Source organism: Helianthus annuus, chromosome 13 (genome assembly GCF_002127325.2).
Source record: "Helianthus annuus cultivar XRQ/B chromosome 13, HanXRQr2.0-SUNRISE, whole genome shotgun sequence".
NCBI classification, from domain to species: Eukaryota; Viridiplantae; Streptophyta; class Magnoliopsida; order Asterales; family Asteraceae; genus Helianthus; species Helianthus annuus.
Window position 1 is genome coordinate 10,228,761 of NC_035445.2, and position 144,179 is coordinate 10,372,939.

Consider the following 144,179-nt stretch of genomic DNA (forward strand, 5'->3'; position numbering starts at 1 on the left):
CTTTCACTTTTCCAAAAATCCCGTTTTAAATCAAAAAGGGCAAAATAGTCAACTTTATGCATAAACCGGAAACATGCATTCGAATAGGCTAAGCATAGACTCAATCAAAGAAAATTCCAGAAAGTTTAACTAAAATAAAATAGTCAAAAATGCTATCCAATACAGATCTCGAACATGCATGTACGAATCCGAATCGATAGTCTACGAAATAATCGTTTTACAAGACTTTCGGTTCCGATTCGTGGCTATACTATAGATCGTCGAGTTGATGATGATTAAAACACATTCTTATAGGTATTACAAGTCATTTTTAATGATCAATCAGTTTGCATGTCATCTATATCATTAATCATGTCATTTTTCACAAAAATCACTTCTGTTGACTTTTTAGAAATAGGTTTGACTCGACATTAAGCATGCATGTAGTGGGAATCAGTTAGTAACCTTTAGAGGGTTTGTTTCCCACATAAATACCAATCTATAACAAGTTTCAATTCGAGAAATTACTGAAAGAAATCCGTTTAATCAGAAAGTCAAAGGTTATGAATACCCAGTTTGACTTTTACTAATAACCAAAGCATAAACGGATCAAAGAACGAATTGAAAGCTTACAATGGTCCTAAAGATGTTTAGTGGACACTAGAAGTCGGCCTTGATGATCAGTTTAGCTCCAGAAGTCTTGCCTTGAAGGTTCTTGATATTGAGAGCACTTGTTACTATGAACAATGATCAAGAAATGATCAATAATCTGATTTAAATCAGAATTTTCGAGGCTCCTGTAGTTGTAGGCATGCATGGCATGTTATTGGGTAAATTGGAGGTGCAAATGAGCTGTATCACACTTAAAATCGGACTCAAATAGACCCAAAACCGAATTCTGGTCGCTGGCAGTCCCACGCGGCCCGCTTGGGCTTTCCCAGGCGGGTCGCCTGACCCTTGTTTCAGCCAAACAACTTTCCAATGTTGACAGCTTTGATCCCTGAACTTGTACGCGATGTTTCGGCTACTTTTCTCGACTCGTAAACCCCCAAACTTGGTTTCTAAGAACCTTAGGACTTTTACCAACATGGTAATGCCCTCGGATAACTTTGCGCTCAACCGAAAAGCCCTGAATTCGACGTTGACGCTTTTAGTCCCTTAAGTACGGTTTTGGCCATAACTTTCTCATACGTTGACGAAACTTCATGAAATTTTTACCACATATTCTAGTGAGTATATTTTAGCTATCCAAAGCTTCGGGTCTGCCAAAAGTTCACTCAGAGGTATAAATTAAACATGTTGACACTTTTGGCCCCTATAGTTTACAATACTTCACTTTTGGGCAATTTCCGCGTCGTATGATCCATGAACCATCCGTTAAAGGTTATAAACATTATGTGGGGTCATTATAGAGTCTATTTATCCATTGTTGACACTTTGGACCCTTACGTTCCATAGTTTTCACTGTTTGTCACTTTTAGTCCCTCTAAAGTATGTTTTCACATAACGGAACCTTATGACACGTGTCAAGACATTATTGGACGAAATTTTTCGAGGTGTTACAGTGATGCTCGATTTTCATCTCATTTCTGGAAGACCATGCAATCTGCTATGGGAACCCAACTAAATCTAAGCACTGCTTATCATCCCCAAACAGATGGACAATCCGAGAGGACAATTCAAACTTTGGAGGATATGCTTAGAGCATGCGTGATAGACTTTGGTGGTAATTGGGATTCTCATCTGCCAATGATCGAGTTCTCTTACAACAATAGTTATCATGCTAGCATCAATATGGCACCATTCGAAGCTCTCTATGGTCGAAAATGTTGTTCACCTGTCTGTTGGAACGAGACAGGTGAAGCTCAGCTTACTGGACCTGAGCTCGTTCTAGAAACAACAGATAAAATCAAGAAAATTCGCGATAATCTTGTGACAGCTAGAAGCCGTCAAAAGAGTTATGCGGATATGCGACACAAGCCCTTAGAATTTCAAGTCGGAGATCGTGTCCTGCTCAAGGTTTCACCTTGGAAAGGAGTCGTGAGATTTGGAAAGAAAGGAAAACTTGCACCTCGATATGTGGGACCATTCAAGGTCGTGGAAAGAATTGGGAAGGTTGCCTATCGACTAGAGCTGCCTTCAGAGCTTGGAAATATTCATCCGACTTTTCACGTGTCCAATCTGCGAAAGTGTTTAGCTGACGTTGATCTTCACATTCCTCTCGACGAGATCCGAATCGATGATACGATGCACTTTGTCGAGAAACCCGTGGAGATAGTGGACCGTACATTTAAGCAGTTGAAGGACAAACGAATTCATTTTGGTTAAAGTTCGTTGGGAGTCCAAACGTGGCCCAGAATTTACTTGGGAACGTAAGGATCAAATGATGACCAAATATCCGCAATTGTTTTCACAAGCTTCCTCTAGTTAAAATTTCGGGACGAAATTTCCTGAAGTAGGGGAGACTGTGACAACTGTGCTCTGTAATCTTTGTACGATGAAAAACAATGTTGATTATTAATAGAACAATGTGCTTTGGTGTTATTATATGTTTTTTGGTGTTATTTTGTGTGTATTTGTCTTTGATGATTTTACAATTCGATTCGATTCCAATTTCAAGCTCTAAATCGCTTTCTGGAAGGTTATACGCGCACTAATGCGTAAATATAACCAGTTTAATGCAACAAACACTCCGGAATAGTAAAATAGGCTTAACATACCTTAAATAACCTCCAAATAACTTAGAAATAAGTTTTGGATGGTTCGGTGTGTTAAAATCAACCTTGTTCGATCGCATGGACTATTTATGTCAAACTGCGAAACTATACCGATTTGTATAGTAACGAACACTCCGGAGCTTGATCATAAGTTAAACATACCCTAAATAACATTTACATAGCTTAGAAATAGGCTTTGAGGGGTTCGATATGCTAAAATAAACTTTATTGATCAATAGGGACTAAAAGCGTCAAAAAGTGCACAAGTTTGCATTTTCGCGCATATCTTACGTTCTGAATACATCCGGACATCCAAAAATTTATGTAAGCATTAAAATATTATGTTTTAGTGTTTGGCGTAATAAAAATCCATTCGTCGCGCAATTTGGATCGTTTTTGCGTTCGTTACGACTCCCGTCGTAATTAACCGAACAACGCAATCGTACGACCAAACGAGCCGACATCCGAGATATTTTTGAGCACATTTTAAGTTCCTATACTATAACTTCATTTTAGAGCCTTAAAATGGGGTTAACAGGGTTTAAATGTGCCAAAAAATGCTTAAAAATCAAGTTTGGGGCTTCAGGGGCCTGTTCTGCCAATTGCTGAAACTTGCTGCCAGCACACAAGGTCCTTACAGACCGTATGGAGGTGCTGACGGTCCATAAGCCTTCTCCAGCACAACAGACTTCATTTTTAAAAACCCAGCTGTTCCCCATTGTTTTGCACATGGTTTTGGGCAATCTATGGGCTGGTTTGAAGGCTCCCATGGTATTCAAATCAGTGGGTACGAGGTGTATGGTCTAGATCATTCCTTCTTCTCCAAGAAACGATCCTAACGGTTGTGAAAATCCTATAAATACCCCCCCCCTTCACTCATTTCCCTCACATTAGAATCTGATTCTACACTCTCTAAGTGGAAGTTTGTGCTTCCTACCTGAGAGTGAATCGGGTTCGAATCTTGCGGGGACCTTCTGTAAGTATTCTTTCGCGTTTTTCGTTCGTTTCTATCGTTAAAGTCAAACTGTGTTTGACTTTCTGCCTTGACCAGTTTATGGTCAACGTGAAGTTCGTTTGAACTTCATAACGTGAGCGTAATCACGATGGTTATAGTCCCTAGTGACTATACCTACTGATTACCACGTTATCTAGGCTCAGTGACGAGTCGTAGTTTCGGCCAAAATGCGTTTTCTCGCGTATTTTGTAACCAAACTACTCTAGGATGTCAAAACCGTTTGTTTTGATATCAAAACATGTTTTCTAACTTAACTAAACATGTTTCGACATGTTTAGCTCGTCACTTGTTAGTTTAGTGCTTATGTAGAGTCGTAAGTCAAGCGGACTAAACACCCGCTTAGACTTTCGAACACGACCCGTTTGGTCGATCATTAGGATCCGACCAAACACGTTTAGTGACCATAGTAGCGTGGGGAATAACCTTCCGGGGTTATACCTTATGGTCACTTAGGTTTGATTAGTCGCATGATAAGTAGTTTATGTGCCCTTGGTAAATTACCAAAATACCCTTTTCATACATAATTGGTAATTAAGCATATGTAACTTAAACTTTTGACACGTAACTGATTATATAACATAATTAAACATGTATGGGCATATAATACATGTCATAGGACCAGTTAGACGTCTCGAACGCGCTTTTGCGTGCACGACACGTTAAAGTAGTGTAAGCTACCTTAATGAGTCGCGATGGGTCGAAAGCACTTAGGTTAGGTTCCGATTTAGAATGTAGGCTTTGTTAAACCATATCACATGAGTTCCAACACTCATTTGGTTTACAAGACCTCATTCTGTCCGATCTTCCGATTTAGGCGTCTATTGTTTGACTAGTGGTTCGATTATTAGGAGCTACTTGATTTCTCTGGTTTGCTCGAGTTTGTTGATATTCTATTTGACCGAGAATACTTTGCACTACATGTGAGTACATAGTTCCCCTATTTTACTGTTTTTTTTTGTTTTGGGGTGATTCATATGTACGAAATGTTTTCAAAGTTTAAACGAGGATTTCAAAAACGATTAAAACAACTTTTACTAAACTAAGAACGATTTCGATAAAGTGAACGAACTTGTTGGTTGTAGTTACATAACGAATGACATTCATTAGCATTGATCAAGCCGACCAGTATTAGGTTATGGTACCATAGGATCTGACAAATCCCGTTACTTTACTACACCCATGGTTATGTGTGGGGGTTGTGGGTAACGACTGAATCTGATGTTTGTTAACTTACCCTTTGGGGGTTTGTTAATACGAGAACGAGTTGAACGATGGACGAGTCACAAAGGTTTGAATGTTGTTAACGAGACGACCATATATAAGTTTTCACAATTAAAATGATGACGATTTAAACGATTTTGAAACGAGTAAACGATTGGGAACGATTGGAAACGATTTGGGAACAAGTAAACGATTTGGGAACGATTTGGAAACGATGTTAAACGATTTCGATAAATGATTGGTTTTTGGTTAAGTGTTTAGATAACGAGACGGGTGTAATATGGTGAAAACATGGTAGATACGCCGTTGGTACTTCTTATATATAAGTGTTTTCATCATATTACATATCGTGGCGTTATTTAGTTCACTTGGGTAAACGATTTTGAAATGATGTCACACAACGATGTTTTTCTAAGAGATATAAACTATATGAGTTTTTAACGAGTTTTTACAAGATGTTTTACAAGTTGGTTTTCTAAAGCAAATGTTTTTGGGTTAAGAATCATGGCTACGAGGTTTTATAAACTATAACCCGCTTGATTTGAGTTGGTTAATTAAGTTGCAATATTATACTCTTTTCAAAACAAAGTTTTTAATAAAGTATTGCAACACTTAAACTAGCCATGAATTCGACACTCCTATAAAACCTATGTACTCGCCAACATTTCTTTGCTGACTAAGTTTTTACATATGTTTCAGGTGTTGATGCTTGAATGACTACTAGGATGCATGCGTCACATAGGATCTGGACGAGGCCTAGTGACATAATAATAGTGATAGACGATGTAAAACTTGTTTATTCTATGTTAAGACAATGCAATGTTTAATATTATCAATAAAACAAAACTATTTTGTATCCATGGTTATGAAACAATAGCTTCTGTTGCAACACTCTCCGACGTTTCCGCCACAGTTTGTTGTCCTACGTGGTCGGGGTGTGACAAGTGGGTAGGCAGATACTTAAGGCCATTTGTCACACCCCGACCACGTAGAACATACAAAACGTGGCGGAAACGTCAGGGAGTGTTGTAACAGAATCAATTGTTTCAAATCCATGGCAAATGAAGTTTCGTTTTATTAATCAAACATGAAAGTTTACATTGTTTAAACAAGAACCAAAGAGTACATAACATAAATTAACTAGTTCTTGTCTCATTTTAAGTCACTAAGGCACAGGTCCGCCTAAGTATGTCTTGATAAGTCCTATGCATCATCTCCAGAAAACACATGTGAAAGTAGGTACGTCAGCATAAAAATGCCTGTGAGATACATTGGTTTTGTGAAAACGGAATTCATGACTTGTGTTTGAGAAAATGTTTAGTCATGAACCTTGTAATTTGCTTTGTCTTGTAAATCATTTGAAAAAACGATAAAATCAGATGATATGTATAAATAAGAGGACACTGTATGGTTAAACGGATAACCATGTAAAATGTGTTTGTATAAGATAAGTCGTTTGTAAAACAATGTCTCGTGAAAAGTGTGTTATTTGTATAAAATGTCATATGTCTCAAATTGAAATGATTCAAATAACGCGACGATATGTAATACCATACAAACACTTATATATAGGAAGTACCAGCGGCGTATCCACCATGCTTGTATCATATTACACACGCCTCGTTACTTAATCACTTACTCAAACCAAACCATCAAGATGAAATGTTTAACAATTGTGGAAATGTTTATGTATAGTCAAATGTCTACTGTCAAAATGTAAATCATGTCAACGGATACAACAGGTTCACACGGTTCAACGGTTACAGACGGTTCATGTAATCAAAGGGGTAAGACGGTTCACATAGTCAAATGGTTACAACGGTTCAAAATGTAGCATAATGTGTTCATATGCTGGATGAGCATATGCAACAGAAATGCAATGTAAAACAATGTACTAAGTACGCACACAATGGGCATACATAGCATGTAATGTAAAGCAATGTACTAAGTACGCACACAATGGGCATACATAGCATGAAATGTATTGTAAAGTGATGTGCTAACTATGCACACAATGGACATACATAGCATAAACACAGTGAAATCATGTACTATATATGTACTATCGAACATAGCAAGTATATAATGTGAAAACCGGAAAGCATGAAAGTAACAAGTAGGCACATGTGTTTCATCCCAAAACAGTTTGGAAAACAGTAAAAGAGGGGTTCAATGTACTCACCTGAGATTGCTTTGAATTCCTTGTATAATAACCAGATAATGCTAGAGATCACGGAATATTAAACGGCACCTAATAGGTAGCTATATTAATATACCGGACCAAAATCGAAAGGATCGGATAGTATGCGGGTTTGTAAACCAAACGAGTATGGAGACTCGTGTAATATGGTTTAACAAAGCCTACATACTAAAATGAAACCTAACCTAAGTGCTTGCGACCCATTACGACCCGTTTAGGTAGCTTATGCTTCCTTACGCGTCGTTCGCGTAGAACGCGTCTGGAACGCCTAACATCGTGACCACAAGGTATAACCTCAGAAGGTTATAGCTATGGTCACCTAATGTGTTTGGTCGGATCCTAATGATCGACCAAATGGGTCGGGTTCGAAAGTATAAGCGATGGTTTAGATCGCTTACCTTACGACCCTATATATGCACTAAACTAAAAGTGACGAGCTAAGCATGTTAGAACATGCTTAACTAAGTTTAGAAAACAGGTTTGGCATCAAAGCAAACGGCTTTGACGCTCACGAGTAGTTTGGTTACAAAATATGCAAGAACGCACATTTTGGCCGAAACTACGACTCGTCACTGAGCCTAGATAACGTGGTAATCAGTAGGTATAGTCACTACGGACTATAACCATCGTGATCACGCTCACGTTATGAAGTTCTAATGAACTTCGGGTTGACCATAGGCTGGTCAATGTAGAAAGTCAACAAAACGTTGAGTTTCGGACTCGAAAAGCGAATAAAAGAACGAAAGAATATTTACGGAGGGTCCCCGAATGCTAATCTAGATCAAAATGGCTCAGGTATGAAACAATGGTTCCAACTTAGAGCCTTTAGATCAGATTGTGTGAGTTTTTAGCAAAATGGGGGGGGGGGGGTATTTATAGGAAAGGCAAAGCCGTTAGGATCGTTTCTTGGTTTTTGTGCCACGATCCTAAGCGTCCACTTGTCAAAATGTTGTGGTTACTGAAAATGGCCCTTGGCTCTTGATTGGGTGAAAGGGCATTGCCCCTTGAACGAACGAAAGGCCAACTGCAAGTGGATTCAATGAATCTGCTGTACTGGGGACTCCTTACGGACCGTATGGATTTTGGCTTACGGTCCGTAAGCCCTTAGTTTGGCAGATTTACAGTTTTGATCCCTGCAGCCCTAAAACTTGGTATTTGATGCATTTTTGACACGTTTAAGCCTCGTTAACCCCATTTCAAAGCTCTAAAATGAAGTTAAGGTATAGGGAACTTAAAATGTGCTCAAAAATATCTCGGATGTTGGTTCGTTTGGCCGTACGGTCGCGATGTTCGGTTAATTACGACGGAATGCGCATAAGCGCGAAAGACGATCCAAATTGCGCGACGAACGGATTTTTCTCATGCCATACACTAAGGCATAATATAAGGATGTTTACATAAATTTTTGGATGTCCGGATGTATTCAGAACGTAAGTTATGCGTGAAAGTGCAAACTTGTGCACTTTTTGACACTTTTAGTCCCTGAATGACCCAAAAGTTTATTTTAGCATACCAAACCCCTCAAAGCCTATTTCTAAGCTATGTAAAGGATATTTAGGGTATGTTTAACTTATGGACATGTTCCGGAATGTTCGTTACAGTTCAAATTGGCATACTTTCGCAGTTTGTCAAGTTTAGTCCCTGTAAGCGAATTAACTTGTTTTTGCTATACCAAAGCCTTCAAAACTTATTTCTAAGTTATGTAAAGGTTATTTAAGGTATTTTAAGCATATGTTGATGTTCCGGAGTATTTGTCGCATTCAAACTGAGTACGTTTACGCACCAGTTGCGTATAATTCTCCAGAAAGCGACATAAAGTTTGAAATTGAACAAGAACTGATATGTGCAAAAGATACACATATTTATACAAGATCCCAAGTATGAAATACAATATTTCATTGGCTTGGTATTTGTTTGATGGTCGCGGTGGCACAGGTGTCACAGTCACCCATACTTTAGGAAATTTCATCCCGAAATTCATTCATAGGAGTCTATTTGTGACTCTGCCAAATAACCATCAGCGATATGCAAAGTAATGTCCTGTCATTTCCTTAACGGTCATTCTTCAGAAACGAAATGAACAGACGGAGTCATTTTCAATGGCTGCTTCATCAGAAATGGAAATGAGGGATTACACAACGGATATTCATTTATTCATTTCCTCAACGGGTAAATCTTCAGAAACGAAAATGAACTAACGGAGTCATTTTCAATGGTTGCTTCCTCAGAGTTGGAAATGAGGGATTACACAACGGATATTTATTTCCTCAATGGGTAAATCTTTAGAAACGAAAATGAATTAACGGAGTCATTTTCAACGGTTGCTTCCTCAGAGTTGGAAATGAAGGATTTCACAACGGATATTCATTTCTCTAATGGATAAATCTTCAGAAACGAAAATGAACTAACGGATTCATTCTCAACGGTTGCTTCATCAGAGCTGGAAATGAAGGATTTCACAACGGATATTCATTTCTCTAACGGATAAATCTTCAGAAACGAAAATGAACTAACGGAGTCATTTTCAACGGTTGCTTCATCAGAGTTGGAAATGAAGGATTATACAACGGATATTCATTTCCCCAACGGATAAATCGTCAGAAACGAAAATGAACTAACGGATTCATTCTCAACGGTTGCTTCATCAGAGCTGGAAATGAAGGATTTCACAACGGATATTCATTTCTCCAACGAATAAATCTTCAGAAACGAAAATGAACTAACGGAGTCATTTTCAACGGTTGCTTCATCAGAGGTGGAAATGAAGGATTATACAACGGATATTCATTTCCCCAACGTATAAATCTTCAGAAACGAAAATGAACTAACGGAATCATTTTCAACGGTTGTTTCATCAGAGTTGGAAACGAAGGATTACACAACGGATATTCATTTCCTCAACGGGTAAATCTTCAGAAACGAAAATGAACTAACGGAGTCATTTTCAACGGTTGCTTCATCAGAGTTGGAAATGAACAGGGTTAACTCTAGACACATGACAGAACTTACTGTGATTTCTGTGCACTAAATTCCATAATTATGTATGCATCTATAATTACGTAATCCCTTGCACAGTCTGCACAATTTGTTTTGTAATGTTTTGGGGAAGGATATCAAACTTGTGATGAGGGTGACTAGACTTCCATCGGGTCCTTTTAATTAGATCGACATGGGATCTTCTTAGTTAGGCCACCAAGGAGTCCTTTCAACTTCATCATCACATGATATCCCTAACCAGATTTTTGGATCAATCTGTTTAACTAGACCACTCAAGGGGTCTAATTATGAAGTAGTACTTTATAATCCAAGGGACTTAACTGTAACGTAGAAGTCCATTAAGGATTTTAAGTAATACCTTTGGGTATCCTACGATGAATCTCTTGTACAAGGATGTAGGATTCTACGAGGTTTTGGATAACATAATTTGGATCACACAACAACACATAAGGGAACGCATAAGCACATAGTCACATAATTGTTTAATCTTGATTATAATTTGTTATTAACTTGTTATTGATTGAACACGGATATGGAAACCAGTCGACGGGTCTCAATGTTTACTGGAATCTATCTGAGAAGATAGGAAGATCTCCGAAAATTCGATTTTTGATTACAAGGAATCATCACATTCGAATTAAGGTATACAACAATTAAGGACTTACGGGAAATCCTTAGGTACCCTATTAAGGATTTATAGTGGTACCTTGGGTATTCGTCTCATGTTGTAACTTGCGCTTTGTACTTCGTTTCCTTAGAATAAACGGGTTCTTAGGAATTTTGTGGAAGACGCAAGAGGTCATAGATTGGGAGAATTTCGGGGGTAGTTTGTTCTTCAAGGAATACGGTTCTTTGATTGTCGGTATTGTAAGGGATATGTCATTTATACATGCAACCACAGAAATATATTGCAATGCAAATAAAAGATTTATTTATAAACAATGATAACAACTGTTTCTTGGATCTTGACAACAAAAGAAAATAATATATAAGACATGATTATTTCTAAACGATGTTGTCTTCTAGTCAGTTAGATGATCATCCTTGTGCTGGATTTGCATTAGCAAGCCTTGGGCAATTTCTTCGGAAATGACCCATCTCGCCACAGTTGAAACAAGAGCCCGGTAGAAAATGACCTTGAGCAGGATTGTTGCCAGCTTGGTTTGGCGCAGCTGCAGCTGGGCAGACTCTTGCTGTGTGGCCTATAAGTCCACAAGTTTGGCATTTGCGGCACTGTATATTGGCGTGATGATGGAGGCTACATTGGTTGCACAAGGGTACAGTTCCATTGTATGGTTTTCTAGCAGGGGGCTGAGCTGGTTGGTTGGGGACGGCTTGACCATTGTGAGCGACCACGGCGAAGTTTTGAGAAGCCTTTCGCTTCTTTGACTTCTTAGGAGATTCAGTCTGTTCATCCATGGTCTTTGATTCCACGATCGGGTTCGATTCCCCGACCGGTTTCTTGTCACCTTTTCGGAAAAGTTTACCTTTCCTGATCTTTGATTCAGTCAAGGTTGCAGATAGCTCAATGGCCTGTCTAACTGTAGTAGGGTTGCTACCAGTCACAATGTCTTGTATTGAGTCAGGGAGGCCATCAATGTACTTTTCGATTGCTTTATCCAAAGGTGTAACCATATCCGGGCATAACAAACTTAACTCCTCATAACGATCGGTGTAGGCTCGATGTTCACCGCTAACTTGCTTAAGATCGTCGAACTTCGTTTCCAAGGCCCTGATCTCGTGACGAGGACAGAATTCCTTCATCATCAGAGCTCGAAGCTCTTGCCATGTTTGAGCCAGTGCCACATCGGCACCCCTATCTCTCATCACACCATTCCACCATGTCAAAGCTCGTTTCTCAAAGACGCTAGATGCGAATTCTACCTTTCGCTCGTTTGGACATTGAACATGTCTGAAGGTGTTCTCTAAACTCTCGAACCATTGTAGAAGTGCAGTCGCTCCTTGAGACCCAGAAAACTTTGATGGCTTAGCTGAGTTGAACGTCTTGAAGTTGCAGGGGGCATGATTGTTGTTGTTGGCTTGGTTCCATTGAGCAAAGAGGTTTGGGAATTGAGCAGCCATTTGCTGTGCAATGATCTCTGCCAGTTCGGCAGTTGCTATCTGGTTTTCGCGTCGAGGAGGCATTCTAAAATAGAAACAAGAAAGAAAACAAATGAAATGGCATTCGGTAAGACTAGGATGTTACAATTACCGACCATAATCATGGTTGATGGTCATTTGTTTGAACCCACGAAGCAAACAAACAACACCAAGGCTGAGTTAAAGCAAATAGATCCTCATAGTGTATCGCGAAGACATGCTCGCCTATAAGTGGACACTCACCCCAAGAGTTCCCAGGTAAGAGTGACTGGTCCGATTATGTGGATTTGTACGAACACTCTAACAATAGACAGAAATCCCATGGTACAGGCATTCACTCTTCCAGTTCGCACGTGTTCACACTATTTAGGACCCAAAACCTTGACGAGATTTTGAAAACCCAAAGGGGTTCAAAACCTTATAACAGAGGGTTCAAAACCTAGTAATCAATCATCCTAGAACAGATGATTAGTTTTCAAAGCGGTTTTGAAATTTATGTTCTTGTTGTGGTCGTCGCCTAAGGATAGGTGACGGTATTGTTTTATGACTAAACGCAAGTAAACTCGCGTTAGGGCCCTAGGAAGGTTATAGACTAGGTCAAAGCATTACTAATAACCTAATTCCCTATAACCATTGGCTCTGATACCAACTTTTCTGTCACACCCCGACCACGTAGAACATACAAAACGTGGCGGAAACGTCGGGGAGTGTTGTAACAGAATCAATTGTTTCAAATCCATGGCAAATGAAGTTTCGTTTTATTAATCAAACATGAAAGTTTACATTGTTTAAACAAGAACCAAAGAGTACATAACATAAATTAACTAGTTCTTGTCTCGTTTTAAGTCACTAAGGCACAGGTCCGCCTAAGTATGTCTTGATAAGTCCTATGCATCATCTCCTGAAAACACATGTGAAAGTAGGTACGTCAGCATAAAAATGCATGTGAGATACATTGGTTTTGTGAAAACGGAATTCATGACTTGTGTTTGAGAAAATGTTTAGTCATGAACCTTGTAATTTGCTTTGTCTTGTAAATCATTTGAAAAAAACGATAAAATCAGATGATATGTATAAATAAGAGGACACTGTATGGTTAAACGGATAACCATGTAAAATGTGTTTGTATAAGATAAGTCGTTTGTAAAACAATGTCTCGTGAAAAGTGTGTTATTTGTATAAAATGTCATATGTCTCAAATTGAAATGATTCAAATAACGCTACGATATGTAATACCATACAAACACTTATATATAGGAAGTACCAGCGGCGTATCCACCATGCTTGTATCATATTACACACGCCTCGTTACTTAATCACTTACTCAAACCAAACCATCAAGATGAAATGTTTAACAATTGTGGAAATGTTTATGTATAGTCAAATGTCTACTGTCAAAATGTAAATCATGTCAACGGATACAACAGGTTCACACGGTTCAACGGTTACAGACGGTTCATGTAATCAAAGGGGTAAGACGGTTCACATAGTCAAATGGTTACAACGGTTCAAAATGTAGCATAATGTGTTCATATGCTGGATGAGCCTATGCAACAGAAATGCAATGTAAAACAATGTACTAAGTACGCACACAATGGGCATACATAGCATGTAATGTAAAGCAATGTACTAAGTACGCACACAATGGGCATACATAGCATGAAATGTATTGTAAAGTGATGTGCTAAGTATGCACACAATGGACATACATAGCATAAACACAGTGAAATCATGTACTATATATGTACTATCGAACATAGCAAGTATATGATGTGAAAACCGGAAAGCATGAAAGTAACAAGTAGGCACATGTGTTTCACCCCAAAACAGGTTGGAAAACAGTAAAAGAGGGGTTCAATGTACTCACCTGAGATTGCTTTGAATTCCTTGTATAATAACCAGATAATGCTAGAGATCACGGAATATCAAACGGCACCTAATAGGTAGCTATATTAATATACCGGACCAAAATCGGAAGGATCGGATAGTATGCGGGTTTGTAAACCAAACGAGTATGGAGACTCGTGTAATATGGTTTAACAAAGCCTACATACTAAAATGAAACCTAACCTAAGTGCTTGCGACCCATTACGACCCGTTTAGGTAGCTTATGCTACCTTACGCGTCGTTCGCGTAGAACGCGTCTGGAACGCCTAACATCGTGACCACAAGGTATAACCTCGGAAGGTTATAGCTATGGTCACCTAATGTGTTTGGTCGGATCCTAATGATCGACCAAATGGGTCGGGTTCGAAAGTATAAGCGATGGTTTAGATCGCTTACCTTACGACCCTATATATGCAGTAAACTAAAAGTGACGAGCTAAGCATGTTAGAACATGCTTAACTAAGTTTAGAAAACAGGTTTGGCATCAAAGCAAACGGCTTTGATGCTCACGAGTAGTTTGGTTATAAAATATGCAAGAACGCACATTTTGGCCGAAACTACGACTCGTCACTGAGCCTAGATAACGTGGTAATCAGTAGGTATAGTCACTACGGACTATAACCATCGTGATCACGCTCATGTTATGAAGTTCTAATGAACTTTGGGTTGACCATAGGCTGGTCAATGCAGAAAGTCAACAAAACGTTGACTTTCGGACTCGAAAAGCGAATAAAAGAACGAAAGAATACTTACGGAGGGTCCCCGAATGCTAATCTAGATCAAAATGGCTCAGGTATGAAACAATGGTTCCAACTTAGAGCCTTTAGATTAGATTGTGTGAGTTTTTAGCAAAATGGGGGGGGGGGGTATTTATAGGAAAGGCAAAGCCGTTAGGATCGTTTCTTGGTTTTCGTGCCACGATCCTAAGCGTCCACTTGTCAAAATGTTGTGGTTACTGAAAATGGCCCTTGGCTCTTGATTGGGTGAAAGGGCATTGCCCCTTGAACGAACGAAAGGCCAACTGCAAGTGGATTCAATGAATCTGCTGTACTGGGGACTCCTTACGGACCGTATGGGTTTTGGCTTACGGTCCGTAATGTAGGATCGTTTATTGACCCGAATGAGTCGTTCAGAGGTTGTCTCTTGCGTTTCAGATGCGGAATAATAAGAAATGCAAGTAGATATAGCTTGTTCTTCCTCCTAACTGCTTGTTTTATTGATTTAAAACATTTTACAGCTCAATCTTCACACCGGCAGAGCTTCGGCATGGAATTCGACAACAACTACTGAGGACCGCTCATGAGGTTACTATATATAGAGTTTTGGGTCCGCTTATGTGTCACATGACCATAAGAGCGGACCTCAATGGTACACATAAGCGGACCATCATGACAAATAAGCGAACCAGGAACCTCATGACCCTATGAGCGGACCTAACTCATAAAACCTATACAGACTCCTGTTTTCTCGTAAAACGTGCCCTATGCTATACAATACGATGTAAGACCTGATCCTAGACACCTAGACGAAATCAACAGATGTAGTGCACTAACAGACTCCCCCTCAGATGTTGATGGAGTCGCCAATACACTCTGACTGCAAAACTGTGTCCTCACATCTTCAATTTGGATCAGTCTCTGGGCTTTCTCCTTTTTTCAATCTTTAGACTCCCCCTCTCGATTTACTGGCATTCTTTTGTTCTTCAGTAACATCTTCAGGATCGTTGTCTGGCTTTAAAACACTCTAATTCTTTTGATCAGATCTTTTGATTCCTTAAGTTCATCAGCATCAACGATAGACGTGATCTTCAGGATCATAATCTGACTCTACTCATTCTTTCAGGATTGATTTTCAGGATTGAAACTTGACTCTCTTCCATCAGAGATCTTCCGATATCAAACCTGGCTACCTGCACAATCTCAACCCAGAAATAAACTATCTTTCACAAACATTTCAAACCACTGTGTCACAACACGTGATTACTCTCATATGACTATGATGAACCACATGAAGAAGGTTAGATTAACAAAAACAGTTAGTTTTACACAAACACTCCCCCTCAAATGCTGCTCATCAAGTTTAGCACTCAGAATTTTGAAAATCAGTTCTCCAACATCAGCTGTCGAAAATCTTTTTGACTTTTTCAAAAATTTATGCTAAAACACACACAAAATCTTTTTTGGATTTTCAGAGAAAACAAACCTGACACTACTCATAAACAAAAACATACAGAAATGTAATATTTACAAACAATATTTTTGTGAGTTCGTGCAAGAGGATCATATCAGCTTATGAGACCTATCACCAACACCGTTAAGCTTGATTTCATTTTAAGCTTTAAACAATTTACCTAAATTGTCAGTATGTTTGTCCACTTAAATTCTCACACAGATTTCAATCGATTCGAGATACGATATTAATGTTTTAGAGACTTAAACTTAATTGTGTATAACTCCACTTGAATATACTCCTATATCCAGATCCCAAATATTCAATCTTACAGGTGAGTATACCACAGATGATATCTGTAAAGGGTTAGATGCGAAACCGTGAGAGCTCAGGTCAGAACTTCCGTTCAGCAGAGAGATGACGGCTCGAGTTTTGGTGGGTCCCCTTTAGAGGATCTTTTGAATTTCAACAGCAGCGACTATCAATTTTATTGTTTCATCAGCATGCTGAGGGCGAAGCTTATGTTTCAAAGCTTTAGCAGAAAGTATTATCCGGGGACTAGGTCAGAACTTCCATTCAGCAGAAGTCCCGGGATAATACCCCAGATATCACTGAGCATAAAGACCTAGTATCTCAGAATATGGGACCTTTCAAACAAGATTTCGGGGGTTACCCATATATTCAAGAATAGTTACCCACGAATCAAGCAAGTTTGAATTTAGGTTTATATCTCGTTTCAATTTACTAAATGTGCGAAAATCTACTGACACATCCGCAGTAAGATTGTTTATCACATTTTAACTTTACATTTCTTTAGCGTGCTGTGACAGCCTACTGACGTACTATCATTTCCTCTTTTCACAACGAAACTCATTTTTGAATTTTATTATGTTTTTGGCTTTTTCAAATTTTCAAATGTTTTTGGATTTTCAGAAATTTTCAAATGTTTTTGGATTTTCAGAAATTTTCCTACTCCCCCTAAAATGCAAACACATTTCAAAGGAAATTTGAAAACTTCTAGACTCTTGACCCACTAGAAACATGAAAAGTAAAACAAACTGTACAGAAACTTGACAGCTAACATCGAATCACATCAAATCGTCATTCACTTAGGCATAAACAATCTGAACTCCCCCTATCACAAATCATTTTCTCATTTAGATTTCAAAACACTTAAGTTTGTTTTAATCAAAATGATTTTTCCGGAAAATGAATTTGTGTTGATAAAAACCATTTGTAAGTTTATCATTTTTTTAAAACGGGGATGTGGTTCATCATCTTGTGCTTTTCTTGCCATGAATAGTAAATCGAGTACAATTTAATGTCCCTGATTTACCATTTGCATTTCAGAACCTTCTGTACCACTTGTAAAAATACAAACATCTCAAAATATAACCACAAATACCACTTGTAGGAATGTTACATCTACATCACCATTTTACCAATCAGGATGCCGATTCCTGCTTCGCACTTACCAACCTGGAAGCTCCGGCGTAGTCCTTCAACCTACAAAACATTAAAAACACTATTCAAAATCTTTCAAAACAAACTGTTCAAACACTAGAAAGATGCCGATTCCTGATCCATGATATAAACTTGGGATCTCCAGCATAGTCCTTCGACTCTTATGGGAAACAAACTTCCATCCAAGTCTTTTCAGACTTGATGGCTTTCAACTCTTGAGCAGTAGGGTTGTATGTTGCCTTTTTAGTTGCATAAAAATCTTTTACCCCCTTAGCTCTTCCACTCAACATTTTCCCAAAAATCTTTTTAACATTCCCGTTGAATGTTTTCTCGACATCAAAATCATTCTTTTCTTTGTAGAACTGATTCGAAATATCAGTTTTTCCAACTTTCTTTTTCACTTCTTCAAACTTCAATGATGGAAACTCTTCATCATTCACTGAAATTTTCTCCTCAACCTGTGGCTCTTCTGGCTTTGTGGAACCAGATTCATCGCCGACATTCACTTCACCTTTCTTCACAACCCACACCTGGTTGTCTTTTCCTTTCTTCTCATATTTATTCTTCTTTGAACACTCACTAACCTCGAATATTGAATTCTCAAAAATTTTAGGTCTATTGGTTGGTGTGTCAACATCAACAACTTCCTCTTTCAACTTCTGAAAAACTCCCTGTTTTGATTGGACACTTTTTGAGCAATTCCATGCAATGTGACCAGCTTCATTGCATCTATAACAGGTTCTAGTCCCTCTTAGATAACATATATCAGCTCCATTCTTCTTTCTCTCAGCAAGAAACTCTTTATTAGACTGTTTCCAGAACGGTTTCTGCTGTTCCTCCTCAGCACTTCCACCTGACACAAATTCAGATTTTGTTTTAGAATTTTTCATATTTTTATCATTTTCTGGTGGAACAAAACCAAGGCCTTTCTTTTTGTAGCTACGATTCTGGTTAGGTTTCTTTTGAAAATCAGACCCAGAATTGTTGCCCTTTTTCTTATTTAAACGTTGCTGAACTCTAGAAGTATATTTTTTAGATTTTTCAAAACTTTTCAAAACTTTTAATTCTGGAATATTAACTTCTATAAGTTTGAAAGTTCTGTTTATTAGTTCCGTTTTAATACTCATTATTGGGAACTCTTTATTGTAATATAATTTGTCCGAACCATTCAAAGTATACACAACTTCGAATGTTTCATCATTCAAATCTGCCTTTGACAATAAAAATTCTTTACTGTAAGACCGTTTATCCGACGAATTTTGACTGTTGACTGACGACTTTGACTTTCTAGACCCAGATTTCGACTCAGACTCCTCATCAGTATCCAACACCTGATCGACCACCTTTTTTATTAATTCAGACTCATGATCAGTATCGGACGAGGTATACGTGACATCAATGTTATCTGGTAAAACGTCAGTTGTGTCGGTTTTAAGCTTTATATTGACTGCTTTTTCCAATTGCTCCTCATTTGGTCTCCTAGGTGAATAACCATCCCAAATCGGAGGCGGACATTTGTTGTAACTAACAGTTGATTTCTTACCATAGTCTTTCTTCTCTTTCAGCTTCTCATCTTTGAAAGCTTCCGTACCTGCAACAGTTGGGTAAATACCGTCAATGAGATAATCAGAACTAGAATAACTTTGCAATAAACGTCTAATTCTCTCATTCTCTATCTTTTCCGTCTCCAACTCTTGCTTCCACTTAGCACTCTCTTCGATGTAGAAGTTTATTGCTTTTTGTTTTGTCATTAAAACTGCATTCAACATCGTCAGTGCTTGTTCTCTTTCTGAGTTTGTCTTTCGAAGACCAGTTACTGTTTTGTTCAAGACATCGTATGATTCTTTCACATAATTGAGATTGAACAATAACTGCTCCTTTTTCTTCTCGTACTCGGCTATGATGTCGTCTTTAGCTGCACAATTCTTGCAAGCTTCCAAGCACTTTTCACACGTCTTGACGACCTTAACAATCTTTTCAACTTCGATTGTTTTAACAACTTCTACCACCTTTTCTTTTTCTATCACAGCCTCAGTAATCTTCTCAGCAACATTCTCAGCGTTTTGAATATCACCTTCAGATTCAGCTTGTTGTTCTTTAGCCGCTCGTTTCTCCTTCAGTTTCTCCATTCTTTCTGCAAAATAGAAATGAAAACTTTCAGGAGATAGATGAGTTTTTGCAATATTTATATGTTTTTCTTCCTCATCATCATTGCTGCTGTGATCAGGTGATTGATCAAATTTTACAGACTTATCAGAATCACCATCAGATACATCAGAATCAGTCGGTGTTTTATCAAAAACAACTTCTTTTTCTTGAACATTTTCATTTTGTACACTTTTATCAGAACTCTGTAAATCTTCATCTGAACCTAGTAAACCTTCGTCTGAACTTTCTGAAACTTCTCCAGAATGTTCTGAAAGTTTATCAGTTCTGTCTGAACTTTCATCAGATGACACAGATTTTTCATCTTCACTTTTCACAGTCTCTCCAATTGATTTCATCCAAGTAGCAAACAAATCTGGCTCTTGAACGATCTTAGCAATGAAGGCTTTGAACTCTCCCTTCTCATCCACAAACATATCCCAACTGAAACCTTCTGATAGTTTCTCATCATCTTGATCAATAATGCGTGCTGCTGTAGCTTCAGATGATATGTAATTACTCCAGTTGAAATCTACCAAACATGCTCTTTTGGGATCTTCAATCTTTCTTCGGTGAGCTGTCTGTGGTTCTTGGGATTGACCAACTTGCTGATACATAGCTTTGCGATAATAATCATCTTTCCCGAATGGATTCTGTGCTCCACTAGCTTCTCTTCCTTTGCACTCCTGCTTGAAATGGCCTTTCTCCCTGCAACGAAAACAAGTAACTTTAGATTTATCAAAACCTAAAGTAGAGACATGTGCATCAAGAAAGTCATTTCTCCCGGTAATGGTTTTGAACTTCTCAGCTCGTCGAAGAACACTAGCAAGACACCATTTAATATCCATGAGTTCCATTTCTTCGGCGTCTATCTGATCGTAATCCTCTTTGGTAAGCATAGGATTTCCGATCCGACCAGCAACAAGACCTTCATAGGATAACAGAACTGAACCCAGAAGTGCCATGTGGTCTTTAGCATTGTCTTCAGAGAAGCTTCGGCCTTCTGGAAGGTTGAGAGCTATGTTGCATTGAATCACGTATCCGTTTCCTGTTTTTGTACTCTGAGACTGAAAACTCGTGTTAGTCTATTTCGGATTCACACTCGGAAACGATGAAAACCCGCTGCTACTCTTGTTCGAACCCTGATCAGCTTTTTCAGATGAATCACCAGCACTGAACGCAGTTTGAATCTTCGGACTTCTTTCAGACTCAGTGACTGGAACACTACCCCGATAGTACATCTTCACATCCTGTTGACCACTCGGACAATTCATCTTTGCGATCTTTTGCTGCTCAAGATCCTGACTTTCTATTTTCTCAATGAACTGTGAAATAGTCAGCCCGTCATACACACCAGTATTCTTTAAAATCATCAAATACTTTCCCCACTCTTTCTGAGGTAACGCGTCCGCCAATTTATCCACCCATTCCTCACGACCTTTCTCAACTCCCAACACCGATAACGATCTCACCAAGTGACAGTATCTCTCGATTAGCTTTTTAGTATCCTCTCCCGGCAAACTGCTAAACAAATCGAATTCTTTCTTTAACAGTGCTTTCTTGCTCTTGATCATGTTTTCACTTCCCTCGAATTTAACCTTAAGAGCATCCCATATCGACTTAGCAGTTTTGTCGTGCTGTAACAAGATGAATATATCTTCCTTTATCGCCTGTTGCAACAAACTAATCATCATTTTCTCGGCTCTATACATTGCCCGTTCTTGATCGGTAAACTCAGATATCTCTTTAATAACTTGCAAATCTGTTCGAGGCAATGTGTACTTCTTCAATATACACTCCCATGATCTGAGATGATTGGCCTGAACCCAGTTTTCAAACCGATCCTTCCACCCATAATACTCCTCAATGCTCATCAATCTAGGGGGCTTTTGAGTCGTTCCCGTCTCGTTTTCTAAATTCATTGCTTGAGCAATTGCGGCTGGAGTAGTCGATGTAGCAAAAGCGTTGTAGAACTCGGAATCCATATTAACTTGGTACGTTTTTCAAAGCAAGTGACAGAAAAGCGAACCAGATGCTCTCAAGAGCGAACCGTAATCTGGAGCGAACCCTTTTTGATTCTGAAAGCAGACTAAAAAGCGAACCTGAATTGTACACTCGAGCGAACCAGATGGTACTTTGGAGCGGACCTAGATGATCAAATAAGCGAACCTGATATTGTCCTTTGGAGCGAACCAACAACACCAATTTGGAGCGAACCAGGTGAAACTTGTACTAAAAAGCGAACCAATCACGACCAGAAAAGCGAACCAAAATGTGATCTAAGAGCGAATCTCGATGACTCAGTACGAGCGAATCATAAAACGAACATGATTTGACCTGTTTTTAAGCTGTATTATGTCCTGAAACTTTCAAGGGTTTGTCTAAGTATGATAATACACAATCTGTGAGCTTTTGAAAGAAAATTGACCGTGAAATCTCTTGGAAATGAGAAAAGAAGGTGTAGAAGTGAGAAGAAATGATGAAATCCGGCTATAATCTGTAGAAAACCTCCTCCGTAGCTCTGATACCACTTGTAGGATCGTTTATTGACCCGAATGAGTCGTTCAAAGGTTGTCTCTTGCGTTTCAGATGCGGAATAATAAGAAATGCAAGTAGATATAGCTTGTTCTTCCTCCTAACTGCTTGTTTTATTGATTTGAAACGTTTTACAGCTCAATCTTCACACCGGCAGAGCTTCGGCATGGAATTCGACAACAACTACTGAGGACCGCTCATGAGGTTACTATATATAGAGTTTTGGGTCCGCTTATGTGTCATATGACCATAAGAGCGGACCTCAATGGTACACATAAGCGGACCATCATGACAAATAAGCGAACCAGGAACCTCATGACCCTATGAGCGGACCTAACTCATAAAACCTATACAGACTCCTGTTTTCTCGTAAAACGTGCCCTATGCTATACAATACGATGTAAGACCTGATCCTAGACACCTAGACGAAATCAACAGATGTAGTGCACTAACACGTAAGCCCTTAGTTTGGCAGATTTACAGTTTTGGTCCCTGCAGCCCCAAAACTTGGTATTTGATGCATTTTTGACACGTTTAAGCCCCGTTAACCCCATTTCAAGCTCTAAAATGAAGTTAAGGTATAGGGAACTTAAAATGTGCTCAAAAATATCTCGGATGTCGGTTCGTTTGGCCGCACGGTCGCGATGTTCGGTTAATTACGACGGAATGCGCATAAGCGCGAAAGACGATCCAAATTGCGCGACGAATGGATTTTTCTCATGCCATACACTAAGGCATAATATAAGGATGTTTACATAAATTTTTGGATGTCCGGATGTATTCAGAACGTAAGTTATGCGTGAAAGTGCAAACTTGTGCACTTTTTGACACTTTTAGTCCCTGAATGACCCAAAAGTTTATTTTAGCATACCAAACCCCTCAAAGCCTATTTCTAAGCTATGTAAAGGATATTTAGGGTATGTTTAACTTATGGACATGTTCCGGAATGTTCGTTACAGCTCAAATTGGCATACTTTCGCAGTTTGTCAAGTTTAGTCCCTGTAAGCGAATTAACTTGTTTTTGCCATACCAAAGCCTTCAAAACTTATTTCTAAGTTATGTAATGGTTATTTAAGGTATGTTAAGCATATGTTGATGTTCCGGAGTATTTGTCGCATTTAAACTGAGTACGTTTACGCACCAGTTTGCGTATAATTCTCCAGAAAGCGACATAAAGTTTGAAATTGAACAAGAACTGATATGTGCAAAAGATACACATATTTATACAAGATCCCAAGTATGAAATACAATATTTCATTGGCTTGGTATTTGTTTGATGGTCGCGGTGGCACAGGTGTCACACCATTGATCCTCGTTGTAGGGCCGAGGGACATGAGTGATAGATCTATTTGGGTGTAGCGAGCCCCATCCATGAGTCCGCAGAATGGGCCATGTGGTGACTATGTCTTCCAGCCGGAAGCCCGGTACAACTCTTGCTTCCACTTAGCACTCTCTTCGATGTAGAAGTTTATTGCTTTTTGTTTTGTCATTAAAACTGCATTCAACATCGTCAGTGCTTGTTCTCTTTCTGAGTTTGTCTTTTGAAGACCAGTTACTGTTTTGTTCAAGACATCGTATGATTCTTTCACATAATTGAGATTGAACAATAACTGCTCCTTTTTCTTCTCGTACTCAGCTATGATGTCGTCTTTAGCTGCACAATTCTTGCAAGCTTCCAAGCACTTTTCACACGGCTTGACGACCTCAACAATCTTTTCAACTTCGATTGTTTTAACAACTTCTACCACCTTTTCTTTTTCTATCACAGCCTCAGTAATCTTCTCAGCAACATTCTCAGCGTTTTGAATATCACCTTCAGATTCAGCTTGTTGTTCTTTAGCCGCTCGTTTCTCCTTCAGTTTCTCCATTCTTTCTGCAAAATAGAAATGAAAACTTTCAGGAGATAGATGAGTTTTTGCAATATTTATATGTTTTTCTTCCTCATCATCACTGCTGCTATGATCAGGTGATTGATTAAATTTTACAGACTTATCAGAATCACCATCAGATACATCAGAATCAGTCGGTGTTTTATCAAAAACAACTTCTTTTTCTTGAACATTTTCATTTTGTACACTTTTATCAGAACTCTGTAAATCTTCATCTGAACCTTGTAAACCTTCGTCTGAACTTTCTGAAACTTCTCCAGAATGTTCTAAAAGTTTATCAGTTCTGTCTGAACTTTCATCAGATGACACAGATTTTTCATCTTCACTTTTCACAGTCTCTCCAATTGATTTCATCCAAGTAGCAAACAAATCTGGCTCTTGAACGATCTTAGCAATGAAGGCTTTGAACTCTCCCTTCTCATCCACAAACATATCCCAACTGAAACCTTCTGGTAGTTTCTCATCATCTTGACCAATAATGCGTGCTGCTGTAGCTTCAGATGATATGTAATTACTCCAGTTGAAATCTACCAAACGTGCTCTTTTGGGATCTTCAATCTTTCTTCCGTGAGCTGTCTGTGGTTCTTGGGATTGACCAACTTGCTGATAGATAGCTTTGCGATAATAATCATCTTTCCCGAATGGATTCTGTGCTCCACTAGCTTCTCTACCTTTGCACTCCCGCTTGAAATGGCCTTTCTCCCTGCAACGAAAACAAGTAACTTTAGATTTATCAAAACCTAAAGTAAAGACATGTGCATCAAGAAAGCCATTTCTCCCGGTAATGGTTTTGAACTTCTCAGCTCGTCGAAGAACACTAGCAAGACACCATTTAATATCCATGAGTTCCATTTCTTCGGCGTCTATCTGATCGTAATCCTCTTTGGTAAGCATAGGATTTCCGATCCGACCAGCAACAAGACCTTCATAGGATAACAGAACTGAACCCAGAAGTGCCATGTGGTCTTTAGCATTGTCTTCAGAGAAGCTTCGGCCTTCTGGAAGGTTGAGAGCTATGTTGCATTGAATCACGTATCCGTTTCCTGTTTTTGTACTCTGAGACTGAAAACTCGTGTTAGTCTATTTTGGATTCACACTCGGAAACGATGAAAACCCGCTGCTACTCTTGTTCGAACCCTGATCAGCTTTTTCAGATGAATCACCAGCACTGAACGCAGTTTGAATCTTCGGACTTCTTTCAGACTCAGTGACTGGAACACTACCCCGATAGTACATCTTCACATCCTGTTGACCACTCGGACTATTCATCCTTGCGATCTTTTGCTGCTCAAGATCCTGACTTTCTATTTTCTCAATGAACTGTGAAATAGTCAGCCCGTCATACACACCAGTATTCTTTAAAATCATCAAATATGTTCCCCACTCTTTCTGAGGTAACGCGTCCGCCAATTTATCCACCCATTCCTCACGACCTTTCTCAACTCCCAACATCGATAACGATCTCACCAAGTGACAGTATCTCTCGATTAGCTTTTTAGTATCCTCTCCCGGCAAACTGCTAAACAAATCGAATTCTTTCTTTAACAGTGCTTTCTTGCTCTTGATCATGTTTTCACTTCCCTCGAATTTAACCTTAAGAGCATCCCATATCGACTTAGCAGTTTTGTCGTGCTGTAACAAGATGAATATATCTTCCTTTATCGCCTGTTGCAACAAACTAATCATCATTTTCTCGGCTCTATACATTGCCCGTTCTTGATCGGTAAACTCAGATATCTCTTTAATAACTTGCAAATCTGTTCAAGGCAATGTGTACTTCTTCAATATACACTCCCATGATCTGAGATGATTGGCCTGAACCCAGTTTTCAAACCGATCCTTCCACCCATAATACTCCTCAATGCTCATCAATCTAGGGGGCTTTTGAGTCGTTCCCGTCTCATTTTCTAAATTCATTGCTTGAGCAATTGCGGCTGGAGTAGTCGATGTAGCAAAAGCGTTGTAGAACTCGGAATCCATATTAACTTGGTACGTTTTTCAAAGCAAGTGACAGAAAAGCGAACCAGATGCTCTCAAGAGCGAACCGTACTCTGGAGCGAACCCTTTTTGATTCTGAAAGCTGACTAAAAAGCGAACCTGAATTGTACACTCGAGCGAACCAGATGGTACTTTGGAGCGGACCTAGATGATCAAATAAGCGAACCTGATATTGTCCTTTGGAGCGAACCAACAACACCAATTTGGAGCGAACCAGGTGAAACTTGTACTAAAAAGCGAACCAATCACGACCAGAAAAGCGAACCAAAATGTGATCTAAGAGCGAATCTCGATGACGTCAGTACGAGCGAATCATAAAACGAACATGATTTGACCTGTTTTTAAGCTGTATTATGTCCTGAAACTTTCAAGGGTTTGTCTAAGTATGATAATACACAATCTGTGAGCTTTTGAACGAAAATTGACCGTGAAATCTCTTGGAAATGAGAAAAGAAGGTGTAGAAGTGAGAAGAAATGATGAAATCCGGCTATAATCTGTAGAAAACCTCCTCCGTAGCTCTGATACCACTTGTAGGATCGTTTATTGACCCGAATGAGTCGTTCAAAGGTTGTCTCTTGCGTTTCAGATGCGGAATAATAAGAAATGCAAGTAGATATAGCTTGTTCTTCCTCCTAACTGCTTGTTTTATTGATTTGAAACGTTTTACAGCTCAATCTTCACACCGGCAGAGCTTCGGCATGGAATTCGACAACAACTACTGAGGACCGCTCATGAGGTTACTATATATAGAGTTTTGGGTCCGCTTATGTGTCATATGACCATAAGAGCGGACCTCAATGGTACACATAAGCGGACCATCATGACACATAAGCGAACCAGGAACCTCATGACCCTATGAGCGGACCTAACTCATAAAACCTATACAGACTCCTGTTTTCTCGTAAAACGTGCCCTATGCTATACAATACGATGTAAGACCTGATCCTAGACACCTAGACGAAATCAACAGATGTAGTGCACTAACACGTAAGCCCTTAGTTTGGCAGATTTACAGTTTTGGTCCCTACAGCCCCAAAACTTGGTATTTGATGCATTTTTGACACGTTTAAGCCCCGTTAACCCCATTTCAAAGCTCTAAAATGAAGTTAAGGTATAGGGAACTTAAAATGTGCTCAAAAATATCTCGGATGTCGGTTCGTTTGGCCGTACGGTCGCGATGTTCGGTTAATTACGACGGAATGCGCATAAGCGCGAAAGACGATCCAAATTGCGCGACGAATGGATTTTTCTCATGCCATACACTAAGGCATAATATAAGGATGTTTACATAAATTTTTGGATGTCCGGATGTATTCAGAACGTAAGTTATGCGTGAAAGTGCAAACTTGTGCACTTTTTGACACTTTTAGTCCCTGAATGACCCAAAAGTTTATTTTAGCATACCAAACCCCTCAAAGCCTATTTGTAAGCTATGTAAAGGATATTTAGGGTATGTTTAACTTAGGAACTTGTTTCGGAATGTTCGTTACAGTTCAAATTGGCATACTTTCGCAGTTTGTCAAGTTTAGTCCCTGTAAGCGAATTAACTTGTTTTTGCCATACCAAAGCCTTCAAAACTTATTTCTAAGTTATGTAATGGTTATTTAAGGTATGTTAAGCATATGTTGATGTTCCGGAGTATTTGTCGCATTTAAACTGAGTACGTTTACGCACCAGTTTGCGTATAATTCTCTAGAAAGCGACATAAAGTTTGAAATTGAACAAGAACTGATATGTGCAAAAGATACACATATTTATACAAGATCCCAAGTATGATATACAATATTTCATTGGCTTGGTATTTGTTTGATGGTCGCGGTGGCACAGGTGTCACACCATTGATCCTCGTTGTAGGGCCGAGGGACATGAGTGATAGATCTATTTGGGTGTAGCGAGCCCCATCCATGAGTCCGCAGAATGGGCTATGTGGTGACTATGTCTTCCATCCGGAAGCCCGGTACAAAGTCTCCTAGGTTTGAGTCTTCCTGCATCACTTCACACATACCATTGGTTTTGCAACCCAGTGGTGATCTCTTTTTCCTTATTGCTACATACCAGGGACCTACATACTTACAGAAATACTTGATTTATACAAATTAAATACCATGTTTTATACAAATTAAAAGCATAGGATTATGCGGGCATGGAGTCAAAGTCAGGGTGGGCATTGACGGTTATACGAACATTACAAATACAAGAGTTTACAAATACATGGTTTTACGAACATGATGCGTTACAAATACAAAGTTTCCATATAACTTGGCAAGAAAATAATTTTTAAATTCGTTTTCTCAATAATAATTCACAAGCCGGTTATTCAAAAGATTTATTTCAAATCTTTTACAAACAAACTATGAACTCGCTCAACTTTATGTTGACTTTTTCGCATGTTTCTTTCTCAGGTTGCATTTCAAAGTTAAGGCGCGGTTGGAATAGGAGAACCATTGGAGATACGAGTACTTAGCGGGCGTTCATTTTCTAGAAGTCTTAGCTTATTTGCTTCCGCTGTGCAATGAAGATACCAGTCCAGTCACGCCAGCTCTGATATTTTCAGGGTGTGACAGTTTTCTAGAATTTCCCTGATGATTTGATCATTATCATAATTGTGACAACCGGAAAAAATAATGGCAATTCCGTACAGCTTAAACACTTAATTAAACAGTTAATTTCACTTGTTACCATTTAATTATTGCATGATTAGGTCGTACAAAGTACAACAATCATAGGACATGGTTATACATGTCAAAAAATAATGATACAATCTCCACGCCGCGAGAAAACTGCAAACTATGTCCTAATATGTTGGCAAAATGCTGAAAACACTATTCATGCCAACTAGTTCAGAAAACTGTCGGAATGAGCAACGAAGGCCACGGACGCACTCTATAGATGAAATACGAATAAGAATCCCTAATTATGGACACTAAACACAAAAACTCATTAACTTTCCGGTAAATGCACATATTGTCCGTTCCGCGCCAAGTTATAACCGAAATAAAAAGTCCGTGACACTAGAATCTAGCATTTTAGCGTCTGTAGGACTTGCAACTAACAAAATACACCCTAAATAGGCTTGTGGACGCCAATGGGATATCCGAAAAACAAGTTTCCGGTACTACGTCGCAACGATCACAACTTCGTCGTTTTTGCACCGACGAACTAGTTAGCGATATTTTCGCCACCCAAACAACTAAACGAACATCCTCGTGAACTAGTTAAGCACATTTTAGTGTCAAAAATATTGCCGAAACGTTTACGGTGCAAGAACCCATCAAATCCCCTAAACCCCTAAACCTTTATATAAATTACAACTACATTATGCTAACTTTTATAAAAAAAAATTATAAACCTTATAGCCCCCCCCCCCCAATTTCGGTCAAAGTGGGCCCTACAAGGCCATACTACAAGTTGAAAAATGAGATGAATGGGCATGGCCTTTAAAGATTTTGTTGAGACTTTGAAAGATATTAACCTTGCAACACCATACATATTATCATCACTTTATTCCAATCATTTATCACTCTCAAAAAGAAATCACAAACCTCCTTCTTCACTCCCTTCATTCACGGCAGCCTTATACCCCCCTAACATCACCATTTTCATTTCAAAAACAACACATTTTTACCTTAATCTAACCCTTTCAAACCATCTAAGCAAGGTTAAGGCATGGGGCTACATTAGGGACTTGGTTGGAGCTTAATCTTCTTCTAAATCATCTTATAAGCTTGTGCAAAGTTGTAAGCCCATCACTTACCATTTTTAAGCTTGTTATTATGTCTGGATTATAAAAGTACTTGTTGATCATCTTGAAAATTAAGGAAAATCTAACTTAAAAACCCTAAACCAAAACTTAACAACTTACTAAATGTGAAGTATTATGTGATTATTATGTGTATTAGTGTTGAATGAGTTGTATGAGCATGTTGATTCTTGTTAAAGTAGGTTGATTATTCATGAGATTTATGATGATCATGTTGTATGATTAGTGTAGTAAACTAGATTAGTGATGATCTTGTGATATTAGTCTTAAAAATGTGATTTAAACCCTTAAAGGTTTAAATCAAGAACGATCGTCACTCTTAAATTCATGAGCTTCATATATATAAGTTTTTAAACTTAAAAGATTAAAGGTCAATGGACTAAACATGGTGATTAAGAACTAATAAATGTGATTTTTTTTAAATAAAACAAGTGATTTAATAAATGGTTATGAAAACCCCACTTAAAAAGTCTTGGATTTCAAGACATAAAAGTCTTGGATTTTTCTAATAAGAAAATTTATATATATAAGTGCTCATGATTTAAGGAAATAAGTGGTAGAATTTGTTTACTTAATGTTGTAAATTGTTGAGATTAGTAAATTGATGTTGTTGGAAAATTAAAAATGATTTTTAAACGCGTTTTAAAACGTGGGAAAACGCCATAGTTTAGGGGAAACTATGGCAAAATTTTTCTAAAATGTTAATCATGATAAAAAAGAGATTAACGGGGTGATTAGCATGGTTAATCGTGATTAGTAACCTTAATTGCGGTTAACGACCTTAATCGTGATTAAACGAACCCTAGTGACAAGGGTTAAGTATTAACTATCCAAGAGTTTATTTAAACACTAAAAGGTATTTTTATTAAATAAACATGGGGAAATTTATAAGCATACCAATAAATATAATGTTTGGAGAAAATTATATATACGATTTAAATACCTTAGTTGGTGTATAATACGTGCGTATTATGTGTATGTACTAGTGATAGGAAATACAAACCAAACGCATAAATACCTTTCACAAAAGCAATATACGAATACTTGAAAATACACCAAATCTATATACATGAACCACACATATATCACAGCCACGAACGAACAACCGGACAAAGAATAAGCGGGCGAACGGACATCAGACGACTTAACTTATAACCATATGTACAAACATGACAATATATATATATATACATATTCGGACCGACACAAAATACATAATAGACGCTCTATCGAATGAAGCGCGTCGTCATCGGCAACGATCACCCTAGTGTCTCGAAACGGAGCGTGCACACACCAAGGACGACATATTGTCACTTCCGACACGAAAACACAACATATTTTAGACACTTGAAATATATGTTAACGAAAACGAAAGATCGGAAAGTTGGACAAAATTATATAATTTTGGGCCTTTAAAATTGATTTTGGGCTTAGAATAACATAAATGTTGGGCTAATCCCAATACCATAAATACATGAGCAAAGGCCCATTTTCTAAAATACTTATAAAAGCCCACTTGCAATAACTTATAGAGCTAGGGCTAGGCCCAAATGCCATAAGACATGGTTTAAGCCCAAACCACTAAATTGTGGGCTAAGCCCAAAGTAAAATACATGTACATTTTTATAAATATATATTGTACAAGTACATTATAATACGGTATACCTACGCGTATAAATACGGTATACCTACACGTATAATACGGTATACCTACACGTATAAATACGGTATACCTCCGCGTATAAATACGGTATACAAACACGTATAAAGCGTAGAAATACAAGTATACATACGGTATATGTATATCTATAAAGGACTCTAGTACATGATGATATAGTCCCATACACTTGTTGAAGTGTACTCTCTCACTAATGGCGTACACATACGACAACGTATTTCGACGTTAAAAATAAATAGTTTCAACACATTGATCAAGTAAAGATATATACTTATATTTGTGTAACAAATATAAAGTCTCGAATCAAAATATACCAGAAACATATGCCAACATATTATTACATTACACAAGTGTTCCAAAAACGAAATGAAAATAATAAATGTTCAAGATGAACAACGAGTACAAGGTCTAGGAAGGACCCATGTGTCTAATGAGTTAGAACCCTTGTAGGTTGACTCGCATTTACGGAACACGTTGATTGAATATCTCTCTCTTAGGAACACAAAGCAGTGAGTTCATGTCCCCTTTTCTCTTAACTGTTTTCGGATTTATAACTCTCGAGGGTGAAATACATGTTACAAATGTTTCAAGGGGTATGATTTGGCAATAAAATGAACTATTAGATCATGTGAACATAGACTGAAACTGAAATGTCATTAACTCTCATAAAAATCATGGAAAAAGGTTAGATCTAAGGGGTACGGCCGAGCCCCACTCATGGTCCTTATGTGACCACTTAGAGTGCTTTTGTGTCCCAGTCGAGGTGATTCGGCAACGGTCAAGGTGATTTGACACAATCAAGGTGATTTGATACAGTCAAGGGGATTTGACACAGTCAAGGTGATTTGACACAGTCGAGGGGATTCGACACTAATAATAGTCTACTCGGGTTGAGTACTCCCTATGTCTTCACATACATTAATGTCCTTGCAAAACATTAATTGATCTGTTCATAGACGCTTTACATACCTGTTTTCAAAGGAATTTCTCAAATGTTTACAAGTTTATTGGAACTCATACAAAACGCATGAACACTCTCAACTTTGGTTGATGTTTTCAAAATTACATGTATTTCAGGAAACAAGATGGATATTGGGCGCGGGTGTTATTTTCAAGATGTAAATTTCAAGTTTAGATGTCATCCACTTTTGTTGGTTTGTAACTTAACCGGAGGTCATGTTGATTGAAACGTAAATGACTTGTGTTTGTAATGTTTTAAACTTTTGAATGGATGAACATCATTTTAACTATATAGTTGTTTGTTATAATCGAATGCAATGAAAACTGATCAAGTCACACACACACGCTTCCGCAAAAGTCAGGGTGTGACAGGTTGGTATCAGAGCTTCGATTGTAGTGAACTAGGATTCCTTCTCGAGTCTAGTCTACAATCACTAGGATTCTCTCACGAAAACATTTTTACAACAAACAAAAAGATTTCATTGCATTTACGAAAGTGCCAAGATCCATGAATCAAACATTTTCAAAGGAAAGACAAAAGCAAGGACATTAGTAGGGAGGAGAATACCCCAACTACAGTGCCACGTGAGGTATAGTCTACGTGAGATAGACTTGCCAAAGAAGAAACGACACCCGAAACAACAAACGAGAGTTATATGTGATATGTTGCATTTACTTGCGTGTATATACTAAGTAACATTATTATTCGTTGATATATATGCATATACGTGTACGGAATAATTATTGACGGGAACGAGATCCCTTCGACTTCGAATCCTATTATTATTCTTGAATCGCGCAATGAGACTATCGACCTCGCGTTTAGTGCGGAGCTTATGGCTGATGTAGTTACCAAATGAGACCCTGAGCTTGATTCCGTAGAAGATGGTTGTTCTTCCCTCTCGAATGCGAAGGTGCCTGACTACGGCAATGACGGCGAGGCGGAGGAGGTAACCTTGGACAACAACCTTATCAGTGAGAAGAGGTCCCTATGGCTTTTATGAAACATGATTGACGAAATTCTTGTCCAGACAAGGAAGATGAGGTACTCATCTTGAAGGTGCCCCTCCAACTACTATTGTTAGGAACTCTCTTTATTCCTACTTCGTCTAAGCATTCTGCCATTTCGCGCGTAACGACAACGGACGTTGGCGCATGGACCATTATAAAGGTCCTTTCCATGTTGAAGGTACGAAGACAGTAGTGTCCCTTCTCTGATTGGTCGGCTGCTTTGAACGAGAGAAAAATTAGTGACCATTCAAGATAATTTATTATTACGGGGGCCCACGTAATAACAACTTGTAGTGCATGGAAATCCTGGTGGACTCTACGGGTCAAGCGAATAATCACTATCTATTGAAATTCCTAAGTTGTTCCAAATCTCCATCTAGTAGAACACTAACCGAAATAGTTACTATAACACTCTATAAAGTAGGAAGTCTGTCTTTGCCTACTTCATGCCTAACACTCCTACCCGTAATACGAGTCGTTTCGGACCCGGTATCTAAGCAGGTGAAAATGGCTAACACTCAGAAAAGATTCTCCTCATCCTTCACCTCACATGCACCCTATCACCCACTACATATATCACCACCACCAACACCCCTACCAGTAACTCTACACTCTCTATCCCATAGCACCCCATCGTTTGAGTAGTGCATTCGCGCCTTGGAAAACCACTCTACGGTTGCTACAGGGCACAATTCGGTTCCGAGGAAGAAGTCACGTACCCTCACAACCTTATCTTTGCGTTTTCACTATCACCCCTATACGTGGTAGTAATGCACAACCCCCACCCCCCACCTTTTGGGAAGTATGCCTGTTTTGTAAAAACTAAAGACCTAAGAGGACCAATGTAGAAGGAAAATAACTACTACTTTCGTATATTGGAACTTCTATGACCGATGTGATGTAACCTCGAGTCCATTTTGTTTTACATCTGTTAAAAACAATGTATCAAGCTGTCCTAACATATATGGAAGCTCAGTGGTTGTTTTCTTATTTATACCTTTTGATTATTTATGCATGTGATGTTAGGTGATTACATGTTTGCTTGTGGTGATGATTGTCTGTATACATATATACCCCATAGACAATTATTTGGTGAATGTTGTCCAACCTACCCGAAACTTCTTGCTAGAAGAAAATGCCACCTAGACGTGACACAGACACTAACACGTTACCAAGGACAGAAGCCGAGCTTCAGGAACGCATATCACAGGCAATTGCATAGCACGAGGCCAACCGCTCAGAACACAGCGGTGGCACTTCCGGAAATAACCCTCCAACTGGTAATGTTAAATCACCTAAGACACATTACAAATCTTTTGGATATTTCCAATTGTGCTCTACCAATGCTCACTCCTGATTTGCGTTACATGTGTTACATGTTGTACCTATAAGCAATTTCTGGATTGCAAACACCTAAACTTTGATGGCACGGGAGGTGCCGTCGCTTTTGTTCGCTGGGTTGAAAAGACCGATTCCGTACTAAGAATGAGCAAATGTGCTCCTGAACAGAGAGTCATTATATTTCTGGGTTGTTTTTGGATGGTGCACTCTCCTGGTGGAACCTCCAAGTTCAAACTCTTGGCGAAACTGCTGCATATGCGCTCAATTGGGATGAGCTTAAGGAATTAATACGCAAGAAATACTGTTCAAGAGATGAAATCCGGAAATTGGAAACTGAGTTCTGGAATCTGAAGCTGGATGGACCAAAGGTTGCCGAGTATATTCAGCGTTTTCATGATTTATCAAGGGTCGTTCCTTATCTTGTCGAGCCAGAATTCAAGAGAATCGAAAGGTTTATTTGGGGATTTGCACCTCAAATCCTGAGCATGGTTACTGCCTCAAAGCCTCCAACCATCGCTAAGGCTATCGATTTGAGCGTTACACTTACTGAAGAAGCTCTTCGCATGGGAAAGTTTTCGAAATCTGAGACAAACAAGAAAGAGACTCACGTGGAGTCTTCGGGCGACAACAAAAGAAAGTTTTCAAATATGAAGAAAGGCACACAAGTAATTCATGACCACTCAAATGCAAACAAAAGAAGAGAAGCAAACCCGCCGCGTGGCATGAAAGCTTATGGAGCCACCAATAAGGCCAGTGGAAAGGTTTATCTAGGGACTAAGCCGAGATGTGACGAATGCAAGTTTCACCATGAAGGGCGATGCCTGAGACCTAAGTGTGACAGATGTGGAAAGGAGGGACACAGCAAAGATGCCTGGTGGGCAAGATACCCCAACCGAGGAGGAAACGATAGCTACAACCAAGGCGGAAACAACAATGATAGAGTTCCAGGTTGCTTCAATTGTGGTGACGTGGGGCACTTTAGAAAAGATTGCCCCAAGAAGAACCAAGCGAGGAAGAGACTTCACGATCAGAGCTCGTGAAGCACGCCAGGATCCCAATGTGGTTACGGGTACGTTCCCTATTAACCAACACTCTACATCCATTATGTTTGATAGAGTTTAAGAATACACTTGGCCTAGTTTCAAGTAAGCTAGACGTCCCATATTCTATAGAAGCAAATGGAAAGTTAGTTAAAGCAAATGAGGTGATTAAGGGTTGTACTTTGGAACTTAGAGAGCGGGAATTTTCTATTACCTATTGACTTGGGAAGTCATGATGTTGTAGTCAGCATGGATTGGCTACCCAATAATAGAGCTGAAGTTGCTTGTCATGAGAAAATCATTCGCATCCCTCTTGCGAATGATGAAACACTATGGTATGTGGCCTTCATGCAGTTGATGCAAGGACGCTAGGCCCCATAAGGTGGTGGATGGTGACATCCCACATTGGTCATAAAGGCGCAGAAGTGCCTCCCAAAGGGGTGCATAGCCATCGTTGCTCATATTGTCGATAAGGAGACCCAGGAGCCGAAGCCAGAAGACATCCCCGCCGTGAAGGAATTTCCAGAAGTCTTTCCCAAAGACTTGATTGGGTTACCTCCATAACAACGAATGGAGTTTTGGACAGACCTAGTGCCAGGAGCGGCACCAGTGGCGAAGGCACCTTATCGATTAGCTCCGTCCGAGATGCAAGAACTATCGACTCAACTGAAAGAGTTGCTAGACAAAAGAATTTATCGAGCCGAGCTTCTCACCCTGGGGAGCTCCAGTGTTGTTTGTCGAGAAGAAGGACGACAGTTTTCGTATGTGCTTAAACTACAAGTAGTTAAACAAGCTAACTAATCAAGAATCGGTACCCCTTACCGAGAATTGATGACTTGTTCGACCAATTTCAAAGTTCTAGCTACTACTCCAAGATTGACTTGAGGTCGGGATATCATCAACTGCGAATACAAGAAGAAAGTATCCCAATAACGGCCTTTAGGACTCATTATGGACACTACGTGTTCCTTGTTATGTCATTTGGCTTAAGAAACGCACCGGCCGTATTCATGGACCTCATGAATCAGATGTGCAAGCAATACCTGGATAAGTTCATGATTGTGTTCATTGATGACATTCTTATTTACTCGAAGACCAAGGAAGAACATGAGCAACATCTGCGAGCTATCCTGGAGCTTTTGAAGAACAAACAGTTGTATGCTAAGCTGTCAAAGTGCGAATTCTGGATTCGCGATGTGCAATTCTTGGGACATGTGGTGAACGAGAATGGAATTTATGTCGACCCTGCCAAGATCGAGGCAACCAAGAATTGGGAAGCCCCAAGACGCCAACTGAGATACAACAATTTCTGGGGTTAGCAGGCAATTACAGACGATTCATAGAGAATTTTTCAAGTATTGCCCATCCGTTAATGTTCCTAACCCAGAAAGATAGGAAATTCGATTGGGGAAAGAAACAAGAAACAGCTTTACCGACATTGAAGAATACACTCTGTGATGCACCTATCTTATCTTTGCCTTACGGTACCGATGGATTTGTGGTATATTGTGATGCTTCTCGACAAGGTCTTGCTTGCGTGGTGATGCAACGAGACAAAGGAGTCACGTACGCATCACGTCAATTGAAGGTGCATGAGAAGAACTATACCACGCACGACCTTGAACTAGGTGCGGTGAATTTCGCGATGAAGAGTTGGCGTCATTACTTGTATAGAAAACGTTGCACGATCTTTACTAATCACAAGAGTTTGCAGCATATCTTTGATCAGAAGGATTTGAATATGAGACGACGAAGATGGGTTGAACTGTTGAATGATTACGACTGTGAGATTAAGTATCACCTGGACAAGGCGAGCGTTGTAGCAGATGCCTTAGAGATGACCATACAAACTGATCTCACCTCTCGGATTCACGATGCTCAACAAGAAGCTCTTAAACTAGAAAATATAAGAGTCGAATCCTTACGGGGATTGGAGGCACAATTGGTGCCAAAGGAGGATGGAACACTGTATTTTATGGGACGAATTTGGGTACCATTCTTTGGCGACCTACGAGCAATTATCTTGGATGAAGCTCATAAGTCAAGGTACTTTATACATCCAGGATCGGATAAGATGTACCAAGACTTCAAAGAATTTTATTGGTGGCCTAAGCTTAAAAGCGATATTGCTACTTATGTTGGGAAATGCCTTACCTGCGCCAAGGTTAAGGTGAAGGTGGAATACCAGAAGCCTTCGGGATTACTCCAACAACCTGAAATTCCCATATGGAAATGGGAACAAATCTCAATGGACTTCATTACTAAGTTACCTTGAACCCCGAGAGGCCATGATATGATTTGGGTAATCGTTGATCGACTTACGAAGTCCGCACATTTTGTTTTTACCCACCTGTGAGAAGGATAGCACCTGGAAGCTGGCCGAAATATATCTTAAGGAAATTGTGGCATGGCACGGTGTGCCTGTTTCTATTATATCGGACCGAGAAGGTCGGTTCATGTCAAGGATTTGGCAATCATTCCAAAAGGCCTTTGGATCACAACTGAATCTTAGTATGGCCCTTCACCCTCAAACGGAGGGCCAAAGTGAATGAACAATAAAGACTTTGGAGGACATGTTACGCGCTTGTGTGATGGATTTGGGTGGAAATTGGGATACCCACTTGCCCTTAATGGAGTTCTCATACAATAATAGTTATCACATTAGCATTCAGGCCGCCCTGTTTGAAGCTCTGTATGTACAAAAGTGTCGGTCCCCGCTATGTTGGCCAGAGACCGGGGATAAACAACTCATCGGTCCGGAATTAGTTCAGGAGACTACAGATAAGATCACTCAAATACGAGACCGTATCAAGACGGCTCGTGATAAACAAAAGAGCTACGCCGACAAACGACGCAAACCAATAGATTTCGAAATCCGGGAAAAGGTGGAAAGATGAACCCACGTTACATTGGACCTTCAAAATCCAGGAAAAGGTCAGAACCGTTGCTTATAAAGTTAAAACTACCAGAAGAGCTTAGTAGTGTACATGACACGTTTCACGAAAAGACATACTCAAGAAACGGTTGTAACCCAGCAGGTGGGATACATATTAACGACAAACTCTAGTTTACTGAAGAGCCTGTTGAGGTTACAGACTGGAAGGCCCACAGGACACGGAGGAGTCGTATAAGACTAGTCAAAGTTCGTTGGAACTCGCGTCACGATTCCGAGTATACGTGGGAACGTGAAGATCAAATCAAGTCCAAGTACCCTCATTTGTTTTAAGGTTACCCTGCAACCAGTAACATGACTTGAATTTCGGGACGAAATTCTTTCAATGGGGGGAGAATGTGACAACCGGAAAAAATAATGGCAATTCCGTACAGCTTAAACACTTAATTAAACAGTTAATTTCACTTGTTATGATTTAATTATTGCATGATTAGGTCGTACAAAGTATAGCAATCATAGGACATGCTTATATATGTCAAAAAATAATGATACAATCTCCACGTCGCGAGAAAACTGCAAACTATGTCCTAATATGTTGGCAAAATGTTGAAAACACTATTCACCTGAACACACTATTCATGCCAACTTGTTCAGAAAACTGTTGGAACGAGCAACGAAGAACGAAGGGCACGGACGCACTCTATAGATGATACACGAATAAGAATCCCTAATTAGGGACACTAAACACAAAAACACATCAACTTTCTGGTAAATGCACATAATTGCACTTTGTCCGTTCCGCGCGAAGTTATAACCGAAATAAAATGTCCGTGACACTAGAATCTAGCATTTTAGTGTCCGTAGGACTTGCAACTAACGAAATACACCCTAAATAGGCTTGTGGACGCCAATGTGATATCCGAAAAACAAGTTTCCAGTACTACGTCGCAACGATCACAACTTCGTCGTTTTTGCACCGACGAACTAGTTAGCGATATTTTCATCACCCAAACAACTAAACGAACATCCTAGTGAACTAGTTAAGCACATTTTAGTGTCAAAAATATTGCCGAAATGTTTACGGTGCAAGAACCCATCAAATCCCCTAAACCCCTAAACCTTTATATAAATTACAACTACATTATGCTAACTTTTATAAAAAAAAAAATTATAAAACCATATACCCCCCCCCCTATTTCGGTCAAAGTGGGCGCTACAAGGCCATACTACAAGTTGAAAAATGAGATGAATGGGCATGGCCTTTGAAGATTTTTTTGAGTCTTTTAAAGATATTAACCTTTCAACACCATACATATTATCATCACTTTATTCCAATCATTTATCACTCTCAAAAAAAATTCACAAACCTCCTTCTTCATTCCCTTCATTCACGGCAGCCTTATACCCCCCTAACATCACCATTTTCATTTCAAAAACAACACATTTTTACCTTAATCTAACCCTTTCAAGACCATCTAAGCAAGGTTAAGGCATGGGGCTACATAAGGGACTTGGTTGGAGCTTAATCTTCTTCTAAATCATCTTATAAGCTTGTGCAAAGTTGTAAGCCCATCACTTACCATTTTTAAGCTTGTTATTATGTCTAGATTATAAAAGTACTTGCTGATCATCTTGAAAATTAAGGAAAATCTAACTTAAAACCCCTAAACCAAAACTTAAGAACTTACTAAATGTGAAGTATTATGTGATTATTATGTGTATTAGTGTTGAATGAGTTATATGAGCATGTTGATTCTTGTTAAAGTAGGTTGATTAGTCATGAGATTTATGATGATCATGTTGTATGATTAGTGTAGTAAACTATATTAGTGATGATCTTGTGATATTAGTCTTAAAAATGTGATTTAAACCCTTAAAGGTTTAAATCAAGAACGATCATCACTCTTAAATTCATGAGCTTCATATATATAAGTTTTTAAACTCAAAAGGTTAAGGGTCAATGGACTAAACATGGTGATTAAGAACTAATAAATATGTATTTTTTTTTTAAATAAAACAAGTGATTTAATAAATGTGTAGGACCGGTTTTGAATCCGAAACGATTGCGAAACGTACGTATAACGTGCGGAATCCGTACACGAACGCGACCTAAAACACGTGATGTAATATAAACGTGATTCTATTACTCAAATTTGAAAACATATAAGAACCTTGAATCACGATGTCACTTTCTCTCTCTAGTTTCTCTCTCTAGCTCTAGAAATCTCCAAGTGACAAACGAAGCAAAAGTTCTAAAACAAAAGCATAAGCCTCCTATTTATAGGCCAAGGGGTTAATGAGGAATCTCATTAATTACAGTTATGCCACCTTGCCTTTTTGACTAACTATCACTAAATATAACAATGTAAATCTCTTCTGTTTCTCGCTACGGCTCGGATTGATGAAGGCTATAGACATGAATGTACTAACAGACTCCCCCTTGGATATTGCCGCAGTCAATCTCGTAGCGTCTTGTCTTTCTCTCTTTGAGTCTTCTTGAAGCTTTAACACGTCTTCATAACGTAGACTCTCTTTTGCTCAAACAGAATCCCCGTGGATCTGTTTTCAGCTTCAGCTCCCTCTTTCGGTTAACTCTTCACTTCATCAGGCTCCCCCTTTCGTCAAACTTCCATGCTTTTGGGATCGACACATGGCTTTCCGGTTACAAGCTCTTCTAGGCACGATACTTGGCTCCTTGCACGCTTCTGTTTGCGTTGAGCTCGTCTTCAGACTCCCCCTTAGACTCGGCTTTCGGGATCGTAGTCTGGTATAATATCTGCAACACTCAAACATTTATAAGTAACAATGTTTTGAACATTTAATTAAATTCTCTAATCCACTCCCCCTATCAACCAACTCAACAGATATGGCAGCATTAAAGAATCCAACTCCCTCACAGTTTATCATCCAAGTTCAAGTTAATGACCTCGGAGATATCACAAACTGTTTTTTTTTTAAATTTTTGATTTTAATTCAACTATCAAATTAATGAACTTGTTTTATTTTCAGAATCACAATCAGCTTACTTAGATTTTGAAACTCAGCAACTCAGACATCGGTTTATCGAAAATAAAGCAGAAATCAAAATCTTTTTGTATTTTCTGAAAATATAAAGCAGTAAGAAATATATACAAACATATTTACAGATAATATTTTTTGTTTGAGTATACGACAGAGGATCATATCAGTTTTTGACAAGTCACAAGTACCGTTGAGCTTAGTTACACGTTAAGAATTAAACAATTCACTTAGATTGTCGATATACTGATCCACTTAAATTTTCATACAAATTTCAACTGATTCAGGATACGAATTAGATGTTTTAAGAAACTTAACTCAATCATGTGTCCCACCTCTTGAATATACTCCCGTATCCAGAATCTCAATATTCAGTCTTACAGGTGATTATACTACAATGATATCTGTACATAAATTAGGTATGCGAGGACTGAGGGATCTCAGGTCGATACTTCCGTATGCGCAGAGAGATATCAGTTTCGACTTTTCAGTATGTCCCCTTTAGAGGATCTTTTAGTTACAACAGCAGCGACTATCAATTTTATTGTTTCATCTGCATGCTGAGGGTTTATGCTATGTTTCAAGCATTTGGTGAAAGTATTATCCAAGGAATAGGTCAGAACTTCCATTCAGCAGAAGTCCCGGAATAATACCCCAGACATCATTGAGTATGAAAACCTAGTATATCAGAATACGAGACCTTTCAAACGAGATTTCAGGGGTTACCTATATATCCAAGTTGTGTTCCCCACGAAATAAGCAAGTGTTTGAATTTAGGTTTATATCCCGAAAAAGTTTACTAAGTGTATAAAAACCTATCGACATATCATCAGTGAGACTGTTTAACGCTATTCAATCATTACATTTCTTTAGCATACTGTAACTGTCTACTGATGTACTATCATTTCTTCTTTTTATGCAAAACTCAAATTTTTGAATTTTATCATGTTTTTGGCTTTTTCAAATTTTCCAATGTTTTTGTATTTTCTAACAATATTTCTCCCCCTAAAATGCAAAACCATTAAAGAAATTTGATAACCGATGTAGATAGCTTTGTCTCGCCATCCATTTTCTGCTTCTCGTGTACCGAATTACAGAAAAACTAACATAAAGTACCCCCATGATTTACAACACATTGATTTTTACAGTTTGAAAACCGTTTTTCAATCTGGTGAAAGTAATCATGTTTGTTCAGCCGTGAGGGTTTCGGCGTATTCAATCAACACATATTTTTGGTTTTTCTATTTTTGACAAAAAAAATAAATAAAAACAAACATATTTTTGGTTTTTGATTTTCTAATTTTTAGAGTTTTTGAAATATTTTTTATTTATGTATAGAAAACACAATAAACTCCCTGTTCAACCAAACCAGGGTCCAGCAACCTCTTCCTGTGCCAGGTTGCTCCAATCATCAGTCTCACAATCTTCAACTCCATTGAGCACCTGCACATTCAAATTTTATCAAATACTACACAAAAATTTTCATTCACTATAGATGCCGATTCATGCTTCGCGATAAAGGAAGCTCCGGCAATTCAAATTGTTTAATCAAACATTGTGTCCACCCAAGCCTCATCAGCCTTGGGTGTAACCTTGACTCTAGAAACCTGAATCTTAAAGTTTTCAGCTTTGAGTGGTGGAAAATTTGCATCATAGGCAATCGAAATTAACTCCTCAGCTTTCTTCTCCTTAGAAAATGAACTTTCTATTTCTGTTTTCGATTTCCAGATTTGTTTTTGTTTCTCATTTTTAACCAAATCAACATGTTTCTTAACACTCCATGCTTGACCTTTTGGTGTTCCACGTTTGTAAAAATGTGAATCTTTTTGAACACTTTGGTTTAGAACAACAACTTTTGGTTTCCAAACCATTTGGGGTTTTGTCATATCAACTGATGTTTTCCAACTTTGTGTTGTTCTGAACCTGGGTGTGTGAGAATTCCAGGTCTGTCTTGAATCAAACCTGTTCAGATTTAATTTCCAATTTTGATTGGAAGCAAACTTGTTTGTGTTGTACCTCCAAGTTTGTTTCAAATCAAATTTGGTTGACCTTTGTCTCACAGTCTCAGATTTTTGTTTCTCAGCATCAATCTTCTTTTGATCAACATCCACAGGTTTTAGATTTGGACACTTGCGTGCAAGATGTCCTTTTTGATCACATTTGAAACATGTTCTCATGGACACATCTTTGACCTGTGGTTGTTGCTTTTTCTTTTGTGCCTCAAACTCAACATTAGACTGCCTCATTTTGAGTTCTTTTTCTTCAGCTAAACTGTTTCCTTGAACAAAACTCATTCTTTCTTGATAATTTGGCGTCACACTTTTCTTCCAATTTTGTTTCCTTTTATAACCCAACCCAGCCTTCATGTTCTTCTTTTTGACACCCGGTTTGTTATAAAAAGTTTTGTGACCTTTACCAGCAAACTTTGAAATCTCAGATTTTTCAATCTCAACCATTTTGAAAACTTGATCAACCTTTTCTGAAATCACATTCTGAATCGGGAATACAACATCTAAGAATAATTTGTCTGATCCAATCATGGTATAAGCCAATCCCTTTGAATCATCATTCAAATTTTTCTTGGATTTTGTGTTTTTCAGATATCCATCATGAAAATTTCCTTCATTTTCATCTTGTGATCCAGTTTTACCTGTATCAACCGACTCTTCTTTGAAAACACTTTCAACAACCTTACCTACCACCTCTGAATCACTGATGTCATCAGATTTGGTGTAAGTCACATCGATGTTATCGGGTAACTGGTCAACCATGTTGATTACTTTTTCCACTTTTTCGCCATCATAGAATGTATAATTATTCTCCAACGGTGGTGGAACTTGATGGTATTCAGACCCTATTCCCTTTTTGTTCTTTTCAGACTCTTTCTCATCGGGTGTGATCTTGAAAATACGTTCCAGAATATATGAAGATGAATGATAGCTTTGCAATTTATTGACCAACTTTTCTTTATCTGCCAATTCTTGTTTAAGCTTAGCAACATCATCAATATATTGGTTTAACACTCTTTGTTTATCTTCAAACCTAGCTTCAAGAAATTTAGTGTTTCTTTGACAAGCACACAATCTGCCATCTAGACTTTTGACTTTACTTTTTAAAGTTTCATAAGCTTCTTTTATAGTTTCATATGACAATTTCATTACATCATATTCTTTTTGCAACTCTTGAATTTTGATGTCTTTTGGAACACATTCGTTGCAAACAACTGAACACTTTTCTTTTAAAACCTTGTTTTCTGTTTCAAGATCATCACATTTTTGTTTTAATTTTTCATTTTCTTATTTCAAAAACTTTTCATTTTCAATCATCTCATGACATTTTTCTTTGAAATTTTTTTCTATTTTAGTAAATTCAATGTCTCTGTTGTTGAGTTTTTCATCTTTCTCAATACAAGAACTGCACGTTTCCATGCATTTCTAGCATTGTTGTTCAGCTTCATTATCAATTTTATCAGAAGTATCAGTTTGCATAATTACCTCAGTGACTGGCACTGTGGTTTCCCCTGCTTTCTGAATCTGATCTTCTTTAGTCACTTGCGTTTTCTCTTCAACAACTTCCTGAACTTTCTCTTCAAGTTTCTTCACTTCATTCACCATCTTCTCACTCTCAGTCACAATTTCTTCAACTGTCTTCTTCTTTTTCTTCTCCAAACTAGCAAATATCACCTTTCGAATACCTTCTTCAACCTGCTCTTTGTACCTCGGAATCTCCCTAAGGCCTTTGCACCAAACACTCACAGTAGGTATGGCAGCAACTAATGCATCAAGATCAACTGTCTTTGGATCAACCGTCGGGTTTCCTTGAGGATCAACATAGCATTCTTTTTCTTTGCTCCACCTGCCTGCTCGTGTTGCTTCTTTGTAAGCATCATACACATCATCTAATCTCAAACGTGCATGTCTTTCTTCACGAGTGAGTGTTACTTCAGTAGTCATTGCTTTAGTCTTCAAACCTTGAATATTTCGAATTACCTTGAATCAAACAAACAACAAGATTTCTTCAATTACTAACAATCAACTAAATCGGATAGGTATCCGATCAAGTGAGTCAACAAAAGTCAACAAAATGAATATGTGACAATGGATCGAGTGGGAATCTGCTTTAGCGAATATCCAATGCTTTGACCTGAATCACAACAACAAATGAAATGATTAGAGTCGGGTGGTAATCCGTTCGGATTTCCACTCGATTTGTTGCACTTTGAACTTGAACAAACACAATGCTTTGAACTTGGGCCAAAAACTATTTATATATTAATAAATGGGCCGTGAATTTCCACTAAACCAATTTCACTTATCCGACAATTTCAAATGAATATTATAGAAACTCAAAAACCACTAGCCGAAAACAATTAATCACTTCAACTTGGGCGGCTTGTTTGACTTGGGATTGGGCCGAAAATTTTAAGTCATATGCAACTCCAATTAATGGGCGGCAACTTTCATTGGACCAAAGAATTGGGCGGCAAACTTATAAACTTTTTAGTGGCCAACATGCAAACCCACTTATACAATTTTAATATATGGGCCTCCCAAACTACTGATTTTATAGACAATACTTATTTAATGTTTGATGTCACATGCGCTATCTATGATTGGGCCAATCTTTTGGTTGTAGAAATGTGATAGGACCGAAAATTCCACAAAAATATTCACATGTAATTCTGATTTTTCTTTAATGACCAATGATGATTATGAGTGGGCCGACAATATCAGATCACAGATCACATGTGCAGTTTTGTTAATATCATTCTGATTGGGTCGTTTAAAACTGTCTGTGTAGTGGGCTCCGATACACTTTGTTGTTTAACTATGATAGGGCCGATTATAATAATGGCTGAGTAAACACTGGGCTCACAACATCAATTTTAATTTGATCTATTGCCTTTTATCACATGCACCTAAAAAGTTGTGGCCGACAACAGTTCTTGGGCTAATAGATCCACTAAACCAACTCTTTACTTCTCATTGGACCTCAGGTTATCATTTTACATGTGACCGACATAAAGTATTCAATTCAATTCGATTTATGATTCAATTCTGACCAAGTGAATAAAGTGACCTTGAATTCTCAATTATTGATATCACATGGGTCGACAAAATTTAATTGTGCATGAAATGTGATTGGGCCGTATGTCTGTAACACTTAATGGGTCGCTGACAATTGATCAGATCAAAACAACTTTCAAACGGAAACACCAATTTCAAACGGTCACACCCTCAAACGGAAGGTGTATTCTTCAAACGATCAGTCCAATTTTCAAACGAGAGGAAGCTTTTTCAAACGGAAAGGCAGTTTTCAAACGATAGAACAACGTTTCAAACGATCAGTCAAACGGAAACCTCCATTTCAAACGGACATTCGCTGTTCAAACGAAATCGAACCTAAAATCTCGAATATCTCCTAATCGGCTTGGAATTTGAAACTGAAATTTGGTAGGGTTGTAGATCAGATATTTTCGCACCACATATCAAAAAATCAACTGATTCGGACCGTAAACACCTGTTCAATTCGACGAAAATCAGTAGAAAACGTGAAAAATATGAAAAAAATGAAGAAGTAGATGAAATTCGAATCTGAATCTGATGTAATCCTGTGCGAAATCATGTGATAGATCAGTGCAATCGAGCTCCCGCTCTGATACCACTTGTAGGACCGGTTTTGAATCCGAAACGATTGCGAAACGTACGTATAACGTGCGGAATCCGTACACGAACGCGACCTAAAACACGTGATGTAATATAAACGTGATTCTATTACTCAAATTTGAAAACGTATAAGAACCTTGAATCACGATGTCACTTTCTCTCTCTAGTTTCTCTCTCTAGCTCTAGAAATCTCCAAGTGACAAATGAAGCAAAAGTTCTAAAACAAAAGCATAAGCCTCCTATTTATAGGCCAAGGGGTTAATGAGGAATCTCATTAATTACAGTTATGCCACCTTGCCTTTTTGACTAACTATCACTAAATATAACAATGTAAATCTCTTTTGTTTCTCGCTACGGCTCGGATTGACGAAGGCTATAGACATGAATGTACTAACAAAATGGTTATGAAAACCCCACTTAAAAAGTCTTGGATTTCAAGACATAAAATTCTTAGGATTTTTTTTCTAAGAAAAATTATATATATAAGTGCTCATGATTTAAGGAAATAAGTGGTAGAATTTGTTTACCTAATGTTGTAAATTGTTGAGATTATTAAATTGATGTTGTTGGAAAATTAAAAATGATTTTTAAACGCGTTTTAAAATGTGGGAAAACGCCATAGTTTAGGGGAAACTATGGTGAAATTTTTCTAAAATGTTAATCACGATTAAAAAGAGATTAACGGGGTGATTAGCATGGTTAATCGTGATTAGTGTTGGTGCATACATCTGTCGACTTCGTCTTGTATCGAGTCTTGTATTAGTATTGTTAGATCAGGGCACATTGTACGAGAAATTGTCAAGTCATATGTTTGTAAATGCTGATTTCGCTCCAGAAGGTTAATTCCGCTCGAAATGACTTTAGACACTTTCGAGCGAAATCATGAGATTCTAATTCCACTCCAACCTGTTCTGATGTCTTTCGAGCGGAATCATCGACCCTATATATAGTTCCTTCGAGCGAAATCATTATTTGATTCTAGTTTCCAGTACCGAACTGCTGTCGAAGTGCCGTTTGACTGTAAAGCTGTGAAATCATTAATACAAGGCAAATTTAAGTGAATCAAGCTGTTTTTCACAACCGTTTCTTATTTTGCGCATCTGAAACGGATAAGATCTCTTCTGATTGACTCGTTTGGGTCAGCACACGATCCTACAAGTGGTATCAGAGATCAAGAAGAAGAGTTCTTGCCAAAACAGCCTCATTTTCTGTCTTCTACACCTTCTTTATAAATCTGAAGAAGTTTTAACGGTCATAACCTGATCAATTTTTCTCAGACTGTGTAAAAGTACATATAGATAAACCCTTGAAAGTTTGAGACTAAAATTTGCAGTAAAAATGATAAAAATTAACCTCCGAAGTGATTCCGCTCGAACAGATCATTTCTGATTCCGCTCAAAAGTGTACTTGTGATTGTCTGATTCCGCTCCAGATTACTTGATTCCGCCTGAAACTGTTTGATTTCGCTCCAAAATACCTGACTAATTCCGCTCCAAGCTACAAATCAGAGATTCTGCTCCAGAGATTTTTCTGATTTCGCTCGAAAAGTCATCTGATTCTGCTCGAGATTGACATCATTTGGCTGATTCCACTTGAACCTATTGGTTGAGATTTCGCTCCAAAGTGTTAAGTTTGGTATTCCGCTTCAAAGTGCAGTTGAGATTCCGCTTCAAGCTACAAATATGTGATTCCGCTCCAAGTTGCGTGTAATTTCGCTCCAACTTGTTATTCCGCCCGAAAGTGTCTGTCATTGAAAAACGTGTTATTGTACTATGGCTGAAGAATTCTACAATGCGTTCGCGACACCCGTTACTCCTGTGACAGCTGCTGAAACTGTGTACAATGAATATGAAATAGGAACTTATCAGAAACCGCCAAAACTCATGTACATTGAAGACTTTCAAGGTTGGAAAAACCGATTCGAGAACTGGGTTCAGGCATACAAATTTGATGCATGGTGTTCATTGCTAAAAGATTACGAGAGACCAAAGAATGAACATGGGCTTGAAAAGGGTTTTAATGATTTTACAAAAGCTGACAAGTTGAAATACACAAGTGAAAAGATGATGATCAACATTCTTCAGCAAGCAGTTAAAGAAGATATTTTTATGTTACTTCAACATAATGGTACAGCTAGATCAATTTGGGAGGCTTTGATTCAGAAATTCAGAGGGAGTGCTGATATGATCAAAAACAAAAAGGCATTATTAAAGAAATCATTTGACATGTTTACTGCTTTTTGATGTGCGTGAAGTGTGTTATATTTTTGATGTATATTTAAACCCTTTTTACACTTTTAGCCAAGTTTTAAATTTATAAAAACACGATATTCACTAACACTAAACACACATATGGGCAAGTGCACCCATCGTGGACGTAGTATAGTGTTGGTAAGATACCGAGGTCGTCCAAGGACACAAGAGCTTTTAATACCGGTTTATCCTCAACGTCTAATCAAATCAAAAAGTGAGAAAAATGTTTTTTAAACTAAGAAAATAAAAACTAACTAAATGCTGAAAAATAAAATAAAATAAAAACAGATAGACAAGATGAATCACTTGGATCCGACACGTGTATTAGTATAACCTTTGATTATTTTCGCACTTTTGCACTTGTTTAAGAGATTATCTTAGTTATTGTAGTAGGCCCCTCTTTTGAAGGCGACGTTACCCTCAACCCAGTAGTTTGAGTCAGCAAGGATACAATCCAAAAGGGTCGGATTATTGAAAGATAATGAATTAAGTTATTAATGCAAATTGTGGTAGGCCCCGCTTTCGGCGGTGACGTTACCCTCGGCTAAGTAGTCTGAGTCAGCAAGGATACTGTCACACCCCGATTTCCACGTGTCTCACCGGTGGGCCCGGTGGGGGATTACCGTGACGATGTTGGCAACAATATAGTCAAACCACACAATTATATAAATGCACAGCGGAAGCTTTAAAGATAAATATATACTTCAACCTCTGGTTGTAATATCAAATGTATTACAGAAGTCGAATGTATCCACAGCGGATCAAAATAATAAAATATTGTTCATTCAGATACGACATCGAGTTTGCGAGACTATTCGTGATGCTTAGGAAGCTAATACCAGCCAATTTCGTATAGTACCTGCACTTAATCTTTTTGGGGAAAATACGTCAGTTTACACTGGTAAATACATTCAACTGACACATTTGAAAATGTTTATTTAAAATTGATTTGAATGCACAAGGCACAAACTCTTTTATAACTTGGGAAAATTATTAAAATCTTGTGAACGTTTTACATGTTCTTTTATGCGTCCAGTAGCCCGGGTCGTGCCGGGTTAAAGATTTATAGACACACCACATTGCGTAAAACCGTAGTATAAAAACCAACGGCTACGTCTTTTAATTTAATGTCGACAATATATACCGGGTGTACGCCTACACCGGGATGTCGATGGTCGTGGCCATTTCGTAAAATGATGCCAAGGATATCCGGGACAACGGTCATTAAACCCCCCAAAGGCTCTTAAGAAACAAAACTGTTTAAATGAGCCAATCATATTATTTAATTAACCACCTAAGCGATGGAAAAATATAATGCTCAATCAAGCGGTATTAATATACCGTAACCCAAGCCCATATAGGGGAAATAAGTTAGAGTATTTACCTTTGCAAGTATTATTCCTTAGTTTGATTAAATCACCGATAGCTTTTACTGGGCTCCTAATCTGGAACGAAGGTTTTAATTAACCTCTTAGAATCCTAACGGGTCTTTATATTGGCCGTAGCCTAGACCGGTTGGTTCCGGAATATAAATATGGTTTAATCGCGCGAAAAGGCGAAAACCGAGAATGGAATGTGATTCTGCCCCAAACAAGTTCAGAGACTTGTTTTATATGGGTTCAAGGTTCACACTATGGATTTTGGGGTTCAAATAATATAATTTGACCCGTATCGGCTAATTTATGAAAACTAGTTTCATAAGCCGAACCGTGCGCACAATAGGCGAAACGGTTAACCATGAGAGTCTTACGCTTATTTCCTAAGTCAATATGCCTTAAAGAGGTTGTGGTATCAGTAGGATACCTCCCGTGATGCCCGTAACGAGTTTAAGTTAATATTACGCCCCGTAAGGGTTTTCCGGTCATTTTAAAGACTTTTAAAGAGCTTTTCGAGTTTTACAGGAAATCTGAGTTTCCCGAACAGTTTATAAAGTCTAAAATACTTTATTTATTATTTAAAATCAGTAGCAACTGGAATCGGGTCAAAAGACCTTGTAGAACTCAAGTTTTGGCCGAAAAGGGCATATTCGGTATTTACCGAACCGTAGCCATAACCGCAGGTTATGAGTAAGGTAAAAATTATTAAAAATCTTTAAAATTCCCAAAATATTAATTTATAACAGTGGGTAAAAGTTTTGGTGACGAAATCTTGGTTTAGATGGGTGTTATGCTAATTGCGCCGTTTATTACAAAAGTTTCTTATAAGTGCGCCATTTAGCGTAACTCTCATTCTAGACCTCGGATTGACGTGAAACTTTAAGGACATGCTTATAATTTAATAAGCAAGGTTCTGGTCCGTTCACGTATCCGAAATACTCGTTTTATTTTCAAAAGGCCGTTACAGTCAACTTTTAGGCGATTAACGGAAATGCGCAAAAGACTCGGATAACTCTTGAACCGATCACAGAGGTTTATACCATCATGTAACCTGGTCCTAAGAGAGTCCTAAGGCATATCTATACCTCACTAAAACGGGTCAGAACTGAAGTCAAAGCAAAAGTCAAACTTTTGCGACATTCGGCTCCGAACCGGGTCAATATAGTAAATGGTCGATTCAAACGAGCGCAAACAAGTTTACATACTTATTATCATGTTTTATGATTATCAAAACAGGTTTCATAGCATATACATTACAGATTATGTACAAAATGGCAAAACGACTTTCTGTTGACTTTTTAAGTGCGCGTTTGACTCGATATTTGACATAGTTAGAGTGGTGATCAGAGGGAACCCTTTTAGGGGTTTATTACCCACATAAATACCAACTCAAAACTACTTTTGATTCGTCATAAGACTGAACCATCTCAGATTTATTTTAAAGTCAAACCGTATTTACGACGGTTTGGTTTCTAGTGATTTTCTAAGCATAAAATGAACTACAAAGGATCTAATGAACTTACAGAAGTTAAGACTTGCTTAGAGAGCAGAGAGGAACACTTGAGAGCCTTTGAAATGATCAGATGAGAGTGTTTGTGTTGTGATGAAGTTATGAACACAAGTATGTTATTTATAGCCAAAGTCCAAGCTCAAGATCATCACACATCACTCTACAACTGATATGGGATGAATGGCATGTGTCCTAGAGGATTATGGGTCGAGTAGGGGGCAACCATACCTCTGAAAAACCCATAAATTCGTGTCTGGCCGCTTAAAACAGCCAACAGCCACATTTCTGTCGCTGGGCGCTGCTTACGGACCGTATGGCTTCGGCCTTGCGGTCCGTAAGCCATAGGCGGATCTCAGCAATCATTCCCCCTCCTTACGGTCCGTAAGGGATACCCCTTACGGTGAAATTAAATCTTTTTCAAATCTTTATGTCATGATTAAAAATCTTTGTAATTAATTACCTGACCTTTCAGGTTTGAAGGGGTAACTTTGCGATAAGGCCCTCGATTAATTACGATTAGGGACCTCGCGTTATCTACCCGCATTGTTAAGCCCCTGGTTAATTTATTTATTATTCAGAAGGCCTTAATTTATATTATTGATGCTTTTAACCCTTCTCCTACGAATTCGATCGTAACCTTCTCGTTTCATAACGAAACTTCACGAAATTTATATATATTCTAGTGAGCGTATAACACCGCTACAAAACCTTGGGAACGTTAAAGGGTCACTCAGAGGTATAAATTTAAACATGTTGACACAGTTAACCCCTGTAGCTTGTTATCTCTCGCTTTCTTTCGTGTTTCGTTTCCGTACGATCTATGATTCTTTCGTTTGAAGGTACAAGCATTATTTAGGGTTACTATATAGTACATTTACCCTCGATTGACATTTATAACCCTCGAATTTATATACTTTCAAGGTTTGTCAATATTAGTCCTTTATTTAATATCAATGCCACGTGTAATCAAAAGACACGTGTTAACACATTATTGGACACAAAATTTCGAGGTGTTACAGATACAGTCCTAAATAGCCGGGTTATAGTATTAATAGTAGTTAACTTATGAGGGGGTCAAAGAGTTTGGATCCTCGCCATCCAATACCTATGGGCATTGAAGGAGATCCTACTAAATTTGACCCAGGTCCCAAACAGGACCTCTAAACGCTGAATAAGGGCAAGACCCTTACCAAACCGTTCCCTTAACCCCCGACCAGGTAGCCAACATACCTCCATATAGACCGTGGAGATATGAATGGTGAAAATCTTTTATTTTATATAGACAGTAAAATAATGCCAAGACACCACGGACAAACGATAAGGAAAGATCACCTTCAACATAAGCAACTAGTTATTAAAGTCATTAATACAAAACCAAATAAAAAGTGCAAAAGATTAAAAATAAAAAGTATTATACTAAACACTTGTCTTCACCAAGTGATGTAAGAGACTTAGGCAAACATGGCCTTGATTGTCAAGAACTCTTACGATCAATCTTGGATCCCGAGACGACTCACACACTCTACGATAGACAATGGATGATGGTGGTGGATGATGGTGTTATGGTGGTGGTGGGTGGTGGATGAAGTGTGAGAGAGGTGGTGTGCCAAGGGATGAGATGGAATGAAACCAAGCACCTCTATTTATAGGCTGAACAGAAGGCTGGGCACGGCCCCGTGTCCGCTGGACACGCCCCCGTGCCCGTCTGACACTCTCTCTCTTCATTAATTGTAATTCGCAATTACAATAAATGCACCTGCAGCACTCTGACCACGCCCCCGTGTCCGCTGGGCACGGCCCCGTGGTGGGCAATAGAAGCTTCTACCAATTTGTCTTTTGTGCCAGGGCTGACCATCCTGGACACTGCCCCGTGCTCGCTGAGCACGGCCCCGTGTTGAGCTGGACACGCCCCGTGTCCGCTGGACACAGCCCCGTGTTCAGCTGGGCACAGCCCCATGCTCAGCTGGGCACAGCCCCATGCTCAGCTTTCTTCTTGTTTTTGCTTTGGGAGATGCTGTCGAGGAGTCGGGCATGCCACATTTTGTGACACCTGTGTCACCGCGACCATCAAACAAATACCAAGTCGATGAAATATTGTATTTCATACTTGGGATCTTGTATAAATATGTGTATGTTTTGCACATATCAATTATTGTTCAATTTCAAACTCTACATTGCTTTCTAGAGCATTATACGCAAACTGGTGCGTAAACGTACTCAGTTTAATGCGACAAATACTCCGGAACATCAACATATACTCAACATACCTTAAATAACCTTTACATAACTTAGAAATAAGTTTTGAAGGCTTGGGTATAGCAAAAACAAGTTAATTCGCTTACAGGGACTAAACTTGACAAACTGCGAAAGTATGCCAATTTGAACTGTAACGAACATTCCGGAACATGTTCATAAGTTAAACATACCCTAAATATCCTCTACATAGCTTAGAAATAGGCTTTGAGGTGTTTGGTATGCTAAAACAAACTTTTGGATCATTCAGGGACTAAAAGTGTCAAAAAGTGCACAAGTTTGCACTTTCGCGCATAACTTACGTTCTGAATACATCCCGACATCCAAAAATTTATGTAAGCATCCTTATATTATGCCTTAGTGTTGGGCATGAGAAAAATCCATTCGTCGCGTCATTTGGATCGTCTTTCGCGCTTATGCGCATTCCGTCGTAATTAAGCGAACATCGCAATCGTACGGCCAAACGAACCGACATCCGGAATATTTTTGAGCATATTTCATGTCCCCTACACTTTAACTTCATATTAGAGCCTTGAAATGAGGTTAACGGGGCTTAAACGTGCCAAAAATGGGCCAAAATACGTGTTTCTGAAGTGTAGGGACCAAAATTGTAAATTCTGATCTGGGAACCTTAGGCGGGGCGCGTAAGGATTTACCAAATCCTTACGCGGGGCGCGTGAGACTGTCAGACAGAAAAATCTTTGCATTTAATGCAGTTTGGCCTTTCGTTCGATCAAGGGGCAATGCCCTTTCACCCAATCAGGAGCCAAGGGCCAAGTTCTGACTTACCACAAGAATTTGACAAGTGTACGCTCGAGATGGCGGCACGATATTCGATAAACGATCCTAACGGTTCCACTTTTCCTATAAATACCCCCCCCCCTTTGTTCCAAAAACCCACAAAATCTGATCTTAAGGCTCTAAGTTGGAACCATTGTTCCATACCTGAGCTATTTGATCTAGATTAGCACTCGGGGACCTTCCGTAAGTCTTCTTTCGCTCTTTTATCGCTTTTCGAGTCCGAAAGTCAACATTTTGTTGACTTTCTGCATTGACCAGCTTATGGTCGATGCGAAGTTCATGGAACTTCATAACGTGAGCGTGATCACGATGGTTATAGTCCGTAGTGACTATACCTACTGATCACCACGTTAACTAGGCTCAGTGACGGGTCGTAGTTTCGGCCAAAATGTGCATTCTTGCATATTTTGTAACCAAACTACTCGTGAGCATCAAAGCCGTTTGTTTTGATGTCAAACCTGTTTTCTAAACTTAGTTAAGCATGTTCTAACATGCTTAGCTCGTCACTTTTAGTTTAGTGCTTATACAGGGTCGTAAGGTAAGCGATCTAAACCATCGCTTATACTTTCGAACCCGACCCATTTGGTCGATCTTTAGGATCCGACCAAACACATTAGGTGACCATAGCTATAACCTTCCGAGGTTATACCTTGTGGTCACGATGTTAGGCGTTCCAGACGCGTTCTACGCGAACGACGCGTTAGGGTAGCCTAAGCTACCTAAACGGGTCATGATGGGGCGTAAACACTTAGGTTAGGTTTCATTTTAGTATGTAGGCTTTGTTAAACCATATTACACGAGTCTCCATACTCGTTTGGTTTACGAACCCGCATACTATCCGACCCTCCGATTTTGGTCCGGTATATTAATATAGCTACCTATTAGGTGTCGTTTGATATCCCGTGACCTCTAGCATTATCTGGTTATTATACAAGGAATTCAAAGCAATCTCAGGTGAGTACATTGAACCCCTCTTTTACTATTTTCTAAACTGTTTTGGGGTGAAACACATGTGCCTATCTGTTACTTTCATGCTTTCCTGTTTTCACATCATATACTTGCTATGTTCAATAGTACATATATAGTACATGATTTCATTGTGTTTATGCTATGTATGTCCATCGTGTGCATACTTAGCACAACACTTTACATTACATTTTCATGCTATGTATGCCCATTGTGTGCGTACTTAGTACATTGTTTTACATTACATGCTATGTATGCCCATTGTGTGCATACTTAGTACATTGTTGCACATTGCATTACTGTTGCATATGCTCATCCAGCATATGAACACATTACACTACATTTTGAACCGTTGTACTCTACAATACATTTCATGCTACGTACGCCCATTGTGTGCATACGTAGTACATTGTTTCACATTGCATTACTGTTGCATATGCTCATCCAGCATATGAACACATTACACTACATTTTGAACCGTTGTACTCTACAATACATTTCATGCTACGTACGCCCATTGTGTGCATACGTAGTACATTGTTTCACATTGCATTTCTGTTGCACATGCTCATCCAGCATATGAACACATTATACTACATTTTGAACCGTTGTAACCATTTGACTATGTGAACCGTCTTAACCCTTCAATTTCATGAACCGTCTGTAACCATTGAACCGTGTAAACCAGTTGTATCCGTTGACATGGATTACATTTGACAATAGACATTTGACTATACATGAACATTTCTACCGTTGTTAAACATTTCATTTTGATGGTTTGGTTTGAGTAAGTGATTTAAGTAACGAGGCATGTGTAATATGATACAAGCATGGTGGATACGCCGCTGGTACTTCCTATATATAAGTGTTTGTATGGTATTACATATCGTAGCGTTATTTGAATCATTTCAATTTGAAACATAGAATATTTTATACAAATAACACGCTTTTCACAAGACATTGATTTACAAACAACAAATCTTATACAAACTCTTTTTTTTACATGGTTATTCAGTTAACCATGCATTGTTCTCTTATTTATACATATCATTTGATCTTACCGTTTTTCAAATGATTTACAAGACAAAGCAAAATACGAGGTTCATGACTAAACATTTTCTCAAACTCAAGTCATGAATTCCGGTTTCACAAAACCAATGTATCTCACAGGCATTTTTATGCTGACGTACCTATTTTCACATGTGTTTTCAGGAGATGATGCATAGGACTTATCAAGACATACTTAGGCGGACCTGTGCCTTAGTGACTTAAAACGAGACAAGAACTAGTTAATTTATGTTATGTACACTTTGATTCTTGTTTAGACAATGTAAACTTTCATGTTTGATTTATAAAACGAAACTTTATTTGCCATGGATTTGAAACAATTGATTCTGTTACAACACTCCCCGACGTTTCCGCCACGTTTTGTATGTTCTACGTGGTCGGGGTGTGACAGAAAAGATGGTATCAGAGCCAATGGTTATAGGGAATTAGGTTATTAGTAATGCTTTGACCTAGTCTATAACCTTCCTAGGAACCTAACGCGAGTTTACTTGCGTTTAGTCACAAAACAATACCGTCACCTACCCTTAGGCGACGACCACAACAAGAACATAAATTTCAAAACCGCCTTGAAAGCTAATCATCTGTTCTAGGATGATTGATTACTAGGTTTTGAACCCTCTATTGTAAGGTTTTGAACCCTTTGTTATAAGGTTTTGAACCCCTTTGAATTTTCAAAACTCCCGTCAAAGTTTTGGGTCCTAAATAGTGTGAACACGTGCGAACTGGAAGGGTGAATGCCTGTACCCTGGGTTTTCTGTCTAAGGTTAGAGTGTTCGTACAAATCCGCATAATCGGACCAGTCACTCTTACCTGGGAACTCTTGGGGTGAGTGTCCACTTATAGGCGAGCATGTCTTCGCGATACACTATGAGGATCTATTTGCTTTGATTCAGCCCTGGTGTTGTTTGTTTGCTTCATGATTCAAACAAGTGACCATCAACCGTGATTATGGTCAGTGATTGTAACATCCTATTCTTACCCAATACCATTTTATTTGTTTCCTTTCATGTTTTCCTCTTTTAGAATGCCTCCTCGATGCGAACACCAGATAGCAACTGCCGAGCTGGCAAAAATTATTGCGCAGCAGATGGCTGCTCAATTCCCAAATCTCTTTGCTCAATGGAACCAAGCCAACAACAACAACAATGGTACATGCAATTTCAAGAACTTTAACTCGGCTAAACCACTCAAGTTTAGTGGTTCTGAGGGAGCAACTGGGCTTCTCCAATGGTTCGAGAGCATCGAGAATACCTTTCGCCACGTGCAGTGTCCGAAAAATCGCAAGGTCGAGTTTTCTTCGAGTGTGTTTCAAAAGAGGGCTCTTACATGGTGGAAGGGGTAATGAGAGACCGTGGTGCAGATGTTGCTCTAGCACAAACATGGGCTGAACTGAGAGCACTTATGATGAGAGAGTTTTGTCCTCGTCATGAACAACGAGCGTTGGAGAAGGAGTTTGATGATTTGAAACAAGATAGTGGCGAACACAGGGCATATACTGATAGGTTTGAGGAGTTGAGTCTACTTTGCCCGACTATGGTCGCCCCACTCGACAAGGCTATCGAAAGGTACATCGACGGCCTGCCTGACTCGGTACAAGACATTGTCACAGGTAGCAACCCTACCACACTCCGTCAGGCCATTGAGCTATCTGCAACCTTGACTGAATCGCAGATCAGAAAGCATAAACTTTTTTGAAAAGGTGACAAGAAATCAGCCGGGGAATCGAACCCAATCGAGGAATCAAAGACCATGGATGAACAGACTGAATCTCCTAAGAAGTCAAGGAAGCGAAAGGCTTCTCAGAACTTCGCCGTGGTCGCTCACAATGGTCAAGCCGTCCCCAACCAACCAGCTCAACCCCCTGCTAGAAAACCATACAATGGAATTGCACCCTTGTGCAACCAATGTAGCCTCCATCATCACGCCAATGTACAGTGCCGCAAATGCCAAACTTGTGGACTCATAGGCCATACAACAAGAATCTGCCCAGCTGCAGCTGCACCAAACCAAGCTGGCAACAATCCCGCTCAAGGTCGTTTCCTACCAGGTTCTTGTTTCAACTGTGGCGAGATGGGTCATTTCCGAAGAAATTGCCCAAAGCTTGTTAATGCAAATCCAGCACAAGGATGATCACCCGACTGACTAGAAGACAACATCGTTTAGAAATAATCATATGTATTAAGTTTCTTTTGTTGTCAAAATCCAAGGAACAGTTGATATCGTTGTTTATAAATAAATCTTTCATTTACATTGCAATGTATTTCGATGGTTGCATGTATAAACGACATATCCCTTGCAATACCGACAATCAAGGAACCGTATTCCTTGAAGAACAAACTACCCCCCAAATTCTCCCATTCTATAATCGCTTGCGTCTTCCACGGAATTCCTAAGTACCCGTTTATTCTAAGGAAACGAAATACAAGGCGCAGGTTACAACACAAGACGAATACCCAAGGTACCACTATAAATCCTTAATAGGGTACCTAGGAATTTCCCGTAAGTCTTTAATTGTTGTATACCTTCATTCGAATGTGGTGATTCCTTGTAATCAAAAATCGAATTTTGGGAGATCTTTCTACCTTCTCAGGTAGATTCCAGTGAACATTGAGATCCGTCGACAGGTTTCCATATCCGTATTCAATCGATAACAAGTTAATAACAAATTATGATCAAATTAAACAATTATGTGACTATGTGCTTATGTGTTTCCTTATGTATTGTTGTGTGATCCAAAGTATGTTATCCAAATCTTCGTAGAATCTTACATATCCGTGTACAAGAGATTCATAGTAGGATGCCCAAAGGTATTACTTAAAATCCTCAATGGACTTCTATGTTATAGTTAAGTCCCTCGGATTATAAAGTACTACTTCATAATTAGACCCCTTGAGTGGTCTAGCTAAACAGATTCATCCAAAAATCTGGTTAGGGATATCATGTGATGATATAGCTGAAAGGACTCCTTGGTGGCCTAACCAAGAGGATCCCCTGTCGATCTAATTAAAAGGAACCGATGGAAGTCTAGTCACCCTCGTCACAAGTTTGATATCCTTCCCCAAAACATTACAAAACAAACTGTGCGAACTGTGCAAGGGATTACGTAATTATGGATGCATACATAATTATGGAATTTAGTGCACAGAAATCACAGCAAGTTCTGTCATGTGTCTAGAGTTAACCCTATTCATTTCCAATTCTGATGAAGCATCCGTTGAGGAAAAATGAACTAGCTATTCATTTTTCACTTCTGAAGAATATCCGTTGAGGAAATGAATATCCGTTTATCCTTCATTTCCAAATCTGAAGAATACCCGTCGAGGAAAATGACTCCGTTTGTTCATTTTCGTCCTGAAGATTTATCCGTTGAGGAAATGAATATCCGTTTATCCTTCATTTCCAAATCTGAAGAATACCCGTTGAAGATGACCCCGTTTGCTCATTTTCGTTTCTGAAGATTTATCCGTTGAGGAAATGAATATCCGTTGTGTAATCCTTCATTTCCAACTTTGAGGAAGCAACCGTTGAAGATGACTCCGTTAGTTCATTTTCGTTTCTGAAGATTATCCATTGAGGAAATGAATATCCGTTGTGTAATACTTCATTTCCAACTCTGAGGAAGCAACCGTTGAAGATGACCCCGTTTGTTCATTTTCGTTTCTGAAGATTATCCGCTGAGGAAATGAATATCCGTTGTGTAATACTTCATTTCCAACTCTGAGGAAGCAACCGTTGAAGATGACCCCGTTTGTTCATTTTCGTTTCTGAAGATTATCCGTTGAGGAAATGAATATCCGTTGTGTAATCCTTCATTTCCAACTCTGAGGAAGCAACCGTTGAAGATGACTCCGTTAGTTCATTTTCGTTTCTGAAGATTATCCGTTGAGGAAATGAATATCCGTTGTGTAATACTTCATTTCCAACTCTGAGGAAGCAACCGTTGAAGATGACCCCGTTTGTTCATTTTCGTTTCTGAAGATTATCCGTTGAGGAAATGAATATCCGTTGTGTAATCCTTCATTTCCAATTCTGATGAAGCAACCATTGAAAATGACCCGTCTGTTCATTTTCGTTTTGGAAGAATGACCATTAAGGAAATGACAAGATATTGCCTTACATATCATTGGTGGTTATTTGGCAAATTCACAAATAGACTCCTACGAATAAATTTCGGGACGAAATTTCCTAAAGTAGGGGAGACTGTGACACCTGTGTCACCGCGACCATCAAACAAATACCAAGTCGATGAAATATTGTATTTCATACTTGGGATCTTGTATAAATATGTGTATGTTTTGCACATATCAATTATTGTTCAATTTCAAACTCTACATTGCTTTCTAGAGCATTATACGCAAACTGGTGCGTAAACGTACTCAGTTTAATGCGACAAATACTCCGGAACATCAACATATACTCAACATACCTTAAATAACCTTTACATAACTTAGAAATAAGTTTTGAAGGCTTGGGTATAGCAAAAACAAGTTAATTCGCTTACAGGGACTAAACTTGACAAACTGCGAAAGTATGCCAATTTGAACTGTAACGAACATTCCGGAACATGTTCATAAGTTAAACATACCCTAAATATCCTCTACATAGCTTAGAAATAGGCTTTGAGGTGTTTGGTATGCTAAAACAAACTTTTGGATCATTCAGGGACTAAAAGTGTCAAAAAGTGCACAAGTTTGCACTTTCGCGCATAACTTACGTTCTGAATACATCCGGACTTCCAAAAATTTATGTAAGCATCCTTATATTATGCCTTAGTGTTGGGCATGAGAAAAATCCATTCGTCGCGTCATTTGGATCGTCTTTCGCGCTTATGCACATTCCGTCGTAATTAAGCGAACATCGCAATCGTACGGCCAAACGAACCGACATCCGGAATATTTTTGAGCATATTTCATGTCCCCTACACTTTAACTTCATCTTAGAGCCTTGAAATGAGGTTAACGGGGCTTAAACGTGCCAAAAATGGGCCAAAATACGTGTTTCTGAAGTGCAGGGACCAAAATTGTAAATTCTGATCTGGGAACCTTAGGCGGGGCGCGTAAGGATTTACCAAATCCTTACGCGGGGCGCGTGAGACTGTCAGACAGAAAAATCTTTGCATTTAATGCAGTTTGGCCTTTCGTTCGATCAAGGGGCAATGCCCTTTCACCCAATCAGGAGCCAAGGGCCAAGTTCTGACTTACCACAAGAATTTGACAAGTGTACGCTCGAGATCGCGGCACGATATTCGATAAACGATCCTAACGGTTCCACTTTTCCTATAAATACGCCCCCCCTTTGTTCCAAAAACCCACAAAATCTGATCTTAAGGCTCTAAGTTGGAACCATTGTTCCATACCTGAGCTATTTGATCTAGATTAGCACTCGGGGACCTTCCGTAAGTCTTCTTTCGCTCTTTTATCGCTTTTCGAGTCCGAAAGTCAACATTTTGTTGACTTTCTGCATTGACCAGCTTATGGTCGATGCGAAGTTCATGGAACTTCATAACGTGAGCGTGATCACGATGGTTATAGTCCGTAGTGACTATACCTACTGATCACCACGTTAACTAGGCTCAGTGACGGGTCGTAGTTTCGGCCAAAATGTGCATTCTTGCATATTTTGTAACCAAACTACTCGTGAGCATCAAAGCCGTTTGTTTTGATGTCAAACCTGTTTTCTAAACATAGTTAAGCATGTTCTAACATGCTTAGCTCGTCACTTTTAGTTTAGTGCTTATACAGGGTCGTAAGGTAAGCGATCTAAACCATCGCTTATACTTTCGAACCCGACCCATTTGGTCGATCTTTAGGATCCGACCAAACACATTAGGTGACCATAGCTATAACCTTCCGAGGTTATACCTTGTGGTCACGATGTTAGGCGTTCCAGACGCGTTCTACGCGAACGACGCGTTAGGGTAGCCTAAGCTACCTAAACGGGTCATGATGGGGCGTAAACACTTAGGTTAGGTTTCATTTTAGTATGTAGGCTTTGTTAAACCATATTACACGAGTCTCCATACTCGTTTGGTTTACGAACCCGCATACTATCCGACCCTCCGATTTTGGTCCGGTATATTAATATAGCTACCTATTAGGTGTCGTTTGATATCCCGTGACCTCTAGCATTATCTGGTTATTATACAAGGAATTCAAAGCAATCTCAGGTGAGTACATTGAACCCCTCTTTTACTGTTTTCTAAACTGTTTTGGGGTGAAACACATGTGCCTATCTGTTACTTTCATGCTTTCCTGTTTTCACATCATATACTTGCTATGTTCAATAGTACATATATAGTACATGATTTCATTGTGTTTATGCTATGTATGTCCATCGTGTGCATACTTAGCACAACACTTTACATTACATTTTCATGCTATGTATGCCCATTGTGTGCGTACTTAGTACATTGTTTTACATTACATGCTATGTATGCCCATTGTGTGCATACTTAGTACATTGTTGCACATTGCATTACTGTTGCATATGCTCATCCAGCATATGAACACATTACACTACATTTTGAACCGTTGTACTCTACAATACATTTCATGCTACGTACGCCCATTGTGTGCATACGTAGTACATTGTTTCACATTGCATTACTGTTGCATATGCTCATCCAGCATATGAACACATTACACTACATTTTGAACCGTTGTACTCTACAATACATTTCATGCTACGTACGCCCATTGTGTGCATACGTAGTACATTGTTTCACATTGCATTTCTGTTGCACATGCTCATCCAGCATATGAACACATTATACTACATTTTGAACCGTTGTAACCATTTGACTATGTGAACCGTCTTAACCCTTCAATTTCATGAACCGTCTGTAACCATTGAACCGTGTAAACCAGTTGTATCCGTTGACATGGATTACATTTGACAATAGACATTTGACTATACATGAACATTTCTACCGTTGTTAAACATTTCATTTTGATGGTTTGGTTTGAGTAAGTGATTTAAGTAACGAGGCATGTGTAATATGATACAAGCATGGTGGATGCGCCGCTGGTACTTCCTATATATAAGTGTTTGTATGGTATTACATATCGTAGCGTTATTTGAATCATTTCAATTTGAAACATAGAACATTTTATACAAATAACACGCTTTTCACAAGACATTGATTTACAAACAACAAATCTTATACAAACTCTTTTTTTTACATGGTTATTCAGTTAACTATGCATTGTTCTCTTATTTATACATATCATTTGATCTTACTGTTTTTCAAATGATTTACAAGACAAAGCAAAATACGAGGTTCATGACTAAACATTTTCTCAAACTCAAGTCATGAATTCCGTTTTCACAAAACCAATGTATCTCACAGGCATTTTTATGCTGACGTACCTATTTTCACATGTGTTTTCAGGAGATGATGCATAGGACTTATCAAGACATACTTAGGCGGACCTGTGCCTTAGTGACTTAAAACGAGACAAGAACTAGTTAATTTATGTTATGTACACTTTGATTCTTGTTTAGACAATGTAAACTTTCATGTTTGATTTATAAAACGAAACTTCATTTGCCATGGATTTGAAACAATTGATTCTGTTACAACACTCCCCGACGTTTCTGCCACGTTTTGTATGTTCTACGTGGTCGGGGTGTGACACATTTCTTCCTTTTCTTTGTATTTATGTTGGATTTGGCTGCATTTTTGCTTCTTTTGTTCATTTAAGCTCTTTTAACCCTGAAAATACAAAAGGAAGACAAAAGCACACTTTTTCCAGCATTAATACTTAAAAAGTGTTAGTTTTATGCCTCATTTGATGTAATTTATATGTTGCATTTTACTCACATCAAATACCCCCACACTTGAATCTTTGCTTGTCCTCAAGCAAAACTCTTTAATATGTGGCTTACACTCCCAAATGGAATGGGTAGAAGAGAAGGTTTTGGGCTTGTCTTGAGTGTCGGGAATCCAAGATCTTTATTGGGTTTTATTTTTATACTATTTACAGTCCTATTCGTTATGATTTATTTAGAACGTTTCATAAGAGAAATTACTTATTTGGGCATAACATGCCTCTTTAAAATTTCATTTATATACAAGTTCACATACCTCACGGGGGATCACTCAACACTCGGCCGAAGGTGTATTTTTAGTGAATCCCTCGAGAGCGGCATGGAACTTACTTCTACCATAAGCTTGCCAAGCAATCAATCCTCCTCCTTTTTAACTATATACCTTTGTAAATATCAAGAGGACTTTTTGGGTGAAGGGTTAGGCTTGGGCTAAAGGTGTGTGGTTGGGTTAGTGGTTAGTAAAAGAGCGAAAAGCGTAAAAAGCGTCGGTTTTCGTAAAACACTTTGTTTTTTTTTTCTTCTTCTTTTTTTTATTCTAATGAAGCATTTTTCAAACAAGGTTTCCTTTGATGAGCTTGTTTGTTTATTGCTAACTTCATTTTTTTCTTCTTCTTTTTTTTTTCTCTTTTTTTTTGTGTCACAAGAAAACCGAGCTTTGTTACTAAAATAAAGGGTTTAAAATGAAAAAGGTTTTGGTGGGTAAAGGGTGTTTGTTTTGGGGGAAGAAACGAAAAGGTTTAGGCTCAAATGGGTTAACTAGGGGGATTTTGGGTAGGTGGTAAAAAAAAAAGAAAAATAATGGTGTTGAAAAAAAAGGGTTAGTCCTAATGCCTCCATCATTTACTTACTCGGGTTTAAGTTGATAAGGACCGGGAATGTATCGTCGTGGCAAGTTCTAGAGTCATAAGAAACCAAGCGGCTATTCACACAAGAAACGAAAAATGAGCATTTAGTTTAAAGATGTATATTTGTATGCTCAATAAAGGCTCAAAACTCACTTTTGTGGGAATGGGTTTATAATGTGATCAAGTATATATAATTAAATTTTAACTAGATTTGTCATGCCTTTTCATAATTTTCTTATGTTGGTTCTTTTTATCACGACGCTATTGGTTGTAAATTTGTAAAAATATAACCTTTTTAAAACTTGTTATTCCCAAATTAAACCAAGACAAGTAAAAAAAACGAAAAGTTTTTGAAAAAATTTGGGGTGATTAGCGGTTCCAATAGAGTTTTGTGTAAGGCTTGTTAATAGGACTTGCAAAATTCAAGGTTTTAGTATCCCCCCACACTTAAATTACACATTGTCCTCAATGTGTCCCAAAAATAAATTTTTTCGGTTGATTAAAATGTGTAAAAGTGGGTTAAAAACAAGATTTTATGGTACTGGGTAGCTGAACACGGGGTGGTGTTGGCTGAGCACGGCCCCGTGTCCAGACAGCCAGTACTAAAAGTAAACAGAAGGCTGGGCACGGGGGCGTGTTCAGTGAGCACGGCCCCGTGTCCAGGTACCTGAACTGGGCATTTCTGCAGGTTTTTGGGCACGGGGGCGTGTTGGGTTGAGCACGACCCCGTGCTGGACTTGCTGTAATGAAGAAAAATTGTCGAGAGGCTCTGTTCTTGTGCTTGGGGTGTGGGTTCAAGCTTCCCTTAGCTTCCTTCACCATCCCGAGTGTGTTTTATTTCTGAAAATTAAAAACTAAACTAGAAAACATAAAGGTTAATCTAAACTAAACTACGGATAGTTCCGCGGAATGCCTCCGTGGTGCGCCACGTTTATAAGGGTCCTTGGCTAGACCCTCCTTATCGGGTGGTTCTGGCTCATCTTTAATTAGGGGTTCATTATTGCCAAAAGGATATTTCATTGAGCGCTCAAGATCTATGCTCCTTTTGAATGCCCCTAATTGAAGAGGTAGATTGTTGTACTTCCGGTTTTTCAAAGCTTCATGAGTTTTTACAAAAGGTCGTCCCAACACTAGAGGAGCTTCATCAAGGATGACAAAGTCGGTTGGGATTACCATTTGATTTGTTTGAACCAAGATATCCTCAACTACACCGATTGATTTTATGATTTTCCGATTAGATAGAAAAATGGGTATTTGAAGTGGAGCAAAATCACTAATACTTAATTTTTCGAAAATGTAGTTAGGCATTATGTTAACACAAAGATCTTTATCAATGGTGATATTACTAATAAAGGAATTTTGAAAGAAACATGGAACCGGTGTAATGTTAATTTCAAAAGGGTCTTCTTTTATTAGCGAAGTTTGATCATTAGTTAACTTAACACTTACCATTTTTTCAATTTTAGTGCTAGTGTTTAGCTCTTTTAAAAACTTAGCATGAATGGTTACTAAACAATGATTTTCGAAAGTAGGTGACAAGAGATTAATTTCTTCAAAATTAGACTCTTCTTGTAGTTTAACGTTACCGGACTCACCTTTTTCGTTGTTTAACTCATGTGTCAGTTTTTCACTTTCTTGTTCTTCCATTTTTACATTTTCAACTATCTCTACGTTATTATTACAGTTTAATTCTTCTCTTGCGCGGGATTCCTCTTCTCTTGCGCGAGATTCTTTCATGTAACGTTCGATAGTTTTAATGTGTTCTAATATCCTATTGGTCACTTCGGTGAGAGAAAAAGAATTTGGATCCTCAAAGCTTGAATCCGGTTGTTCGATCCTTGGCTCCTCATAATACTCATATGAAGTAGATGGTTCACACCATTGTTCTTCATTGTAAGTATATGATGGATAAGGGTCGAAACTTTGTTCTTCATAGTACTCATATGAGGTGGGATGTTCACGCCATGGTTCCTCATAATAAGAGTATGAAGGTGGTGGCTCATATCTTGAGTCTTCAAAGTATGAGTATGAAGGCTCATACCTTGGTTCATCAAAATATGAGTATGAGGGAGGAGGTTCATACCTTTGGTCTTCATAGGATGTGTATGAAGTCGATGGCTCGTACCTGGGCTCCTCATAATGGTTGTATGAACTGGATGGTTGATATGAGTTATTATATTGAACCGAGCGTGCGTTACGACAATTAGTGCAATAATTACCCCTATAATCATCCTCATCATAGGTGTAGTTGTAGCCTCTTGAGTATTGATCCATAAGAATCACTCAACAGACAACAACTGAGTCTCGGGACCAGAAAACAAAAATAAAGATGGAAACAGAGGCTAGACACGGCCCCGTGTTCCGTGGACACGGCCCCGTGTTCAGGGTCTGTATCTGGGCGTTTTAATTAAAGTTACTGGTCACGTTGAGCACGGGGGCGTGTTCAGTGAGCACGGCCCCGTGTTCAGACTCTGTATCTGGGTATCTAACTAAAAATATGCAGCACGGGGGCATGTTCAGTGAGCACGGCCCCGTGTTCAGGCTACTGTAAATGCAAACTAAACTAAAATGCAGAAAAATGTGCGCGCGTTTTGAAAAGGTTTTGAAAAACTGATTAGGTCGTTGATCTTAAGCTTTCTTAAAATCCTTGTGTCCCCGACAGCGGCGCCAAAAAACTTGATGTGCGTGAAGTGTGTTATATTTTTGATGTATATTTAAACCCTTTTTACACTTTTAGCCAAGTTTTAAATTTATAAAAACACGATATTCACTAACACTAAACACACATATGGGCAAGTGCACCCATCGTGGACGTAGTATAGTGTTGGTAAGATACCGAGGTCGTCCAAGGACACAAGAGCTTTTAATACCGGTTTATCCTCAACGTCTAATCAAATCAAAAAGTGAGAAAAATGTTTTTTAAACTAAGAAAATAAAAACTAACTAAATGCTGAAAAATAAAATAAAATAAAAACAGATAGACAAGATGAATCACTTGGATCCGACACGTGTATTAGTATAACCTTTGATTATTTTCGCACTTTTGCACTTGTTTAAGAGATTATCTTAGTTATTGTAGTAGGCCCCTCTTTTGAAGGCGACGTTACCCTCAACCCAGTAGTTTGAGTCAGCAAGGATACAATCCTAAAGGGTCGGATTATTGAAAGATAATGAATTAAGTTATTAATGCAAATTGTGGTAGGCCCCGCTTTCGGCGGTGACGTTACCCTCGGCTAAGTAGTCTGAGTCAGCAGGGATACAGTCCTAAATAGCCGGGTTATAGTATTAATAGTAGTTAACTTATGAGGGGGTCAAAGAGTTTGGATCCCCGCCATCCAATACCTATGGGCATTTAAGGAGATCCTACTAAATTTGACCCAGGTCCCAAGCAGGACCTCTAAACGCTGAACAAGGGCAAGACCCTTACCAAACATGGCCTTGATTTTCAAGAACTCTTACGATCAATCTTGGATCCCGAGACGACTCACACACTCTACGATGGACAATGGATGATGGTGGTGGATGATGGTGTTATGGTGGTGGTGGGTGGTGGATGAAGTGTGAGAGAGGTGGTGTGCCAAGGGATGAGATGGAATGAAACCAAGCACCTCTATTTATAGGCTGAACAGAAGGCTGGGCACGGCCCCGTGTCCGCTGGACACGCCCCCGTGCCCGTCTGACACTCTCTCTCTTCATTAATTGTAATTCGCAATTACAATAAATGCACCTGCAGCACTCTGACCACGCCCCCGTGTCCGCTGGGCACGGCCCCGTGGTGGGCAATAGAAGCTTCTACCACTTTGTCTTTTGTGCCAGGGCTGACCATCCTGGACACTGCCCCGTGCTCGCTGAGCATGGCCCCGTGTTGAGCTGGACACGCCCCGTGTCCGCTGGACACAGCCCCGTGTTCAGCTGGGCACAGCCCCATGCTCAGCTGGGCACAGCCCCATGCTCAGCTTTCTTCTTGTTTTTGCTTTGGGAGATGCTGTCGAGGAGTCGGGCATGCCACGTTTCTTCCTTTTCTTTGTATTTATGTTGGATTTGGCTGCATTTTTGCTTCTTTTGTTCATTTAAGCTCTTTTAACCCTGAAAATACAAAAGGAAGACAAAAGCACACTTTTTCCAACATTAGTACTTAAAAAGTGTTAGTTTTATGCCTCATTTGATGTAATTTATATGTTGCATTTTACTCACATCACTTTTAATCATGAAACAACAAAGCAGACCATTGATAGATACTGTCATCTGGTACTGGAAATGGGTAGATTAGACATTCAGAAAGAGGATGATGAGTGGGTCGATAAACTAGCTGAGGCTTTACAACAGCATAAGTGGGGAACTTATTTGATGGTAGTAAAACTCATGAGAAAGTCCGAGAGTATGAATTTGGCACAATTCATTCAGAAGATTGAAGAACATGAGTTGGATATTCAAAAGACAGCTATCATGACAAATCCAAATGCGAAACAGGATGTCAGTTTGTACTACCGAGGGAACAAGTTTGTGGCTACTTCTAGCCAGAGTCCAAAGACTAGTACTGCTTTTAGTGCTGATGGGTCATCAAGTCCAAATGCTAGCACTACAACTCAAAGTGGTGGATATACTTCATCATTCTCAAGCTTTGATCCAAACAGCAACACACCTAGCCCTCAGAAGCAAAATTCTACAAATCTGCAGTGCAATGTGACGTTGAACATTCAGAATGGTCAACATCTTTCTCCTGAAGTGGCTAAGCAACACATGGTCATCTCTTGTCGCCATGTTAGAGTCGTATGAAAGCTTGATTGCAGGAAGAATTGGAAATCCGATGCTTACAAAAGAAGACTATGACCAAATTGATGCAGAGGAACTTGAGCTGATGGATGTGAAGTGGTGTTTGGCTAGTACGTGTAGAAGAGCAGAAAAGTTTCAACAGATTACTGGCAGAGATGAGTTTCGAGGAATGGCTACCTCTCCACTGGGGTTTGACAAGTCAAAGGTTACCTGTTTCCGATGTAAAGGAAAAGGTCATTTTAAACGGGAGTGTAAAAATCAAGAATCAACTGGGAGTCAAGATAAGAGCAATTATTATCAGAAATCAATCTTTCGTCAGATTGATCAACAACCTCAACAAAAGGATCAGAAAACTGCTCATGGGAAAATGATCGAAGAAGTAAACAAGAAAGCTTATTATGGGATAATAGATCAAGGTGATGAGTTTGTTGTAGAGGGATTTAGCTGGGACAATTACATACCTGGTGTGACTAGATCTGATGTGGCTCTTGTTGCTAGAGTTTTGGGTGAAAATGAAGATAGTCAGAAAAGAATTCCAATATTTCCAGATCTAGGAAGTGATGTTGATACTGATGATGAGGAAGAATATGTTAACAAATGTAGAAAAAGCATTGATCCTGACAGTTTTAGTTTTTCTATGCAGATAAAGTTGAGATGCTGAATCAGAAGAAAATTGCCAGTTTGAAGAGAGAGCCGGAAGCAGCAAAGTTACTCGCTGATGAAAAGACAAAGACAGAAGCTGGAGAAACAAAAGTTGAAACAGTTACTGAGAATGCAATAGAAAAGATTGTTGAAGTGGAGAAAGTGGTAGAAAAATTAGTTGAAGTTGAAAAAGTTGTCGAAGTTGAGAAAGTTGTTGAAAAGATTGTTGAAATAGAAAAGATTGTTGAAGTCGAGAAACTTGTTGAAGTTGAAAAGACTATCGAAGTTGAAAAGATAGTTGAAAAAGTGGTCGAGGTCACTAAGCCTTGTGAGAAATGTTCAGAATCCTGCAAAGTTTGTGAAGAAAAAGATAAAAAGATTGCTGATTTAGAGAAAATGAAGGAAGATTTACTGTCTAATGTGAAGTATGTTAAAGAGTCGTACGATGTACTGAACAGGACAGTTGATAGTTTGAAAAGAACGAATGCAGAGATTGAAAAAGCAAATGACAAAATGAGTGCAACTTTAATGACAAAGCAAAGCGTCATCAATGATTATATTGAAGATTGTGCTAAGCTGAAGAAGGAGCTGGAACTAGAAAAGATCGAGAGTGAAAGGATTAAACGATTACTATTGAGTTATACTACTTGTGATTATTTGATTGATCGTGTTTATCCTACTGCTGCAAGTCTTGAGGCTTTCAAGAAAGAAAAGACTGAAGATACTGATACTGGTAAGAAACCAAGTGTCAAGTATAACAGATGTCCACCTCCTATCTTTGAGAGTTATTCCCCCAGGAAACCAAATGAGGAACGGGTAGACAAGGCTCTAAACATCAAATTAAAATCTGAAATCACTGATGAATTACCAGACAATATTGATGTCAAATTCACAGCGTTTGACACTGATCATGAGTCTGAGTTAGTTAAGAGAGTTGTTGATCAGGTGTTGGATATGGATGAAGAGTCAAATTCGGAGTCTAAGTCAGATAGTTCGAGTTCGTCAAAAAATAGTTCGAGTTCGTCCGAGAAGAGTCCGAGTTCGCCGGTTAAGAGAGTTTACAATAAAGATTTCCTGTTATCAAAATCTAATTTGAATGACGGATCAATAAAAGTAGCATATACATTGAATGATTCAGACAAATTATATTCTGATGAGGAATTCCCAATAAGAAGTGTTAAAACTAAGAAGATCAAAAAGGTTTTCAAATTAACAGAAATTAATATTTCTGAAATAAAAGATTTAAATATTTCTCCAAACCTAAACCTTACACTTCAAGGATTCAACAAAGAGTAAACAAGAAAATGGGTTACGGTTGTGGTTATAATTTACAAAAGAAATCAAACCATAATGGTAATCTCAAAAAGAAAGGTCTTGGTTTCATTTCATCAGAAAATTATAAAAATCAGAAAACTTATAAACCAAAAACAAAATTTGTTTCAGGAGGAAGTTCAGAGGATGAACAGAAGAAACCATTATGGAAGCAGTCGAATCAAGAGTTTCTTGCTGAAGTGAAGAAGAATGTGAGAAAGTTTGCTCAAAAGGTTGATAGAAGAACTTGCTTCAAATGCCAAGAAGTTGGGCATATTTCTTGGAATTGTCCCAAGTCCAACTACAAAGAACAGGGAGTTTCTTCTAACTTTGATTCAAGAAGAAAATTTGTTGATAAAACAGAACTATCTTTGAAAAAGGATAAAATGTTTGAAAATTCTAGTTCTGAAAAAGGTGAAAGTTCAAAACATTTTTACAAGAGAAGAGGTGATTTAAGCAAACAAAAATGGGTTGTAAAAGCTGAAAACAGTTCTGACAATGAATCTGATTCCATAAAATCAGAGGAGTCTTTGGTTGAGAAAAAGGTTGAAAAATCTGTTCCTGTGGTGAACGATGAGAATTTTCCTTCATTATCAAAGGAAAATTTGATGAAGAAAGTTGGTAAGGTTGAGATCTCAAATCAATTCTTCACTGATAAGGGAGAATTTGATGTTGAGAAGGCTTTCAATGGGAAAGTCAAACACATTTTTGGGAAGATGGCTGATAGGAAGGTAAAGGGTGCAAAAGAGTTTTACAAATCAAAATGTTGGTGGGACAGATGTGTTCCAAAATCACCCAAGGCTGGTCAGGCTTGGGTGGACATAATGTTTGAGTAAAAACCTGACTTGCCGGAGCTCCCAGGTTGGTAAGAGTGGAGCAGGAATCAGCATCATTCTTGAAATATTTATTTTGGTAAATCTACAGGTGATATTTTTAAATTGTTATATTTTGATTTACAAGTGATTATGGTTGGTGAGTGAACCTGTAAGTGGTTGAAAGAAGTTTTCATTGACAAGTGGTTAATCAAGGTCATTAAGTTGAACTTGATTGGACCATACTTACAAGTGGTATTTTGGAGAACAAATGATGAGTTTATCCCCTAACCTACAAGTGATTTGAAAATTAACAAAACTAATTTTCTGGAAAAACCATTTGATTAAAACAAACTTAAGTGTTTTGAAATCAATGGGAAAATAGTTTGTTGTGAGGGGGAGTTCTGATTGTTTATGCCGAGTGGATGGCGATTTGAAGTGATTTGATATCAGTTGTCAATTTGTTTGTACAGTTTGTTTTCAAATTTTTCTTTAAATGTGTTTGCATTCTAGGGGGAGTAAAAGTTTCACAGAAAATCCAAAAACATTAGAAAATCAAAAATGAGTTTTGTTGTATAAAAGAGGAAATGATAGTACATCAGTGGACGATCACGGCATGCTAAAGAATTGGAAAGTAAAATAGTGATAAACGGTCTCACTGATGATGTGTCAGTAGGTTTTTGCATATTTAATAGATTCTGACGAGATATAAACCTAAATTTCAAACTTGCTTAATTCTTGTGTAACATCTCTCGGATATATGGGTAACCCCCGAAATCTTGTTTGAAGGATCCCTCTTTCTGAGATACTAGGTCTTTATGCTTAGTGATATCTGGGGTATTATCCCGGGACTTCTGCTGAATGGAACTTCTGACCTAGTCCCCGTATAATACTTTCTGCAAATGCTTGAAACATAGCACCACCCTCAGCATAAAAAATGATGAAACATTGCAAAATGCTAATCATGTGTTGTTGAAGAAAGGATCCTCTAAAGGGGACATACCAAAAGTCGAAGCCGTCATCTCTCTGCGTATACGGAAGTATCGACCTGAGCTCTCACGGCCCTCACAATTTAACCCCTTTACAGATATTATCTAGGTATACTCACCTGTAAGACTGAATATTGGGATCTAGATACGGGAGTATATTCTGAGGTGGGACACGCCCTCTAAAACATTAATCTCGTATCTCAAAACAGTTGAACTTTGTGTGAAAATTTAAGTGGATCAGTATACTGACAATCTAAGTGAATCGTTTAGAACTTAAAATGTTTAAAGCTTAACGGTGTTAGTGATTTGTCTCAGAAACTGATATGATCCTCTTACACAAACTCACAAAAATATTGTATGTAAATATTTCTTTATTTCATTTCTGTTATTAAAACAAAATTCCAAAAAGATTTTCAGTGTGTTTTAGCAAAAATTTTGAAAAATCCAAAAAGATTCTAGACAACTGATATTGAAGAGCTGATTATCAAAATTCCAAATGCTGAACATGATGAACAGGTTTGGGAGAGTTTGTTTGAAAAGTTTTTCAGAGAAAAGAAATTTATCGTAAAAAATGATTTTAAAAATGATCACAGTTATTCTGATTGTAAGAAGGGGAGTCAGTGTTGGTGCATACAAGTTTAAAATTTGTTAATATCTTATTTCTATGAATCTTATGTTTTGGGTAAAGGATCTGCAGGTGAAACTGGTAGCTAGTGTGACAACCCTCACCAAACCAGGTATCCGTACGAATTAATTAATATTTAATTACTGCTTAATTACTGTGCTTGCTTACAATTGTGGATAAACTGCTACTTGAATTCTGATAAATACACATACTTGCATCATACTTTATTAACTGTCACTCCATTATTTACATACAAACTATAGTGACAAACTTGATGCACAAAAGCACAGTAGCACAATGAACGGATAACCCAGTAAACGTGCTGACATAGCCAGCACCAGGCAGACACTGCCTCTAAGGCCAGTATGAGCCGGGAATAGTTTGCTACACTAGTAGGAAGTGTAGGGAGGTGAGGATTGTAGAACTGCGTCACTAGGTAATAGTTATAGTGACCGGATGTGCCTAAAATATGTTTTAAACACAAAATTCTGCACTTTTATACAAAATTCAGCATTTAAGCTAACTAGTAAAGTGCAAAAACATGGGAAAATAATACTAGAAACTTCCCAAAGTGTCAGGAATTCATTGTGTCACTAAAAATAACATTAAGGACACTTAAAATGCTTATTAAGCACTTTAACGGATCAGTATCCAATCGAACAACCGGACTTTACCCGGAACATAAAAATATTGTCAATGACACTGTTTTTCCTTTTCTGAGCCAGTTAGGGTTCCCGAATACCCTAACACTCGTTATAATTCACTACACACTAATAACTAAATTAACCTCCTAATTAAACATAACTAAACTCTAACTATCAAGTTCAAAACAAACCAACCCCCCCCCCCTTATAACCGAATCGGTCCCAAGGGGACACCACCCCACCTATTTTTGAATATTTTATTCCTTGATGCTTAATATCTAGCTAACACATTAACCCATGGATAATTCACTAATTTGGATTATAAATAGAACTTTAAGTCCATCATCTTCATTCATAAACCACACTTCAAAAACTTTGCCTTCTCTCCCTCCCTTAGAGACTCTCGGCCGAACACAACCATCATCACCACCACTACCTTCAAGTCTTGATCAACCATTTCTTACATACTCAAAGGTGTTGAAGATCGCATAAGGAGGCTCGGTGCTTACGGAATCACAAGGACCTCTCTACAACGCTATTAACCACCTTGTTTTCGCCTGATTTCTTCCCTAGCCTTGAGCTAGTTGTAAGTGATTCTAAACACCCTCTTGATCTTGTCTAAAGTGGTTAATAAGAGATTTATCGGATAAAAATCATGAACACTTAAGATCAAAATTTAAAGTCTTGTAAGAATGACAAACAAGGTGGATAAAGAGTAGATATTGGTGTAAAACTCATGAATCTTGTTTAGTAATGATTATTTTATGTTGTTTGATGCTAGTGGTAGAACGGATCGTTATCTAACCAGGCTAGGTCATGTTCATGAAACATGAACTAGTGTTATGTAAAGTGTGAAAATGGTAAGATGATGAACTCTACTACTTATGAACATGAACTTATGTAAAAGTGATTTTTTTTTTTTGTAAAATGGAGTTCTAAACTAGTAGATCTAAAGATCTACAAGTGGTATTTTCGAAGAACCAAGTGTAAGATGAAACCATGTTTAAAAGCCGGATCTTTCATAAACTAAAAGTGTTTATGTGAACAAACAAATGTGTAGACACTTGTGTAACAAAAGGTTTTAACAAAGAAATATTTTCGTAATCCTTGGACTAGAAGTTGTAAACTTGCATTTTTCTTTAAAAATAAGATGTCCAAGAAACTGATTTTATTTATAAAGATGGAAAGATCTACTAAAAATGTTGGAAGATTACTACACACTTTTACATAACTTACAAGTTCATGTGTTTGCGATTTATGTATGTTTTTTACTAGTTTGAATATTGTTTGTTGGTGTTGAAAATTGTTGATTGAATTTTGAAAAGAAAATGATACGCTAGTAAGCGTGGCCACCTCCAGTTACAGAGGAAACTCTGGCAAAATTTTTCCAGAAATGTAACACTTGGAAATATTTTTGTAACAAGTGTTATGCATATATTCTTAACTTATTTTTCCAAATAAAGTTCGCCATAATTTTTACTACAAAATCTCCAAGTGTCGGAGGTGGGATTTTCATAAATAAAACTTGCTAAAAATATATTTAGAATATATATTTTTCATAGTAACACTTGTGTAATTTTATGATTATTTTGTGAACTACATAAATATTATTTTTAGAGTTAAAATAATATTACTGGAAATACCATGAAGTTATGACTTCCAAAATAATACCAACGCCTTCATAATATTTAAGTTACACCGGTATTATCATTACCACCCGAACTTTAAATGTAACTTATGTATTTTCAGAAAATACTCTTAAATGTGTATTTTGATAAAAGTATTATTTTGGGAAAATTATATGGAATAAAATATAATATTTTTGGGAAAAATATTTATATTTTGGAGATAGAATGTTTTGGACGAATGAATTAAGGTATATTTTATTAAGTGGGACTTAATAATGAAGTCTTGGAATTATAAAAACGCACATGTATTAAAACCCCCATCCTTGGGAAGGAATATAATTAATACATAATTACGAAGTGTAAACACGAAATAGTTGTCTAACTATTTCCCAAAAACTTAAACCTTAAGCTAAGGCACGGTCGTCCGACTAATAGAAGTTAGTACATGTAGGTCGTCGTACAGCAGGTTGACTGGGAGATTACTAGTTAGAGACGCACTACGGTGAGTTCATGTCCCCCTTTTCTCTTAACTGTTTTCAGTTTTAAACTGCGGGGGTGAAATACATGTTACTATGATTACGAATACTTTTACACATGGTATGATTAGCGTAAGGAGGGTTACTACTTAGATCATGTGAGTGAGTAGGAGGGAACTGAAGGCCATTAATCCTCAGTGTAGGACCGATGGACAATAGCGGTAGATCTATCTGGGTGTAGCGAGCCCAGCCCCAGGCCCAACAGCACGGACCTCGGGGTGACTTGGTACCCGACGCAAAAATCTGCTAGGTTTGAGTCTTCCTACTGCACTTCACACATATCAATGGCCTTGCAAACCATTGGTGATCTCTTTATTTCCTTATTGCTACATACCAGGGATTTTCATATTACAAAGGTTTTACATACTCACCACACATGAACTCGCTCAACATTTTTGTTGATTTTTCCAACTTACATGTATTTCAGGGAATTAAGGATCTGGCACGGTATGCTACGTTCTCACGCTGCGTAAGAGTTATGGGATCATCCAAGTTTAGGGGTTGTGGCTTTTACCTGGACGAGTCACAGTTCTTAAACTACGTCTGTTTTATGTTTGTGTTCGTGTCTTCTGAACAATGTTTCTATTTTGTAGTGCTGTAAACTTGATGCATGTGTCAGCATATCAAACAATGTTGTGGTATTTTGTTTTTAAGACTTTAATCAATGGATGATCTGCATGGTTTTAATTTCATATAGCTTTTTTTGTGATTAAGCTATGGTATTAAGAAGTCACACCAAATAAACCCACGCTTCCGCAAAGCCAGGGTGTGACAGCTTGGTATCAGAGCTTTGATCATAGCGAACTAGGATTCCTTCTCGAGTCTAGGCTATGATCACTAGGGCTCTCACGAAAACATTTTTACATTGCATCCACTAAGTCCAGATCCTGAGTACAAAATATTTTTATGAACAAAAAGTTGAGCACATTTTGTTTATTAGTTATGGCTCAGTCCGGGAGGCTGAGTGAGTGATCTAGTGGGACTAGGAGGCTCAGTATGGGAGGCTGAGGGAGTTGTCTAGTGGGACTAGGGAGTCAGCTGGGAGGCTGGGAGAATTGTCTAGTGGGACTAGGGAGTCAGTCTGGGAGGTTAGTCTAGTGGGACTAGAGGGTTCAGTCTGGGAGGCTGGGAGGTTAGGCTAGCGGGACTAGTAGGATTATTTGATTGCTTATTGGTGACTAATATGATTATTTGACTATATGATTGACTGTTTGTGCATATGTGTGTATTTGTGTTACAGACGTCATGCCTTCATCCGGTACTGGAGAGTCGGACACCACAGACCCCATGCCTATTGTATCAGACGACATAGTCTCATCAGAGCACGAGGTGTATACTACCAGCACGGACGATGATGATTTCCAGCCATTTGTGCTACCCGATGTCGTTGATGAGCCCGCTGATGGCCGTATCGTTGGGGACTTGCCACTCGTGGTGATCCCTGCCCCTGTGCCCCTTGCCGCTTACCCTATTGTTGACATACCCCTCGACGTAGTCGCTGACGACGACGTCGACTTGTTTGATGAGGATCCACTCGAGGATGACCCTGAGGGCGAGGCCCACATTGCTGCTGGTGACCTCCTACTTATTGCTGATGCTCCTGCTGAGGAGGCACCCGTTTATTCACCAGTCCCAGACTCCTTTGAGTCTGTGGCATCCGCACCTTCACACGCGCAGGGAGTGCAGCACCATTCGCATGACACCGACCCTGATAGAGCGTCCTCCGCTGCACCTGCCCCTAGTTTTGCGTTCGATCATGATATTGATGATGGTTCAGATCCTGTTTTCCCTCCTGGTTTTGACCCAGATCATGATATTGAGTTTGTACATTTAGATCAGCCCATGGAGGATCCCGTAGCCCCTGTTGACCCTATGTTTGCTGATCCCGCTGATTTCGAGATGGAGTTTGATGATCCGGAGCCTGCTGTAGCCCTCGAGCCAGTAGTTGCTCTAGAGCCCGCATTCGAGCATGACCCTATTCATGCTGATGTACCTGCTGTTGCTGTTAGGAAACTTTATTTGTAAGTATTGAAGAAAATCTCAATCAACTGGATCTCTGAAGAAGATAACAGTCCTGAAGAACACAGCAAGATGAAGAAAAATAGTTGGGACAACTGAAAAGCAAAGTATCTACTACGAAGAATCTCAAGTTGATAAAGAGTTGATTTGGATTATCAGAGAAGGTCGTTTCTGATGGATCTGATGATATTTTTGATGAAATATCATCAGTTTTTGACAAGTTCTGATCATCAGACTTTCTGATGATTTGTTCACCAGAATTTCTGATGAAGTGGCTTATCAGAAATTCTGATGACAGACCCACTTGTCTAAAATCACAACTCTATCCTGCCACCCATGACCGAAGCATGACATTATTGTTTTTCATGGTTACAAATGCAACTTGAACGATGGATTCAATGAATATGTCAAATTGCTACTTTATGCAGGAATTATTGCATGAATAAACAATTGTTTATTCATGTCCACAGCCGTCTATAAATAGAAGGCTCGAGAGGCAGAAGATACTTGAGTTTGAAGCTTAGCATTCACATACAAACACTCAAACTCCAACTGCTCTTCTCACACATAGAAATCAAGATTCATTTGTATTAGATAATAATCTTACAATCACCTTGTTAAACTAATTTGTTTCAAAGTGATATAAACTTGATAATTCTATAGGTCTTGTTTCTTGAAGTCTGATTTCCATTTCCGCACATCTTTTTCACATATACTGAAATCACTTGCCATATTACGTAAAAAGAAGTTGTTAAGGCCAAACTGGGTCCAACAATTGGTATCAGAGCAGATTGAATAAATTATTTTCAAACGATCAATCGCTCTTCTTCTTTTTTTCTAAATATGGCCAGCTTTCAAACCTGGAATAATGCTTTTAACATTGGTTCTATGTCCAAACCTCCGACTCTGGTCAGAGAGGAATACCCCCAATGGAAAATCAGGATGGTCAATTTCCTTAATGGTCATGACCGAGCTCTATTTCAATCCATTGAAAGGGGTCCACATATACCAATGACTGAAATACCAGCAATTCCAGCAACTGACCAAACACCGGGAATCCCTGCCTCTCGTGCTCCCAAAAGTGAAATAAACTGGAGCCCGGAAGACAAGGATCTGGTGGTTAAGGATGAAAGAGCAAAATCACTCTTAATAATGGCCATCCCTAATGACATATTTTCACAAGTTGATGCTTGTGCATCAGCCAAGGAAATATGGGACCAGTTGGAAAATCTTTGTGAAGGAGGAGAAAGGATAAATAGAAACAAGAGAACAGACAACGTCTCATCCTATGAAAGGTTTAAAAGTTTACCTAATGAAAAGTTAAATGACACATATCAAAGGTTCACAAAACTTTTAAACGAGCTAAAGAAATTTGGAATAACTAAATCAAATGATGAAAGAAACATTAAATTTCTTGATGCTTTGCCTAGAGAATGGACAAGTCTCACAATGACTTTGTCCTCAACCTTAGAACTAGGAAACATGAGTCTTCACGACTTATATAGCATCTTGATCCCTAGAAAGGAAGAAATATTTGAAGAAACCATTCAAAGAGGGGGATCTTTAGCTCTTATCTCTAACTCACAAAGACAAACAACTTCCAATGATCCACAACCATCAAACAGCCAGGCCTTTGAAACTTCTGATTCTTCATCAGATTTTTCAGCCTTTGCTGATGCAATAGCACTGCTCACCAAAACATTTGAGCAAAGGTTGAGGGGAGGAGGCCAGAGGTACCAGAGGAGTGATAGAAGGAGGATGGATGATAGATCTAAAGAAGATGTTAGATCTAAGGATAAAGGAAAGGATGAGGTGGTGTGTTACAAGTGCAAGCAAAAAGGTCATTATGCATCTGAGTGTAAGACCAAGAAGCTGAAAGATATTGCTTACTATGAAAAGAAGCTTGAGGAAGCTAAGAAGCAACAACAGCAAGTCAGCTTAATTGCTGGAATAGATACATGGCTATCTGATGACTCTTCTGATGAAGAAGAAGAAGAAATGGCCAACTTCTGTCTCATGGCACTTTCTGATGACATACCAGAGACTTCAGGACAACAGGTAAGTTTAGACAATCTTGATCTTGAACACAAGCTAAATGAGCTCATGTCAGATTTTTTAAACCTGCAAGTTAAACATCAATCAGATGGTAAAAAATCTGATGAGTTGCAGAGGACCTTGAATAAAATCATTCTTGAAAACCAATTACTGATAGAACAAATTTTAGATCAAAGAGCTAAAATTGAGTTCTATGAAAATGAAAGAAGAGATCTTTACAAGAAAATCAATGACAAAGAAATTAATGTAAGAGGTTTTCAAGAAGCAAAAGAATTCATAAATTTCATAGAGTCCACTCCAATGAACAAAGGAGAAGGGTTGGGTTATGTAAGAACAAACAATAACAAACCTACTGTCTTTGTAAAAGCTACTCAACAGAATTCTGATAAAAACTTATCAGAATCTGATTCTGAAACTTGCAAATCAACATGTTCTGAATACTCCTTTGATAAGCCAAATTTTGAACCAAAAAGAAGTGAATGCAGTCAAGAGTTTTTAAAAACTCCAGAAGCAGTTCACTCATCTTTTCAAAACTATCCCTTCATTCCATCACAAGAAGGAAAATCAGAAATTTCTGATGAATCCTGTATGTGTGTTGAAATACTGAAGCTAGTTCAACACCATCTCCAAAAGAAAAACAAAAATTCTGTTAATGGCTCAGCATCCAACAGAAATTCTGATGAAAGGTCATCTAGAAGAATTAATAGAACCAAAATATCATCAGAAAGTGTACTCAAGCATGCCTGGGTACCTAAAAACCTCTAATCATTTCATTTCAGGACCATCATGTGCAGCAGATCTGGTACTGCGACTCAGGAAGCTCCAAAGCACATGACTGGAGATAGGAGCTTACTCAGCAACTTTGTCTCAAAGCTGGGTAAAATGGTAAATTTTTGAAAATGAAAGGAACATCTGACCATTGAAGAAAGTAGCCTATAAAGGCTTAAGGTACATTCTGCTAAATCATGGTCAAAATCGTGATAAAGTTCTCTGTGATTTGTAACTTGTTTGAATAAAAAGAATAAAAAAGTTACATTTCTGATAAAATACCCGAAAATCTGATAAAATTTAAGAGAATCTGATACATCATCAGAAAAATGTAACAAATTATCAGAATTTCTGGTAACAAATCAGAAAGCTTCTTAAAAAAAACTATCGAATGATTATTTGAACAACTTCATACATTTCATCACCTTTATTCATAACTCAAAATTGACAAATTCATAATTTTTTTGTTGTTTTTTTTTGTTTTTGTTTTGTTTATTTTATTCTCTTTGTCAAACGTCACATGACAGAAGATTTTCTGAAAATTATCAATAGGTGTAGAGATTTTTTTTCTTTCTTTCTTCGTTAAATACACTGAAATGACAACAGTAGGCAATCATGATAGAAAACTGAAAAATAGCCGCCTAAATCATTTAATGAAGAAGGGTTCAATCTGGGTTATTTTTAAGATCACCTGATAAAACAATAAAATAACCAAGATTGTGGTAGACAAGATTCAGTGGGTAGATAACATTTATGGCAGTTCTTAAAATTTACTATATATGTCTACCACATTAAGCAAAGACAATCACCTTCATCTAGAAATTCAGAAATCTCTTCATTTCCTTCTTCACAGATAAAGATCTTCACTTAAAAAAAATGCTTACCATACAAGCTGATCGTTTCCCACTTCTTTTACATCCATACCACAACCTCAGACTCAGAACCAGTTTTGAGGGTCCTCTCTGGGATGGATGCCAAGCTGTGATAAACATGCTTATGGCAAGTAACTTAGGAAATGCTCTAACTGCCAACATAACAATATTCCCTGAAATCCTTCAAACATTCTGCAAAATGCAAAATTGTCAGAAAGTCAAGATAGAGGGTGGATATATGTTGAAAGTAAAGTTCTCAATCAAACGATCAGAATAACTAAAAATACCATCAGAACAGCTCTTCAACTCAATGATGACAACAATGTTCTGATGTTCCAGAAGATGATATTGAAGAAACTTTGGAGCACATGGGGTACAATCCTGAAAATGATCCCAGAGCAATCAACAAAAATGGCTTCATCAAACCATGGCAGTTTCTAATCACTCAACTGGGTGCATGCTTCTCGAGGAAAACCATAAATCATCATGAAGCATCTAACAAGTTGTTAGAAATTTGCCGAGCTGTCACATTGAAAGTTCCTTACAACTTCTCTTATTATCTAATGAGAGACTTTGCAAGAAACATGTCGTCAAGCAGACCATTTTTGATGTATCCACGCTTTCTAATGAAGATAATCACAAGTCAGCTGGACTTTGGTGGAATTCCTGCTGGTTATCAAAGAGCAGAGCTGATTCTTCAGCAAAATACAAGCATAGCTTTACTTAGACCAACAAATAAAAATTTTGGTTTAGTAACCGAACAATGGGTACTACTTGAGATTGAATATGGAGATGGAATAGATATTGATTAAAACCTTTCACAAGTAGGTCTTATATGTGTAGATGGTATGTAGTATATGTGTTTATATAAAATGCTACACGTTTTGCTTTAAATCTTGCTACATAAGTAAATTTTTTTCAAGGAAAATCTGGTAAGAATCAAATAAACTCTGATAGGATTTGGTAAATCATCAGAATCTGATAAAATTTATCAGAAACTTCATCAAATCATCAGAATTTGATTCAAGTTCACCAGATAAAACTGAAAATTTTTGATACAACTCATCAGAAATTTGTTAAAAAAAAGGGTGATAAATTGAGGGGGAAAACACATCAAATTCTGTTGACTTCTGTTGACTTTATTTGATCGAAAGAGTGGAAGACGATCAAAGAAATGAAATTTTGACTTAAAAAGAAAATGAAGATGAAGAAAGCTAATTGGACCTCCTCAAAAGAGTAGGGTCCACAAAGAAGGAAAGGTGTCATACAACCGATAATGTTTTTTTTTAAATTCAGATGAACCACTTCAGTGAAACTACAAAAAGAACAAGTTGAAAGGGCACAACCACGATTACACGATTAATCATCATTAAAGCTTTGATACCCACGATCTAACGGTTATATCATGAATCAAAAACCGACATCCCATGATCAAACGGTATAAAAGACAATTAATGATCCTTTAACCGCCACTACATGACACGATCCATATGCTCTCAACTCCATAAACCCACAACACTCTGTTAAAAATCTTCACTATATATAGCCCTTAGCAGAAAATTCAAAAGGATCATACCTACCTCACAAGTTTCAAACCAAAGCAAAACTTTCTACCTCACTCAAAAATCCCTAAATTTCAAACCCTAATTCAAAATGGCCGAAGTAAACCTCAACATCCCAATTGTTCAACATGATGTACCTTTCATTGACAATGATGAATTTCTGCCAATGAAGGAAAACAATTTGCTGATGAATACAGAGCACTCAGAATATGATGTGAGATGCCAACTTCTGATAGAATATCTCATGAACTGTCCAATTACAGGAGCTCTAACAAAAGAGAAAGAAGTACCAGAATAACTGCTGCAACAATTTGTTCACACCTTTGATGAAGTCGAAGAAAACCAACCCTCTGTCATGTATGGGAAAATGTTTCCGTAACATTAACTCCAGCAAGGGTAAGAGAATGGCTTGAACTACCCATTCTTGATAACTATGTTGAAGCACCAAGCAGGAAAGAGCTATTAAGCTTTATTATTGGACTTGGTTACAAATACAAGAAAGTCAACAAAATTGGTTCAATCAAAAGGAATGAACTACCAGCAATATGGCAAGTGATGATGGAAGTATTAAATAAGTGCCTCACTTCAAAAATTGGAGGAACTGATCAGATTAATCAAGCTATTCAAACAATCATGTATTGACTCATAACTGGGTTCAGAATTGATTATGGATTAGAAATTTTTAACCTGATCAAAAGGTCAATCATCACCAAAAATGGAAAAATAATCTCACATTTGCCATATCCGAGATTAATTTCTATTTTTATTTCTAAAACATTTGCTGCAAGAGAAATGGAAATTCCAATTCTGGAAAATCTGTGGAGATCAAACACAATGAAGGCCTGGAGTTCTAATCATGGATGGGAATCTGACAAAGATATTCCTATATTACCAGAAAGCATGCTATGTTTCATTTCACAAGATTCACAGTTCAGAATACAGCATGAGACTCTTCTAAACAAGTCAGACTCCACATCAGAAAGAGCCAGCAGAGAAGTTTTCAAATGCTCTTCATCACTGGAAGGAGATGAAGAACAAAAGTCAAAATCATCAAAAGAAGCAGAAGGAGAGAGAATTCTGATGATTACCAACACATCAAATGATGCTGAAAATGATCAAATTCATGAAGGAAGAATTCATCCAGATTTTGATATACTACAAGAGACAGCACAAGAACATCATGCAGAATCACAAATTGCTGGAAGAATTCATGAAGAAGTTCAATTTGGTGGCACTGAAATTGAAACAACGGAAGTAATACATCATGAGAAATCTCATATCGCGGGTACATCTTTCTCAAGAACTGTTTTAGTTGATACTTACTCAAAACAAACTAATTCAGAAAGTTCAGTAAATGTTTCTTACAACTTAGAACATAAAGAAACTGAAATTAATAAAGAGGTTACTAGTGCTTTTAATCTCAACTCTGAATCAGAAAATGAGGAGGAGTATGAGGTCTCAACAGATAGAGATCAGGAAACTGATCAAGGAAATCTGGAAAAAGGTAATATGTTTACCTTAAAAACTTATGGAGAATCACACCTTGATGTGATTCAAGGACATAAGGAAATCCAGGATGAGAGTATGTCACACATCACTAGTGGAGATGGTACAGGTAAACTTAAAGCTGCACCAAATTCTGGTAAAGAAAAAAGTGATCCTATCATTTCTAAAACAGTAGTAAATGTGTTTGCAGCTGGTATGTTAGCAGGAACATCTGTTGGTCCAAATATCCTTGAAAAACCCATGAATCAAGAAAATCTGGAAACAATGTTGGAAAAAGCTTACAAAATCTGCAAAAGAAATCCAGTGGAAGAAAAACTTGATATGTTGCTGTCAGAAATACAAGGTCAAAGGGCTGAAATGAAGATATTATCAGAATCAATGGAAGCAATAAAGAAACAGACTGATGATAACATTGAAGCCTTAAAGTCCCTTTAGAAGATGAAAGAAAAAGCACCAGAACTAAACATTTCTGCATCAGAAATTCAAACGATTTTCACAGAAATAGAAAAGATCAAAACACAAGTTGTGAGTATGATGGAGTCAAGCCAGTCAAGCAGTAGAAATAAAGTTTTGGAAGAAGAAATTGCCATTCTAAGGGCAAGTAATAACAGCATCACAGATGCCCTTGAGAAGCTGTCAAAGGAATGGGCTGAAAATCAGAAGAAAGCTCAAGCTGAATTCAACCAAGCTCAGAAGAACATGGCCAACAACTCAAAACTGGTGAGAGAAACACAACAACTAATGGAGAGAATGCAATTCAATATTGCAAGTTTAGCCAAAGTGGATCCTCAAAAATTCATGAAGCAAATTCCTGATTCAAGCTTACATCAGAAGGTTCCGAAGTCAAATCCTCAACAATCAACAACCACACCAATCACCAAAGCTGATACCACAGTGATGGGACCACCTCCAAATATTCCAAAAGAAGAAATGCTGAAAAGATTAGCAGCTACAAAACCTCATGTCATTACAAATTTGAAGATGCTGGCTGCTGTTCCAAATCCAACAATATCTGATGACTCAGCAATAAGCAAATATATGAATATACAAACAATGAAGGAATGGGAACAAGAAGGTGAGTCAGAAGCAAAGTCAAAGATTGTTAAGAGAAAAATCTCAGAATCCAAGTCTATCATGGTCAAAGAAATTGCCAGAGATGTAATGATGTTTCCCGAATACAATCTGGTAAGCTACTACTTGACAAAAGAAGATGAAATACCAAGATCACTATCTCCTACCAGACTGGGGTTAAGAGAAGAAAGAATGAAAAGAGGGCCATACAGCATTCACAAACACAATGAGAATCCGGTAAGGAGAATTTTAAAGGTAGATGAAGTGAAAGTTGCAACTGATGATATAGGAGGAACTGATGTACAAAACAGATACACACTTCAAAGAGAAAGGGGGATGAACAGAAGGTGACTGGTGAAGAGATAGCTGACCAGTTGCATCCTTTGGACATTTTGTTCATGAAAGATTACTATGAAAAGGAAAAGAAAAATAACCAAGAGGTCAGAAGGGCATTAAATGGCATATCAAAAGCTGGAATATTGCTATTTGAAAGAATGGCTTTTTTAGACTTTGATCTATGCATCAATTATGAGCATGTGCACAACAAAAAGGTGTACTTTAGATCACCTAAGACAAAAGTTTCCTCAGAAATACTGGATGATGCAAGATCTGGAGACATCATTATGCAGACAAGCAAAGATGGAGAACAAGAATATGGTGTAATCTTCAGAGATCAAGAAAATAACAAAGCTCTGTTCAGAAGTGTTGACATCTGTAAGTACTCAAATCAAACCCTGAGGTATATCTTAAAAACCATGAACAGAAGACAGGAACATCTTCAGAAGATACAAAAGAACTTGGAAGGAAGCAGGAAAGAAATTGGGCAAATGATTGAAGAATGGATTCAAGCAAGAAAATGGTACAAAGACATGTATGACAGCTGCAACAAATACATCTCCTACAAAAAGAAGATAAAGAAAGGAGATATGCATAAGAGAGTGAAGCTGAATTAAAAAATTGTTTATTTTTATCTTTTATGTAATTTGTTTTTCAAAAACTTTAGTAACTGGTTTAAATTTTGCAAGTATTAAGTTTCCACTGTTTGGAAATTTTTATATTCATGAGATAGTTCATTTTCTTACAATACTTAGGGGAAACTGTTAGGAAACTTTATTTGTAAGTATTGAAGAAAATCTCAATCAACTGGATCTCTGAAGAAGATAACAGTCCTGAAGAACACAGCAAGATGAAGAAAAATAGTTGGGACAACTGAAAAGCAAAGTATCTACTACAAAGAATCTCAAGTTGATAAAGAGTTGATTTGGATTATCAGAGAAGGTCGTTTCTGATGGATCTGATGATATTTCTGATGAAATAACATCAGTTTCTGACAAATTCTGATCATCAGACTTTCTGATGATTTGTTCACCAGAATTTCTGATGAAGTGGCTTATCAGAAATTCTGATGACAGACCCACTTGTCTAAAATCACAACTCTATCCTGCCACCCATGACCGAAGCATGACATTATTGGTTTTCATGATTACAAATGTAACTTGAACGATGGATTCAATGAATATGTCAAATTGCTACTTTATGCAGGACTTATTACATGAATAAACAATTGTTTATTCATGTCCACAGCCGTCTATAAATAGAAGGCTCGAGAGGCAGAAGATACTTGAGTTTGAAGCTTAGCATTCACATACAAACACTCAAACTCCAACTGCTCTTCTCACCCACAGAAATCAATATTCATTTGTATTAGATAATAATCTTACAATCACCTTGTTAAACTAATTTGTTTCAAAGTGATATAAACTTGATAATTCTGTAGGTCTTGTTTCTTGAAAGTCAGATTTCCATTTCCGCACATCTTTTTCCCATATACTAAAATCACTTGCCATATTACGTAAAAAGAAGTTGTTAAAGCCAAACTGGGTCCAACAGTTGCTCCTTTGGTTGATGATTTACCTGTTGACGATCATCCTATTATTGCTCCACTGTTGGAAGGTGATCATGTTGTTGCTGATGCTCATGATGATGTTCCATTTTTGTTAGGGGATCCTGTTGTTGCCCCTCTTCCTGATCCCGTGCCTGTGCAGCCCGATCATGCACCTTTCGCGACCCATGTTGATCCTCGGTATGTGCACACCCGAAATGGGTGGATAGACGATGATGATGACTACCCGCCTTTTGTGGTACCAGTTACACCTGTTTCAGCACCTACTTCAGCTCCTATTGGTGCACCTTTGTTTCCTGCACACGTCACTGATGCGCATCGCGCAGACCTTCCTGTTACATTTCTCCAGGACATCCCTCTGCCACGTCCTGGAGAGGGTTCATCCCGTCAGCCTTTTGGTCATACACCTTTCATGACAGGAGGAGATCAGTTCATACCTCCGATTTCTCATCATGCTTTTGTTCCCCCTGTTGCACCATCTGCTATACCATCCTTCGCTCCATCTAGTGAGCCGTTCCTCTGGACTTCGCCACCCATCATGCCACCATCTGATCCTTATCATCCTTATCACATGGGTTATTCTACAGAGGATATTCTCAGGTCTTTCATGATACAGCAGGAGGCGCTGACTCGTCGCGTGCAGGAGCTTGAGAGAGCTCAGCGACCACCATGCTAGTGCCAGTGCCAGACTCACCCTGCAATACCACACCCTCCTCGCCTGTTATCACCCGATTCTGCTGCTCGTTTTTGGACTCCGGAGCAGCAGATCGCATATCTGTTGCGTTCTCATCGCGCTATGGAGGAGGACTGGCTTCACATGTGACGTTTGCTCTTTTCTCATTTTCCCCCTCCTCCACCGCCATCAGCTTAGGGCCATTTTGTACGACACGGGTAGACTTTTGATGAGAGGACGGCGATTGTGCAGACTTTACAGCCTTTTGGAGACCGCATATTGGATGATTTTGACTTTTAATGATTTGTATATTGGTTGTTATTGACACTGATTCGATAGTTTTGGACTAGGGCGATGTGGCCCTTAGTCATTGATGTTGTATGATACAGTTGTGTACTTGTAAACCTTACATTGTGGTCTCGATTTATGACAGTACAATCGCAGTATTCTCATCATACGTGACGTTTGATTGATTGTTTATGTTCTATAACATGAGATGTTATGTGTTTGATCTATTTATAACATGAGATGTTATGTGTTGATATTAATATTACGTACGTATGATCCTTTATTTATTATGGCCTGACTTACGTGAACCATCTCTTAGAAGATGCCACCAAGACGTCAGACACGCATGCCTACCAACGAGGCAGAACTTCAACAAGTCATTACTGCTGCCGTTGCGCAATATGCTGCTTCGCAGGCGGAAACCAGTGGGAATATCTCCCAAAACCATGGCAATAACAATCCGCCACATGGTAATGTTAAGTCATTGAGACATACCACGATACATTTGGATATCTTTAGCACATTTGCTAATGCCATTTGTATATTCTAACGTATGTGCAGGGTGCACCTACAAGCAGTTCCTAGACTGCAAACCTGTAAACTTTGACGGCACCGGAGGTGCTGTTGCTTTTGTCAGATGGGCCGAAAAGACAGAGTCTGTTCTCCGGATGAGCAAGTGCGCTCAAGACCAACAAGTGACTTACATTTCAGGGCTATTCTTGGACGGAGCCCTGTCCTGGTGGAATTTACAAGTACAGACCCTTGGTGAAACCGTAGCTTACGTGATGACTTGGAATGAGCTGAAAGAGCTCATGCAAAGAAAGTATTGCTCTCGCGCTGAAATTCAAAAGTTGGAAACTGAGTTTTGGCATCTGAAGATGGAAGGTCCGAAAATTTCAGAATATGTTCAAAGGTTTCATGACTTGTCTCATGTGGTACCTTATATGGTTACACCGGAATTCAAGCGAATCGAGCGCTTCATTTGGGGTTTAGCTCCTCAAATCATGAGTATGGTGACCTCTTCAAAGCCGGCGACAATCACCGAGGCAATCGATCTGAGCGTAGCTCTTACTGAGGAAGCCGTCCGCATAAACAAGTTTTCTGATGTTGAGCAAAAGAAGAAGGAGACTCACGTAGAGTCGTCCGGGGGTAATAAAAGGAAGTTCTCGAATTTCAAACAAGGAACAAGCGGTGTTGGTAAGAAAGGAGAGTCAAGCACGTCGGTTCAAGCTACAACCGGTGCTGGGAAGAAAGGAAAAGGTTATATGGGTACACACCCCAAGTGTAACACCTGCCAGCGTCACCATTCTGGCCGGTGTGGTTCAAGAGTATGCTAAGCTTGTGGAAAAACTAGACATTTGAAGGATAACTGCTGGGCTAATGCTGGCCGGGGTGACCAAGGAGGTTTTTGTGACAACTCGTAACTTCAGGTTAATGCTTTAACTTAACACAATTAAGTTAGTCTCACAAATCTTTAGCATTTCATGGAACTATGTACTACTTTATGCATTATTTGACTTACATGAGAACTTTGTGCCTTGATTGTAAATTATATTGTGATGTGTGTGTTTTATGTAAAAGATGATACTTAGGGGTGAGTAGAGTAGTTAGTGAAATCTTAATAACTCTTAACCCAAACCTTTCTCACAAATCATCATACGTACTTTCAATCTTTCTCTCCAATCATCTCCTACAATCATCTTCTTCATCATTCTTGGTGGCACAAGCTCTCAATCATCACTTTTGATCTCTCTCTTCATCTAGAGTCAATCTAAGGTAAACGTTTAATGATTATTTGTTGTTAATCCTTGATTATGTGATTCATGCAAAACCCTAGTTCTCCAAACAATGGTTCTGTGTTTATTGATCATTCTGATTGTTTGCACAATGGTTTATGAGTATTTGCTTAACCTTTTGCCTGTCACTATGATGTTTGATATGCTAGAATAGTTAGAGTGTCTGTTTGATTACAGCACTGGCAATGTCTGGGATTAGGGTTCTTGATCGTAAAACGTAACTGTTACATTGAAGTTGAATATTCGCATGATTGATGTTAGGCCCGACTTTTTAATTGTAGCATGGTCCGAATTTTTATTGGTTGACCTAGTCTGAGTTTTAAGTAATGAAAGCCTGGTCCGACTTTTGTGTATAGAATGTATGATCCGACTTTTGATCCGACTTTTGATGAGTTATAAGATCCGAGTTTTGATGATGATGTATAAGGTCCGAACTATATGATGATGTATAAGGTCCGAACTTTATGAGGATGTATATGGTCCGAACTTATGAGGATGTATGTGGTCCGAACTTGTGATGATGTATGAGGTCCGAATTTTTATAAGGGGTTTGGTCCGAGTTTTGAGAATGATATACATAGTCCGAATTTTGTAAGGATGTTTGATCTGAGTTTTGATTAAAATGCTATATAGTCCGAATTTCATATGTGAAACATGGTCTGAATTTTTGTAATGCACACACAAGGTCCGAGTTTTGTAGAGAGATATGAGGTCCGAGTTTACTTATAATGCCAAGTTCAAAACCCTGTATGAGGAACACTTTGCATGCTACTGTATGTTACTGCTGTATGTTACTGTATGTTACTGGATGATACTGTATGTATGAACAATCTATGTCATGTCATTCTGTACACAATTATCACACGGAACACAGTTGTTTGGACATCAAGGAATTGTAAACCCTAATTGAACGTAAACACTTACATCGAGTTTATGTGCAATGTACCTTAGGTCGTGTGTACGGACCTAACCATTAATTAACACTAGAAGCACAATAACAAACCGAGCAAACCAAGGTGAGTTCACACTCTTACCAAGGCATGGGATTCCCGGTGGGTAGGGAATGGGATTGAAGGAAAAGGATTGATGAATTATTCGGATTACACTGTTACTAGACTATCTACCATCGTCCTCGGTTGCGAAGGACCCTTACGTAAAACCTACGTAATACTTGTGCCTACTACTGTCCTCAGGGTTCGAGGGACATTTACGTAAAACCTACGTAAACTCATACATACTACTGTCCTAGGGTTATGAAGGACACTTACGTAAAACCTACGTAAACCCCCGCGTACCACTGTCCTCGGGATAAGAAGGACACTTACGTAAAACCTACGTAAACCTTGTACGTACTACTGTTCTCGGGTTAAGAAGAACACTTATGGTTACCTCTAGTCTAGTATATACACACATGGGAAGCCCCCACTAAATGAACATACAAATGATCTAGTTAATAACGCATGGTGATGCAACAAACTTACTATTACGAACTTACTTATTGTGAACTTGCTCAACTAGTTGTTGACTTTCTGTTACATGCCTTGCAGGACCATAGGTACTCTTGGAGCTTGCACGGGAGGCACGATCGTTGTGGGCATGGATTATGGATGTTTTGATGAAAACATTATGACTCTTCAAATTTAACACTTGTGTTGGATTTTCATACTATGCTTCCGCTACTTATACTATGTTTTGAATTGGACACCAATTGTATTATGATGGATTACATTTACTTTTACTTATTATTTACATGTTCAATATGATTGGTGGCTTGATCCTGGTCATGTCACGCCTCCAAGCGGTGATACTCCGCGGGTGGATTTTGGGGGTGTGAAAGATTGGTATCAGAGCCATTGGTTATAGAGAACTCGGTTTTAATAAGGGAAAAACGTTTTTATTAAAACCAGACTATAACCAGTACAGTGCTCAACGATCCACAACGACGCCTCGCTCCACGTGCAAGACTCAACATCCTAGGTAATATGGTTTATGTTTATTGCCTACATGCTAGAATTGCATAGAACTTTGCTCGTGGTATGCTTAGATTACATTGCCTACTATTCGTTATTGCTTGAGAACACTTGTGTGCTTACTCTCTTCTGTCATCGCACTATTCGCAAACCTCTCTCACTTATGTTGCATTTGCTATGAAGATCATGGCCGGACGTATTAACTTGACTCATGCCCAGTTGACGGCTCTCATCAACGAACAAGTTGCTACGGCACTTGCAGCTGCACAAGCAGGTCAACACGCTCAGCAACCTGTTTGCACTTTCAAGAACTTCATGGACTGTCGTCCTAGCACGTTTAGTGGCACTGAAGGAGCGGTTGGACTCCTCCATTGGTTCGAAAAGCTCGAGTCGGTATTTGAGATGTGTGAATGCCCTGAGGCTCGCAGGGTGAAGTACGCCACTAGTACTCTAGAAGGAATTGCGCTAACTTGGTGGAACGCGCAAGTTCAGATTTTAGGGTTGGCAGCTGCTAACGCAACCCCTTGGAATGATTTTAAGGAACTCATCAAACGAGAATACTGCATACGTGATGACATCCACAAGTTGGAAGTGGAGCTCTACCATCTGAAAATGACAGGGTCGGAAATCGAAGCTTATACGAAACGGTCAAATGAGCTGGCCATCTTGTGTCCAACTATGGTGGACCCTCCGGTCAAGCGTAATGAGTTGTACCTCAAGGGACTAGCACCAGAAATTCAGAGCCATGTGACATCGGCTAACCTTAATAACATCCAGGATGTTCAGCGTCTTGCTCATCGCCTCACGGATCAGGCAGTGGAACAGAACAGGCTGCCTAAACGTATCAGCGCTACTACTACTGTTACCACTTCTACTACTCCTACTACTCCCAGTGACAACAAGAGAAAATGGGAGGGGGATTCCAGCAAGGGTTCAGCTACAGTTCAGTCTCAGGTCCAGCAGCAAAAGACTGGCCACTACCAGAGTCCCAGTCAGCAATCTTCTGGTAGTCGCAGGCAGAGAGTTTATCGAGGAAATCACCCAAGGTGCAACAACTGTAATAGACACCACAGTGGCCAGTGCAACAAGGGTCGTTGTCAGAGGTGTCTCAAGATGGGTCATGAGGCTAAGGATTGTAGGAGCCCACGGCCTGTAACTCAGAATCAGCAGCAACAGCAAGCACAGCAGAATCCGCAACAGGGCAACAAGGGATGTTTTCATTGTGGTGCGGAAGGTCACTTCAAGAGACACTGCCCCCAGTTAAACCGAAACCATAACAACAACAACAACAACAATAACCAAGACAATGGCAACAACAATGGGGGAAATAACAATAATGGCAACGATGCTAGGGGTCGTGTGTTCGTTTGGGGCAGGGTGATGCAAGGAATGATCCCAACGTGGTTATGGGTAAGTTTCTTCTTGACGACTTTTATGTTACTGTATTGTTTGATTCGGGTGCGGATACCAGTTATATGTCTTTGAAAGTTAGCCAAATGTTGAAACGTGCACCAACTCCCTTAAACACCAAACATGTCGTAGAGTTAGCTAACGGTAAAAGTTTAGAGGCCACGCACATAGTTCAGGGTTGTAATCTTATCCTCGCTGGTCAGACTTTCTCAATCGATCTTATCCCTATAGTTCTGGGAAGTTTCGACATCGTTATTGGTATGGATTGGTTATCCCAACAGCAAGTAGAGATCTTATGCAAGGAAAAGATAGTTCGTATTCCCCGTTCTGGCAAAGAACCTCTCGAAGTTTAAGGCGACAAGAGTGGTGCTGTGGTTGGCATCATCTCCTTCCTGAAGGCTCAGAAATGTTTACAAAGGGGCACACTGCCATTTTGGCACTCGTTACTGATGCATCAACGAAAGAGAAAAGAATAGAGGATATCCCAGTTGTACGCGATTTTCCTCAAGTGTTTCCTGAAGATTTACCTGGGCTACCGCCTCATCGCCAGGTCGAATTCCAGATTGAACTAGCTCCTGGAGCAGCACCCATAGCTCGCGCACCGTATCGACTAGCTCCAACAGAACTGGAAGAACTGTCTAAGCAACTACAAGAGCTCTTGGATAAGGGCTTTATTCGTCCAAGCTCTTCGCCTTGGGGAGCTCCAGTACTATTTGTGAAGAAGAAGGACGATACTTTTAGGATGTGCATTGATTACCGTGAACTGAACAAGGTGACAGTGAAGAACCGCTATCCTCTTCCACATATTGATGACTTGTTCGACCAGTTGCAAGGGTCGAGCTACTACTCAAAGACAGATCTGAGGTCAGGTTACCATCAGCTAAGAGTCCGGGATGAGGACGTCTCTAAGACAGCATTCAGAACTCGCTACGGCCACTACGAGTTTCTAGTCATGCCGTTCGGGCTAACGAACGCACCTGCAGTTTTCATGGACCTTATGAACAGAGTGTGCAAGACTTATTTAGACAAGTTTGTGATTGTTTTCATTGACGACATCCTGATCTACTCCAAGAGTCAGGAGGAACACGAGCAGCATCTACGGCTTATCTTGGAACTTCTTCGAAAGGAACAACTGTACGCCAAGTTTTCAAAATGCGACTTCTGGCTTCGTGAAGTTCACTTTATGGGCCATGTGGTAAACAAGGATGGGATTCATGTTGATCCATCCAAGGTAGATTCGATCAGAAACTGGCCTGCACTGCGTACACCAACGGAAATACGCCAATTCTTGGGTTTGGCGGGTTATTACAGACAGTTCATCAAAGACTTCTCAAAGATTGCGCAGCCACTTACATTACTGACACAGAAAGGTGTTACCTATCGTTGGGGTAATACACAAGAAACGGCTTTTCAACATCTAAAGGATAGGCTCTGCAGCGCACCTATTCTCTCATTGCCAGAGGGCACGGATGATTTTGTGGTCTACTGCGACGCGTCGATTCAGGGTCTTGGTTGTGTATTGATGCAAAGGGATAAATTCATTGCTTACGCCTCGCGCCAACTTAAGATTCACGAGCGGAACTACACTACACATGATTTAGAACTTGGAGCTGTTGTTTTCGTGCTTAAGATATGGTGACACTACCTGTACGGTACCAAGTGCACCATCTACACCGATCACAGGAGTCTCGAGCATATTTTCAAGCAGAAGGAATTGAACATGCGTCAACGTCGATGGGTTGAGCTACTTAACGATTACGAATGCGCCATCAAGTACCATCCAGGCAAAGCCAACGTTGTGGCTGACGCTCTCAGTCGAAAGGATACTGTACCTAGACGCGTACGAGCATTACAACTTACTATTCAGTCTAGTCCTCCTGCACAGATACGAGATGCTCAGGTAGAAGCATTGAAACCAGAAAACGTAAGGGATGAAGCCTTACGCGGCTCAAGGCAACGATTAGAACAAAGGGAAGACGGCGCTTATTATGTAAGGGGGCGTATTTGGGTCCCACTTTATGGCAACTTACGCAAGCTAGTAATGGACGAAGCTCATAAGTCTCGCTACTCGGTACATCCAGGTTCGGATAAAATGTACCACGATCTCAGAACTACATATTGGTGGCCTAGTATGAAGGCCCACATTGCAACTTACGTCGGCAAGTGCTTGACTTGTGCGAGAGTCAAGACAGAATATCATAAACCCTCAGGCTTACTTCAGTAACCCAAGATACCACAATGGAAATGGGAGGAAATTTCCATGGATTTTGTTACTGGCCTACCTAGATCTCAGCGTGGAAACGATACTATTTGGGTGATCGTGGATCGACTCACAAAGTCTGCTCATTTCTTGGCTATCAAAGAAACGGATAAGTTCTCTACCTTAGAAGACGTCTACTTGAAAGAAGTTGTTTCGAGGCACGGAGTGCCAATCTCTATTATTTCGGATCATGATGCACGATTTACTTCAGAACTATGGCAAGCAATGCACAAAGCTTTTGGCTCTCGGTTAGACATGAGCACAGCATATCATCCTCAGACGGATGGGCAGTCTTAGTGCACCATTCAAACACTGGAAGACATGTTACGTGCATGCGTTATCGACTTCGGCAACAGCTGGGAAAAACATCTCCTGTTAGTGGAGTTCTCGTACAATAACAGTTACCATACCAGCATCCAAGCCGCTCCATTCGAGGCATTGTACGGACGTAAATGCCGGTCACCTCTCTGTTGGGCAGAGGTGGGGGATAGTCAAATCACAGGTCCAGAAATGGTAGTTGATGCTACCGAACGGATTGCACATATACGGCAACGCATGGCGGCGGCTCGTGACCGTCAGAAAAGCTACGCTTATAAGCGCAAGAAACCACTCGAATTCCAAGTTGGGGATCGAGTGCTACTCAAAGTCTCACCCTGGAAGGGTGTGGTTCGTTTTGGTAAACGAGGCAAGCTCAATCCGCGGTATTTTGGACCGTTCGAAATCACTGAAAGAACAGGCAAAGTAGCCTACAGACTAAACCTACCAGCTGAACTCGGTGCAGTTCACAACGTTTTCCACGTGTCGAATCTGAAGAAGTGTCTGTTAGATGAGACCCTCATAGTAAAGATATACACTTATATTTGTGTAACAAATATAAAGTCTTGAATCAAAATATACCAGAAACAGATGCCAACATATTATTACATTACACAAGTGTTCCAAAAACGAAATGAAAATAATAAACGTTCAAGATGAACGAGTACAAGGTCTAGGAAGGACCGATGTGTCTAATGAGTTAGAACCCTTGTAGGTTGACTCGCGTTTACGGAACACGTTGATTGAATATCTCTCTCTTTGGAACGCAAAGCAGTGAGTTCATGTCCCCCTTTTCTCTTAACTGTTTTCGGATTTATTGTCACACCCCGACCACGTGGTACAACAAAACGTGGCGGAAACGTCGGGGAGTGTTGTAACAGAATCATTGTTTCATAACACATGGAAATTTAAATATTGTTTTATTGATTAAATGAACTCGTTGTTCTATTACAATCACATAAGTACAACTATGATCTTCCAAGTTTTAAAGTTACTAAGGCACGAGTCCATCCTAAATGTAGCATGCATCAACAATCATCTCAAGACAGCACCTGAAACATGTATAAAAATAGGTACGTCAGCATAAAAATGCCTGTGAGATACATAGGTTTTGTGAAAACGGAGTTCATGACTTATGTTTGAGAAAATGTTTAGTCATGAACTTTGTAAATTTGCTTTGTCTTGTAAATCATTTGAGAAACGATAGGATCAGATGATATGTATAAATAAGAGAATAATGTAGGGTTACTGAATAACCATGTAAAATGAGTTTGTATAAGTTAAGTTGTTTGAAAAACAATGTTTTAATAAAACGTTTATGGTATATATAAAATATACCTTGGTTTTAAGAAAGTTGAATAAGTAATATATTAAAATATATTTCAGTTCCAATATTGTTAACTCAAGTGTGCTAAATAACGCCACGGTATGTAATGCAATGAAAACACTTATATATAAGAAGTACCAGCGGCGTATCTACCATGTTTTCATCACATTACACTCGTTCCGTTATCCAAACACTAACCAAAACCAAATCGTTTGATAGATAGTATATTAAATATACTTTAGTTGTTCAAAATAATAGTTTTCAGTAGTATATTACAAGTATACCTTGGATTTATAAATAACATATTAAACCAGGTTTTAGTTTTGTAACTAACATATCAGTATATGCTTTGGATGTGATAGATAACATATTAAACTATGTTTTAGTTATGTAAGTAACATATCACAATATGCTTTGGATGATTACAAAATATATGTTGGTTCTGTACAACACCACACATGAGAGTATATCAAACTATACTTTTTGGGAGTATATCAAAATATACCTTAAAGGTGCGATTTAAGAATTCATTCAGACCTGGTGTATCAAACTACACCTTTGAGACTATAAGGATACCACAAAGGAAATCCCTATTTGGATGGAGAAACAAATTGGTTTCAGACATTCCATGACAACAGGAATGGGGTGTCTAGTCCTATAGCGCTATATCATACTACCAATCGGTCTGGTGAACAAAATAGGTACTATTCCAACAATTACTTTTGTAATTTTTTGAGAAATCAGTGTTTAAACCATAGATAGTCATTTAGTTTGTCAAAAGATAAATACTATCATGTATAATCAATTATACTTTGAAATCATGAAAATAACAGATAGGTACACATGCTTCACCCCAAAACAGTTCAGAAACAGTAAAAGAGGGGAACTATGTACTCACCTGAGATTGCTTTGAGTTCCTTGTATAACAACCAGATAATGCTAAAGATCACGGAATATCAACGGCACCTAATAGGTAGCTTATGTTAATATACCGGACCAAATCGGAAGGATCGGACAGTACGCGGGTTCGTAAACCAAACGAGTATGGAGACTCGTGTAATATGGCTTAGCAAAGCCTACATACTAAAATGAAACCTAATCTAAGTGCTTACGGTCCATCACGACCCGTTTAGGTAGCTTATGCTACCCTAACGCGTCGTTCGCGTAGAACGCGTCCGGAACGCCTAACATTGCGACCACACGGTATAACCTCGGAAGGTTATAGCTATGGTCACCTAATGTGTTTGGCCGGGTCCTAATGACCGACCAAATGGGTCGGGTTCGAAAGTATAAGCGATGGTTTAAATCGCTTACCTTACGACCCTATATAAACACTAAACTAAAAGTGACGAGCTAAGCATGTTAGAACATGCTTAACTAAGTTTAGAAACAGGTTTGGCATCAAAACAAACGGCTTTGATGCCCACGAGTAGTTTGGTTACAAAATATGCAAGAATGCACATTTTGGCCGAAACTACGACTCGTCACTGAGCCTAGATAACGTGGTGATCAGTAGGTATGGTCACTATGGACCATACCCATCGTGATCACGCTCACGTTATGAAGTTCCATGAACTTCGCATCGACCATAAGCTGGTCAATGCAGAAAGTCAACAAAACGTTGACTTTCGGACTCGAAAAGCGAATAAAAGAGCGAAAGAAGACTTACGGAGGGTCCCCGAGTGCAAATCAAGACCAAATAGCTCAGGTATGAAACAATGGTTTCAACTTAGAGCTTCAAGATCTGATTTTGTGATTTTTACACTAAAGGGGGGGGGTATTTATAGGAAAAGTGGAACCGTTAGGATCGTTTTATCGAATATCGTGCCTTGATCTCGTGCGTACATGTGTCCAGTGGATAAGTTCAGTAAACTTGACCCTTGGCCCTTTATTTGGGTGAAAAGGCATCGCCCTTTGATCGAACGAAAGGCCAGATTCTGCATTAAATGCAAAATCTTTCTGTTAGACATGTTCACGCGGCCCGCCTAAGGATTTGGCAAATCCTTACGCGCCCCGCCTAAGGTTCCCAGACCAGAATTTTCAATTTTGGTCCCTGCACTTCAGAAACACGTATTTTGGCCCATTTTTGGCACGTTTAAGCCTCGTTAACCTCATTTCAAGGCTCTAAGATGAAGTTAAAGTGTAGGGGACTTGAAATATGCTCAAAAATATTCCGGATGTCGGTTCGTTTGGCCGTACGATCGCGATGTTCGCTTAATTACGACGAAATGCGCATAAGCGTGAAAGACGATCCAAATGACGCGACGAATGGATTTTTCTCATGCCAAACACTAAGGCATAATATAAGGATGCTTACATAAATTTTTGGATGTCCGGATGTATTCAGAACGTGAGTTATGCGCGAAAGTGCAAACTTATGCACTTTTTGACACTTTTAGTCCCTGAATGATCCAAAAGTTTGTTTTAGCATACCAAAACCCCTCAAAGCCTATTTCTAAGCTATGTAAAGGATATATATGGTATGTTTAACTTATGGACATGTTCCGGAATGTTCGTTACAGTTCAAATTGGCATACTTTCGCAGTTTGTCAAGTTTAGTCCCTGTAAGCGAATTAACTTGTTTTTGCCATACCAAAGCCTTCAAAACTTATTTCTAAGTTATGTAAAGGTTATTTAAGGTATGTTAAGTGTATGATGGTCTCCCGGAGTATTTGTCGCATTAAACTGAGTACGTTTATGCACCAGTTTGCGTATAATTCTCCAGAAAGCGTTGTAGAGTATGAAATTGAACAAGAATTGATATGTGCAAAGCATACACATATTTATACAAATCCCAAGTATGAAATACAATATTTCCTTGGTTTGGCATTTGTTTGATGGTTGAAGTGACACAGGTGTCACAGTCTCCCCTACTTTAGGAAATTTCGTCCCGAAATTTAATTCTAGAGGAAACTCGTGAGGACAGCTGTGAAGGTTTCGCCTTATAATAGATCCATTGAACCCTTAGGTAAAACCCTGGGCCATGTTAGGATTCTTAGCGAATTTGTTAACCCTCAGAGTGAATTCCTTGAAATAGTAAAACATGAAATTTTGAACTACTGATTGACGAACGTTTCTTATGAAGGCTTATCATAGGAAAACTTGGTGTGTGATTGAGATCAGAATTGGGGGAGTGTGAGAATAAATGACATTGGTCGAGGTCCGAGACTTCTCCCGTATCATTATTCTTGTCACTAGGTCTTAACACATGATGAAACTTCCTGTGGTTCCTGTGCACTGAATTCCATAATTATGTAGGCCTCCATAATTACGTAATTCCTTGCACAGTCCGCACAGTCCATTTCATAATCCGTAGGAAAAATTACTTGAATAAATATGAAGCGATTTGACTAGACCACCAAAGGATCCTTTTAATTCGATCAACGAACGATCTCTTTAACTAGATCAACACATGATCTTCTTAACTAGACCGTCGTACGATCTCTTTAAATAGACCGCTTAAGGGATCATTTTTTATATCATCACATGATATTTCTAATCAGATTTTCAAAATCAATCTGTTTAAGCAGACCTTTCAAGAGGTCCAATTATAGAATAATACTTTATAACCCGAGGGACTTAACTACACTGTTGAAATCCATTAAGGGTTTAAGATGGTATCTTTGGATATCCCATTATGAATCTCTCGTATGAAGATATGAAAGATTCTATGAGGATTTGGATGGATCACATACAACCACAAAACATGTAAGAAAATACATAAGCACAAATTTAGTTAACTTGATTCTTTATTTTGTTATCCTTAGGTATGGATATTAAGGCACACTAGGAATCCAACCTTTGGATTTCATTTGGCACTTTAACGATTTATGAAGATCTATCTATAAAGATAGAGGGATTCTCAATAAGTGTTTGACTTTGTTTCTTAAAAGAAACGAGAGTTTAAGGTTCTTGGGGAGATCACAAGTGATCATAATATGACAGAACCATACGAGTAGTTTGTCTTTGGGTTGACATCATAAAGTTGCATCAAGCATTCACACAAACGCATAAATTTTGCAGAAATAAAAACAACAAATCTTTATTTATGTAACAACGGAATTGTCTTGAAGTGTCAAAAGATAGCAACTAAGGTAATACAAAACACTAATTGTTCACTGCTGCATCATTGTTCATGTTTGCCTCATTGATGTTGAACACTCGTCCACGCGCTGGAGGTATGTTAACAAGCCTTGGGCAATTGTTCCTGTAGTGGGTAAGGTCACCACAGTTATAACATGACCCTGGAGGGAACCGTGCTTGAACAGCAGCAGGGTTTGCAGCAGCTTGATTTGCATAACGACAAACATTGATCAAATGTCCCAACCGCCCACAGTGGGTACATTTGTGACACTGCTCTTGCTCTAGATGATGACGGTTGCATTTGTTGCACAACGGTGCAGTACCAACATAGTTTTGTCTTTTACGAGGTTGTGTTGGCTGGTTTGGTGCAACTTGTTTGTCTTGAGCAGTTACAGCGTAGCTTTGAGAGGCTTTGCGCTTTTTCTTCTTGGGCACCTCAGCACTTTCTTCCTTTGTTTCCACATGAGCAGTCTTGTCAGATGGTCTTAAGTCGCCCTTCCGAAACAGCTTGTGCTTCCTGATTTGGGATTCAGTCAGAGTGGCAGCCAATTCAATGGCTTGTCTGACAGTAGTAGGGTTGCTGCCAGTAACGATGTCCTGAACTACGTCAGGAAACCCATCAATGTATTTCTCAATCGCCTTATCCAGAGGCGTAACCATAGTAGGGCATAACAAGCTCAATTCCTCATAGCGATCAGTATAGGCTCGATGTTCCCCACTGTCTTGCTTTAAATCATCAAATTCCCTTTCTAGAGCCCTAAGCTCATGACGAGGACAGAACTCCTTCATCATAAGAGCCCTAAGCTCGGCCCAAGTCTGTGCTAATGCAACCTCTGCACCGCGGTCTCTCATAACCCCGTTCCACCATGTAAGAGCCCTCTTCTGAAACACACTCGAAGAAAACTCGACCTTGCGATTTTCAGGACACTGAACGTGACGGAAAGTATTCTCAATGCTCTCGAACCATTGAAGAAGACCAGTTGCTCCCTCAGAACCATTGAACTTGAGCGGTTTAGCTGAGTTAAAAATCTTGAAATTGCATGGAGCATTGTTGTTGTTGATGGCTTGAGTTATTTGAGCATAAAGAATTGGGAAGGCAGCAGCCATTTGTTGCGCGATGATTTCCGCTAGTTCGGCATTCGCCATCTGATTGTCGCGTCGAGGAGGCATTCTAAAAGAGGAAACATGCGAGGAAACGAGTGAGAGAATTAGACGAAAAGAATGAGATGAAACAAATCTGATGAAAGCAAGGATAGTGGCCGTCTGTCTGTTACTACAAAGCAACAAACGACCTGGTGATTAATCAAAGCAAATAGGTCAAAAATAATGTATCGCGAAGACATGCTCGCCTATAAGTGGACACTCACCCCAAGAGTTCCCAGGTAAGAGTGACTGGTCCGATTATGTGGATTTGTACGAACACTCTAGCCTTAGACAGAAAACTCAGGGTACAGGCACCCACCCTTCCAGTTTGCATGTGTTCACAATATTTAGACCAACTTTGACAAGAGTTTTGAAAATTCAAAGGGGTTCAAAACCTTATAACAGAGGGTTCAAAACCTAGTAATCAATCATCCTAGAACAGATGATTAGTTTTCAAAGCGGTTTTGAAATTTATGTTCTTGTTGCGGTCGTCGCCTAAGGATAGGTGACGGTGTTGTTTTATGACTAAACGCAAGTAAACTCGCGTTAGGGTCCTAGGAAGGTTATAGACTAGGTCAAAGCATTACTAATAACCTAATTCCCTATAACCATGAGCTCTGATACCAACTTTTCTGTCACACCCCGACCACGTGGTACAACAAAACGTGGCGGAAACGTCGGGGAGTGTTGTAACAGAATCATTGTTTCATAACACATGGAAATTTAAATATTGTTTTATTGATTAAATGAACTCGTTGTTCTATTACAATCACATAAGTACAACTATGATCTTCCAAGTTTTAAAGTTGCTAAGGCACGAGTCCATCCTAAATGTAGCATGCATCAACAATCATCTCAAGACAGCACCTGAAACATGTGTAAAAATAGGTACGTCAGCATAAAAATGCCTGTGAGATACATAGGTTTTGTGAAAACGGAGTTCATGACTTATGTTTGAGAAAATGTTTAGTCATGAACTTTGTAAATTTGCTTTGTCTTGTAAATCATTTGAGAAACGATAGGATCAGATGATATGTATAAATAAGAGAATAATGTAGGGTTACTGAATAACCATGTAAAATGAGTTTGTATAAGTTAAGTTGTTTGAAAAACAATGTTTTAATAAAACGTTTATGGTATATATAAAATATACCTTGGTTTTAAGAAAGTTGAATAAGTAATATATTAAAATATATTTCAGTTCCAATATTGTTAACTCAAGTGTGCTAAATAACGCCACGGTATGTAATGCAATGAAAACACTTATATATAAGAAGTACCAGCGGCGTATCTACCATGTTTTCATCACATTACACTCGTTCCGTTATCCAAACACTAACCAAAACCAAATCGTTTGATAGATAGTATATTAAATATACTTTAGTTGTTCAAAATAATAGTTTTCAGTAGTATATTACAAGTATACCTTGGATTTATAAATAACATATTAAACCAGGTTTTAGTTTTGTAACTAACATATCAGTATATGCTTTGGATGTGATAGATAACATATTAAACTATGTTTTAGTTATGTAAGTAACATATCACAATATTCTTTGGATGATTACAAAATATATGTTGGTTCTGTACAACACCACACATGAGAGTATATCAAACTATACTTTTTGGGAGTATATCAAAATATACCTTAAAGGTGCGATTTAAGAATTCATTCAGACCTGGTGTATCAAACTACACCTTTGAGACTATAAGGATACCACAAAGGAAATCCCTATTTGGATGGAGAAACAAATTGGTTTCAGACATTCCATGACAACAGGAATGGGGTGTCTAGTCCTATAGCGCTATATCATACTACCAATCGGTCTGGTGAACAAAATAGGTACTATTCCAACAATTACTTTTGTAATTTTTTGAGAAATCAGTGTTTAAACCATAGATAGTCATTTAGTTTGTCAAAAGATAAATACTATCATGTATAATCAATTATACTTTGAAATCATGAAAATAACAGATAGGTACACATGCTTCACCCCAAAACAGTTCAGAAACAGTAAAAGAGGGGAACTATGTACTCACCTGAGATTGCTTTGAGTTCCTTGTATAACAACCAGATAATGCTAAAGATCACGGAATATCAACGGCACCTAATAGGTAGCTTATGTTAATATACCGGACCAAATCGGAAGGATCGGACAGTACGCGGGTTCGTAAACCAAACGAGTATGGAGACTCGTGTAATATGGCTTAGCAAAGCCTACATACTAAAATGAAACCTAATCTAAGTGCTTACGGTCCATCACGACCCGTTTAGGTAGCTTATGCTACCCTAACGCGTCGTTCGCGTAGAACGCGTCCGGAACGCCTAACATTGCGACCACACGGTATAACCTCGGAAGGTTATAGCTATGGTCACCTAATGTGTTTGGTCAGGTCCTAATGACCGACCAAATGGGTCGGGTTCGAAAGTATAAGCGATGGTTTAAATCGCTTACCTTACGACCCTATATAAACACTAAACTAAAAGTGACGAGCTAAGCATGTTAGAACATGCTTAACTAAGTTTAGAAACAGGTTTGGCATCAAAACAAACGGCTTTGATGCCCACGAGTAGTTTGGTTACAAAATATGCAAGAATGCACATTTTGGCCGAAACTACGACTCGTCACTGAGCCTAGATAACGTGGTGATTAGTAGGTATGGTCACTATGGACCATAACCATCGTGATCACGCTCACGTTATGAAGTTCCATGAACTTCGCATCGACCATAAGCTGGTCAATGCAGAAAGTCAACAAAACGTTGACTTTCGGACTCGAAAAGCGAATAAAAGAGCGAAAGAAGACTTACGGAGGGTCCCCGAGTGCAAATCAAGACCAAATAGCTCAGGTATGAAACAATGGTTTCAACTTAGAGCTTCAAGATCTGATTTTGTGATTTTTACACTAAAGGGGGGGGTATTTATAGGAAAAGTGGAACCGTTAGGATCGTTTTATCGAATATCGTGCCTTGATCTCGTGCGTACATGTGTCCAGTGGATAAGTTCAGTAAACTTGACCCTTGGCCCTTCATTTGGGTGAAAAGGCATCGCCCTTTGATCGAACGAAAGGCCAGATTCTGCATTAAATGCAAAATCTTTCTGTCAGACATGTTCACGCGGCCCGCCTAAGGATTTGGCAAATCCTTACGCGCCCCGCCTAAGGTTCCCAGACCAGAATTTTCAATTTTGGTCCCTGCACTTCAGAAACACGTATTTTGGCCCATTTTTGGCACGTTTAAGCCTCGTTAACCTCATTTCAAGGCTCTAAGATGAAGTTAAAGTGTAGGGGACTTGAAATATGCTCAAAAATATTCCGGATGTCGGTTCGTTTGGCCGTACGATCGCGATGTTCGCTTAATTACGACGAAATGCGCATAAGCGTGAAAGACGATCCAAATGACGCGACGAATGGATTTTTCTCATGCCAAACACTAAGGCATAATATAAGGATGCTTACATAAATTTTTGGATGTCCGGATGTATTCAGAACGTGAGTTATGCGCGAAAGTGCAAACTTATGCACTTTTTGACACTTTTAGTCCCTGAATGATCCAAAAGTTTGTTTTAGCATACCAAAACCCCTCAAAGCCTATTTCTAAGCTATGTAAAGGATATATATGGTATGTTTAACTTATGGACATGTTCCGGAATGTTCGTTACAGTTCAAATTGGCATACTTTCGCAGTTTGTCAAGTTTAGTCCCTGTAAGCGAATTAACTTGTTTTTGCCATACCAAAGCCTTCAAAACTTATTTCTAAGTTATGTAAAGGTTATTTAAGGTATGTTAAGTGTATGATGGTCTCCCGGAGTATTTGTCGCATTAAACTGAGTACGTTTATGCACCAGTTTGCGTATAATTCTCCAGAAAGTGTTGTAGAGTATGAAATTGAACAAGAATTGATATGTGCAAAGCATACACATATTTATACAAATCCCAAGTATGAAATACAATATTTCCTTGGTTTGGCATTTGTTTGATGGTTGAAGTGACACAGGTGTCACATTTATAACTCTCGGGGGTGAAATACATGCTACAAATGTTTCAAGGGGTATGATTTGGCTATGAAATGAACTATTAGATCATGTGAGCATAGACTGAAACTGAAATGTCATTAACTCTCATAAGAATCATGGACAAAGGTTAGATCTAACGCGTACGGACGAGCCCCACTCATGGTCCTTATGTGACCACTTAGAGTGCTTTTGTGTCCCAGTCGAGGTGATTTGGCAACGGTCAAGGTGATTTGACACAATCAAGGTGATTTGATACAGTCAAGGGGATTCGACACAGTCAAGGTGATTTGACACAGTCGAGGGGATTCGACATAGTCGAGGGGATTCAACACTAATAATAGTCTACTCGGGTTGAGTACTCCCTATTGTCACACCCCGACCACGTAGAACATACAAAACGTGGCGGAAACGTCGGGGAGTGTTGTAACAGAATCAATTGTTTCAAATCCATGGCAAATGAAGTTTCGTTTTATAAATCAAACATGAAAGTTCACATTGTCTGAACAAGAATCAAAGTGTACATAACATAAATTAACTAGTTCTTGTCTCGTTTTAAGTCACTAAGGCACAGGTCCGCCTAAGTATGTCTTGATAAGTCCTATGCATCATCTCCTGAAAACACATGTGAAAATAGGTACGTCAGCATAAAAATGCCTGTGAGATACATTGGTTTTGTGAAAACGGAATTCATGACTTGAGTTTGAGAAAATGTTTAGTCATGAACCTCGTATTTTGCTTTGTCTTGTAAATCATTTGAAAAACGGTAAGATCAAATGATATGTATAAATATGAGAACACTGTATGGTTAAACGGATAACCATGTAAAAATGAGTTTGTATAAGATAAGTCGTTTGTAAAACAATGTCTCGTGAAAAGTGTGTTGTTTGTATAAAATGTCATATGTCTTGAATTGAAATGATTCAAATAACGCTACGATATGTAATACCATACAAACACTTATATATAGGAAGTACCAGCGGCGTATCCACCATGCTTGTATCATATTACACACGCCTCGTTACTTAATCATTTACTCAAACCAAACCATCAAGATGAAATGTTTAACAACGGAAGAAATGTTTATGTATAGTCAAATGTCTATTGTCAACTGTAAGTCATGTCAACGGATACAACTGGTTTACACGGTTCAATGGTTACAGACGGTTCATGTAATCAAAGGGGTAAGACGGTTCACATAGTCAAATGGTTACAATGGTTCAAAATGTAGTGTAATGTGTTCATATGCTGGATGAGCATATGCAACAGAAATGCAATGTGAAACAATGTACTACGTATGCACACAATGGGCGTACGTAGCATGAAATGTATTGTAGAGTACAACGGTTCAAAATGTAGTGTAATGTGTTCATATGCTGGATGAGCATATGCAACAGTAATGCAATGTGAAACAATGTACTACGTATGCACACAATGGGCGTACGTAGCATGAAATGTATTGTAGAGTACAACGGTTCAAAATGTAGTGTAATGTGTTCATATGCTGGATGAGCATATGCAACAGTAATGCAATGTGAAACAATGTACTACGTATGCACACAATGGGTGTACGTAGCATGAAATGTATGGCAATGTACTAAGTACGCACACAATGGGCATACATAGCATAAACTCAATGAAATCATGTACTATATATGTACTATCGAACATAGTAGTATATGATGTGAAAACCGGAAAGCATAAAAGTAGCAAGTAGGCACATGTGTTTCACCCCAAAACAGTTTGGAAAACAGTAAAAGAGGGGTTCAATGTACTCACATTGACTCCTCGAAAACATGTAAAAGATGGGGTTCAATGTACTCACCTGAGATTGCTTTGAATTCCTTGTATAATAACCAGATAATGCTAGAGGTCACGGGATATCAAACGGCACCTAATAGGTAGCTATATTAATATACCGGACCAAAATCGGAGGGTCGGATAGTATGCGGGTTCGTAAACCAAACGAGTATGGAGACTCGTGTAATATGGTTTAACAAAGCCTACATACTAAAATGAAACCTAACCTAAGTGCTTACGCCCCATCATGACCCGTTTAGGTAGCTTAGGCTACCCTAACGCGTCGTTCGCGTAGAACGCGTCTGGAACGCCTAACATCGTGACCACAAGGTATAACCTCAGAAGGTTATAGCTATGGTCACCTAATGTGTTTGGTCGGATCCTAAAGATCGACCAAATGGGTCGGGTTCGAAAGTATAAGCGATGGTTTAGATCGCTTACCTTACGACCCTGTATAAGCACTAAACTAAAAGTGACGAGCTAAGCATGTTAGAACATGCTTAACTAAGTTTAGAAAACAGGTTTGACATCAAAACAAACGGCTTTGATGCTCACGAGTAGTTTGGTTACAAAATATGCAAGAATGCACATTTTGGCTGAAACTACGACCCGTCACTGAGCCTAGTTAACGTGGTGATCAGTAGGTATAGTCACTACGGACTATAACCATCGTGATCACGCTCACGTTATGAAGTTCCATGAACTTCGCATCGACCATAAGCTGGTCAATGCAGAAAGTCAACAAAATGTTGACTTTCGGACTCGAAAAGCGATAAAAGAGCGAAAGAAGACTTACGGAAGGTCCCCGAGTGCTAATCTAGATCAAATAGCTCAGGTATGGAACAATGGTTCCAACTTAGAGCCTTAAGATCAGATTTTGTGGGTTTTTGGAACAAAGGGGGGGGTATTTATAGGAAAAGTGGAACCGTTAGGATCGTTTATCGAATATCGTGCCGCGATCTCGAGCGTACACTTGTCAAATTCTTGTGGTAAGTCAGAACTTGGCCCTTGGCTCCTGATTGGGTGAAAGGGCATTGCCCCTTGATCGAACGAAAGGCCAAACTGCATTAAATGCAAAGATTTTTCTATCTGACAGTCTCACGCGCCCCGCGTAAGGATTTGGTAAATCCTTACGCGCCCCGCCTAAGATTCCCAGATCAGAATTTACAATTTTGGTCCCTGCACTTCAGAAACACGTATTTTGGCCCATTTTTGGCACGTTTAAGCCCCGTTAACCTCATTTCAAGGCTCTAAGATGAAGTTAAAGTGTAGGGGACATGAAATATGCTCAAAAATATTTCGGATGTCGGTTCGTTTGGCCGTACGATTGCGATGTTCGCTTAATTACGACGGAATGCGCATAAGCGCGAAAGACGATCCAAATGACGCGACGAATGGATTTTTCTCATGCCCAACACTAAGGCATAATATAAGGATGCTTACATAAATTTTTGGATGTCCGGATGTATTCAGAACGTAAGTTATGCGCGAAAGTGCAAACTTGTGCACTTTTTGACACTTTTAGTCCCTGAATGATCCAAAAGTTTGTTTTAGCATACCAAACACCTCAAAGCCTATTTCTAAGCTATGTAGAGGATATTTAGGGTATGTTTAACTTATGAACATGTTCCGGAATGTTCGTTACAGTTCAAATTGGCATACTTTCGCAGTTTGTCAAGTTTAGTCCCTGTAAGCGAATTAACTTGTTTTTGCTATACCCAAGCCTTCAAAACTTATTTCTAAGTTATGTAAAGGTTATTTAAGGTATGTTGAGTATATGTTGATGCTCTAGAAAGCAATGTAGAGTTTGAAATTGAACAATAATTGATATGTGCAAAACATACACATATTTATACAAGATCCCAAGTATGAAATACAATATTTCATCGGCTTGGTATTTGTTTGATGGTCGCGGTGACACAGGTGTCACAGTCTCCCCTACTTTAGGAAATTTCGTCCCGAAATTTATTCGTAGGAGTCTATTTGTGAATTTGCCAAATAACCACCAATGATATGTAAGGCAATGTCTTGTCATTTCCTTAATGGTCATTCTTCCGAAACGAAAATGAACAGACGGGTCATTTTCAATGGTTGCTTCATCAGAATTGGAAATGAAGGATTACACAACGGATATTCATTTCCTCAACGGATAATCTTCAGAAACGAAAATGAACAAACGGAGTCATCTTCGACGGTTGCTTCCTCAGAGTTGGAAATGAAGGATTACACAACGGATATTCATTTCCTCAACGGATAATCTTCAGAAACGAAAATGAACAAACGGGGTCATCTTCAACGGTTGCTTCCTCAGAGTTGGAAATGAAGTATTACACAACGGATATTCATTTCCTCAATGGATAATCTTCAGAAACGAAAATGAACTAACGGAGTCATCTTCAACGGTTGCTTCCTCAGAGTTGGAAATGAAGGATTACACAACGGATACTCATTTCCTCAACGGATAAATCTTCAGAAACGAAAATGAGCTAACGGAGTCATCTTCAACGGTTGCTTCCTCAGAGTTGGAAATGAAGGATTACACAACGGATATTCATTTCCTCAACGGATAATCTTCAGAAACAAAAATGAACAAACGGGGTCATCTTCAACGGGTATTCTTCAGATTTGGAAATGAAGGATAAACGGATATTCATTTCCTCAACGGATAAATATTCAGAACGAAAATGAACAAACGGAGTCATTTTCCTCGACGGGTATTCTTCAGATTTGGAAATGAAGGATAAACGGATATTCATTTCCTCAACGGATATTCTTCAGAAGTGAAAAATGAATAGCTAGTTCATTTTTCCTCAACGGATGCTTCATCAGAATTGGAAATGAATAGGGTTAACTCTAGACACATGACAGAACTTGCTGTGATTTCTGTGCACTAAATTCCATAATTATGTATGCATCCATAATTACGTAATCCCTTGCACAGTCCGCACAGTTTGTTTTGTAATGTTTTGGGGAAGGATATCAAACTTGTGACGAGGGTGACTAGACTTCCATCGGTTCCTTTTAATTAGATCGACAGGGGATCCTCTTGGTTAGGCCACCAAGGAGTCCTTTCAGCTATATCATCACATGATATCCCTAACCAGATTTTTGGATGAATCTGTTTAGCTAGACCACTCAAGGGGTCTAATTATGAAGTAGTACTTTATAATCCGAGGGACTTAACTATAACATAGAAGTCCATTGAGGATTTTAAGTAATACCTTTGGGCATCCTACTATGAATCTCTTGTACACGGATATGTAAGATTCTACGAAGATTTGGATAACATAATTTGGATCACACAACAATACATAAGGAAACACATAAGCACATAGTCACATAATTGTTTAATTTGATCATAATTTGTTATTAACTTGTTATCGATTGAATACGGATATGGAAACCTGTCGACGGATCTCAATGTTCACTGGAATCTATCTGAGAAGATAGAAAGATCTCCCAAAATTCGATTTTTGATTACAAGGAATCACCACATTCGAATGAAGGTATACAACAATTAAAGACTTACGGGAAATTCCTAGGTACCCTATTAAGGATTTATAGTGGTACCTTGGGTATTCGTCTTGTGTTGTAACCTGCGCCTTGTACTTCGTTTCCTTAGAATAAACGGGTACTTAGGAATTCCGTGGAAGACGCAAGCGATTATAGAATGGGAGAATTTTGGGGGTAGTTTGTTCTTCAAGGAATATAGTTCCTTGATTGTCGGTATTGCAAGGGATATGTCGTTTATACATGCAACCATCGAAATACATTGCAATGTAAATGAAAGATTTATTTATAAACAACGATATCAACTGTTCCTTGGATCTTGACAACAAAAGAAACTTAATACATAAGACATGATTATTTCTAAACGATGTTGTCTTCTAGTCAGTCGGGTGATCATCCTTGTGCTGGATTTGCATTAGCAAGCTTTGGGCAATTTCTTCGGAAATGACCCATCTCGCCACAGTTGAAACAAGAACCTGGTAGGAAACGACCTTGAGCGGGATTGTTGCCAGCTTGGTTTGGTGCAGCTGCAGCTGGGCAGATTCTTGTTGTATGGCCTATGAGTCCACAAGTTTGGCATTTGCGGCACTGTACATTGGCGTGATGATGGAGGCTACATTGGTTGCACAAGGGTGCAGTTCCATTGTATGGTTTTCTAGCAGGGGGTTGAGCTGGTTGGTTGGGGACGGCTTGACCATTGTGAGCGACCACGGCGAAGTTCTGAGAAGCCTTTCGCTTCCTTGACTTCTTAGGAGATTCAGTCTGTTCATCCATGGTCTTTGATTCCTCGATTGGGTTCGATTCCCCGGCCGATTTCTTGTCACCTTTTCGAAAAAGTTTATGCTTTCTGATCTGCGATTCAGTCAAGGTTGCAGATAGCTCAATGGCCTGACGGAGTGTGGTAGGGTTGCTACCAGTGACAATGTCTTGTACCGAGTCAGGCAGGCCGTCGATGTACCTTTCGATAGCCTTGTCGAGTGGGGCGACCATAGTCGGGCAAAGTAGACTCAACTCCTCAAACCTATCAGTATATGCCCTGTGTTCGCCACTATCTTGTTTCAAATCATCAAACTCCTTCTCCAACGCTCGTTGTTCATGACGAGGACAAAACTCTCTCATCATAAGTGCTCTCAGTTCAGCCCATGTTTGTGCTAGAGCAACATCTGCACCACGGTCTCTCATTACCCCGTTCCACCATGTAAGAGCCCTCTTCTGAAACACACTCGAAGAAAACTCGACCTTGCGATTTTCCGGACACTGCACGTGGCGAAAGGTATTCTCGATGCTCTCGAACCATTGGAGAAGCCCAGTTGCTCCCTCAGAACCACTAAACTTGAGTGGTTTAGCCGAGTTAAAGTTCTTGAAATTGCATGTACCATTGTTGTAGTTGTTGGCTTGGTTCCATTGAGCAAGGAGACTTGGGAATTGAGCAGCCATCTGCTGCGCAATAATTTTTGCCAGCTCGGCAGTTGCTATCTGGTGTTTGCGTCGAGGAGGCATTCTAAAAGAGGAAAGCATGAAAGGAAACAAATAAAATGGTCTTGGGTAAGAATAGGATGTTACAATCACTGACCATAATCACGGTTGATGGTCACTTGTTTGAATCATGAAGCAAACAAACAACACCAGGGCTGAATCAAAGCAAATAGATCCTCACAGTGTATCGCGAAGACATGCTCGCCTATAAGTGGACACTCACCCCAAGAGTTCCCAGGTAAGAGTGATTGGTCCGATTATGCGGATTTGTACGAACACTCTAACCTTAGACAGAAAACCCAGGGTACAGGCATTCACCCTTCCAGTTCGCACGTGTTCACACTATTTAGGACCCAAAACTTTGACGGGAGTTTTGAAAATTCAAAGGGGTTCAAAACCTAGTAATCAATCATCCTAGAACAGATGATTAGCTTTCAAGGCGGTTTTGAAATTTATGTTCTTGTTGTGGTCGTCGCTTAAGGGTAGGTGACGGTATTGTTTTGTGACTAAACGCAAGTAAACTCACGTTAGGTTCCTAGGAAGGTTATAGACTAGGTCAAAGCATTACTAATAACCTAATTCCCTATAACCATTGGCTCTGATACCATCTTTTCTGTCACACCCCGACCACGTAGAACATACAAAACGTGGCGGAAACGTCGGGGAGTGTTGTAACAGAATCAATTGTTTCAAATCCATGGCAAATGAAGTTTCGTTTTATAAATCAAACATGAAAGTTTACATTGTCTGAACAAGAATCAAAGTGTACATAACATAAATTAACTAGTTCTTGTCTCGTTTTAAGTCACTAAGGCACAGGTCCGCCTAAGTATGTCTTGATAAGTCCTATGCATCATTTCCTGAAAACACATGTGAAAATAGGTACGTCAGCATAAAAATGCCTGTGAGATACATTGGTTTTGTGAAAACGGAATTCATGACTTGAGTTTGAGAAAATGTTTAGTCATGAACCTCGTATTTTGCTTTGTCTTGTAAATCATTTGAAAAACGGTAAGATCAAATGATATGTATAAATATGAGAACACTGTATGGTTAAACGGATAACCATGTAAAAATGAGTTTGTATAAGATAAGTCGTTTGTAAAACAATGTCTCGTGAAAAGTGTGTTGTTTGTATAAAATGTCATATGTCTTGAATTGAAATGATTCAAATAACGCTACGATATGTAATACCATACAAACACTTATATATAGGAAGTACCAGCGGCGTATCCACCATGCTTGTATCATATTACACACGCCTCGTTACTTAATCATTTACTCAAACCAAACCATCAAGATGAAATGTTTAACAACGGAAGAAATGTTTATGTATAGTCAAATGTCTATTGTCAACTGTAAGTCATGTCAACGGATACAACTGGTTTACACGGTTCAATGGTTACAGACGGTTCATGTAATCAAAGGGGTAAGACGGTTCACATAGTCAAATGGTTACAATGGTTCAAAATGTAGTGTAATGTGTTCATATGCTGGATGAGCATATGCAACAGAAATGCAATGTGAAACAATGTACTACGTATGCACACAATGGGCGTACGTAGCATGAAATGTATTGTAGAGTACAACGGTTCAAAATGTAGTGTAATGTGTTCATATGCTGGATGAGCATATGCAACAGTAATGCAATGTGAAACAATGTACTACGTATGCACACAATGGGCGTACGTAGCATGAAATGTATTGTAGAGTACAACGGTTCAAAATGTAGTGTAATGTGTTCATATGCTGGATGAGCATATGCAACACTAATGCAATGTGAAACAATGTACTACGTATGCACACAATGGGTGTACGTAGCATGAAATGTATGGCAATGTACTAAGTACGCACACAATGGGCATACATAGCATAAACTCAATGAAATCATGTACTATATATGTACTATCGAACATAGTAGTATATGATGTGAAAACCGGAAAGCATAAAAGTAGCAAGTAGGCACATGTGTTTCACCCCAAAACAGTTTGGAAAACAGTAAAAGAGGGGTTCAATGTACTCACATTGACTCCTCGAAAACATGTAAAAGATGGGGTTCAATGTACTCACCTGAGATTGCTTTGAATTCCTTGTATAATAACCAGATAATGCTAGAGGTCACGGGATATCAAACGGCACCTAATAGGTAGCTATATTAATATACTGGACCAAAATCGGAGGGTCGGATAGTATACGGGTTCGTAAACCAAACGAGTATGGAGACTCGTGTAATATGGTTTAACAAAGCCTACATACTAAAATGAAACCTAACCTAAGTGCTTACGCCCCATCATGACCCGTTTAGGTAGCTTAGGCTACCCTAACGCGTCGTTCGCGTAGAACGCGTCTGGAACGCCTAACATCGTGACCACAAGGTATAACCTCGGAAGGTTATAGCTATGGTCACCTAATGTGTTTGGTCGGATCCTAAAGATCGACCAAATGGGTCGGGTTCGAAAGTATAAGCGATGGTTTAGATCGCTTACCTTACGACCCTGTATAAGCACTAAACTAAAAGTGACGAGCTAAGCATGTTAGAACATGCTTAACTAAGTTTAGAAAACAGGTTTGACATCAAAACAAACGGCTTTGATGCTCACGAGTAGTTTGGTTACAAAATATGCAAGAATGCACATTTTGGCCGAAACTACGACCCGTCACTGAGCCTAGTTAACGTGGTGATCAGTAGGTATAGTCACTACGGACTATAACCATCGTGATCACGCTCACGTTATGAAGTTCCATGAACTTCGCATCGACCATAAGCTGGTCAATGCAGAAAGTCAACAAAATGTTGACTTTCGGACTCGAAAAGCGATAAAAGAGCGAAAGAAGACTTACGGAAGGTCCCCGAGTGCTAATCTAGATCAAATAGCTCAGGTATGGAACAATGGTTCCAACTTAGAGCCTTAAGATCAGATTTTGTGGGTTTTTGGAACAAAGGGGGGGGTATTTATAGGAAAAGTGGAACCGTTAGGATCGTTTATCGAATATCGTGCCGCGATCTCGAGCGTACACTTGTCAAATTCTTGTGGTAAGTCAGAACTTGGCCCTTGGCTCCTGATTGGGTGAAAGGGCATTGCCCCTTGATCGAACGAAAGGCCAAACTGCATTAAATGCAAAGATTTTTCTATCTGACAGTCTCACGCGCCCCGCCTAAGGTTCCCAGATCAGAATTTACAATTTTGGTCCCTGCACTTCAGAAACACGTATTTTGGCCCATTTTTGGCACGTTTAAGCCCCGTTAACCTCATTTCAAGGCTCTAAGATGAAGTTAAAGTGTAGGGGACATGAAATATGCTCAAAAATATTTCGGATGTCGGTTCGTTTGGCCGTACGATTGCGATGTTCGCTTAATTACGACGGAATGCGCATAAGCGCGAAAGACGATCCAAATGACGCGACGAATGGATTTTTCTCATGCCCAACACTAAGGCATAATATAAGGATGCTTACATAAATTTTTGGATGTCCGGATGTATTCAGAACGTAAGTTATGCGCGAAAGTGCAAACTTGTGCACTTTTTGACACTTTTAGTCCCTGAATGATCCAAAAGTTTGTTTTAGCATACCAAACACCTCAAAGCCTATTTCTAAGATATGTAGAGGATATTTAGGGTATGTTTAACTTATGAACATGTTCCGGAATGTTCGTTACAGTTCAAATTGGCATACTTTCGTAGTTTGTCAAGTTTAGTCCCTGTAAGCGAATTAACTTGTTTTTGCTATACCCAAGCCTTCAAAACTTATTTCTAAGTTATGTAAAGGTTATTTAAGGTATGTTGAGTATATGTTGATGTTCCGGAGCATTTGTCGCATTAAACTGAGTACGTTTACGCACCAGTTTGCGTATAATGCTCTAGAAAGCAATGTAGAGTTTGAAATTGAACAATAATTGATATGTGCAAAACATACACATATTTATACAAGATCCCAAGTATGAAATACAATATTTCATCGGCTTGGTATTTGTTTGATGGTCGCGGTGACACAGGTGTCACACCTATGTCTTCACATACATTAATGTCCTTGCAAAACTTTAATTGATCTGTTCATAGACGCTTTACATACCTGTTTTCAAAGGAATTTCTCAAATGTTTACAAGTTTATTGGAACTCATACAAAAAGCCTTACCTCGCTCAACTTTGGTTGATGTTTTCAAAATTACATGTATTTCAGGAAACAAGATGGATCTTGGGCGCGGGTGTTGTTTTCACGATGTAAATTTCAAGTTTAGATGCCATCCACTTTTGTTGGTTTGTAACTTAACCGGAGGTCATGTTGATTGAAACGTAAATGACTAGTGTTTGTAATGTTTTAAACTTTTGAATGGACGAGCATCATTTTAACCATATAGTTGTTTGTTATAATCCAATGCAATGAAAACTGATCAAGTCACATGCACACGCTTCCGCAAAAGTCAGGGTGTGACAATAATAGGGGTCTAGAGGGTCTAGGTTTGGGTAAGCTGCTAGGTTTGGCATGGGTTCATCTTCTGGTATTGGGTAGTGTTGCTGGTAATCCCTATGGTCGTCCAACCACGGGTCGTAATTTGGGTCTAAGGGATTGGGTGCTGGCACTCTAGGTATCTCTTCTGGGTAAAAATCATGCATTTGGATTTGGTTTTCTGGGTTGGCTTCGATCTCCATTGGTTGTGTGGACAACAGAGGTAAGGGTTGGGGTGCTATAAGTTGCTCCAGGTTAGGGTCTGAGGCTGTAGTTGCTAAAATATGGAAATTTGCTAGACTCCTATTAAGCATATCTTGGGCATGAGCATTTGTTTCTCTCTTAGCGGCTGCTAAAACACGTTGCTATTGTAACTTTTTCATTCTTTTTCCTATGTTCATGCGCTCCTCTACTGAACCATCCTCTCTTCTTAGGAGGGAATGGCTCTTCAGACTGAGCCTTAAACACGAATATCCCATCTTCATTGTCAGCTAGATACCATGAGAGGGTAGGCTGTGAAGAGGTGCCTTCGCTTCTAAGTGAGCTGGACAACTGACGGTAAGCGTCTGAAGGTCCTTGGTCGCTCATACTGTAAACTAACAAATAGTCAAATAACACACAACAATAAAATACAGATATGCACGTAGTTCCGTAGAAAATTTCCTAACATTTCAAATAATTTATTGGTGTCAGCAGAACACTTCTGTGGCTAAATCAGTGGCTTAGCTCTGATACCACCTTCTGTCGCAACCCACGTCCCCTAATTACCCGGGAGCGGGCGGCCGCGGCCAGTTTCAGTGGTATCGGTATTTATCATTTTGGCAGCGGAAATTACATCAGGACCTTAGTTAGGAAATATTTTATCAGAGTAAAATACCACATTTTCATAATATTAAACACGTGGGAATAATCCCAAGTTTTAAGTACACACATTTTCATAGGGATAAACCCTATTTTATTTAATAAAAACATCTCTTTATTTTAGGTAACTTTATACCACTTTTCCAAGCCTTCAGTGCTGTCTAGCTGGCTTCTATTTGGCTTTCACATTTTGTTACCTGAAACGCTTTTAAAAACATTTTGTCAGTGGGAAATACTGGTGAGTGAATCTCAGTTTAATCAAGTTAAGTAAAGCCATTATACAGTATTGAGGGCGGTCGCGCTATTACATTTGTTTCCATCTACTTTAATTACCACCCACGGTACTGTCAACCCGACTTGTGGTCATGTTACTACTCACAATGTAGTAACAAATTTTGTATACAAAACCCCAACATACCGACGATAATTGTAGAATACAAATACTCAATCACTGTTTAATATAATATTAATTATGTGAGGTTTTGTAAAAACAGTTTGCAAAAAGGAGATTACTCACATTGCTGTCTTAGGGTTTTCCTTAAGGATTTCCTGGTGATTATCTATTAAATACACAAATGCACACGCGTTAGTATAATAACCCAATATTTACATTAGTAATACCCTCCCCGAGATGGCATTCCAACGACTACGTCGGGCAGAACCTCGACAGCCGGTACGGAACCCTGGATCAATCGGGCACCGTATCTAATACGTAACCAGGGTTATGATACTTACAAGGAGGAAGAACTTCATTAATTAGGGGGTATAATGCCCGAAAATTATGTTTGCTATGTAGGAATTCGAGAGAGAAAAAGAGAATGAGCGATCGGAATGAACTGCCGTTGCCCTTAATTTATAGAGCTTGAATTCAAGTCCCTCGCGGCCCGCGAAGGTTGTAACCAAGGGCTACACGGCCCGCGACATAGGGAGAGTAGGCCCTAGCCTTGTCGGGTCACCGCTCTAGCTTCGACATGTATAGGCCACGTGGCAGCTCCGGGCTGCGCCTCTTGTCCTATCGCTCGCGGCCCGCGTAAGACCAAGCTTAGGTCTTCGCGGCCCGCCACAGACTAAAAAATCAGATTTTTAATTAAATTAAATAAAAATAAAGGTATTCGGGGCCTGTTTTCGTATACGGGGTGTATTTTAGGACATATAGGGGCATTTTAAATATATTAGGGGTGTCGAAAAGTTATTTAGGAGAGTTGTTATACTTTGGCTATGAAGACGTCAAACCCAACGCTTTTTGGCAGTGTACGCCTAATGCACACAAAACCAGGCTATTTTTGGCTGTGTCATATTGCCAATTTGGTTGTATGTTGTTGAGATAATGGGATATGAGGATTCCAAAAAAGGGTTCTTGGGACAATTAAAGTTCCTATAACTTTTTTGGGTCAAGTTAGTGTAAGAAGGATTTATAGAGTGACAAGTGTCCAATAAACTAAAATTAAACCCACTACATCACCACCCAAAACCTAAACACCCACCTCCACCCCACCACCACCCAAAAACCTAAACCCCCCACCCACCACCACCCAAAAACCTAAACCACCACCCAAAAACCTAACCCCCCCCCCCCCGGCAAAAAAAAATTATACCTCACCAAAAAAAAACCCCAAAAAACCTAATATAAGGGATTTGTTAATTATGCAGAAAATATTAGTCCTAAGATTCTCTCTTAATTTCTATCAAGTTTCTTTTTTACATATTTCTTCCTGCTAACCTGGCTAATTACGTATTTCCCAAACAAAAAAAAACTATTACATATTTCTCCTTGTTTGAGAAATTACTCAATTACCCGTTAGTTATTTCCATAAACTTCATATGGTCGTTTCCTCCTCCAGTCCTCCCATGCCAAACCCTACAACAGGCGCCATCAGTCTTCTTCCCCCTCCCCATCGCTCGCTGAACCTCACACGACACAAAAGGAGACGACGCCAACCCTAGGTGAGCAGAATTTCGAGTTGACTATATGGGTGTGTATTATATGCTCTATAAATAATTTTTGATGTGAACTTTGGCTGTGAAGACATTGGGTTTTGGCAGTGTACACCTAATGTACACAAAATAGGCTATTTTTGGCTGTCATGTTGCCAATTTGGTTGTATGTTGTTGAGATAATGGGATATGAGGGTTCCAAAAAAGGGTTCTTGGGACAATTAAAGTTCCTATAACGTTTTTGGGGTCAAGTTATTCTACAAATAATTCTAATTATAAGAAGTGTAAGAAGGATTTATAGAGTGACAAGTGTCCAATAACCTAAAATTAAACTCACTACATCACCACCCAAAACCTAAACACCCACCCCCACCCCACCACCCCCACCCCAAAAAACCTAACCCTCCCCCCACCCCCACCCCCACCCCCACCACAACCACCACCCAAAAACCTAACCCCCCCCCCCCCTCCTACCCCGGCTAAAAAAAAAAAAACTATACCTTGTTAGAAATAACCCGTTGATGTGGCCTTACGGATCATTTTGTAACATTACCAATATGACATAACTAATCCCTGACAATTACTTGATGGTAGTAATTGTAATTATTGATTAGTTTAAGGGGCAATTATGATTTCCCTTTAGGTACCTTTAATGGAGAATGTAAAGAGTTTTCATAACCTACCATCACTTATGATCATTATATATTGATCGTTGGTATTTGATAAAAAGGTATGAAAAACTTCTTAAGAACACCAACACTAAAATTCTCTCTAAGGTGATCCATCAACCCAAGGTACCATAACGGGAATCATGGCCTTATCTTCGTCTTCAAAGATGACCACTCTCACAAGTAAGTGTCTCTAACTTGGTATCTATATTTACGTTATGATTGAATAAACATGATTAGGTTCTATATTTTGACCCATGTTTATAGATATAATCAACATGTGGTATCAGAGGAATGTTGATTATATCAAAATTCAATCACATGAATCGATGTATTCCTTTGAGTTCGATCAATCTGTTTGATGGATATTATATATAAAATTGATTTGTTTTCTTTGTTTTAATAATTTATATCAGAATGAGATAAAGCAAATCAATTTTATACAAACTAAATTATGATGAATTGTTTTAGATTATTTTGGTTATTCATAATTCATAATCAAGATTGTAAAGTTGAACTGACGTTTCTTCAGTATCAATATGTCATTTAATATTAGTCAAATATTCAAAAGGCTTTTCATTCTTTGAAAATATTAAAATACCATCGAACAGTTTATTGGATTATGGAATTTAATTAATTCTTTTTGACATTAATTTGATATCTATTAGAGAAAGGAATTTGTTTCCTACTGTATTATGTTTAAAGAGGTGGATAATTGATTGCCACATCTTTTGGGTTTTACAATACTCTATTGCAATTCTTTATTCAATATGATTAATTAGTGAATTAATGGTATATTAATTTTATATTAATGGTATATTAATTATTGCAATTCTTTATTCAATGTGATTAATTAGTGAATTAATGGTATATTAATTTTATATTAATGGTATATTAATTTTTAACTTTACGTAAATTTCCATGCCAATAAGAATCCATCAATTGGATTATTTCTTTGATTGGATTTAGTTTTGCAAAAAAAAAAAGGACTTAATCAATTGGGATATTTTATTTTGCAATCGGTTTAATTTTTTTGCATATCGTTTATATGACAATCGGTTTTCATGAAGATTAAAAAGGCATAATTTGCAAATCACTAAATTAGCATTATTTTTTATAAATCTATTGATGATCGATTAAATCAATTTATTCTAAATGTTGGTGACTTATTTCAATCACACACCAACAAACCTATTAATGGTGATTTAATTTGGTATAGATGAAAAGTATTGAAATCGGCTAATTAGTTAATTATTTTGGCAAAATTATCTTGCAAATTATGAAATCGTTTTGCAAAGAAGTCAAAATCGGTTTGCAAGCCTTATTTATTTATTTACTTATTTTTGCTCTAATATGGGACAAACTTGTGAATGGTCCAAATTAAGTATGCAAGTTAAATGGCGAACTTTAATGATCGATGATTGAACCAACGGGATATCATTTGATTAAACATTGAAGCTTTAGTTATGTCATCTTATGTAATTATCTGTATTAGCATAATTTACATAAATATTTCATTTCTGGCCCAAAGGTGTTATGTTATATTTATGTGCTTTACCTTATTGTGTATGTATGTTCATCATGATACATGAATTTTGGTCAAAGCCAAAGCGAAGCCAAAGTTCATGTAGAACATTGAGACAGTCTATATTTATGTGTGTTCATAATATATGAATTTTGGTCAAAGCCAAAGCGAAGCCAGAGTTCATGTAGAACACTAAAGACGGTCTATTATTTTATATCATTCATTATGCGTGAATTTTGGTCAAAGCCAAAGCGAAGCCAAAATTCAGGCAGAACATTAAGTTGGTTTTATTTATTTATGTTCATAATACATAAAATTTGGTCAAAGCCAAAGCGAAGCCAAAGTTCATGTAGAACAATAAGTCAGTCTATTATGTATGTTCATAATGCATCAATTTTGGTCAAAGCCAAAGCGAAGCCAAATTTATTTAGAACATCATGACAATCTGTTATTTATGTACGTTCATAATGTCTGAATTTTGGTCAAAGCCAAATCGAAGCCAAAATTCAGGTAGAACCTTATATTAGTCTGTTATTTTGGTGTTATAGTAGACTATATCTTCAATATAATAATTTGTGTATGCCTAAAAAAGAAGGTGGATTGGGTATTCGTAGAATTGACGAATTATTCACGAGCTGGAAAGCATGATGAGGCGTTTTCTTTGGGCTCAAGGGAAGGATGTTAAAGGTAAAGCGAAAGTCAAATGGGAGAAAGTTTCATTGCCTAAAAAAGAAGGTGGATTGGGTATTCGTAGAATTGAGGATATGAATAATGCGTTGATGGTGTCGCATATTTGGAGTCTCCTCACAATGAGGGAGTCGCTTTGGGTCAAATGGATTCACACTTACCGTATTAGGGATCGGAACTTCTGGGATGTCCCACTTCGAGGTAATGTCTCATGGACTTGGAGAAAACTGTTAGATCTCCGGCCCATCATTCAGCAATTTGTTTGGGTTAAACTTGGGGATGGTTCCTGTACGTCCTTGTGGTTTGATAAGTGGGACATTATTTGTCCACTAAGCTCGTTCATCACACCGAGAGCTATTGCCAATGCGGGGTTCACTTTAAATATGAAGGTGGCGGATGTTTATATCCATGGGGAGTGGCGTTGGCCGGATACATGGGTTACCCGTTATCCTAGTCTGCTTGATCTTCAACATTTCACTTCTCATTCGGCTGATAAGGTAGTTTGGAGGTCTTCTTCAGGTTTAGAGCTGGACTATGGTACTTCGAGTGTGTGGAACGATATTCGAACCGCTCATGATGAAGTCCCATGGTCGGATATGGTTTGGTTCCCTCAAGCTATTCCGCGTCATTCTTTTTTCATGTGGCTGCTAGTTAACAAGAAATTAAAGACGCAAGATATCATGGCTAGGTGGTTATCTTCGGGAAATATGAATTTCAACTTGATGTGCTGTTCGCTGTGTACGTTGGGGCCGGATTCTCACGAGCACTTATTTTTTGAATGCCCGTATAGCGATCAGGTATGGAAGGGTGTAAAGGATTTAGCGGGGTTACATAATGTAACTAATTCTTGGGGAAGCATATACGATCATTTGGTGCATTTCCGGGGTTCGAAGAACGCGAAGCATGTGATTGGCAGGATGGTAGTGAGTGCAGCAGGCTACTTTGTTTGGCAGGAAAGAAATGCTCGTTTGTTTTCTACAAAGAAGAGAGGAGCAAATCGGCTTATCGAAGTTATTTTGACTACCGTAAGGATGAAACTTCACACCATGCGTTTCAAAAGAACGAGTCAAGTGGATAGCATCTTACAGGATTGGAGTCTCCCGCGTGGCCTGGTGATTGAAGACGATGATTGCGGCTAGAGTCTTTTTTTGAGTTGTTTTGACTAATCATTGTATTTGTTTAGTCTTGTTTGCTTGTATGCGTGGTTTTATGGTTAAACTCTGGTTTGGCATGTCAAACTAGAGAACTGAGGTCTACATTTTCCTCACTTGTTTTGATTATTGGTATAAAATTCACCGGGGTAACCCTTTACCCAAAAAAAAAAAAAAAATTTGTGTATGCCTTGCTTGATTACCCCATAATGTAAATCACTCCAAGTTTCTTCCTAAGTTTGTATCTCATCTGTTTTATCCACTCTAATTTCAAAACCTAAAATGTTTTGCTTACTAAAGAGTTTCTACAAAATTTCCTCTTGTTGGATTGTTGATTATTTCTTAAGATATGATAATTCTACTGCTCTTTTCTGATAAAAGTTATACAGAAGAAAACTAGAGCATGACTAGTGGGATAAGTCAAACATTATATCTCTTATGATAATCAAGAACCCACTTAATTATTGCTATCATGTGAGCTATTCTAGATTCTAAATTTCCTAAGACTAATTTATTTTCTTTGGAAGAATCAAAATAACTCCTAAGACGCATGCATTACTCTAGATTCTTACTATAAAGTTAGTGGCATATGTGAATACATCATCATGTACAATACCATGACCCATAATTTAAAGGTTTACACATGGAGATCAGTACACTTTTCCGGTGCATTACATATAACTTTTCCACTAATACCATAAGTTACCTTAAGAATCATCTATACCACTCAAGAGTACCAAAGGAAATTGAGTGTGTTGATTAGCAGCATATATACAGGAAAAGGAATGCATGAAACTGGAAAATTAGATGTTGTTCATCTCACCGCCACTAAACCTAAAAGGAGGATACTTTTAAGATTTGGAGACAGTGTACAAGTTCTACTTCCAGCTATAAGTTTCTTCAAAGGAAAGTCTCACTGCAGACTTATGTCATTAAACTAGGCATGAGCATCACGACTACCCATAATTCAATGGGACAGCTGGCTAAGATAAGTAGTTAGATATTTATGATATTTAAGTCTGCTAATGATAATATTCCAATTAACACATGATGGGTTAAGTCTAGTTCTATACGGTTACTTACTAGAAATCAACAAATAATTAATATGAGAGTTAATGGCAAAATTTTATGTTAAGACTATAAGAACCATAATAAACTGTTTTATAATTGGGTTTTATGATACCTTATATATTCTGTAGATTATTTAGAATTTAGTATCAATATAAAAGTTACGTTATGACAGTTGTGAGGTTTGCATGGTTAAAACAAAGTCACTCTTACCTTAAACTCTCATATATAAGATAGAACTAGATGATGCTACACTTTTCCACAACCTTTTGTTATCATGAAAATGAAAATTTAACAAAAGAAAAATGAGACTTACAAATTCCATCCATTAAGACCAAATTTCATGAGAAATCATGACTAGTTTAATGAAGGATGAAATATTATCAAATCTCATTCTTAGAGACTTATGAGCATGTGTATAAGCCTTAAAATATAATGGCTAAGGGAATAAATTAAGTTCCATTAGAAATTATATTTCATTGGAACTTATCCCAAAATAGAATATTCAGACATTATTCATTTATCATAATATTTACTTGTGTCTAATATGTCCCTAATGGATCAAGGCATTAAAGAAATTAATTCATATATACTATGATTCCTTCTAAATATGTCCCTCAAAATTTTTATAAACATCTGGGCATTAAGGAAATCAAGTTTAACATATATGACATGTTCCACAGCACGTAAATCATTGAAACTTATCTTGTAGCATTTCTAGAGATGTAAAAGGTTAGTGGGAGCATTAAATGTCTTTATCTTAACTTGCGAGAGTTGCAAGAGGTAGGGGAGTGAAAACTTGTTACTACCTCAATTTGCACCTCTTGTACAAGACATTGCTCCTTCACAGCTTTTCTCTTTAAGAATACACTGCTACTCTAACAAAAGTTTCATTGTTGCTTAAACATGGGCACACTCAGATTTCTTGCCAAACTTGTAATCCTCAAACAGAGAAACTACAATGAGTAACTTCTTTAATTTGTTTCTCTATTGGAATTTATTGGTCTTCTAGTGTTGACCATAATCATGCTAAATTGTTAAAGATTTCTAAGTCAATTGGGAGCAATAAAAGTCCTTATCAGGACTTGCCAGAAGTGCAAGAGGCGGGGGGAAGAGACCTATTAAACTTTACTCCGATTACACCTCTTGCACACCATACTGCACCAGCTCTTACACACTTAGAATCTTGAAAGTGATAGCAACTTAATCAAGAGTTAATCCATAAAACTGAAACTCATAATACAACCCAATAATCAACTACAGAGGTCATCTAGGTTTAAATCCTCCTTGGTTGAAGTTGAAATGGATATTGGAAAGTTTACTGGTCCTACTTCCTCTAATTAAGCCATTGGCATCAATCAATTTTCTAAATGGAATAAGAATTGTTATTAGCAAATTTGATTTTAACGTTTGGGATTTGGTTGAATTACCTAAGGGTGTTCATCACTAAACAAAATCTGAATGCAAACGTTAAGACACTAAAAATATGATTGATTGTTAAAGGTTATGCTCAGAAGAGAATTATTTATCAAAGAATCACCTTATCTTTCTTACAAGATGTTTCTTTGAGGACCATTGTTGTTCTAGTGGCTCATAATCATTTAGAGCTACATTATATGAACATTAAAACAACTTTCCTTAAACAAAGACTTACATGTTCATAAAACAACCTGAAAGTTCTAAACTGTAGGTCAAGAACACTTACTTTATATGTCAATTAATTCCATGTATGGGTTTAAGGCAAACATCAAAATGTTATGAAATCTTAATGCATTATATTCATCAAGAATTAAGTGGATTTATGTACCTACCTCAACATGAGTGGGAGCAACTAATGTAAACTTATCCTTATATAGATAGCACTTTTTGGATAAGTATATGTTACACAGGTCAAATAATTTCTCACATATATTTTGATATAATGAATCTCGGAAATACCACTTACGTGAGAGATATCAAAATATACCGAGATAGACCCAATGGGACATTAGTTTCGTCCCATAAGCCTTACTCTAAAGCGTGCTCTTACATGTGTAACAAACAATATAGCTCTCCTTTGGAGGATAAAATAATAAATGAGATTATTTCCTTATGCTTCATTAATTAGAAGCTTTACGAAGGTTCAGGTCTATACTCATGTAGATATTGCTCACATTGATGAACATTAGACCACTCTAGATTATTGTGAAACATCTTACGATATCTTTAAGAAACGAGAAAGACTATAAAGAAGGGGTTGATTATTCTTACATTGATTTTGTAATATTCAAAAGAACTTAAAAGTCAATTTGGGGAAATCCTTATGTTTGCAGACAAATTTATCTTATGAAGGAGTCATAAGAAACTGTTAACAACAACCTAAATTATAATGACATAATATGTTGTTAATTAACAACGCAATTGTCACTAAATGTTGTTGAAATTTTATCAGTAGACTCATAAACTTATTAACTCCATATAAATACTATATTGAAGACTTACTGTGAAAAGTCAGCTACCTTATTTCCTCGAACAGTAACAGTTCGAGAGGTGCTGCATTAAACTTCGATACAAAATTATTGTTCGTTTATGAACAAGAAGAGGAAACTAATTATTTGTATCGAATACATTACATTCATGATATGCTTGCGGATCCGATAACTAAGGTCTACACCCAAAGTCTTTTTAAGAGCTCATAATAAAGACGGGTTTTACTAAAGGCCTTACATAATAGCATATCGTACATATGAATGATTAGTTATTATTTTTCCTCAATTATACAATTTGTTTGTCTATAAATACGTATGTGCACCTAATGACGTATAGACAAGAATTATACGAATTAATTTTAAAGGGCTTACCTTAGTCATTTTGGTCTTAAATTTACGTATGTTTTGATTTGGGGTTGTAACATGATTAATGGGGGTCTTGAGTTGAGAATAACTCAATGACTGTATTTTTCTTTTGCAATTTCAATTTGAAACATAGATTAATGTTTTAACTTGGCCAAACTTACTTATACTTATCACAAATGATCACTCGGCCAAGTGGGAGAATGTTAGAAATAACCCGTTGATGTGGCCTTACGGATCATTTTGTAACATTACCAATATGACATAACTAATCTCTGATAATTACTTGATGGTAGTAATTGTAATTATTGATTAGTTTAAGGGGCAATTATGATTTCCCTTTAGGTACCTTTAATGGAGAATGTAAAGAGTTTTCATAACCTACCATCACTTATGATCATTATATATTGATCGTTGGTATTTGATAAAAAGGTATGAAAAACTCCTTAAGAACACCAACACTAAAATTCTCTCTAAGGTGATCCATCAACCCAAGGTACCATAACGGGAATCATGGCCTTATCTTCGTCTTCAAAGATGACCACTCCCACAAGTAAGTGTCTCTAACTTGGTATCTATATTTACGTTATGATTGAATAAACATGATTAGGTTCTATATTTTGACCCATGTTTATAGATATAATCAACATACCTCACCAAAAAAACCCCCAAAAAAACCTAACCCCCCCCCCCCCTCCCCCCTCAAAAAAAAAAAACCTAAAAAAACCTAACCCACAAAAAAAACCTAAAAAAAACGACACTGATGAATTTGTAAAGTTGCTACACTTCCTCTTTTTCTTATATGTGTTGGGCTCTTGGAAAACATAAGGCCCTGGTCATATTCGTAAGAGGTGTGTCAAATATGCTAATGCAACTATGACGCATGGTTAAGTTCTCATTTTAGGGTTAGGATAAAATAGGAAGTTAATTTGGCAGGCTAGGAAGTAATCTAACATCAATAGATTTAATCAAGGGCTAAGATTAAATAAGTGAAATTGAAGATCAAAAGAGAGGCGCGTGGGTTGTGTAAGTGTATTCTAGTCACTCCACCATAATAGTTTCTCTCTCCACCAATTCCCCTCATTTTTTAAACGTTAATAACTCTTTCATACGACATTATTTTTTTATAAAAATTGCACCAAAGAACGAGCGTTTTTTTATCTTTAAAACGAGTATACTATTGATATATTTTCGAAAAAAAAAATTGAAAACCCAGTTGCGTAAAACGCAATGGAAAGAACACAGTTGCGTAAAACGCAATGGAAAAAAAAACCTAAAAAATGATATTTTTCTAAAACGTAATGCACCAAAAACACAAAGAAATGTCTTGTTTGTAAAACGCAATGGCCAGAGAACACAAAGAAATGTCTTAATTCTAAAACGCAATAGCCTAAAACCACAAAAGAAAGTGTAGTTTCTAAAACGCAATGGACTGAAAACACATAAAATGTGTTTTACCTAAAACGCAATGCACCAAAAACACAAACAAATGTCTTATTCCTAAAACGTAATGGCCAGAAAACACTTAAAATGTCTGTTTTCTAAAACGCAATGGACTGAAAACACATAAAAAAATGTTTTACCTAAAACGCAATGCACAAAAAACACAAAGAGACGTCTTATTTATAAAACGCAATGGCCAGAAAACACTTAAAAATGTCTCATTTCTAAAACGCAATGGCCTAAAAAAACAAAAGAAAGTGTTCTCTGTAAAACGCCATGGACTGAAAACACCTAAAAATGTGTTTTACCTAAAACGCAATGACTAAAAACACTTTAAAAATGTGTTTTTCTAAAACGCAATGGCCAGAAAACACATAAAAATGTCTTAGTTCTAAAACGCAAGGGCCTAAAAACACCAAAGAAAGTGTTCTCTCTAAAACGTATTGAACCAGGACAATAGTTTTGTCTGTGAATTGTCTGAATCAGGAATGCAGTTCTAAAACGCAATGGCATAAAACTTATAGAAAATTTACAGTTTTCCAAAGGCAGTTTTCCATAAAATTTGTCTGTGAATTGTCTGAACTACGAATGCAGCTCGACCCCAGCCAGGGGCTCTGCCCCTTGGATCCCAGCAGGGGCTGCCGCCCTCGGACCCCCGCCCTCGGACCCCCGCCAAGATCGTAAAACGCAATGACTAAATCAAAAACCCAGATCGTAAAAATGAAATTAAAGAATTTCTTACATGGATCGAAGCCGATTTCTTCAACGATTGACGAAATTTGAATGACAGAAACACTTATGAGCGATCGAATCGAACGAATCGAGTGATTATCTTCAAAATCACGGGAAGAAACGAGATTATGAATGAAATTAAACTGGGTTTTCTTCAAAAAAAAAAACAGAAGAACACGTTGATCGGGTGTTTGAATCATTGATTGGTGATGAAAATCGCACTATAATGTAGTGATTATTAAGATAGAAAGTGAAGAAATGATTGAAGATGGTGGGTTTTGAAGTTACTGGGGAGAAGAAGGAAGAAAAAGGATATGATTGACTAAAATACTCTTGCTCTTTAGTTTAAATTTTGCTACATGTCATAATCCTATTGCTTTCTAACCTTCCTAGCCAAAATAAACCTACTTTTTGATCTTCACCCTCTCATTTTTAACTTAATTTACGGAATTACAGGAATGGCAAGCTCAGGTAACCAACTCTAATGAAGAGTATATCTGTGGGCTTTCAGCTTTAAAAAAGTGTGGGAAAATACCACATATGTAACTAATTGATGATGTTAGAAACGAAAAAAATTGTAAATATTCATTTAATAGTTCATTAAGGGTATAATAGTTATTCAATAAGGGTAATTTTAATAAGAATGAGAAATGTAATATATATGGTATATGTATTTGTTTTTTTTTTAGGAAAATACCTAATAAACTAGCTTAGAAAAGAGGTTTTCATATGCCAACCGATAAAAGCCAATCAATTATCGGCTGAAACCACATCATATAGCAAAAGTAGCTAATCGAATTTCTTCTTTTTATATCAATTCCTTTTATATCAAATTTGTAAATGGCAAGCGTTTTAATACTTTTTTAAAGATTAATCAAATCATCATTATCTGGTTTCAAACCGGTGAACTAATAGAGCAGCCTGTATCACTAACCCAAGTAACTATCATTTTCCTTCAATGAATATATTTATGCATCCATTGGCATGATGAAAAAAAACCATTTCCTTCAATGAATATATTTATGCGGCCTTGACGAAGGTTTGCGCGGCTTTTGGGGGCCATACCCCTTCAGAAACCAAACCAAACCAAGAGTATGAACCATCAGAAAAGAAAAGAAAAGAAAAGGCAATCTTAATCGATAGATATCGGAATGAATAAGTGACCTAAAACGTTCAAACAAATACACTAAAATCATTCTTCTCAATCACTGCTTTAGAAATCAAGCTTACAAATAACATACATCATCATTTCTTACCCAGAGCTAGGCCGCTGTCGTCATACAATCTTACTGCACAGTGCACACAATACAAAATTATCAGACCCACATAGTGAAAAAGCAATTTATTTTATTTTGAAAAAAAAATTCAAATTATTTTTATTATAATATAATCATTTATATTAACTATAAACGAGCCCAACGGGGCTACTCCAGAATAGCTGGCTCAGTTAAAGAGCTCAAGTCTAGCCTATAGCTCATTTAGTAAATGTGGTCGAACCCAGGCTTCATATGCTAAACTTGATTAAGCTCCTGAGCATAAACGAAACTATTATTTATATGAATATAAGTATTTTGTTTAATGCAAAAACTATTATTGTACATATAATTACGAAAAAAAATATATATAAACTTAAAACAACCATATTTGCATATAATTAAAAGAACTAAACAATTAATATATAACAAACAAGCCAAACTCAAGCTTTAAAAACTACTTACAAACCAGGCTCGAACCAAGGCAAACTCAGGCTCTGCTTGTTTACACCATGTATATAATATAATTCATAAATATAAAGAAAAAGGATACATGGAAACCCAACCCAATTTTCTCTGCTTTCTTTTTAAACGGCAATGGTGGAGTATTATTAAACAAATCAAAACAACAAAGCGTCCAGCAGGGAGCTAGACCATACAACAAAAATCTTACATCTGAACCAACCCTACAGACTTGACCCACATTTTAAATTACATGTTTTGACCCGAACCCAAATTGACCCGTTGGCCAGCATAGTCTAATCATATATGTGGTTATTTTTAAAATGAAAATGGCAAACCCAACGGAGCATTATGATTATGAATTGCTTACCTCTTCCGCACCAGATTTGGTGATCTCCATCTTTTCATCTTCTACAAATGCAAGACACAGCAATAAATAAAGAGGCATAAGAATCTACTTAGTTTTAAAAAGTGTGGGGCGCTCCAAGACATTCAGGTCCCAAGGCCGCGAGAAAAGAGTTATCGATATAATCAAATAGTAGTATGGATCAAATGTTTGGTAAAATGAAGACATGTTAAAAATAATCAGACAAAGCTAACAAACTCAAATAGTAGTATGGAAAATACCTCCATCCTCTGGAATGTCGGAAGTCCACAAAGTGAGGTTGTCCCTCAAGAGCTGCATAATTAAAGTGCTATCTTTGTACGATTCCTCGCTCAAGGAATCAAGCTCTGAGATAGCTTCATCAAAAGCTTGTTTTGCAAGGTGACAAGCCCTAAAAAAGTCCAAGTACAAAAAACCCCGTTTAGCACATATTTTGTAGCAAGTGTATAGAGAAGATTAAAAAATACCTTTCAGGAGAGTTCATGATCTCATAATAGAACACAGAGAAGTTCAAAGCCAAACCCAACCTGATCGGGTGAGTAGAGGATAATTCAGCTTCCGCTGAGGTGGAAGCCAACTGCAAACAACAAATTTCATTGGTGTTAGTCAACACGATGTTAAAAGAAAGTATACATAAGGGAGTTATCAAGGTGAATATAAAAAGAAATGTCAATGAGAAGGCATCTAAACATCAAGTGCAGATGGATATGTGCATAAATGACAAAACATTTAATATTTATTATAAGGATTTTGAAGCATTGAAAAGAAAGTACAAACTAAAATGATAAACAAGTAAACCAACACTAACTGCAACCTTATATACTTACTTGATAAGCCTTCAGAGACTGATCAGCTGCCTCTTTCTTATCATCGCCAGTCTTGAACTCTGCAAGATACCTATAATAATCTCCTTTCCTGTATTCAATCAAGAAATCATTAATCCATTAGGTTGTTCAGTTTTATAAATTTCCCAAACAGGGTGTTTTAAACCCTAACAATTGAGCAAGTGGGAACAAACTCACATTTTGTAGTAGAAAACAGTAGATTCTCCAGCCGATGAAGATGGAATCAGATGTTCATCAATCACAACCATGATATCATTACAAATGTCGGTCAATTCTTTTTCAACCTTCTGCCTGTATTCCTTGATCCGATTTACGCTCACTTCATTGCCTCTTGATTCCTCTTTCTGCTCGATTGAGGACAATATTCTCCATGACGCCCTACGAGAACCAACCACATTCTTGTACCCAACTGAAAGCAAGTTTCTCTCTTCAACAGTCAGTTCCACATCCAACTTTGCTACCTTCTTCATAGCATCCACCATTTCTGCACAAAAAAAGCAACAACAAAAGTCAACACAAGATTTACGATTACAGTTTTCCATATCAAACTTCATCCGCTTAACACTAGATGCTACTTTTCTAACATTCTCCAGCTGCTTTTCAACAGATCAAAGGAGCATAATCAACACCTCCAATGCACAATAACCAGAAAAAATTAATCATCGTTTTTAACCAAATTAATATCTCAAATCCTCAAAATAAAATGCCAACCTCAAATTGCAGTTTGCAAGTTCAATCTACACCCTACATATTTTTTAAGATCCATTAATAGCAAGTAAAGTAACTACTTCTCACATAAATATACATTACAATTCATTGTTTCTCTCTTTTTTCGTATAAAATTTCATCCACTCAAAACTAGATATTTATTTCATCACCTTCTCCATCTGTTTTACAACAGATCAAATGAGCATACTCGAAACCTTCAATGCACAATAATCAGAAAATCTACATTTTACTGATCGATTTTAACCTAATTAACATCTCAAAACGTCAACATAATTCAATAACAATACAACAATCACAACTTCTTTAATCAGATTCCATATGTTCACATCTTACACAAAATGAATCTCAAGTTCTAAACAATCAAAATAGCAACTAACTACTTCTCGAATAGACCTTACCTTCTCCAGATTCCTTTCAACAGATCAAATGAGCACACTCAGACCTCCAAATAATGCACAATAATAGAAGAACTTACATTTTACTCGTCGATTTTAACCTAATTAACATCTCAAATCATAAACATAATTCAACAACATCCACAACTTCTTCAAACAGATTCCATATGTTCACATCTTACACAACTTTAATTTCAACTCAACTTCTAAACAATCAAGATAACAAGTAACTACTTGTCTACTTCTCACATGGATTGATATTACAGTTTCCATACCTTCTCCAGCTTCCTTTTAACAGATCAAATAATGTACAATAATCAGAAGAACTTACTCATTGAGTTTAACCTAATTAACATCTCAAATCATCAATACAATTCAACAACATCCACAGCTTCTTCAAACAGATTCCATACGTTCACATCTTACACAAATTGATTCTCAAGTTTTAAACAATCAAAATAGCAAGCAACTACTTCTCACATAGATTAATATTACAGTTTCCTTACCTTCTCCAGCTTCCTTTTAACAGATCAAATAATGAACAAAAATCAGAAGAAAATACATTTTAGTCATCGATTTTAACCTCAAAATATCAATATAATTCAATAACTTCATCAAACAGATTCAATATGTTTGCATCTTACACAAACTGAATCTCAAGTTCTAAACAATCAATATAGCAAGCAACTACTTCTCACATAGATTAAGATCACAGTTTCCTTACCTTCTCCAGCTTCCTTTTGACAGATCGAATAATGTACAATAATCAGAAGAAATTACATTTTACTCGTCGATTTTAACCTAACTATCATCTCAAAACATCAACATGATTCAACAACTTCTTCAACAGATTCAATATGTTTACATCTAACACAGATTTGAATCTAAAATTCTAAACTATAATAACGAATCGGAATCTAAACAACGGATCTAGAAGAAGAAAGTTCTAACCGTCGTAACGTTCGGCTTGCTCAGCAAGCTTGGCGACATAGATGAAGTTGTCACGTTCGGTTGAAGAAGCCATTGTCGCCGATCTCTGAGTCTGAACTCACCGTGTACTCTTTCTCTCTCTCCACAGTCTTTGTCAAATGGAGTGGAAAGTGGAGGTGCTTTTTATGTGTTTTCAGTGTTTGTGGTCAATTTAGGGGTTTTTGTTTTGACTACAAAACTTTGTCTATTTTCTAGTTTGGCCACTACTTTATCATGAAATCGCCATAACATTACGTTTATTTTAGAGACGGGTAGAATTCCTTCACGTGATGCGGTGGAAATTCGGTATATGCACAAAATATGAAATGAAGGGTCAAGTTATTCTATGAAGGCTTCTAATTGTAAGAAGTGTAAGAAGGATTTATAGAATGACAAGTGTCCAATATGCTAAAACTAAACCCACTACATCACCACCAAAAACCTAAACACCCACCCTAACCCCCCCCCCCACCCAAAAACCTAAACCCCCCCCCCTCACCCCACCCCCCCCCCTCCCGGCAAAAAAAAACAAAAAAAAAAAACTATACCTCACCAAAAAAAACCCCAAAAAACCTAATCCCCCCCTCCCCCAAAAAAAAAAAAAAAAAAAAAAAAAAAAAAAAAAAAAAAAAAAAAAAAAAACCTTAAAAAAAATCTAAAAGTTTAAGGTTTTTGGTTTAGGTTTTTGGTGGTGGTGGATGTTTAAGGTTTTTTTTTTTTTTTTTTTGTAGTGGGGTTTTTTGTATAGTGGGTTTTTTTAGATTATTGGACACTTGTCACTCTATAAATCCTTCTTACACTTCTTACAATTAGGATCCTTTGTATTTGATCCTAATCCATGAAATATAATAATAAAAGTTAAACACATAAAGTTCTGACTTACAAAGCTACGCTGTTATATGATACCGCTTCAGTTTTGGTAGTGAAATATTGAAACCAAAAAACGTAGACTGATATGACATAGATGTTGTTCAGGTGGTTCGATAAAAATTATAGGGATAATTCATGTAGATATCAATTAAGTATAAAATTGAGTTTAATACAATTCTGGTGTTATAACACATATTGAATTTTGTTTTCTCTAAACTGTAACACCTGGTATGTTACGATAAAAATTCTAGTGGTGACACATGTCCCATAACATTCCCCGTTGTGACTACGTTAAGGTTAAGGGGCTAAAGTTGCAATTAATCAAAGTTGAACGTAGAAAGACTAAAACTGCCAAAAACTGAAATGGGACCCCATGTGGACCGTACGGAATCCCTTTTGCGGTCCGCAAGAGGTCATAAATTTAAAAAAATGGGTTGCAGATCTAGCCAAAACCTCGTTTTGGTCCTCATTTATTGCACATAACAATTATTTCCTTCTTTCTTCGCGTTTTGCCACCAATCCAACTCAAAGTGACACTTGTCCTTGTGATTATTCCCCTCTTAACATCTCTCTACATGCGTGACAACCTTAGAATGACTTGGATTCACTATTTAGACCCCTTTAATCGTTTATTTTGAGATGCACATTCTCATTCTTCACTCATAATCTTTCTAGTGAACCAAAGCTGACTTGATTCGCGATTTTTTTGGCGACACAGTTCATCCGAGTAATTCAAGTTCTAGTAATTCCATTGAACTTTTCTTGATTTGTTCCAACTCGTCTTCATTTCCAATTTCATCAACTGAATTAGAATTGCTCTAGTTGACTTATATCGGTTGACTCTCTTCACACATCTAATCTTTCCATATTGTTCTAGTTAATTCCTATCGTACATTCTTTATACACTGAGGTATACAAGCCCTAAACTCGTACCTTCAATTGTGAGTTTAAGGGATCCAATTGATCAACTCAAACTTCGTATTCTTGTAAACCTATTTAAAAAATAAACCATAAATATATATTTAACCAATTTTGACCTAATTAAAAAATGGTTACACGTTTTCTGATCAAGTCAGCATATAAACTCTATTTACGTATTCCCTTTGAGTTCGTCCCATAACGGGCCCGATTCTATCCAAAACCCGCGTGCACAGGATACGGGTTGTTAAGACGGTTTAACCGTCAAAATGACCCGTAATGGACCAATTGTGTTCGACTTGTTACGACCCCGTTTTCATGTCCAAGCCCATTTATACAAATACGAATCCTAAAAAATGGTTTAGACCATTAAAATGAACTGTAACGGGTCAACATCTTTTAAATCAAAATGAATGGTTAACAAGACCACAATGTACAAGATTTCCTCATTCGTACGGTTGTAATCAACAATCTAACTGGTTCACCATTTAATGTAACAAACGACTTTCTAAGCTGGGTACTAATGATCAGTCTTAAATGACGAGTCATTGGGAGATTGTTCCATTCTACTTCGTGATTATAGGACCTTCAGTAAAAACACACCATGTGAACAATAAACTTTATATGGTTGTAATTCAAGTGTGAATACGCTATGTTCCGAGTGCAGTTACATGTTAATGCATTTAACTACTTTACGTAAACTTAAGGTGCTAGTATAAACCCTTGGTATTTGTATCACCAAATTGTGTTGCATGTATTATACATGTTTCGCCATGTGATAATATGATTTACTTCATTATACTTGCAACAAAACACTTTGAGCCAACTTTTGCATGTATGTTGGTACCTTGTTGTATTGGTATATATAACATTAGTCTAGATACAAAAACGTGGGTGTAGGCATACACATGACTATCATTGTGATGTGTGTGATTGGTATGTAACATCCACCTAAAAACGGATCCTAGAACCCGAAGTGTCTGTAACCAAATTTGAATCATCATAAATGAAATGTGAATTTTATTTCTAATTGTCGATTTTTAGTTGTTTAGATACTATTGTTTATTCATTAATTAACAAACTAAAGAAAATCACCTAATACCATCTAAATGACCCTATATCCTAAGTGTTATACCACCTTTTAAACAACACCATACTTTTCAAACTACACCCATGCCCACCCATTCCAAACGATACCTAAACCATTATTCAAATGACACCTTAAATCCAAACTACACAACTTTTCTAACTGAAATCCCCCTCATGCTCCTCCCTATATCGTTTGATATCTAAACAGTATCATCCTAACCCATTTCCAAACAACATACATCCCCACCCAACCCCTTATCCAAACCATATATTGTAAGATCTGAGTCTATAGAACTAGTGTATTTCAGACATGAAGAACAAACAATTCGTAAATTGTAATTCAAATAAAGTAAACACACAAGCAGGAAGATATATCAAAATATAATCAAAATATTACAATTACAATACAATGATTATGCAATCCCCCTTCATCATGATCACTCATAAATTTGTTCATACAAAAGAGAATGTGATGAAGTGATGAATAAATCTCTAATAGGTGAGATCTATTTATACTAAGTACAAAGGTCTGTTTGCAATGACGTCACCCTGTTAGTGACATCTAACATTCTTAAATAGAAAATATTCCACATATGTTATCAAACGTTTGTGGAGATCTAAAATATGTTCTATTACATGAAAAATCTGTTCTAGGCTAAGTACTGTTACACTTAGAAAACCTCTGTTCTTCACACTATTGTAGGCTTGTATCAAAGATCTGCTTGACCACAACAGATGTTTGGTCTTCATGACCAGTGCTTTGCTTCAACAGAGCTTTGGCCTTGAACAATGATTTCTTCTTCTTCAATAGTGGTTCCAAGGCTTCAAACAGATCTTTGAATGTCTTCAAACAAATGTTTTGATTAGTGTTCAAGATTTACTAACTTCGGGAGGAGAATGCTTCATCTACTGTTTATTTCTTGATCAAGAGGTCATGTTTTGGCTTTTGAATATTATATGTTCTTTTGTAGGTTGAACATATACCCCTTTTTTATAACTTCCAAACGATAGCATGCACCCTCATTTATATGACACATGATGCCGTTTGGTAACCACATCCAAACGACACCACCCATACCCAAACGACACATATCTACAAATCTTGCCGATTTCCAAATCGTGAACTCCTTGAACCTTACAGCTCAAAACTCATTCAATACTTGCCTAAATTACTTGATTCTTGTTCCCAAAGCTACGGTTTTATCATGGGGACTTATTTCAATTTGGAATCATCCCTAAATGTACTTTTAATTCACCTAATATGATTCAAAACAAATCCCCATTAAAACCTAGAAATTATTATAAACTTTATAACCAAAATTCATTCACTATAACAACCCTAGCCCCATTCAAACGACATCTCCACCTTTTTCATACGAATCCTCACCTTCAAAACACATAAACACTCTCTGTGATTCAGGAATTCAAGGAAGAACACATTCTAGGGCTTGGAACTTGCACCCGCGATATCTCCTTCAATTCTTCATCAAACGTGGTAGTTCTTGTGTCAATTGTTGTTAGGTTTTTGAGATCTATAAAACCCCTCTATCAGTTTTTGTGATAGAGGGCATCCAAAATCTGAATCTAATTCTTGTTAATTTTAGGATTCTTGGATGATAAAATTTGGGTATTTTGATTTTAGAATATTAAATTGAAAGTTGTTTACTGTTCATAATCATGTAGATTAGATCTTGCAATTTTTGAGAATTTTTGGTCATCTTTTGAATTTATTACATAATTTAATCATGTTATATTATATAAAAATATGAAAATCATCAAAATAAAACCTTTATTCTGATATTTACAGGAAATATATCAAATATGGAGTTTTTGTAATAAATCTCATGTGTAATAATAACTAAAAGATTTATTTAAGTTATAGAATAATTAACATTTATGGATTTTTATAAAATATTTGCAAAGGTATATGGTCGGGAAACCTCCAAACCTTCCAAGAGGTGATGATCTCTGATCTCATCCAGATCTTTCAAGATCTAGAAACCATGATGAAACAAGACGTACCTTGCGAATAATAAAATCAACTCATTAATTATCGTATCAAAATTAATAAATATATTTTTCATACAAAAGTCCTAAACCATAGGACTTAAATTGTATAGTATATTTATGTATTGGTTGTTTGTATTTTTCATAACTATATATTTTAGGGTAACTCGTATCTCTTGAAGTTTCTTATTCTCATGCGGTATTTTCTCGGATCAAAGCTAACGCAAAAGTGTGTAGATCTATTTCCCCTCTTTACAATTAAACTTGGGGCTTATCAAGTGTCATTAAAGTTTTCGTGTTTCATTCAGTTACATATTCAACATGCAAATTAAATGTGTAGTTTATGTGTTATATGTTATGGTTTCATATTTGTTACATGTTACTTGTTACTTGCTTTGTGTCGCAATTTCACATGGATCCACTGGCTGACATGTTCTCTACGGCCATGGGTTGAACTTGGTATCGCTACCATTGTGTCACAAGTTTCACTATTGGTTTCATTTATTTATTTATTTATTTTTTGTTGTTGATGGTACTATTTGTGAA

At 38.1% G+C, this 144,179-nt stretch overlaps 1 protein-coding gene across 2 annotated transcripts; it reads right to left on the reverse strand.

Moving 5' to 3' along the window:
* Nucleotides 1–134,822: 134,822 nt before the first annotated feature.
* LOC110897459 (14-3-3-like protein C) lies at nucleotides 134,823–138,896 on the reverse strand. Of its 2 annotated transcripts, none has more exons than XM_022144209.2 (7): nucleotides 138,732–138,896; nucleotides 136,834–137,140; nucleotides 136,639–136,726; nucleotides 136,279–136,388; nucleotides 136,054–136,202; nucleotides 135,797–135,834; nucleotides 134,823–135,000 (listed from the first exon to the last, which is right to left on the reverse strand). In XM_022144209.2, the coding sequence occupies exons 1-7, from the start codon at nucleotides 138,802–138,804 to the stop codon at nucleotides 134,998–135,000; spliced, it is 768 nt and encodes a 255-aa protein (XP_021999901.1). In that variant the 5' UTR covers nucleotides 138,805–138,896; the 3' UTR covers nucleotides 134,823–134,997. The 2 variants fall into 2 exon arrangements, with proteins under 2 accessions (XP_021999901.1, XP_021999900.1); XM_022144208.2 differs by having other exon boundaries at nucleotides 135,797–135,837; nucleotides 138,732–138,893.
* Between the last annotated feature and the right edge of the window lie 5,283 nt (nucleotides 138,897–144,179).

Bases quoted from the DNA above. Each gene is read 5' to 3' on its own strand.
- LOC110897459 (XM_022144208.2), bottom strand. From the start codon at position 138,804: ATGGCTTCTTCAACCGAACGTGACAACTTCATCTATGTCGCCAAGCTT. The intron at 136,203-136,278 runs GTATTTTTTAAT...GGACTTTTTTAG, and splicing joins ATCATGAACTCTCCTGAAAG to GGCTTGTCACCTTGCAAAAC. The intron at 135,838-136,053 runs GTATTTTCCATA...TTGCATTTGTAG, and splicing joins CGACATTCCAGAGGATGGAG to AAGATGAAAAGATGGAGATC.